This window comes from Coturnix japonica, chromosome 3, assembly GCF_001577835.2.
Source record: "Coturnix japonica isolate 7356 chromosome 3, Coturnix japonica 2.1, whole genome shotgun sequence".
Classification (NCBI taxonomy): domain Eukaryota; kingdom Metazoa; phylum Chordata; class Aves; order Galliformes; family Phasianidae; genus Coturnix; species Coturnix japonica.
In genome coordinates, this window is record NC_029518.1 from 11823002 (window position 1) to 11967180 (window position 144179).

Genomic DNA, 144179 nt, shown 5'->3' on the forward strand with positions numbered 1-144179 from the left:
CATCCAGTCTTACCCTTTACAGCTTAGAATGAAGAAAACCATTAAATTAATGTTAGAACCATTGTTTCTACTTCCTTTTGAGAGACAAAATCCCTTTTTGATCTTAGATTTTTCACCATTGGATGAATGATTGACTTAAAGGACTTGGCAACTGAAAGGGTTTATTATTCAAATGTCTTATTTCTGGAATGATCTGTCTGTGAAATGTCAACTTATGAACTTATAACTGGGTCCTGTTGTCCCTGCTGTGTGCAGTGGGTCCTGCACTAACATGTTTGCCCATCAGATGCCTCTGCCCTGCCAGAGCTGCACATGCAAGTTGGGCCGTGCGGGGCTGCTGGGGTTGTCTGCCAGGTGCTGTTAGCACAGCTGCTGCCAGCACAGCTATTGCAAAGGATTGGTTAAGGTAAGGCAGGGCAGCCCATACAGCCTGCAGCTCTGGTGCCTGGGGGTGCCAGGGAAGCTCCTTCTATGGTGAGCCATTTGTAAAACTGGGTACCGTGAAGGGCAGAGTATTGTAATGTGGAGGTGCAGAAGTGGCCCCAAGGTCTTTCTGCTGCCTGGTGGGCAGCAGTGAGGGAGTTGGAGATCAGCACTTTAAGCTCCCTGCCATTGAAGAGCTGACAGAGCTGAAGCAGTGCTGGCTTGGGTCCGGTGGTGGCTTTCTTATGGTGCTTGAGTGGTGGGGGCCCCATAAGTGCCGTTGTCTGCATGCCTCCTTCCAGATCCACTGCTAGGAGGCTCCTCTCTGTCCCAGAAGCTTCCCCCTGTGTGGGGGGGAACTCTTACTCAAGTTTTTGCCCATTCAAGTAACTGTGCATGTGTCTGTACTGCCAAGTCCTTTCTGCCTGCTTGCTATATGTCTTTAAATCAGGTCACCTCAGAGCACTGCACCACTGCTGGGCTGCGGCTTGCGGTCCTGCTGTGTCCTCACATCCACTGCAGCTGTTCTGCTCCTCAGCATGCGTTTTACTGTTATTCAATTGCTGTTTTGTTCTCTGGCCCCAGCCCTTTCCTTTTCTTCAGGTGTCTGACTTGCTAATGCTTCTGTTGTATAACTGGGGGGGCTTTAAGTAAAACTCTACTTCATTTAGAGGGCAAATGGGTGTTCTTTTTTGAGCTCAAGGCTAAGAAAGTCAATGAATATGGGCTGATATCTGAGGGTAAGGCTGAGAGGACAGCCTGAGAGGAGCAGGAGTTCATTTAATCTCCTGCTTTTGCTTAGTTTCCCCACATATTCTGGTATAATCTAAGTAATAAATACATGCAACATGCACTGAAAATATATTTTAAGATAAGTGCTTAAGGCTGTGTCAGAATAATAGCTGCCATTTCCTCATAGTTAACTTCTCAGCATGTGTTTTCACAGGGTTTGTAATATGGCCCACCTGTTCTAAGGGTCGCCTAAGCTTTTAGGGATCCTGCCCATCATCAAAAGTCATTTGTACAACACTGACCTTAGTGGGGCTTGTTGTTGATGTAGTCAATTCTGACAGCACTGTGCAGTGAAGTTAAAACAGTTAAGTTTCCTTCAAGGTATTTTGCTCACGTTTGCACACTGTTGGTTTTGATGCCCAAGAAAATCCGTAGTGCAGTGGGAATTATGCATATTTATGCTTCAAAAGTCTAATCAGCCCCCCATGAATGTAGATGAGGAGCGTTTTGTTCATTTTAGTGAACTTTCCATCAGAACTGAGATGGAAAACCTACTGTGCTGTAAGTGGAATTTACAGCTGCCTATATTTAAGCTAATGCTTGGCAGATGAGCTTAGGACTTCTATAGCAAAGTGTGCTGAACCATTTCTGATATGCTTTTTCATTTTAACCTTCTTATGCCAGTTTAAGTTGTTAGAGATTTTGGGTGACATAACCCAGCATAGGGAATATATCCCAGGTGGGGTGAGGGAATCATAATTCCTCAGACTGCTTTTTAAAAGCACCATTTTGAAAGCTTTGATTTAAAATTGCCACAATCTATTTTTCTATAACTAAAATTTGGGGAGGTGAATGGAAGTTGTTTTGTCTGTGATAAAAAAAGATCCTCCAGCTGTATCATGGAGAAACACTAGTACCTACCTGTACTGGGGACTGGAGACATAAAATTTGGCAGAGTGGATAGGCTATCCAAATAATTCCCCTGGCAACATGTGAGTTGTCTGCTGGGACCAACAATGCTGAGAAAGGCTTTTAGCAGGGTGTCCCTCCAGGTGGTAGTGGACCAGTACAGTGCTCAGCCATGGAGTGGAAAACAGGAGGCTCCTTATTTCTCCAAGGTTGCTGGAATCAAGGAGATAGACTGACTCAAAGTCCAGGGCTGAAGTGGAATGGGGTGCAGGACTGAAAGAAGGCCAACTGAAAGCAATTGAGAAGGAAAGGCATAAAGCAGTTGTTAGGTGCTGGGAGATGAGGAAGGGAGTGAGATGAGCTGAGAGAAACCAGGAAAAGGGAATAGGAGAAACAGTGGGGCAGAGGTTTGAGATGTAATGGAGGTTGGGGTAGAAGCAGTGTGGAGGGAGCTGGAGTCTGGTCTGTGAGGAGAAAAGGCATTTCAAGACTAGGACTCTCCCATGAAAGATTTTATTTTTATACTAAGGCAGCAACAGCCCTGACACCCTCATTGCTACTTTTCACTTTCAGCAAGAAGCAGTGAAGCCTACAAGCAGAAATGTGCATCCATTCTGCTTGACTCCTAGAAGTCCAAATCATTTTCCCCATTATATGCAGTATTTGCACAGGCAGGAGTGATCTCAGCATACATCTCAAATGCCTGGGAACTGGATGGTCCCATGTAATTATTTTGATTTCCCTCAAGGCCATTTTGATTATTTATTTTAATTACAAAATAATATTCAAACTAAACAAACAGATAATGCTTAGTATTTTACTACACAAGCATAATCTCTGACTCCTGTTGCAGAGGATCCAGCTCTTTGGCAAGTGCTTTGCAAAATGAACTAACCAAACACAGCCATGGCCCATCAAACCATCCCGGTGCCCTAACTTCACAGTAGGGTTCCTCTCTTATGCCTGCATTTGTTAATGGTTATCCACAGGTTTAAAAATACTACATATGTGTCCTATTCAATTCCGAACTGACTGCTTCCACCTTTTTCTGGAAAGGTAGCAAAATGGTTCAGAAGGCAGCAGTCACATCCTGCACACCTGCGCCCACGGGCACACACAGCAGCAGTGCATGTACTTAAGCTCTGACACACATAATTTTCCTTGTTACTAAGTACTCAGCTCTTCCAGTGCCTTTAAAACAAAAGATTTATATGTGCATACGTACATGTTGGAGAAGAAAGAGGGAGGAAAAGAGTGTAAGAATTAATTTGTCTTCTTTCAGATCCTTCAAACAAGTCTTGAGCAATCTTGCCATATTTGGGTTGAGATCCGAAGCCTGTGGAAGCTACTGCTGTGGCACGCAGGATATTTTGGAGAGTAACTGTTGCCTATTCACAACCTCTTGAAGATTTAATGTATATCTGTAATAAGTGAGTCATGTGGCACAGGCATTTCTCTAAGGAGAGCCTTTCTAGTTTGTCAGGCAAACTGTGACGTGTTTAGTCATTTTCAGGAACAAAGGATGTATCGTACCTAACACCTGTAAGCCAACACAACTTTCATTTCTTAAAAAAGCCCTGCTCTTTATTGTTAGAGTTGTTTCTTGTTATATACATTATTAACACCAAACCACCAAGGTCTGTAAATCAATTATTTTTCACTTTGTACTTCTATATAAACTCTGTGTTCTTGTCATAAGATATGCTCTTCCACACCACATGATATGACCCATATTTTTTTCTTGTGTGTTTCTGTCATCTGAAATACCACAAGCAGCTTAGAACTGGTGTGGTTATGCTGATGTTAAGGAGTATCAACATCCTTGAGGCTTTAGGTTTTCTTTCGAATGAGCCCCCTAGATGTTATTAAATTTTCTAGCTGCCTGTGTTTCTCATCACTGAAATCAGGCTAGATATTTAATGAAGATGACTTTTTGAGCAGCACATCAGATTACTTACGGATTTTGTACTGTTGAAGAATAACATTCAAATATCCTTCTAGATGATTACTTTGATATTTCCCACCTAGACTAGGAAAGGAGAGGCATGTATGATATGAAAGAAGCCACTGAGCGTGGACCTTGTCATCTTCAGGCTTAGGGGAGCTGTAATTATAGCTCCTTGCTTGTCCCCTTCCTTGCAGTGATCCTTGCCTCTCCAGCAGGTAACCCTGCACTCTATGTGTACTGGCTCAAGGGAAGCCCAAACTATGTTGTGGGAGATCTGGGCAGAGCGGGGGGGGGGGAGGACAAACAAAAAAGGGGAAATGTCACATTTGAGGCAACATTGCCTTTAAAACTGTTGAGTCAGCTGCTGCATCAGGGATTTCAGGAGTGCAAGCTTAATGAACAGAAGGAGATTGTTCTAGGAGCAAACTGCACGAGATCGAAGCTTTCTTTGAATTATTTCAAGAATAATGAATCCAGCAAAAGTCAATTTTCAAGAGCATCGGTGAAATGCAGTATATTACACTTTTTTACTAAACCAATTTTCAGCTGTCTCTTCAGAGGCCCTGCCTACAGTGGGGTGGGGGGATACAAAGACGAATACCATGAAACACTTCAAGATTGCTGGGCTTTACATTTTTCAGTTTGGCAAAAAGCTTCATTTGGTTTTCGCTACGTCTTTGTTCAATACAAAACAGACATCAAGCCGTAGTGATTTCCTCCACAACAACAGCGTGAATTTTTGAACAGCTATAATAGCCTTCAAAAGTCGTATTTTCTTCAGACAGAGTACTTTATTGTCATATGGATGAGAATGAGATCTCCATTAGTATCATCATTACCTTCTTAAATATTTTCCTTACTCTTTCCGAATACCCTTGTATTTGTTATTGGTATGTTCTCATACTGTCATGTTCTCCAGTTTGATTATTGCCTTCCTTTCAGTAGCCTTGACATTGCAGAATGACAGTGCTGTCACATGTACCAAATCCAGAATGAAAGGATTGGAAATGGCCAGCAGATTATCAATAGTTGCTTGAAGTTTACTCTTTGACTTAAAGTAGTGGGTGGGAACTATTTACATAAATGAATTTTTAATAGATACTAAAATTGCTGCTGAAGAAAATACTGCTTGTGTATACGTTATCATGCGATTTTAATTATGCTAGCAGTTGTGTTCTTTGTGTGTTTTGACTTAGGGCCATGTGAGATGCATGAGTGAACTGTCACTCATGTAGAGTTAATCATAATTTGTCCATATAGGGAAAAAAACAACCAACCAAACAAAAAAGCCCGGGGAAAATATGAGAACACTTTTCACAGGCAGTAAATGTGAGCTGTTGTTAGTCCTTTAAGAGGAAATATTCTTAGCAAACTACACAAAATCTGTAGTTCAAAGTGTTCCCTGATAAGAGGTATGCATCGTGTGTCTGGATCCGCCACAGGAATGAATTGTATTGACTGAGGAACTGTATCCTTTTGCAGCATATCATTTATTTCATTTTCCTTTCCCTCGAACAAGAAAATATAGTTTGATTCATTGTTTGACAATCCAAGCCAAGTTATTTAAAATAATATTCACTTTGTACTTAGTGTAAAATGCTATTGTTAGAGCAGACACTCTGCCTTTTATACAATATTGCAAACAGAAATCTTTAGTTTCTAGTTCTCATACAGAACCAATTTGTAAAGAGTCTTTAGGCCTCTTTGCCCTTCTCCTTTTCCCAACTGGGTCTTACTGACACATAGAACAACAAATAGATAAAGCAAGCATGGATTCTGAGATCTATAGTTTTTAATAATTTTTAAACTAGCTACAAAATGTCAATCACTTCACAAACTGACAGGAGACATAAGGAATTTCATATTACATGCTGTAAGTGATATTTATCTCACAGTTTATCTAGAGTTCATTCATTTAGGTTTTTTTATTATTTTTAATTAAGTCAGCTACTAAACATCTCAGCGATTTGGTGTGCATAGCTCTAGGTAAGCAACAGAGAACTGTACTGATAACAAACCACATGGGGATAGCGACTAGTAAGAGAGAGCCTTATAAAAATTACATTTCTTTGCACCATTTCATATGGTAGTCATTTCCTTCAAAAGATAGTCTTCAAAAGCAGCAGACAAACCCAATATATTACACTTATTCTTTTTGTCTTTGACATATTTTCAGCCAAGCATGTTTTGCTGGCAATGGCTAAATGGTGAGTGCCAAATCCCTCTTTTTTTCGTAATTAAAAAAAAAAAAAAAAGAAAAAAGAAAAAAAAAAAAAAGATCATGATTAATAACTATATATATATATATATATATCAACAAGAAAAAGTGGCACGACTGCAAACTTGCTGGTATAACATAGTCCCAAAAGAGTCCGAATACTGAGCATGCTTTTGTTGTCATTGTTGGTGTGCTACTGCCATGGGAAAAAGTCTTGTTTAAGTAGGAGTCTAAATGTCTATTTATTCCTCATGCATAAATGCATAAATCACATCACTTTTTAGTGCAATGCTTGTTATAGTAAGATAATTCCACATTGTCTAATCATGAAATCATAACAACAGATAATGGCAATGAGGAACTGAAGACAGCAGGTTTAAGTGCTTAAACATCATGATACCCAAAGACAGGAGCATGGCAGTAGCTCTGTGGAATGTCACAGTTTTACAAGAACAATACTGTATATTTAAAGGTTAACAGCACGTTTAGCATTCCAACATGGTTGTCATTCAGCAAACATCATTTAAAAAAAGGAGAGGAAAAAGGAAAAGGAATCCAAACAGAAACAAGGAAAGGGAAAACCCCAAAAAACATCATAGTGAGCTATAGCCATCAAATCAGCACTATGTACAACCTTTGGAAAGAAAGATATCTAGAAAAAAATTAATTACAAGTATCATTTTTGGAAAGCTGACAAACTACACAGGACAACATTTACAATGGGGCTGATATGTGCATGTGTGCAAACCTAGTAGGTAAATACCATGATAAAAGCATGAAGGTACTGCCCTCTGGGACAGCATTAAAAGGAAATGCACTTTGCTGCATTTAACCACTGCCGAGCATCTTTGTTGCACGCTGGTTGGCTTCATCAATCCTGGTTTTATTGGAATCAGCCTAGGGAAACACAAAGAAAGGGGAGAGATGATTATGTGGCAGAGAGAGAACTTTGAGAATGCTTTGTGGGCACTCCTTTAGTTTTGGCTATATCAGGAAAAACAAAACAAAACAAATGGAAATTACAGATTAGCCTGATTCTGTGACACAAAGTAGCCTTCGAGTTTTTGTGAGCTTTTGTGTTTTTACTCAGCTTTCACTGAACTCTCTTAAATGCCATGCCAGACCTGTGGCTGGTGCTAATGGTTTGCACCATCAACAGTGATGGACAACAGGATGAAAACTGTAACGTGCATATGGATTTCATTAGTGGAAATCTTGCAGTGCTTTGTAAGGCTTGGGTTCAGTGGACCTGGACTCTGGATCTTTTGACTGTGCATGTGACAAGGAAGGAAGAAGCAGGAATGACGCTGTGACTCCTCTTTCTCAACAAAGAGTTCATTGTAGCTGCAAGACAGGAACCTCTTTGATCAGGCAGCTGCATCGATGGGAATAAAGAAGGAAGGGATTCCATCATGATTTGGGATTCTACCATTATTTGAAAAAATCAAATTGGAATTTAGTCCAGCATGGGCTGAACTGCTGATTTCACTGTCTTCCATGCTGTAACATTTGCCATGCTTAAAAAATGCTGTTAATAAAACAGCAGATTTTGGAGTTCTGTTTGAGAAGGCAGAGACTTTAACTATGGCTTTCCGTTGCCCTGCAGAAGTTAGTTTTGGAGTCAAAGACATTACTGTGGCTGACAAAAACAGGCAAAGCTCTTTTCAAGTTCATGTTGCTAGCAGAGGACTAGGTAGAAAATGCTTTCAGTGTTTGAAATTAGACCTGTGGGAAAGGTGAGGGCTGTGTTACTGCTTTAAAAGCTTGACATCAAATAGCGAACTCTTTTCTTCAGTTTGATGTCTTCATTTTTTTTTTATTATTTTTTTAGCTTTAATGATTATTCCCAGGTCTCTGGGGTGTACCCAAATAGTGCAGATTTATTTTAAATCTTCAATTTTCAAAGGCGGGATGCTGAAGCGACTTTCCCACATTCATTTCAAAACCTTTGAAAATGGTTACACTGATCTGCAATAAATCACTCTGAAGCGTCTTGGGCTTTTCGCCCTAATTGTTCTGGCAAATGTAAATATGTATTTTTAGTACAGCAGCGTGTGCCAGATCCTCAGCAAGAGTAAATCTCCATAACTACTCAGTATGAACCATGTTTCTGTTTTTTACCCATGAATTTGACCTTGTCTACTGCACTATAGCTTTTGCCAAAAAATTACCTGAAAGATAAATGAATGGCTTGAAAGCATTTAACTTTATCACGAAATACATTAATATTGATTGAATGTTAAGTGTAGATGTAACATAATGTTTCTAAATGGGAATACTAAAGCCTAAATTTGGTAAATGATGTTTCATCTGAGTCAGTGGGAGTCCTTGTCCAGACCTTCCCAGCTGGGTCAAGACAAAATGTTTTTAGCCCCTTTTACTTTCCTCCCAGCTCTCCATTAATGGCTTTTTTTTGGAACAGGCTGTCTTCTGGTGATGATATCTGACACATTTGACCTACTTATCATCATTTTAGTTTTTGTCCCTTTTTCTCTGATCTGAAGGAAGGATAAAGCCTTTTATTTGTTGCCTCATCTGATTACCATGAATAGATCAGATTACCTCTCTGCATTATGAAATTGCTCTGGTTTGGATGCGCATATCCAGTTTAACATAAGTGCTTTACAAGCATTTGGGTTAGCTTGCTGAGGTACCCAAGCTTTTGCTACATATGCCATCAAGGATCTTTCTAATGATGATACTTGACTGAAAGCATGGTGCTCTGGCTGGTCAGAAAAAGAAAACCACTCCAGCAGCACTGCAGTGCCTGCCACCAGCAAGGGGTGATGTCTATTGCCATGTCTCATTGCAGAATGCAAGTGGTTTTTTGGTTTTGGTTTTCGTATTTGGTGTTATCCAGATTCAGTAATTTCTAACTTTAATATAGGGTTATCCTAATATTTTGTGTTTCCTTTTCTAGTATCTCATTACTGCTTGGGCCTCATGTTCTTACTCAAAACAATTCAGCAGATTTTCACTAAGATTGAAGACGCATATTTTTATGCTGCTTTCATGATGATTCCTTTGTGTACACTGCAAGTCCATCTTTCAGAAACGTGCCACTCTTCTTAGTCAAGGGCTCTGACCAACAGGACATGCCTGTGAGGCTGGATTTAATGAATAGTGTTAGCTAGTAACGTCTTTTCCGTTTGCTGTATGAAACGGTGCATACTTAACCCTGTAGGAACAACACTCAGATATGGAAGGCCAGTCCCTCAGTTAGCTGCTGCTCTCAGCATGCGCTGCATAGAGATATGGCCCACGTTTTTCATGTTCACAAGGAGCCTGGTAAATATTTTCAAATTCTAGATGTTTACAAGCATGAGCTGATAGGAGAATTCTTGCTAGGATTGCTGTGTTATGTGATAGAGTCCTGCAGATGTGGGTAAGATGCATCTGATTTCTATCTGCAGGGAATATTTCCTGCTACTATGCTATGTCACGAGTAGGACAGCTACTAATGTAGCTTTGTTCTTCCTCTGAAAAAAATAATGTATGTCGTGTTATTTAAACATAGCTATGACATGGGATGTGTAATATTCCAGTCCCTTGTTGCAGTGTAGATTGATTTACTGCTCTCTGCTGCTTTTCATATGAACAGTGGTTCAATACATGCAGACTAATAGATGCAGCTTTATGAAACATGCTTTTGACTGACACAAAGCCATGCATTCTTCTATGTTGTATGACTATGTCAGAGACCAGCTTCCTGCCTATAAGGCAACATACTCTTCAAGATATTCTTTGGAATCAAACCTGAATATGGAAAGTGGACTGACTGAATTCCTGACTGCAGTTTATTTACTTATTTATTTCTCTATCTACATGTATGTGTGCATATTTGTGTATAATTAATTAACATGAAAAACAGTCATGGACATCCTGCTCATCTGAGAAGGTTTGCACGTGTCAGAAGGCTCGAGAGTACAAGCTCTGCTGCTTATGGCCAGCATTAACTCTAAGCAGCACATGTAAGTCCTTGGGTTATATCCTCAGGCTGCGTAAATCTCAGCTGAAGTCAAGTGTTGTATTGATTTTACACCAGATGAAGATCTAGCCTCTTATGTCACTTCAGCCTGACTGCCTGTGCCTGGAGCGCTGCCAGTATGAATGCAGATGGCTTGCAGATCTTGAGATGTGAGTATGGCAATGAGATCCCAGCCAGGTTTGGAGGGTGCTGCTATCTGCTTCAGAAATCTGCAATGCAGCTCTGGCACTGAAACAGTGCTTTCTACCTTTTTAGCTGGTGATATCACAGTAGAAATACTGAGCTTCTGGACTGCACCAGGACCATGTGTGGTTCAGTTCTATGTACACACACCAAGAGAGCTGGTGGATGTGTTGTAAGGTGATTATAATCAGGCATCATAACAAGCCTAGCTGGACTGTTACTGTGCAGCAAAGCCTTGCTTGATGCATCCCCATCTTCTTTTTGTGACTGGTCCTCTAAAGAAGCAATCCTATTCTAAATCACTTGTGAAGTTTCTGAGGGAAAGGAAGTCTGGGAAGGCTTAAAATAGTCCAGGAAGTGCCAGGGTCCAAATTCCACGGTTCTGCACAACTCAGGGTATTTTTCCTTACCCAATACCCTTGCAGAAGGAGCCTTTATTTGTGCTAAGGAGTCTCCTCACTATCTGTTGTCTTGCAAACTCAAAAGTGCTGGTTCAACCCAACCAGAACTGAAAGTTACTAAAGATCCACAGCAGCAAGCTCTGCTTTGGCCCAAAGATTTGGAACAGATGAGAGAGAGGAGCGCTAGCAGTTATTTCTGTCATTTGTCCTCCTCAGAGCACAATTAAAACTACAGCATGACCCCTTCTAACGAGCTGGGAACCAGCTGGTAGACACATCTGCCCTTCTTATGCACAGCCTGTGCTTGCAGAAGAGAAAACACAGCCCTTTTGGGGGGTTCTCATAGAAACATCAGCTCTTACCTTCTCCATGATCCTGTCAATCTGGCGATTCTGTGTGTCGATCTCGTTGCCCATGTCCAGGGCCATGTGACGTAAGTTGCCAATGATGCCGCTGACCTGCTCAAGGTTCTCATCCATTTCATTTTCCCGGGCATCGTTTGTTACCCTTGGAGTAAAAAAACCAAAGCAATTATTTCAAATGAAGAGAGAGGAGATTCCTCTGAAACTCTGATTCACCCCAAACCTGTCCTGCATCCTCCCTTGCCTGTCAGCTGTGGAGCATGCTACAGTGCTCAGCTTTGAGAAAAAGGGGATTGTTAATTTGCTATCCTGAAAACCTTCACGTGCTTATTTTTTGGATGCTGGGATTAATTCTCTGAGTTTGTCATTCTCAATTTGTACTGCTCATTCCTTCTGCTCCTAAAAGTATTGCTGTCTGAGGTTGTCTGAATCACTTATTACACCTCCCTGCTAGGAATGGGCTTTCTCAAAAGATGTGGAAGAATGAAAGGATGCTTCATTTGGATCTGTGTATGATTACAGTGTGGGAAATGCCAGAGTGTGGTGGAACTGAAGCTGTATCAGCTGCTTGTGTTCAACTACACAGGGTACTGTACAGTCCTCACAGACTTGGGGCTTGCCAAAATATTGGGCAAGAAAATCCTGACCCAACCTCATATTTAATTAAATGTATTTTCAATAGATAGAATCAAATTTTCCCAGATTATTTGCCTTTAATAAAGTTGTCTGTTCTTAGCCCCATCTTTTACAGTTGCTTATTTTTTAGAAGGAAAAACTCTTGGTTGACAACCAAGTTCAGTGCTCCCAGGACTGAAGAAGCACGTGAAGACTGGCATTTGGAAAAGTTTCCCACTCATAAAATCATTTCTTTGGGTCTCTTGTGGAATTTTTTCTTCATAGAGGTGCTAAAAGGGCACTACAAGCTATTCGTGGTAGAATTATGCCATGGCATAACTTTCTTCACTGCTGTTCTGTTAGCATGCCCCAGCCTTTGCGTTGATGGGGCTGCTATCCAGAAATAATAAAAAAGAGCGAATGGCAGACCCAGCAAACTTAAATGGCAACTCCAGCCCACTCTCCAGATTGCATGACAGCATTGTTTCTGTCTCACTTATTTCCTTTTATCACACAAGCCAAAAAAATAAATGGATAATGGTTTTTGGAAAGATAATTACTTATTAATCCAGTGTCCTTAATCTTCAGAGATCAAAGCTCTGCCTACTGGTGTGCCTTTATCCATTCAGCTTATAACATTGTCATCTAAATACAGGCTCTATAAGCGCTGTAATCAGTATGTACTTGTTGCTGAATCTCCATATACAGGAGAAAGTTTGCATTTTAGTTGCCATTAGTATAGCTGTGTGTAGCTTTCACCTGAGTATTGCCACTGAAGTGTAAATGTTTCCACATGGTTTTGGCTTTTGGGCAGCTTAGGAATGGGGCATTATTCCCTGTTCAGTGAGGTTCTCTGTATGATCATGAGTAGGGAATTGGTTTTCTCAGGAACTGTTTACCTCTGGTAGAAATTGTACTTCAAGTTTTGTGCTTGGCTTTGCTTTGGCAGAGAACCTGAGGCTCATTTCTTTTAGAAAAGAGAGGAATAGCTGCTGAATGTTTTGGTGCATAGTAACATGGTGGAAAACACTGACACCATCACATTACCCAGCGTCGCCGAAGGAGTTAACAAGTGTCACAGAACTCATGACCATATGGAAGAAATCTAAATATATCAGTGACAAGGAAAATAGAGAGAAAACAGTGGATAAAAAGGCTCACCTGCGGATAAAGCCACCACTGATGGCCATCTGCTCCCGTTCATCTACAACACGTGCAGGCTGGCTGGCTACAACGCCATCCTGATTATTGCCCCAGGCTTTTTTGTAAGCATCACTTGATTTAAGCCTATGCAAAAAAGTTGATGAGTAACAAAGCATCCAGTGGACAAGGACAAATGCAAAATTTTACTTCTCGAAGCTAGAAGCTGAATCAAGCAAATGAATTTTCAGAGGGTCACTGACTGTATACCGATATATCATAACCCTGAACAAAAGGATGGGTTTTTGTTTAGTTTTGGGGTGTTTTTTTGTGTTTTTTTTTTTAAACTTTACTGCCACAATAACTGTGATAGTCAGAGGTTTTGCATCCAATAGGGTGAATTGCAACTGTTAAGTCCACAACACTTCACACAAGTTTTTGGATGTTGACTGAGTTTCCAGAAAGGAAAAAGAAAAAAAAAGGAAAAAACAAAAACCAAAAAAAAGGGAAAAAAAGAAAAAAAAGAAAAAAAAGAAAAAGAGAGAGAAGAAATACAGATAAGTAGAAAACATTGTTTCATTTCAGTGACACATACGTTGTGACATCAAACACAGAACGTATTGGCAGACAGACATAAAAACATAACTGCCAAGTATAGTGTGTACATCACATCACAGCAACACACCCTCTTAGAGTAAAAAGGATTTGGCTGGGCTTTAACATTTTACAATGCAGAACACTGGGCTTCTGCTGTTGGTAACATATATGTGGCATAAGAGGCATTTAAAGCCCCTAATCTTTTCCAAGGTGGTTTGGGGGTTACTTTATCATAAAATTCATAGGGTTTGTTAGATTTTCAAATAATATATCGGTACATGAAAATAGTAATCATACATCTACAGTTGATGTACAAACCTTTGTCCACAGAGACAAAAAGTAAAATAGGCAGAAGTGAGATGAGTGCAGGAGAAAAGAATAGATACAAGCAATCTAGCATCAGAAAGGGAAGTTTGTCTACATTTTCTTCATGCACCAGCTACAGGCATGAATAAGAAGTAAAGCATTCTCACTAAGCACAGTCGCTCCAATAGTTTGTCATACTCTTAATGCATCAGCAGTAACAGCCTTCACAATAAGCAAGACACAGGCAAAAATGGATCATTACTTCCTTCGGTATTTTTAAACTACAGGACTTTATAGTAGCCTAGCATGTCACTGTATTTGTTATAGTTGTTGTTCACTTTCAGAGAGCCATTTTTGACTGAGCTGCCGTGGACAGAAAATTAAAATCCAGGCATACCTTCAGTGGCAGATTAGCATGTGTAGCATATTTAGGGTTGCTGCATTGTAGCTGTCAGACAAGACTGAACACTTAAGCAAGACAGCATGGGCGTTTAGGATCTGTAGCTGCAAATTCTTGATTTTATTCTAGAAATGGAGCAGTTTTCAACAAACTTGTTGGGAACTGCAGATCCCTATGGTTTCCCTGCTCTTCAGTTAGCAACAATCAGTCATATAAACAGCCCTGTGGCTTGGATTTTGGGAGAGAAACAGCATGCTTCTAGAGACTTCAGGAAAGGACACAACAAACTTATCTCTGGTTTTATGTTCTCTCCTTCCCCCCTGAAGGAGATCGGTATCTGTGAAGCCTGAAGATGTGTTGCATCCTTCAGTATAGATTTAAAATACAGATACAAAGAGGATCTTTCCCAAATAGTCATCTGTTGTTTCGTTGCTTACTTACTATTACATTGTGAAGGGTTAAAAAGAGGATGCTTGTCTTATTTCTCCATAGATCTCTGAAACTATCCATTGAGTTTTGCATTTCTAGAAATAAGTAGAAGTATCTCTTGTGTATTTTTAGGTATTTGTCTGCTCTTTATACCTACACAACTCAGAGTCTGTGTTAGAAGTGAATGAATTTACACACCTAGACCCCAACCTGTATTTTCTTGTGGAGCTGCAATTAAAACAGGTGGAGCCTGGGCCTGTTCAAGGTCAGTAGCATTTGTCCTTTTGACTGCAGCGTAGCCTAAGTTTCATGACATGGGCATTGTAGGTCTTCTAAGAATGAAGGGTCAAGCTTTACATTTTGATATGACTCACTGAGTTATATTCACAGCAGAGTCCTACTATATGTGAAATAGTTAATCTTTATGAAATATGTGCATTTAAATTACCACTAACCAGAAATCATGGTGATACTGATGCTCAGAACTATCTGGATTTCTCTCCCTCCTACACTACACTTTTCAGAATATCATCTTATTTGTACCAGTTGGTCCCTGGCATGGTGATTAAAGGAACCAGCTACAAAAGCATAATTCATCCATATTCTGTTTCTAAACATGTTCACTGATTAGCAGTGCTAGATTATGAAATCGCACTGCAGTCTGCAAAGGCAGAATACTGCCTGATCTCTGGGAGGACACACCTTGAAAAAAGAACATCAAGCATATACAGTATTTTTCTGTTCTTGCACCTATTGATTTCGTGATACTGCAGTCATTGTGGTAAATGCTTCAGTGCCCTGTGTCAGGTATTAACCCCATCCGTGCCACAGGTCCGGCTGTCAGTTCAGAGCAGCCTTTCCTACAGAACAGAACAATTAAATCTGCTCTGAAAAATGAAGATTCCTGCAAAATACATGATGATTTTTTGTGCTTCACGGAAGAACTTTTGTTGTTGGCATATGCTACATTTCTCCAGGAGGAGCAAGATGCTGTATTGGCTCACTCTTCTTTAGCTTGCAACAGCTTTTAGAGCGTGGGAGTGTTTCAGGTGCTGCTGCTGCTTAATTCTGTACCTGCAGCTCTCCTGCACTTGTTCAACTGCCTGTTCTAATTCAGAAGGCTATGAGGGGTACAGCCAATATCAGAACTGGAAGTGGCTGCAGGAGGGCATACTCAGAAGGGCCATGTGTGTGTGTACCTCTTTCCATTTCTCATTGCCTCTCTTCCATTCTGTATATCAAGGCAATAGCATACATATTCTGTGCAAAATGTTTACCTCTGCAAAGTATTTGTAGCTGGGTACACAGGAGCAAAACCAATTTTGAAATCTGAGGCAGTAACTGCATTGTGTCCCAAGGGAATTCTCTTCAAAATAAATCAGGATTGAAAAGGCAGAAATCCAGTCCTAATCTTTCTGTTCCGGGCCAAATTTCCACTGAATTCTATGGCAGCTCTCTTTCATTTGGTCTGGATAATCGTTGTAGGACTGACTATGAATAAAGATTCTGTACCACGCAGAAAGAAAGTACAGTACTGCAGAGCCACTGCTCTCTGCCTTGTTTCCTGTACAGCCTCTGGCCAACCACTTATAAATGCTTTCACTGTAACCTGTCTGATTGCTGACTTGTTGCATGCTAGGTTTGTTGTTCCTTGAGAAGTTCTGGTCTGCACACTTTGACCCTCACTTCCTACACCTGCATAACAGCACTTCACATTTTCATCTGGCACTTAAAACAAGCTTTGCATTACTTGGAGGACAGTTTCGTTCAAAAGTGATGGCATGCAAGCACATTTGATACATTTCAACATTTCTGCTTAGTGTACATGCTACCCAAATGAGAGGATATTTTTGGCATGACATGATTGGATTTTCTCAAATTTGGTTGTTTATGACAGGATGAAAACCATTTCAAGTTGAGTTCCAATTGTGAAAAGTCATGTCTTCTTCAGTTTTGTCAAGAACAGTTTATGTTGAGCAATGAGAAGTGTGGTTTTCATCTATAATTTTGACTAGTGCGTATTATCACCTCTTCTGCATTTTTAAGCTGCGGGTTTTTTGTCGTTCCTTATGAAACTTGTTTGCAAAAATGCTTTAAAATTTAGGACCTCCAGGAGTAAAGTAGCTCCAGTGGTTTTGGTCTCTGGAAAATGGAACCACTCAGTACACTTTGTGTAAAATGTTGAAACTTTTACCATTGGAAGGTGTCAACAGTGAAGCTTTCACTGCAGTATGCCTGATTTTAATGCATCTACAGTAATTCCCAGTCAGTTGTCTATGCTATGAGATGAATGCGTTTGAACCAGAATCGTTCCTTCTGCATGCCACATGCTCATCCTGTCCGTGTGCCTAGCAAGGATGAGCTTCACAAGGCCTTTGGAATTAGCCTTAAGTGCTCAAAGAGATGAGGCAGGCAGCACCTACTTGTTACATGGACAGACACAAAGACCACAGAATTTTCCTAGGTCCGTCAAATTCTTTTCTGCTTCTTTCATGTCCTTATTGATTTGGTCCATTCCCTCTTCGATGCGTTCCAGTTGTTCTGATTAAACACAAGTATTTTATCCCCACAGAATGAAGCAGATGGAAAAGGACAAAGAAAAAAAAGACAAAAAACTTCAGACATTCACTGTGACAAAAAATAAAAAACAAAACTGGACACCACATAGCAGAGCCGGTACCCAGTACCTACTTGTTACAAGGACATATGAAAAGGCCACAGCATTTCCCTAAATCTTTTAAATTTTTCTCGGCCTCCTTCATGTCTTGGTTGATATGGTTCATGCCTTCTTCAACACGATCGAGTTGTTCTGGTCAGGACAAAGGGATGACAGTGTGGAATGAATTGTATTTTTGTTTGTTTGTTTTTGTCTTCAACAGAATGTGAAAAGTGACCATGTGGAACTGAATCAGGAATGAAACTACAATGCATTAATCCAATCTGATGCATTGTTAAAATGATGTAAGCCGTTCTGGATGCCGAAGATGGTTTTTACTGATACGGAGAGAGTAAAAGAATGGTGGGAGATGTTCAAAACATATTAATTTAAACAAGATGTAATGATGTAGAAAGGAAGGGTTATAAACTTCAAGGTCCAGAAACATAATACAATGCACCACTTACTAAGACACCAATGACATCCAAGAGAAAGAAATATAAAATGTTATTATTTTGCATTTATTCATGTTAATACAAGAAAAAAGGTAACTTTCCATGGAAAACACCTGTTACTTACACTTACAAGTGCCTTGGAATTAGGTGAGGTGTGGCAGTGAAACTGCTTGGGTTAGTGGGTGGCTGAGTGAGACAATTGGCAGTAACAGGACCAGAGATGGTGTGCGAGCTGTTAAGAGCTATGTCCAAGTACTCCTTTTTCCAGGGACTGAGAAAACTGAAACCTGCCTCTCTGATTGGCTTTGGAGGTTAATCTCGAATCTGCATTTGTCTTTGGGTCAGATTTTCCTTCTTGTGTGGACACTGCAAATCAGGGGTAACTCCTGCAAACAGGGTGGAACTACAGCCACCTCAGGAGCCTGATGCTCACTGAAAGAGGACCACTGGCTGTGGCATACACTGTCTCTGCCCCAAGCAGTTTTATGAAAATAAACAATAGGTGATGAGTAAGGTTTTTCAATGGGGTCACTTCTGGTTTGCTCCGGGACAAGTGACTGAAGCACTGAGTGCAGTAACCAGTCTAAAAGCAGCACTGTCACTGATGGCATTAAACAGAATTTGTCTTATTTCTGCTTAAGGCTGACAGTAATTTGGTTTTCTTTTAGTGACTCAACGGTTCAGAATAATTTACTGTGTTAGAATGCCACAATGTAAAACTGTAGGACCGGATTCTTCACTGATGTAAATACATAAACAGATTTTAGATCCAATGGGATTGGGGATCTTATGTGGAGTTAGTGGTAGTTATGGCATTTTACACTGATGAAAAGATTCAACATTTGTTTCATGAACTCAAGTGTTACATGTGATGAGAAAGTTACTTGGAATGGCATTTCAATCCAGTAAAAATATGCATATACCCAGGGTGGCCGTGATATAATCACATTCCTGTTCCCTGTATTGAGCAGAAAAAAAAATGTAAACAGAGAATTTGAATCGAAAGGGAAGGAACCAAGACTGCATTGGTTATAGGAGAAATCCAATGTCATCTCAGATGTTAACTGAGCTCTGCCAAGATATAAAAAATAAAGGGGGGGGGGAAAGGAAATATTATAGAAAAAAAATAATCATGTGCCTATTGACGTCAGTATGAAACTCTTCCTGACTTGTTTGGGAACATGAATAGGCCTAATTTCTTACTTGGGTTTCTATTAACAATGGAGGCTTAGATTTTCAAAGCTGTCTGGGGGATTTGGACACTCAATTCCCATTAAAATGAATTGTATTTAATTAATTTTAATGAGAGTTGGGCATCTCACCCCTAGAGGGCCTTGAAAATACTGTCCTAAATTATTCAAGCTGAAATAATTCAAATACTGGACTTAAAATGTTTGTTTAATCCTTGTATGAAGCTGGACTTGGAGAAGAAGCGCCATGTAGGCATCGCTGGCTGCATCTTCTCTTCAGCTGTCAGTTCTCATTCTTACCCAGCTGGATGTGCCTGTCTCCTGATGGCACAGGCACTATGGACCCCAATTCCAGGGAGGATCAGAGTTACCTGGCAGTGTCCTCTAAAAGGAGCACGCATAATGTGAGCAAAGGATTGGGAAACTGATAAGGAAACCTGAGAGGTACATTGCTCAAGTTTTGCCAGATAGATAAACTACTGAGAAAACAACTGGAATCACAGAATCATTAAGGTTGGAAGAGACATTTTAAGATCGTGAAATACAAGATGATCCCCACCATGCCCACTGACCATGTCCCTCAGTGCCACATCTCCACAGTTCTTGAACACCTCCAGGGATGGTGACTCCACCACCTCCCTGGGCAGCCTGTGACGCTGCATCACCACTCTTTCTGAGAAGAATTTTTTCCTAACATCCAACCTGAACCTGTTCCGGTACAACTTAAGGCCATTACTTCTCATCCTATCACTGCTGCCTTGGAAAAGAGGCAGACCCCCATCTCTCCACAACCTCCTTTCACACAGTTGTAGAGAGCAATAAAGTCTCCCCTGAGCCTCTTCTTCTCTAGACTGAACCATCCCAGCTCCCTCAGCCACTCCCCATCACAGTTGTGCTACAGACCCCAGCTTCTTTTTCTTTCTCTGGACGTGCTCCAGGGCCCCAGTGTCTTTCTGGTAATGAGTGTATTTCTTGTAGAGGTACATGATTGCATTCTTTTAATGCCCACCGTAATTTTACATTTTGGTATGGATGCAGTAGCTCGTGTTTGTATCCACCAGAATCTCACCAGAACAGTGAGTATGTGGTAGAAGGTGGTATTCCTCCAAGCACCCTTGTTCCTTACTAGCTCAGTCTTGTGCAGCTGGGCAGCACTCTTGCTCTGGAAGGCACTGGTGGAGTGTGAGCTGGCTTTTCTGCTGGCTTATGCAACATGAAGGGAATTGCTAAATTTCCATTGCAAATTCTCTTCTTTTGCTCTTAAGAGCTGTTTGCAGAGCCAACTGGTTCTTAGGGCTCTCAATTAAAAGGATGTTAGCAGATGCATACTTGTCCCCATACTGTGGGGACAAGAGGTACTGACCTTTCTTTCACCAACTTTGCGGCCTGTATTTTCCTAACCTTAGTTGGGCAATTGAAAATGTCAGGTGATACTGCAGAGATCAACTGTAGATCAGGTACCACTGGTGTTCGGCTTCTAGTGAAGCATGTTTCTTTGCTCAGGTTTCTGAAGCCAAGTGTGTAGCAGGGCATTTTGAGCTTTTTTTTTCCCCCCGTTTCCTATTCTGCCTGGATAGATGAGCATTAATTGAAGATCATATTTGACATGACTTAAAGACCTTTGTTTAACTTATAGCTCTCTCCAGGAGTCTGGCTTAATTTAGCCTGCTTTAGGATTTGTCTAATGCTTATAGTATTTCTGAAGAGGTACTCATAACTAATCTGTCTTCCACTGAAGGAAACCTCATCAGTGTAAAAAGGCTATGCCATGTGTGTAGCCCAGAAGTCTAGACAGTTCCTAAAACCATTTGTTAGTTGATAATACAGAGGGCAACACTGTTAACTGGTTTAAATCAGCATAGTTACGCTGGCTTCATGAAGCAATACCAAATCATACCTGTCAAAGTTCTGGTCTCAAGGCAAGTAAATAGACTCATGAATCTAATCACAACTGTTGAGGCATAAATATTATAGAGGAATTTACTTAACTAGGTCACTTTGGATTTGTTTAGGTGTGAATGATATTAAAATCTGGCCCAGAATGAATCACTGTTGGCAAGTGTATGGGAAACTGTTGATCGCAGCCTGAACTTCTGATTAACCAGCTGAGGCAAGCAATGAGTCAGCTGCAGGAGCACAGGTGAAGGTAATTCAGCTGTGCTACCGGAACAGGTGGAGCTTGGTTCCACCACTCCCAGATCCCATTTAAGGGCTGACTGCCACTAAGGCAGGTTCTTTTTTTCTGGAGATTGTTTTTTTTGTGGAGTTTACTGTGAGCCTCCAATGTTGGTGAGTGTTTCCCTTTATCTTTTTATCATGATAATCTTTTGTATGAAACATTTGGTTTAACCTCTGTTTACCTGTCAACTGTACAGCAAGTAATTAGATGATTATCAAAAGCTTAATTTGTTGTTCTCAAAGACGTACCCTAGTCCTACTTTGTGTATTGTATTAAAGGTTTTAAGAAAGATAGTCTGCTGGCATATGCTGCCATGTGCCTATGCTAACTCACACCAGCAAAGATCATATCTTCTATCACTAATTTACAGAAGCCCTTCAAGGTTGAAGCTTAAGTATTTTTTGATAGTTCATTGCAGAGTTCTTTAAATATGTTTACATGTACATTTATATACATGTCTATTGTATGTATGGCGTATAAAATAACTGATACTGTCTCAGACTGGTGGCAGAATATGCATTAGAAGTGTGTTCGTTCTGATTTCCTTCTTTCTTTCTTAACTATTTCCAGTGATAGCTGGTGATCCAGTTTTCCACAAAGAATCATTTTGGAGCATAGTACATTTCTAAAACAGCCTTTTCAGAAGTCCTGAGCTGTGACCTAGGTCAACTCTGAAAGGCATTGTGAAGCATGCATACAGATAGCGGAAAGCTGGTGGGGTGTGCTTGTGAGTGCATGTCAGGTGGTGCTAAAAACAATAGACAAGGCACAAGCTGCAATTGTGGGGGAGCTGTTTGTCTTTTGTTCTGCACTGCACTTGCAACGGTAATTGATGTTATTTTCCCTGTGGAATCTGGAATAGTTGAAATTCACTATGATCAGCTCAGCTCATAGGTGTTGTTGAGTATCTCTAGCAATTCCGCTTCTGACTTCTCACTGCCCATCTTAAACTGGAAGTTCTATGCAAAGTGATGAAAACTTTATTGTGAGAGTAGCAGCACTAACTGGAGTAGGCTGCCCAGAGAGGTTATGGAGTCTCCATCCCTGAGATACAAGAGATACACATGAATGTTTTCATGTGTAAACTACTGTAAGGAACCTACCTTAACAGGAGGATGTTGGACTTCCTGATACCAGGGGGTCCCTTCCAAACCCTGAAATTCTGTGAGTTTTGTGATTCTGTGATTGATTTTTGTGCTGCATGTTAAATAGGATTTAAGATGGAGAAGGGGCCTGCATGCAGGTTTTCCTCTCAAGAGGAGAGAAATTGCAATTATGTTTGTATTCACTGCAGTTATTTCCCCAGAGCTGCAGAAACAGGTCAGCCATAACCGATGGAAAAACTTTAACATTTAAAATAAATGCAATAGCTGTAGAGAGCTCAGCTGGCAGGGGCACTGTTAAATGGTCCCAGCCCTTTTACTTGGGGGATCTCCTGGTTATCTCAAGTTTTATCTCCATACTTCAGCTTGATCTGATGTATAGAGGTACTGGGTAATTTAACTTACTATGTTTTCATGGGTGTGCTGCTTGTGCACATGTAATTTCTTTGCAGGTTTGGTTGCATTGACACTTTTTTTGCAGTTTATCAAGGTTGTGAATTTCCACAGTTTTGGTGTTGATGAAAAAGGGCTTTGTGGCTACTGTTGTTATTGGGCATACTTTCTTCCCTTGTCTCACTTTGAATACAAGAACAAAATTTCTTCATAATAATCTGCATGAGCATATCACCATATGTCAAAAAAAAAAACCACCACCACCCACCCATGGTAGTCCAGACTGTTCTGCCTCCTTATTGTCACAATGTGATAGGAGTTTCTGAGAAGGAAATACCCTTCCATTGGAAGAAGAAAGCCGCTGTTCTGCCTGCACCAGTTCAGCAGTCCAGGTTTATCTTTATATTTCTACTTTGTACTATCAATTTCATTTCCACAGTCTTTTTTTAACCACCATGCATCTAACTGTTAATGTTTTTTCTAAGCCAGAGTTTTTTAAAGACATATTTTTGAAAAGACTCTTCAATAATACTGTTGCGTGACATTTTTAGTATGCAATGTCGATATTTTAGTTTTAAAAGTTTTAAGTGTATTTGATTAAATGGGAGAATTAGACTCAATATCAGGGTTTTTTTAAAGAAACAACCCATAAGCATTATGGGTGCAGGTAGGCTTTGGGAAAGACTTCTGCACTGTTGTAAGCAATCTCATTCAGGAAGAACCTCATCTCATTCCTGCAGGCTTCCCAGCAGAAAGACAGTGTAGAATGGGCTTGGGTGAGAATACCTGACCTAAAAAGTAGTAGTCCTGTTTTGCAGAGGGACTGCTTCCTGATTGGTGCAGTTGACACATTAGAAGAAAGGGATACCATCTGGAGGGACCTGGACAGACTTGAGAAGTGGGCATGTGAGAATCTAATGAGGTTCAACAAGGCCAAGTGCAAAGTATTGCACTTGGGTCAAGGCAATCCCAGATATGAGTACAGACTGGGAGAAGAATTCATTGAGAGCAGCTCAACAGAAAAGGATTTGGGGATCCTGATGGATGAAAACTTGAGCCAATACTGTGCTCCATCTGTGCTCCATCAACCCCAAAGACCAACAGTATCTTAGGCTGCATCAATACAGGTGTGGCAGCAGGGAGAGGGTGGGGATTGTCCCTTTCTGCTCTGCCCTTGTGAGGCCCTATCTGGAGTAAAGTGTCCAAGCTTGGGGCCCCCAGCACAAGAAGGATGTGGAGTGAGACATTGCTGTGACCTTCCAGTACTTTTAGGGAGCTTACAAACAGGGAAGGGAGCCAATCATTTACACAGTCTGATAGTGACAAGACAATGGGGGGGGGCATGGATTTAAAGTAGGGAGATTTAGGTTAGATGTTAGAAGAAAATTCTTTACTAAGAGGTTGGTGAGACCCTGGAACAGCTGCCCAGAGCTGTGATGTTCCATCCCTGGAGGTGCTTCAGGCCAGGTTGGGTGAGCCCTGGGCAGCCTGAGCTGGTGGGGGCAGCCCTGCCTGTGGCAGGGAATTGGAACTGGATGATCTTTAGACCCCTCCAACCTAAGCCATTCTGTGATTCTGTATTCCAGGAGCTCACTCAGTTTTCCAGCGACTTTGAAGGGTGCCAGAAGTGGCCTCTAGTTTTCTTGGCAGCCCCATTCTCTGTGCAATGGGAGTAATGAAAGCTCTTGGAAAGCTGCACTTTCCTGGAGGGTCAAAGTAGACTCTGTTGCACCAAACTGTTAGCCAACAGGAGCTAGCCAGGCTGCCTATACTTCGTAAATGCTTTTACAGTGAGAACTGTAAAAGTCTGCAGTCCCAAAGACTTATGCTTGTGACTCAGAAAATGAGTTCTACTTTGTACCGCTTAGATTGGGTTAACTCAAGATGTTTTTCTTGTGAAGTATGTTTAGCTTCAAAGCAAACTATTTTGTAAAGAAACCTAGAAACAGAGCTTTGAGCAACTGCAATGATTAGATATTCTTCTTGCCACCCACTGGAAAGATCAATGTCATGGTTTTTGTCTGTTTAACACCTAATAATCTAAAGTGACTTGTACAGTCAGCTGAAAAGAGATCACATGGCAGTGTTAGCAAATTATTTCCTTAATCTGATAATCTGTTGAGACATCCGCGAGTTGCACAGATTGCACTAATTACAGAGGGTTCAAAGTAATCATTAGTGTACTTTGTGCAATATTAGAAGTTCTTTATCGCTAAAACAGAATAAAATAAATAAATCAGGATTATTACAGATGCATATGGCTAAAATGGACAAAACATAATTAAACATTTAACATGGCGATTAAAATATTCCCAGGGTTTGTGGCACTTGTTAAGCTGTTTTCACTGGGAAACCCATACTGTGTAGTCACAAGCTTAATTTACTGAACCATTTAAGGCATGACCGTAACCAATTTAAGGAAGGTTTTAGGTTGTCTGATTCCTTCCTGTAAGTATCAACTAATTGTGTGTCTGGCCATACAACACGCATTCCAGTTCCCACTGTCAGTAAGAGTTTAACACTGAGGTGCCTGGGCTCACGGGAGCTCAGTGACACCAACCTCAGAGCCTTGGTTCCACTGACATCCTTCCTAGCATGGCTAAGAAGGATAACTTGTGTGTGCAGGGCTTGTCAGTAGTACTCCAAAAGTGCTCCAAAGTAAAAGGAAAAAAGCAATCACAAAATTAAGAGCTAAAAATAAAACCGATAACCCTAGCAGTCTGTGGAAAAACAAGTTAGAGAAAAGGAATGTACTTTTCCAAAGCAAAATGTGGGGGTAGTTTGAGGTACTGCTGCAGTTTCTGCTGATCTACCTCTGAGTTCAATTGCTGGATACACCTGGCTATTTACAGAATTTCTCTGACAATATTAGTGATATCATTCTTTTCTGGAACAAAGCACATTATCTACACAGGTGCTGTTTTGCTATAAATAATGTCTCTTCTTCTGTATTCAGTGATAGGTTTTTTTTACTGCTGTTGTTCGGGAAATAAAAATTATCCATAGATAACAGAATATGCTCTGCAATATTTTTCTTGTCAAAGCAAGCTGATGAGAAAAATATTTGGTTAGTTTAAATCTTTTTCCTTAAAAGGGAAACATATAATACAAGAAGCAATAATTTGCACACATAAAGGCTAACAGAAGAAACTACTTTCTATTTAGGTCCTTATTTTATTTTTCATTCATTTTAGTGCTAGAGAAGCAGAGATGTAACAGATGAGAAGAACTTGTCAGGCTATGCAGTCCATTTCTCAGTGTTGTACTATTGCCTATAACCTACGTTTGGGCTTGATGAGCAATATATGGCATCACTGTATCATTTCCTAATACAGCTTCATATCGTGCATGTGACAAGTTATATGGGCTTTGGGGGAACTGTTTTGATACAGAACAGTAGAAATTCACATTCTCTTGATTAACTTCTCTTTGGAAACACAGATTTGCTTCTCCTGTGGGTCTGCAGCAAATATTGATTTATTTGGGGGGGGGGGGGGGGGGGGGGGGGGAGGGGCAGAAAGAGCTACCCACAACTTTGTAATATTATAAAGGGCACAGCTGTAATTTCCTGGGTTGTACTGAATACATCTAGCTCTGTCTTTGTCTCAGTCATCCACAGCCAGGGACTTGTTTAAATCTAAAGGCTCATACACTGTCCTTGTAATAAACCAACTGTACCATAGCTTTTTATGTTAAGCTCCTGTTATCCTCACTGACATTTCTATACAACAAGAAACTGCATTTTGCGCAAGCTAAAACCTTTTATCTTCTCTTGGGATAGATATACTGCATGCCTCTCACTTGTAGCTAAGCGAGTGAGAAGATTACAAAGCACCTGCTGAAATGATATTGGATTTTATATTTATGGAGGCAAATCATGTCATTGGATCTGGACCCAATGCTTGTATGTAGAAATGAGGATTTTGATGAGTTCAACCTACAGCTCTCTTTGATATTAATGGGAAACAGTTCAAAAGAAATACAGAGTCTCACATAGTTATTGTACATTCCTTTACCAGACAGTGAAGCTGAAGGCAAAAAGTTCCTTGGGTTCTCATATATAACCACTGATGTTTTATGGCCCTGTTTTTTGGAATTGCACACAGTTAGTACAGTACTTTGAGAATGGTTTACATCCTTACTGAAGCAATCTGAACTTACCTCCTTGCTCATCCAACATAACCAAAGTCCTGATACCAGCATCTTTACTCTACATCCCAATAGTGGTAGCAAGGTAAGGAGAGGGAGGGAGAGAAGAAAGAGAGAGAGAAAGAGAGATCAGTGAGGGAACACTCAGTCCTAGGTATGGGACATAGGAAGACAAAAGGAAAACAGTGAAAAGAATGACAAGGTCATAAGGGGCTGGCAGCACTGTCCAAAGCCCTCGTGTGACTGAGCACTGTAAAGGAAACCATATACTCTTAGTTGTGCCACCAGCACTTTAGGATTTCCTGGGATACTGAACTACTGTGAAAATACAAAGTCCCAGACCTTGAGTTTACAGTAATCACTTCATACAAGAGTTGTTTCTAAAAGGTGTTTGTTTCCAAGTTCTCTGTAATGGGAGAAGGGAAGAAGGGGGTTTTGAAACTGCAGATGTTTTTTCATCCCACAGGAGAGATAGATGACACACAAACATATATCATAATACGGCACAGTGATTTGTACGTCACTCTTGCAACACAGAAGTCAGAAAGCTTTCCTAATTAGGAAATGTATTTTAAGGTAGGGTAGCATTTTTTTGAGATTAACTCATATAATTTGGCTCCAAGATCTAATAGATAAGGGTATAAGCCAACACTTCAGTGTCCAACAATGGACTTTGGATTGAGCTTGAAGGCAAGATTCTTAGAATGTCTACACTGATCTTGTCTTGGCTCCTGCAGGGGTTATTGGGAGTCTTTCAATTGCCTTTGCTGTGAGTGAGATCTGGGTAAAGCTGAGCACTTCAGGGCTCCCTCCTGCCTGAACCAGCAGTAGAGCACCTTTCACAAATGCAACTTTTGCATGCATTAGTACCATTCTGTGATGTGATCAAGTGTCTCAAGTTTCTGGGTGCTATGATACAAAACTATATCACAGACTAGACATTAGACTAGTTCCTTTTTAATTTCAATGGGGAAATTAACTCCATTCTTCTTAGAGCAGTGATAACGTCTGTGAATAATTAATAGCCTGAACAATATCTTTAATGTTGCATTTCTATAACAGATGAAATAAAACCTCTGTGGACTGCCATCTTGCCAGAGGAGTTACCTGAATATGTGCAGCAGTAATTTAGCTGCTTCCATGAACATAAAGATCCCTGTGCTTCCAGGAAGCAGACAGAACTGTTGATGTTGATTTTGTAGGGGCTAAGGGAGATGTAGTCATTTGACCATGGTTGTCCTGACTGTCCTCGAGGGTTTTTTTAGGCTATCCTCTCTCTCCTAGGCACATCAAGATCTTTATATTGTCCTTCCTCCCCGCTGCCCTGCTCACTGCCATCACTCGTCTTTTTGTCCAGGAGCAGTGCTGTCTCTCTGGCCATCAGCTCTGCACTGCATGTTTGCAAGGTGCTCCCAGTGTGTCAGCAGCACGCTGCATACCTTGGCTCAGCTAAAAGCCTGCCTGCAGCACTCGGGCTGGCTGGCTGGTGCTTCTCTGCTTAGCTTCAAGAGGGGCTCTGCTTGGTTCAGGAGGAAGATAGGATGCCTCTTTTTGCACTCTTATCTGCCTCCCTTCTCTCTGCCATTCTTGATTTTAATGTCTACATCATTGTAGAAACTGGGAAATACATCAGATGTGCACAGCCTGGTTCACCTCCCCTTGTTTGAGCCCCGTGTAAATTGCCATAAGGAGAGAAGTCTCTTGCCCAACAGCCTTCAGGGCCCACTTGCCCTTGGGTCAGTGACCTGTCAGCTACTGATGCTGTTCTCTTTCCCTTCTTGCTCGTACTGCCCTTGCTTGAGTGCCAGTCAGCTTTTATTTTCACAGCCTTTAGAAACTTGTAGTCCGAGGGTCATGCCTTTTTAGAAGAAGGAAGCTGCCATTAATAGCTCAGATTTTCTGTGGGACAAGCAAGTGTCAGATCTGCTAAGCACTAGATTGTTCAGTAGCTTGTAACTGTGCTCTCCCTACTCTCTTCGTACCCAAAGGTGGCTTACCTGGAATTATTTATATGTTTTTTAACATAACATACATTGTGCAAACATAAAGAGGCTGCTTGGGACCTGAGTCCTCTTGGGTCAATCAGACATAGAGCTCTTCTAAATTTTAAACTTAGAAAATCTGCAACTGATAGTGTGATTGTTCTTGGCCTTCAGTGAGTCAAACATTGCCAGGCTGAGAAATGTTTGATGTTCCTTAACCCTCTGACCTTCTGTTTCTTCAGATTCTGAGATCTGAGCAAACTGCTTTTAATTGTTTAAGATATCCAGTGACAAGAACAAGGCCTATGCTGAAAGAGGAATTCAGCAATTAGAATCTACAGTTTGTATTTCAAATTAAATACTCAAAAAGAGCGAAAAAGCGATGCAGTTTTCTTGTACTTACCTGACCATCAGTACCATTTAATTTTATCAGGCAATACTCTTTCCCTTGAGAAAGTAACCTGTAGCTCAGTCTGCCACAGCATTAATACTAATGTGAAAATATTAAGGGTGTGCATTGAATATACTTCTCTGCATCTGCAGTCTAACCCAAAACATATTGAAGCTAATAAAAAGATGCTCACTGACAAAGATAAGAAGTGATTCAGACATCAAATGGCAATCTCCTCCTGTTCCAAGTTTTGGTTATATGTTAATTGCCAGCTTTTTCACAAAAAATTAACTGTGTACAGCCAATTAAAAAAATTATATATATAATATAAGTATATAAAAAATATATTATTATATATATATCTGTAGAAGCCTCAGACCCTCTTTATTTAAGGGAAGAGAGAAGAAAAAATGTGGCACACAAATGTTCTAAAGTGCTAAAGGAAAGACCTCCCAGCCACAGAAAATACTGGCATTTCCTGCATTATAACTACCCCCAGAAACTCCCCTTAACCTGAGTAGGAGCAGATGTCAGCAGATACACTCGAACTGGTTGCTGGGAGAGCATGTAGCAGGAGGTGACGAAAGCTTTGTTTGCACATTACCAGCACATATCATGTTTTACAGCAACTGATCATAAAACCTTGGCAGCAAGTTCCCAGCAGAACCACTGTCACTGGGGTAGGGACTGTGTGCTGGTGCTGTAATATTCTGGTCCAGAGTGCCCAAGAAAGGCTCTCGCTCATGTATAGTTCCTCTCAGCACCAAGTGGGATCCTAAGTGGTAAGCCATGAATGAGCAGAAGCAGCAAGATCTGTGGTGTTAAAAAAGGTGTTCTTATAGTATGCTTTCCCCAGAATGAGGGCATTTCTGTCTTCTGTGCAATGAGGGAATTTTTTAGGAACTCCAGTCATTGCACAGGCAATCCTTCACTTGGTTAATGGCAAAATAAGGTTTCTCAAAGAACATGGTGCTGAAAGGTAGTTCAGGCCAGAGAAAAGAAAAGTACAACTTTGACGGAACCCTACAGAGTTCATGGAGTACATGCCACTTGAAGCCAGCTTTCAAAAGCTTTCTATCTCAGGGTTAGTTTTGATCTTCTTTGGCTCCCTGTTGCACCTCAGAGGAGAATTTGAACTGTTGGATTTTGTCTCGGTACAGCAAACATCTCACGCTCTTGTTCTTTGGGAGTAAAAGGCACAGCATGAACTGCTTTTGTTGAGCTATTAAACTGACAGCTTTGGAGTCCCTCTGTTTATCCGTAAAACAGGTACACCACAGATGGTAAAACACAGAACCTTTCCCACACAGCCCTTGATTGTACTCAGCCCTGACTCTAGGAGTGAGCAGGTCAGCCTGACTATCCTCCCGGACTGTGATTTCCATGGAGACTGGTGTGTATTACCAAGCCTTCTGCAAAGCAGATGGGTATGCAGACCTGGCAAACTTTGCACACAGGATGACCTCTCATAGCAGGAGGCCATCACATTCAACTTTTAAAAATTAATTGCACTGGGAGAAATAGTGCCATATAGACTCCATAATGTTCATAAAAGTCAGTGGCCTTCATATTTTTGGTAACATTAAATTCTAGTGTTTGGCTAAAGGTAAACCAACAAGAATCTGGTTTGACATGCTTTAACATGCTTTCAATGAAGCACATTTCCAGGTTCTCTGCTGGACCGTTATCTAAGGCACTGATCAGAAAGCCAGAATACAAGAATATAAAAATGTGGGCTTACAACATCTCCTGGATATGTCATCCTAAGGTAGTCTGCTTCAGTGAAACCAGTTTAACAGCATAATTTAGATCGCTGTTGTAATCTTATCTATATGTTATCCTCAGTCCTCTGTAACAGCTTTGTAAAACTTTTAAATAGTAGGGTCTCAATCAAAGCCCTTTAAATTCATCTGCAAGATGTTCAGTGGAATTTGCCCAGCACTTTGGAGAAACGCATTGCTGTACTATTTCTTTTTACTACTGTTATGGTATTGAGTTTCCCAAGAAAGGAAGCTGGAATTACATCTTGCAGGGCCCACAAGTCCCTCCAGAAATACATGCCGTCTCCTGTCTTTTGCCATTACAAAAAGCAGCTACTCCAGCTGTGACTAAGCTCAAAGTCTGATTCTCATAATGATAAAAGGGAGTAAAGTATCAGATGGAGAACAGGAATCGCTAGAAATACCTTTTCCTGCATTTCAGGAATTAGCCTGAAAGATGCATGTACACTCTCAGTTATGTGAAGAATACATAAACTTCTACTTCAGTGCAGAATTTTGCTTTAATCCATAGGGATTTTAGAGTTTGTTTTGAAAAAAATAATATAGACAATTATATGCAAGGACAGGCTGACGTAGATAGCAGTTCCCAGAGACACTAAGGAGAAATGTTAACACCCTAAAGATAAAAATGTGGTCGAAGAAACATTTTTAGTAGTAATGCATTTCCTTAGCTCCTGCTCCAAGTTCACTGTCACCCCATTAACACTGTAATGTCTCTCTGTGTCTGATTAAGAAGCCATGTTACCTCTCAGAGCCTGTTAATTCACCCTGAGGCTCAGAACCTAAGCTGTTACAAATCTGCACGTAACCTCCCTTCAGTCATGTGTTCCTGGTTTTCTTCTAGCTCAATAACCCCAACTCTGAGTTCTTTCTAGATGATTTACATAGACCCTGCTATGGGTTTAGTTCTACTTAGCAAATTCTGACACCAGCATTATGAATCACATTCCCTTCTGCCAGATATGTATTTCTGTGGAATTGTACAGATTAAAACTCTTGCCTGTGTAAAATCATTCCAACAGTTAATTATATCAAGGTGATTTTTTCAAATCTGCTTTGACAAGCTTTGAATGAAACTCTAAATTAATAGGTTTTTTTTTTTTTTAAAATTCTTTTGTCATTAATTAAGGAGCATTTGACTGTGGTAATAATATGATGGGAAACTTACTCAGTCACAAATGAAGGAAGCTCAGGGTCCTCTTTCGAGATGCATCTTGATTTTATCAAACTTCCATAACTTACCATTTCAGCTTTGATATGCTGGTAAACTTGACCCTAACCCCACAGTGTGTAATAGAAGAAAATAGATCTTTCTGGATTTGAATGTTCAGAACAACCCTTTTGTCTTTAGTTGTTGCTAAGAGCTTTCTTGCTGAGCTTTCTACAGTACTGATCTTGACATTCATATCCTTGCAGTGTCTGAGCTAGAAACCATCTTTTTCTTCCACTCTACAGTGACTGATTTTCTTTAAAGGTGATGATAGTTCCACTATTATATGATAATGGACTCATAGATTTTATTCTACTGCATTATTCTTCATTTCATGAAGTTGTCTCAGAGGTAAAAAGCTTAAACAAAAAAAAATAATAGGAGTGTCAGATGCAAATTATGTTTTAGTTTTAATCTCCCTTCTAAGTTCATTTTTGTTTTACGTTTTGGCCTGAACATTGTATAGCTACATCATAAAATGCAGGTATTTTTAGCTCCGAGTAACTGAGTGGGTTCAATAGCCATTGCTTAATATAGATGTACATATGTACTGCATGGCTATGCTGAGCACCAATGAGCAAACTGATCTTTGTAATCTACTATGCAGGTACGTAGCTGCCTTCAAACAAAGCATTGGCTGGTTCACAATGTCCACTCATCACTTCTTGCTTCCCCTATTATGCTAGAATACAATCAGGAAAACTGGGTTATAAAAATAAGCAGTTACAAGATTGGTCCTTCAGCAAGGAGAATAGCTCCATTTCCTTCTCTGATGCTCCCTGGGAAGAGCACCAGAGCTTAGTCTTCAAACTCAGCTTAGTCTGCTTTGGCAAGGAGTGTTCTGAGCCCTTGTGAACATCAGCTTTGTCCCTCACGTTATGACCTCCATTTCAGCACTGTGCTGTTATAGAGCTTCCCAGAGTTGAGAGCTCTTCTCTTTCTCTACAGTTTGTTCTGTATTTTCCCAGTATCTAATAGATTGGAGCCAATCATGACAGGAATCCGTATGTATGTGTGTAGGAATAATGTTTATATGTGAAGATATTCCTGTTCCCTAGGAAGTAATGGATTTGCAGTGTAAAAAGAATATAGTAAGCATTCCTTCACTGACAATGAATATTTTCTATCTCTACCCTCTAGACAGGTTCTGCTAAGCAAGTGCGTCTAATCAGATTTTTTTTATTAAATCAGAGCAGTGCAAGTTCAATTTCAAAGGCACTCACCATTTGTCTTTTCAGTCTAAAATCTTTCACTCCCTAAATGCTGCAGTCTTTGAAATGTACTTAAGAAGTGGTGTTAGAGTAACCAGCAGTTGTTCAGACTGCAGAAGAATTTTAAAGGTCTTTTTTCTTATCACATTAGTGAAAATAATATTCAGTTCATTGTGAAAGAATTCCCTTGACTACTTAAGCTAGCCCTAAAAATTCTGTATTTGCATAGGAAGATACTGAGTTTGTTTGAATAAAGGCAGGTCTGGAGAGATGCTGATCTCATTCAAGAAACAGTTGAATCCTACATAAATTCATTGGTAAATTCAGCAGTCCCAGTTCTCCCCCTGCTTTGCCATTTGCCGCAATTCAATACTGAAATTCCAGTAGCATTCACAATATGCTCGTTCAATATGTTAGGAAAACTCAAGCAGTGCATAGGTCACACAAATACGGCTCAGGAGAGACAAGCCTGATATTTACTGATGGCGTGGCCTTGGGCAAATTACTTCCCTTTCCTGTGCCTCTTATACTTCCCACTCATCATCTGCCTCATCTATTTAGATCCCAGGCATTTGGGGGCAGCAGGTTCTCCTGCCTTGTGTTTGTGGGGGTGCCCATGTAAAACTGTAGAACTGCACCCAGCTCTGAGGTGATATAAAGTGATGGTTAGAAATAGCATGTCCAGAGAATGAACAGGGAAAAGGGACAGGTTGCTCATAAGACAAGAGCATGCTTTGGCTGCAAGAGTTCCAGAGCTGAAGTGTTTGTGCAGAAGCGATGCTGACTATGCCCAGTGACCCATCTGCTTGTCTATCTGTGCACAGAAATTTAATTTTGTCTCCACTGGACTCCATTGATCGCCTCAGTCCTGAATGATTTAAACACTGTGAAGCCTGTGGCTGGGTTTGTGCTTGTTCCTGAACGTGGGACCTGATGTCGTGTTCCACCCGCTGTGTCTGCAGGAGACTCCTCCAGTTGTCAGGAGTACTGGGACTGTCAGTACTGATGACCCTGATTAAAAATGTCACCAGCTCCAGAGTCACAGCTCACATGGTGTCTGAAAATAACATGGCCTGGCAGGCAGGAGCAAAGTTTTCCACCACCTGATGCCCGATCGCTGTAAGTAACCTGGGCTGAGTTTGGTAGTGCCCATCTTTTAAATCCCTTCATTACAGAGAGGCTGAAATGAGCGTGAATTACTTTTTTCCCTCTTGCACCTTCTTTCCAGATGGGTGCAAGTTGTGTTAGCTGTGGGGGATGACCCCAAGTTCCCTTCCCCAGCACTGTGGAAAAACAGAGAACTTTATTCTCCAGAGCTGTCAGTTTAGGACATCTCAGAGCCTTGAAAGCCTAATCGATGTTTCAGAGATGCATAAAGTGGTAGTTAAATGCTGTGGTGACTGATGCTCTATAAATAGCTGCAGGTGTTTATGTAGAGGGAGGTATTTGGAGAGGATGGGGCGAGCAGGCAGAGGGCCTTTCTCACCTTCCCCTTGCAGTGTTACAGCAAGGACATTGGAGCAGTGCTGGCATGAGGCTGAGATGCTCTTCAGCAGACTCAGCTGTTTGTCCCTCACTGAGGTCACCTTCATAGGCTGTTTCCTTGGCTTATCTCGAGCAGCCTATCTCAATGGGTTCTCAGATATGGGCAAAACACCATGCCTCAGCAGCTGGTCTGCAGTTTGACATTTGGTAAGTGAGGCATGGCATCTCAAATGACCCTTGTACCTGGGGAAGGATAAGGAAGATCAGAGAGGCTTATAAAGCTGTAGCCATGCCCTAGCAATGTGAGTAAAGCAAAAAAAAAAAAAAAACCACAAAAAAACAACCAAACTCCCAGCATGTCAGGCTCTTCATCACCTTCCCTCACAACAGAAGCACAAATGAAATGCAGATCCTTACCTCTTCAACAAGCTGCAGCATTCGACGGGTACTCTCAAGGGACTGAAAAAAAAAACAGAGAATAAACTTAAATTTGGCAAAGCAGTTTCCACCACTAATGTTTGGGCTCATGCTGACAGTAAGTTTTTCCTGTGCTCTTTGCCTTCCCTCTAAATCAGGACATCAGCAGGGGACTGGTGATCTTTTCATCTTCAATGCTCCGGGATGGCTTGCTGATGCCACAGCTCCTGCTGCATCGGCCTGGAGCAGCCCTACAGCTTGCACTCCCTGTGCCTGTGTGGTGCAGCAGTGATGCTGGGAACAGCTGGTGTTCCACTTTAGAAATAAAATCTGTGGGCTTCAGCTCAGACCTTTCTGAGACCTAAATGGTGACGTTTAATATTGCATAGATTTGGCAAACTGAAGGAATCCTAAGACAATATGACATTGCTGATTTTTGCTTGAAGGTCATTCAAGATGATGCACATCATAATACCTAAGCCAAGCTCACAATCAATAAATATCTTAACTTAGACTACCTAATCTGGACTAAACATAACACTAAACTGTACCACAGTTCGTTTCTTTCCCTATTCTACCTTCTATGTAAACCTGATAGAAAATGTCATCAGCCCTTGAAATCCTTTGTCAGTGCAGCTCATATTTCTGGCCATGCCTCCCACCTAACCCCACACCCAAGATTCCTTTGTAGCTATCAGTCTCACTTCATCAGCAAGCTGGTCAGCACGCCGCTGCATTTCTTCCAACTCATTGCGCATATCCGCGTCTTCCGCCATTTTAGCTGTGGGTGTGTTTGTGGAAGCTGCAGATCAAGGATTTGTGCTCAGCTGCCTGCAAGCCTGGAAGACAGCAAAAAGGGAAAGAAACAGCACGGTTAGGCTCCCTGAAGCATTGAAATGCACTTAAATGTCAGTCACCCAGAAGTCCTTTTGTGACATGAATGCCTTCACCCAACCTCTTTCTTTCTGGACAGTAATTCCTATGTAGTACAGAGTGCACAAGATTTTTCAAGGTGATGTCTTAGTCCTGTCCTATTAATCACTCTTTAGGAAAAGGGATTCATTCTTGTCATGTTAATTGAGGAAAAGTGAATCCTTCCTTTATCCTTAACAATGCAAGTGCTATACGCATCGCAGCTGAATAGTCAGGAGGCATTATTCATATCGGAAGTGGGCTTGGCACCCAATTTTACTTTCCTAGAATTAAAAGCCTTAATGTAAGGGAGGCCAAGGTCAAGCTTATGCCCCTTGCATCCTATATTTAGCTGCATTGCTTGGAGGGCTGGATGCTCAGCTAATGAATTTCTAATGAAGTTAAAGACAATGAAACTTTTTTATCACCAATGGCTTGTCCAAACTGCTCTAGTTCAGACTCCAAAATAATATTTACAGCTAGGCTGGCTGAACTCGTCTACCTGGAAGAATCTTTCATTTCAGGTGAAAAGTCTACAGGAGTTAACTAGTACCGTCATCTTCCCCACAGGTTCTGATCTTGGTTATCCTTCTCAATACTGATCAACAGCATTGAACTCATTCTAACTAGAGATCAGGATGCAACCCACTAATCCTCATTTAGTTAGGGCTTCTTTTTTTGTTATAAATTCAAGCTAGCTCTGATTGCTGAGCATGACTTGATTAAGAAAGGCGGGTCCTCCTACCATCTGTCAGGTCTTTATAACAACAACACCAGCTTATTTCTCTGCTTGATTCAAGCATGGCACGTTGCAAATTGCTGCTCACTGAATGTTAGATTTGTTCATTGCAGGTGCAGAAGAGAAGGAAAGTTGTGGGGGACTGAGAATATACAGCCATAAAGCACATGCTATCATGCTCAATTACATAAAGAGGACAAAAGGAGCCCCTTTCAGTAAAGCTTCTTTAGGAAAGCAAATTCCCAGGGGCTATTTTCTGCTCTTTGCATTATGTACAACCCTTATAAAGCAAGCAAGAAGTTGGCTGTAAAAATTTAACAATAATAACTTAGCTTAAAAGCAAGTTATTTTCTTTCTGAGATGAATTCAACTTCTTACAGCAGTCTGTACCACAACAACAGGAGTATGGGCTGAACAGGTAAAGCTGGATGGCCAAGATATTTCCTGGATCATGCCCCAGACAGGGGCTTAGAAATGTGTAAGGAGCAGACAGCTCCTTTCATTTTCCCTGAAGCTTTATCAACAAATTTCCTATTTTTCTTATCTAAGAAGGAATATGTGACCTTCATGCTTTTGCATTAGCCGTTTCCTCTCTTGTGGTTGCTTTTCCTCTTTGAAGATACAGCAGGAAGAAATTCATCTTGGAGAGCCAGCCCTGAAGCTATTGGCGCAGCATCCTGCTTTCATCACTGAGCACATCACTACATCTTAGTCAGAGGGAGACTGACATTCCGTGATGGGTCACACAGTGTTTAGGAGCCCAAATATATGCTGGAGAAGAAGCCCACCCCATTTTGCCAGCTGCATGATCACAGCAGTGTAGAGAACCAAGCTTAAGCATCTCATCTGCAGCCCCAGCTGATGCAAATGCAGAGCTTAATTTCATGGCTAATATTCAGACTGATATTGGGCACTTCAAGGATGCTCACAAACAGCAGTAAATAAGCTTTATGAAACTGTCTCACTCTGAGGATTAGAGGAAGAACTGAATCAGGAATCAGTCTCCTGAAGGGCTTGTGTATGTGTGGGGACAGTCTCAAGGCTATCTCAATCATCCCACTCTGTTGCTGCTCTCAGAGTGCCTTTTGAGGCGTACCATGCAGTTCCAAAAAGATACTGTCCCTGAAAAGTAAATGGAGCAAGCTTGACTGGGATAAAAATAAGTTACTTTGATAAAGAACCATTGTCCAAAGTCCTGTTCCACTTGGCACAAGCTGGCACTAGAGTAGTAATTACTTTGCAAACTCTGTTTTTTTTCCCATATCAAGGTAAAACTCAGGGGTGAAATATTGTAATTTTTCTTAGGGTTATCCTTTTCAGTTAATTAGAAGCATCAGTTGACATCTTAGTGACAAATGCATCCTATTTTGCATCAAACTAAAAAAATGTCAGATGCTGCAACCAGAAAGATGTTTTGTAGCAAGTGATCGAACTTGACAGGTTTATTGAGCTTGTTTGGTATTTGTAAAGCACTTGGAATGGATTGAGAAATAGCAAGAAGCATTCTTCCAGACAAGTCATTTTACATCAAGGTTTAGTCATAAACAAAAGTACCCTGCAGCAGTGTTGATTCAACTTTATTTAATAGAAAACCATGCACAAGAATCAATAAAGGTTACTCATTTGCAGGCAGTATGATAGACTGCATGTATGTTGCAGGCAGTTGGAAATAGATATAAATTTTTTGCATATTTTGCAGTTCTAAATGTGGAATAGGACAGATTAGTCATAAGATTTTCTTTGAAAAGCCCCATAGAGGCTGAAATTCCATTTCAGTTTCATGAAATTTCAGCAACAAACTCTGATATATATAAAATCACATTGAGAGCGCATTTCTGTGTTCTAAAGGGAATTACCTCACTACAAAGCAAATGAAGTTTTCCTTCTGTGATGTTCTCTGGAAAAATTTGGGGCCTATATATTCCTCTTGATATATTAAAGCACTGAAACTGCAGTATTGGTAAGAAAAGGTAAACAGTAACAGAGCTGCTCTCACTGTTTGTGGGACAGACTTTCAAAAGCATGCAGTAGTAGCTTATCTTTGGGCCTACTAAAGCCCACTGCTATTTTGTTAAAATGAGAACTGATCAAAGATACTATTGATGATTTTAGGGAATAAATTTCTTATCATATTTTACATTCTGTACTCATTCAAGCTGATTTGAACCAGCTATCAAAAGCCTCTAATGGTCTTGGGAATTCTCAGTATGAGTGGATATAACCTCTCAGAAATGTGCCCTTTACTTTCAGTAGACTACATCTTGTTTTGTCTACAGTCATTGTGTAGATGACAGATCAGGAAATCAAAGTTGTGATGTACTGAGGTATTTAGATCTCCAGCTTTGATAAGAACAAGTTACTACAGAAGTTTCAGCCACTTGCATGCACTCAGTCAATTTTTGTTAATACTTGCAGTAATTATATATGCAAATACAAGCTCAGAATTTCCCAAGGATCTTGGTTTCTCCATTTCAGAGAGGAGAAACCCTGTGTGTTTACCTACAAACATTCATAACGTTTTGTTAAAAAACAAAAGTTCTGGAGTTGTTACAAAAAAAAAAAAAAAAATGTATACCAAGCTGTGCTCTGTGTTTTCTGGACAAGGCAAATAACTTGAGGGCATTGGATGATTTATATTAATTTCCCTCATAATTACTCTTCCATGTATGTCAGTGCTGGTAGAGAAGTACAACAGGAGACTAAGGGTTAAAGAAAAATACCAAGAGACAAGACTGGCTAACAAAAGTATATTGCCAATTATACTTTGAATTCTGAATTTGGTGTTTTAGAAGTGGTCAGATACAATGAAGAAGCTCATAGTGAGAGCATTATATATCCTTGCAGAATTGTAGTGAAGTCTAAGAGAGACCTAAATATATCCCCAAGGGAAGAGAGAGACAATGAGTGACCTTTGAAAGCAAATATTTGCTTCACCGTGATATAAACACTTCAATGCAATAAATACAGGAAAATGAAAATGCTGCAATTTACTGTGGCGAAAGCAATGCTGCAATAAAGTGTTCTTTTTTAAGCACTCTCCCTGTTATTAAAGATGCATCTATTCTTCCCCTGGATATTTGTGGCCAGAGGATAACTGCATTGGCGTACTCTACTAAAAAGTTGGTCAATACATCACTTTCCACTTCTTTTTTCAAGACTGAAAGAGCATTACCATGGTGGAGTGGCAGTGGAAAACCCAGTGAGAGACTTTGGTCATCAGGCATCTCAGGAAGGATGCTGAGTTATTTGAGTCTAGGTGCTTTAGTTGCAGCTGTCCCCCTTTCATTTTCAGTCTGCTCACTGGCAGAGGGAGTGACATGCACTGCCAAAATGAAGAAGTTTGGCTCTAGGCAAAAGGGTCAACACTGCACATTGCCTTCCCTCCCCAGTGCTGCCTTGCACTCAAGCAGTTCTCTAGGTGCTGCATAAGGCACATTCAGTCATGGGACATGGCCAGGAGCAAGGCAGCTGTGGGGCTTTATAGGATCCCACCCTCAAACCGTCCATCCTTTTCCCTGCTCACCTTTCCAGCACCTCAGCCATGCCTTTCCCCACTTCCTCCAGCCCCCCTGTTTTAAATAACTCTGAAATAGAATCTTAGAGGAAGGCTACTTCTTGTATCCCTTCTTCAGTACAGCCTGTCGTCTGGCTACAAGTTAGCCCAAGACTTTCAATAGAGTTACCATTTCCAAAAAAACCAACCCTGTCATGTCCGTGTTGTAGATTAAGCCCCACAGCAGCCTCCATGTTCCTGTGGGTTATGATAACGTCCTAATTTTCTTTCTTTTGCTCTCACTGTTGTTTGCTTGCATGCCTTTGGGCACAGCTCCACCTCCCTGGCTGACAGAGCCAGGTGATAACTGATTCTTCTCTGCTTTTTGCTTGTAATTCTGTAAAGAATAATGCTTGCTGGTGAGGGCTTGACAGGGAGTGACTTTGGAAAAGACAGGCACTGAGATCTTGCAAATTTGAATTCAGGAGAAGGAGGTGATTTCTACTTTGTCACCATCTTCCTGCATCATCTTAGACAACTTATTTTACTCTCAGGGCTTGCTCATGTTGCTTAAAGACAAATCTCTGGAGCTATGTCATATGCTCAAGGTATTTTGTTTCCTGCTGCTGGCTGTATCTGTCAGCCTCATGCAGATGTCTGGGATGTGCTCTGATGGGACTGCTTGTCCATACTTAACAACTGAATCTGTCTCCCATCTACACCATGTGGATTAAAGTCTTCCTTCCACACTTCACAGGTGTTTCAGAGCGCAAGCCGCGCTCTGTTTGGGAATGTTCTGGTGCAGAACAAGAGCTTGTGGATAAATACTAGTGAGCGCACGTCTGTGTTGAAGCCCCCGTTGAGTTGGAATTAGAACTCCCCAGACACAGGCCAAAATGAAGATGTTGAAGTATAATTAGACAGAATTACAATTCCTAACTGTTTGCTGAATGTGCTGAAAAAAAAGATCTGGAAATCAGATTTCCTTTGGGCTTGTGTTGCTATAATGACAAAAAGCTCAATAAAGTGATTACTTAGCATGAATGCAGCTACACAACATAAATGCTACCAGGGAAATGACTTTTTCCTGTAAACGTGGGCACCTCTGTCCCCAACACTCTGGGGTATATGAGTGTGACTGTGCATATACGCAGTTGCAGTGCAGCAGACAAGTTGTACTGACACGACGACTGCGTGACTCCCCTATCTGCACACAGGAAAGTTATGAGTAATACATCCCACACTTCCCCCAGGCGCTGCAGCCAGCAGCAGTGGCAGGTGGAACAAGTTGTTGCTGAGATCTCAGAGAATAAGAGGAGGTCATAAAAGAAACGCCTGGAGCCACCCTATCCCCATACAAAGCAAGGCGTTGTTGTCCTGTCAGCTGTCAGACAACACTGCTGTTTTACGCAGCTCCAACATGTGAACTTCACTTTCTCATCCTACTGCACCCAAAGAAAAAAAAAAATGAAAGAAGCAGAACGGCCATTTTGTAACAATTTCTCATCAGAGAAATAATAACTTGACTTCCTATCCCTTTTACTGATAACAAAACCATTTTCAAAAATAAACCTTTCAACGTGTTATCTCCTTGCAGTCATTTCCAGAGCTGTGTATTCACATGTTTTATCTTTTTTCCTTCTTCTTACTTTCTGGCACGGTAACAGCATAGCTTCACAGGCAAAGATGTTTGTTCTTTCTGTCTGGGAGAGCAACCAGCTGGCATGGAGGACGGTGAAGAAGGAAACCATCATTGCAGGAGTGGGCATCACATCTGGAGGAAGCTGCTGGCAGTGCAGAGATATCGAACAGACCTGGACTGAACAGGCTGCAGTGACTGATGCCCAGCTACCACAGATGACTGCCTCATACAGCTTCATTCCTAATTTAGTAGGCATCGTGCTGTGTTTCCCTGAGTTTATTTTTTTTCTCGCTAATCTTTCTAAGACGCTATTACACTTGTCCCGCATATAGAAAACATTTTACTTCTGGCCAAAACTAATCCACAGCCAGCAAATAGCAGCTCCTCCCCATGCTTGTCTTCAGATTAAATAGTTCGTCTTCTTCCTGGTCTCTGTCTCTCTCTCTGAAATATAAGGAATAGCAGTAACAACTTTTTTCATTTCATATGACACAAGAGACCAGACTGTTAGTTCTGTCTTGGCAGGAGAGCTGTTTGTTGCCCTTGCCATCCTAGCAGTTGCTCATTCGGTTTGAATTAGTCATCTCTGGAAATGGCTGGCCAGCATTTCACAGGGGCTGATATGGGCTTTGCTCAAAGGGCTTAGTGCTTCCCCATCCTTCCAGGAGATACCTGCTCCAAAATATCCTCCAACCTCACTTGCCATTTGCATAGCTGGATCTTGGTGGCTCAGGACAAGAAATCTAGGTATTAGTACAGAGGATTAAGTAAAATATCTTGACTTGTGACGAAGATAATTTTGTGGCCGGAATCTGGGAGAAAAGCCAAAGGAGTCTGCTCAGCTGCAGGATGAAATTCCCAACTGTGTCACAATTCTCAGTGCAATTCATACCCTAAATTTGTTCAGGTGCTCCTCAAAATACTCTCCATTACTGCTGCAATGGCAAGCAGCCAGCTTCTCTTCTCTTTGATTACAGTGCAACCTGTGTTTCTTTATGCTACTCCTAAGCCACTAAATCTGATTAATGGCCAATTTTAGAAGCAAGGGGCGACAGTCATGCCCCGTTTCAGGTTGGAGGAAGTTTCACCGCTGCTATGGCCAGGGTCAGACTTGCAGGTGTCAGCTGCCAGCTGGCAACATGCTGGTAAATCCCAGCAATATATGGAGGGTAAACAGTGAAATGTGGTGAAAGCATAAAAATTGTGTGTTTGGAGTTTTAAAGACAGATTTTCCTTGAGATTTTACCTGACCCCTTCTGTTTCTTTTAGATGTCAGTTACAAAGGTAGGGTAGATAGACAGATAGATAGATAGGTGGACTATATATAAATTTATAGAACTGAATTATTGCAAGATGTGTATTGAGGGATATAAAAGACAGTATGAAATAGAATAATCCTGTAGTGTATTTTCCTGAGGAGCATAAGGAGAGTTACCACAAGGCTTGTTGCATATTTTTTCCTGGGTGTTTGGAACAAAAGATGCTGTTCCCTCTGCACAGTCCTTACAAGAGCACACAGAGCTTCCAGTCCAGCTCCCTCCTTCTCTGAACACATCCAAGCCTCTCCCACATCTTCTGGTTTAAGTTTATTATCACTTCTGCTGAGCATCTCAAACCAAAGTGATCTTTTGTTGCAAAAGTAGTCTGGAATCCACTGTCATCTTGTAGCACCAAAGGTGTAGTGCCTATCTGCACCAAAGTGTTATTGCTTCTTTTCCTCACTATTTTGAGTTGTTTACAGACCATGACTGCTAAGTTCTGTGGTTTGGCAGGTGGTACGAAACACCTGCTTCCACTGGGCTCAAGGAAAGGGGTTGGTCATAGTGTGGGCTGGTGGTGGGCAGTGAGAAACAGCCAATTTGCTTATGTCGCCCACAGAGGCCAGAGCAATCTGATTCAACCTTATAAAGTCATGGTAATACAGAAGATGAACGATGTCTGTGCCTATTAACTACTCCCCAGTGCTGCAGTTAGTGTTTGTGAGTCAGGAGCATTTCATCTACTTAACTTGTGATGCAGCATGAGAAAATTACCCTAGCTCACTTCTATCTGCTCATTCTTTTGTGCTCAGTCCTGCCAGTGGAGATGTCTTACATATCATGAAGGCAAACAACTGGCTGCTGTGTGTTTGTGTTTGAGGGTGAAGAGCCTCCTTCCGTATCTTCATAAATTAAGAGGAGCAGACACTGAGCTAGCGGAGAAACAAGTTGAACATCTGCAAGTAAGAATTCAACACAAGTGCTTGTTCAAAAGGCTTCACTCTTCATTGCCTCAGCATTTTCTAAGTCTTCCCTGAGCTTGCAGAGTCCATGTAAAATGACCTTGTGTTGGAAGAGTTATACACACTTAGATTACATGTAGACCAAATCACTGGGCAGTAAATGTAAGACAGTAGAGATCATCTTCATATTTCTTATAATGATCCTTGAAAACAGACAGACAACTGAAGAAAGAAATCTTAGGCTAAATGGATGATATAAAGGAAGTCAATGAATATTACAGGAGGAGAGTGCATTTGCATTGGCCTCTGTCAAGAAGTAGCACTGCTGTATTTTGTGTATTTAGTGGAAGTCTGCAAGACAGTAATTTTCTTGTGGTACTTTATTTAATTAAGAAGTTACTTTTTAATTAATTTAATGGAACAGCAAATAACTCCATCATTAAAAGTTATAAAATTATTAATTAGTATGTTAAAAAAGGATTAATTTGGTGTTATCCCTTCTTTACAAGCCCTGATGCTTTTAGGGCTTCAAGATACAAGCTGTGAGTGAAACTAGTGCTTTTTTCAAAGCTTAGTACAGAATGGACGGTGATTTTGGTAGCTGGGAACATATAGAAAGAAGCTTTGTGAAAAAAGAGCCATAGCTCAGTATTTCTGCTAAAGAGATTGGCGGTGAAATAGTTAACAGCATCAGCACCAATGCTGTTGTAGTTTTGATTTCAAGGCAATAGACAGGAATAAGTCTTTCCCCTGGCAGTATTTGTTACAGGCTGTCAGCAGACTCAGGAAGACAACATTTCTTTTCTTTCTGCGTGGCTTGTATTTGCAGGACTGCTTTGCAGTCCAGGATTCACACACCCCCACCCTGATCTCTCTTATACCACCATTAAGGATTTCCTTATCAAATCCTGAACAGCACTTGAGGACAGTGTTTTGTATGAATTGAGCACTGCAGAAGCCCTACTCCTTCACTCCTCCTCAATGTTCAATCTTAGCTTATACCTTTGTTACCTTATAGCACCATTGAGGTTTCACAAGCACAACATTGCTTTGACAAAGAAGCAATCTTCTCTGGATAGGTTTCACTGTCTTCCAGTGTGCTTGTGTGTGGATTGAGGTGCAGACACAATGCCAAACAGTAGCTTCTTCTAGCAAGATCTAGTAGTGTAGACTTCAGCCTATGCAGATGTGATCTTGATAGAAACAAATGACAACTAATACAACTATTGGTACATACAAGCATTCCAACAGGGAAGTACATTTCTATGAGTTATGATGTTGAGGGTATTAGGAAAGTAAATAGACAACTTTCCACTATAGACATATACTTGTGGTAAATAAAGCAATTCATTGTATTTATAATATTCATTCTTTCTTCTCATTCCTCTCTGATGGTATATGCATGGCCACGTTTCAACTGAAGATCTGATATATTTTTAGCAGAAAGACTAAATCTTCTTTGACTAAGTCGCCAGAATCAAATCAGCGCTGACAAAATATAAGCATTACGAAACTGGACTGATGATGTTATCTGAGATATTTAACTGAAGAATGGGGATTTTTAAAGCTATGATGGATTCAAGGGAGATGGTGAATAAAAAATCACTTTGTCTTTCTGTCACTTGGTTATAGCTCATTATTTATGTGCTTTTCTTCTTCAAAAGAAGACACAGTGCCTCATCTTTAATGATACAATTTCATTGTCCATCTATCAATTCATCTGTCCAACCATCCTTCTGTTTGTTATAGCATACAGCATTTGAAGCAGGTAGCAAGAAGGGAGTTCACCAACTTTTTCTTTTCCTTGAAGCCTGTAGCCATTTGTAGAGGGGGGGGATTGTTTTGTGGAACTGTAGTATTGTAAGTGAAACAGAAAAGGTATAAGAAATATTAGGCCTGAGGCAAAGAAACCACTATGCAAAATATGCCTGAAAGCAGTTCAGATCATCCACACTTCTGCCTCTCTATTCTGCACTGTTGAGACCTCACCTGAAGTACTGCATCCAGATGTGGAATCTTCAGTACAGGAAACATACACCTGTTGAATCACATTCACAAGAGAGTCACAAAGATGACTCAAGGGATGGAACACCTCCCCCATGAGAACAGGCTGAAAGAACGGGGACTGTTCAGCCTGGAGAAGAGAAGCAAGGCCTGATAGCACCTTTTCAGTATCTAAATGAAAGCTATAAGACTCTTTAGCAGGGTCCGCTGTGATAGAACGAGGGGGAATGGTTTCAAACTAAAAGAAGAGAGATTTAGTTTGGATAAAAGAGAAAAGGTTTTTACAATAAAGGTGATGAGGCAATGGAACAGGCTGCCCAGAGAAGTGGGGATGCCTCATCCTTGGAGACATTCAGGGTCAGGCTGGACCCTGGGCAACCTGACTGAGCTGTAGATGTCCATGTCCACTGCAGGGGAGTTGGACTAAATGACCTTTAAAGGCCCCTTCCAACTCAAATGATTTTATGATTCTATGATTCTTCGGTATTTCTTGTAGGTTTTCTCTAGGGCAACAGATGGGAAAAAAAAGGAGGGGGTGGGGGGGGAATCTGGGTCTTTTCCAAGATACTCTGAACTACTGAACTACTATGCTTTGCATACAAACAGGTGTGCTCTTGGCTCAGTATTCACCTAATCCCAGGTCTGTTGTCCTCAGCTTTGTACAGCAGTCTCCACTGGGCCCTAAACTGTGAAAATTTACTCTGCTTCAAGAAAGAAATAGAAGTAGCTATAGCCACAGACACATTATAAAAAGGACTCTGTCTAGGTTTTAACTGCTCTCATTCTTTAATTACATATTGGTGATAAATAGATAAACAGATGAATATGTAATATGCAGCTGGCACAACATAAAGACACAACACAGTATCTCTTTTAAAAGCAGTTTATATGGTAAATAGGCTTGAGAACCCACTTTTGAGCCCACAAACCTTTTAAAGATCTTTTTTTTTGTTTTTGTTTATTTCAAGACTTCACAAGGGCTAAAAATACTGCTGTCATTAGACAGCTCATCTTCCTTAAGTGAAGCTGAAGCCTTGACCAAGCTAGACCCTCCAAAAAGCAAGTGGTTTTTCAGGTGCCATTCAGACAAGGGAGAAAAGCTTCTGTTCTTTCACTGCGTATGGCTGGGAGATTAAATAGGAAGACTTTAGCATCATACGCACTATGCATTGCTGGCGAACGTTTATAGTAAGAATAATAAATTGGGAATGACTGTTTAAAATGCGTACTTATAATGTCCTTGCAACTGCACAAGTCAAATATTGAAAGCATCTGACATTTCTAGGCTACGCAACAAATTATATTAGCCACAGGAATGCATAATGGTCCCCCACGGATATGCAAAACTTATTCATTCTTTTTCTAAGGCCTCTGCTGCTTTCTGATTCACACCTACGACTAATTCCTGGCTGCTACCTTTTTTTCCCAGGAATCAGTATTACAAATCCAAAGAGGCCAAGGGCACACGTTGGCTTTCTCTTATGCAGGGTATGAGAACTCCTCATTATTTATTACAGGCTCACGGGTTCAATTTAAGAGCCTTTCTTTGTCTGAAGTCCATTTCAGCTGTTGCAGGTTGATAAAAAAAATCCAGCACACTCCTTCAGTGCTCTGAAGATTACCCAGACTCACAGGCGAGGATTTAGCTGTACTAATACAGGAGCACAACTTCTATTCTTTTTTTTCTCCTTTCTTTTTTTGTTGACCAATCAACTCCACAACAGGCTAGATTGCGCCTCAAGGGCATCGCTTTCAGCCACGTGATCTCCAGATTAACAGAGAGGCTGCAAAATCCTTTCCGCTCAAACTGTTTTAACAGAGGATCAAAATCTTCCTCTCTGCATGGGGATTTTTATTTAGCTAGTTCTTTTTATTCAGTTTGCACATGTTTGCAAAAGAATTAAGGCCTGCAAGGGCATGTAAAATGGTCTGTTTTGTTTTTTAACCTTTTCAATCTGTGTTTGGAAATAGAAAGTTTTCCAGTTCTTTGTGGGAATGTTGCCTCTTTCCTGGAACTTATGGTTGCGTTCTTATTTGTTGTATTTATTAAGTGCACAGATGATGGCCTTCAAAGGTCAAAGATCAAGAATGTTTTGCAAAACTCCTCCTTTCCTCTGCTTCAGTACATTTTCTCATTAAGGGAAGTGGATGTACTGAAACAAGCAGTAATCAAATCTGAAGGGGAAGGGCCTGGGAAAGGTGTGAGCTGGGTGAGTCCTAAGGAGTTGCATGAGATTTACAGGGCTCTGCTGAGCAATAAACCACAGGATTAAATGTGATCATGTAAATAAAATAAATGACAGTTGACTGATCCTTGGCCCCAGCAGCCTAGCTACTGGGAAGCCACCATTTCTATGGAGATTCCCATTCAAACTTTATATATTCAAAACATAGATCTCTTCTGATATATGCAGGTACAGCTACTGCTGACAGGACTCTTCCAAGCACATTCACTATGGTAGCAGAGAAGTGTTTTTACTGGGGAAAAAAAATAATGAAGAAGAGAAAAGAAAACCAGACTGCCTTACATTCATATATGGCATGAAAACGCACCTGGAGCTAAATAAGGTGAGCATCCCATGGGAAGGTGTACAAACAAATAGCCAAGTGGTTTCTTTGGCTATGGCATTTACTGAAACAAAACTAACCCACTAGCTCAGCTGACAGATAATGAACCACAGGAGTGACCTCAGCAGAGTGTGGTTCACATAAAGCCAAGAAAATCATAGAATCATAGAATGGTTTGGGTCAGAAGGGACCCTTAAGATCATCTAGTTCCACCTCCCCTGCTATAGGCAGGGACATCTTCCACTAGACCAGGTTGCTCACAGCCTCATCCAGCCTGGCCTTGAATACCTCCAGAGAGGGAGCATCAACACCCTCTCTGGGCAACCTCTTCCAGTGCAGCAACAACAATAGCAACATCAAGAATAAACTCAGCAAAAGAATAGTAGTTGTCCTTTGAAAGCAATCACAGCCTAGTCATGAGCAAGCCGTATAATTCAGCAAATAGAGGATTCTCCTTGCATTATTCTTGGATATTCCCACAGTCTTACTGTCAAAATCCTACAGCTCTAGAATTCAAGCTCAGGAGCAGGGTGTGTGCTGCACACTGAGGCAGATGGATTTTGTTTTGTAGCCTGTCAGTGAAAACTCCAATTCTTTTTCATTTAAATCCTTAAACCTTTTTCTGCCACCAATGGAAGCTATGTGAGGTGAATTTTGTCCAGAGGTTTTTAAGTAGCCTCACCAAAATGAAGGAATAAAATACTCCTTGCAACCAGTGAATAGTAACAGCTGATCTGATTTTTCTAAACATGAGAATATAAATGATTTTACATCAGAAGCATGTAGACCAGACCCTATCTTCTTAAGATTCATTTTTATTCAAGCACACCTGCACTCATTCACCTCATCAGAAATCCAGATAAATTTTGGGTTGAGACAGCCTGCTTTTCCAGCACTCTGAATTTTAGAGAGCAGAGCTTTTCCCAAGGACAGACGACTATCAGCAGTGCTTCCTCCAAAACATTGCAGAGATGACTCACTCAGATTCAGTCCCCAGCAGCCTGGGAGCAAGAGGCGCCATTACTTATAAAGCTGCAGTATGACAAGGACCACAGGGCAAGGACTAAGAAAAGACGGAGCTGGGGGTTTACAGTTCCTACACTGAGCACATTTGGTCCAACACAGTCACTGACACAGAGGAAATGCCTAAACTAGAGGGATGGCAGTAGGCATTCTCCCAAAAGGCACAGACAACAGCAGTAGATGACTTCTGTCTACATTTCCAAGTGAGAAGTTAGGAACTGGTACGCTTTGAAGTCTGTGAGATCAGATGTTGTAAAACAAGGAAGCTCAACCCCACAAGGTGCATTCAAACTTTTAAGTGGCCGTAATTCAATGACAGGCATCACAAGCAGATGGTGCACTTGTATTTTGATGAAGCTGGTGAGGATACAGTGTGTATCTCTTATTTGAGACCCACTCAAAAAGAACTGGTTTGTGGGTTTTTTTGGATTTTGATAGAAATGCTCCGTTCTTTAGGAATCAGTCAAAAATCCTTCTGCAAATACACGTTTGAGAATTTTGAGAGAGAGAAATATTTTGAAGACCAGAACAATGTTTGCTAATGAAATCATTCTTTGGTAAAATAAGTTCCAATTAGGAATACTGACCTCATTACTGTGTGTTTATAGATACCACTCCTGTGAGTTAGGGCAGCAGGAGGGGGCATGAACTTCACTTGAACACAATCCAATTTAAATCTAAAGCAATCATAGTTTTCTCGTGTGTTTTATTTAATGTAAGTTCCTGGATAAAGAATCAGTGAGTCCTCTTCCTGGACCTAATAACAACGTGGGAACAATTTCATGTTAGATACAGAATTCTGTGTGTTTTTTTTTAAAGCAACTTTACTCAGTTCTTTCATAGGGCAGACACTTAATAATTGAATACAAAGCAGGAGATGATTCCTTCCTTTATGAAACCCCAATGGCACATACAGCAGAAAATCCATGTAGTGTAAGAGATGGTGTAGTGCAGCTGCTGCCTGCACACTTACCCTACGGGTACATTGAAGACCACAGCTCTTTTTAGCTTTGAAAATACATCTAACAAACACATCTCAAGGACATTGAGCCTGGACCCATCTGGTAAACTGAAAGTCCTTTGTTCAAGCAAGTCAGAAAAAAAAGAAAGATCCATTGTTGAGGGGAAAAAAGAAAATGACTATTTATGTCACTTAAAACAATTAATGCCTTAAGACAACTTTATTTTTCAGCCTCTGTAAGCATGGAGCCTACTGACTGATGGCCAAGCTGTGACTGACATGCCTCAGGTTTAGCCCAGATAGGCTGTGCAATTGGTAAGGACAGCCAACATGGCTGTGGACACAGCCCTCAGGCTCTCTGTCCTCTTCATGTGATTAACTGCCTACAGCTAGTGAAAGAGCTGCACTTCCAGGTGACATTGAGTGCAAGGGGACAGGAGCAAGAGATTATTTAAGGAGCTTGTTGGAGGGGTATGCTCTATTTTTAAAGGAAAATAATCTATTTGGGGAGTTCATTACAACTTCAGACCTGGATAGCTGCCTAAGAACAAGGAGCATCCTCCTCCTCTGAGGGATGTACTGCAAAACTTCATCAACGTTCACAGTCTACAGCACCTACCTGCTCATTCAAGCTCACATATTGATTAATTGTGGAATGTTTGCTGGATTTCTTGACCCTCCTTTGATGTGAGCTGCTGAGAGAGGCTGAGAGAAAAACACAGATGATGTGAAGGTTCACCCTGAAGGGCTCAGGAGTTCTGCTGGAGGCCTCTGGCTCAACAAAAGTTGTAATCACAGATAGTTTCTAAGCTGTCTGCTGGGTTCCTATTCTCCCAGACAGTCCCACCAGCAGCTGAATGCCATTCCCCCTCCTATCCCCTCAAGTGCCTCCAGACCCACAAATCCTCTCTCCTTTGCTACCAAGATTGGCAAGTCCATCTACATGGACTTCTGCAAGGCCTTTGACATGGTCCTGCACTACATCCTTATCTCTAAATTGGAGATACATGGATTTGAAGGGTAGACTATTTGGTGGATAAGGAATTGGTTGGAAGGTCACAGCCAGAGTGTTGTGGTCAATGGCTCTATGTCCAGGTGGAGGCCAGTGCCCACCAGTGGTCCGTCTTGAGACCAGTATTCTTCAACATCTTTATCAGTGTCATAGGTGATGTTGTTGAGTGCACCTTCAGCAAGTTTACTGATGACACCAAGCTGAGAGGTGCAGTTGATACAGCAGAAGGAAGGGATGCCATCCAGAGGGACCTTGATAAACTCAAAAGGTGGGCCCTTGTGAACCCCATGAGATTAAACAAAGTGCAATGTTTTCCATTTGGTTTGAAGTAACTCCAGATATGTATGCACGCTGGGAGGAAAGAATTCCTTGAGAGTAGCCCTGCTGAGAAGGACTTAGGGGTCCTGGCTGATGAAAAACTTAACATGAGCCAGCAGTGTGCACTTGCAGCCTGAAAGGCCAATGGTATCCTGGGTTTCATCAGAAGAAGAGTAGCCAACAGGGCAAGGGAGTCAATTTTCCCTCTCTACTCTGCCCTTGTGAGGCCCCAGCTGTGTCCAAATCTGGGCCCCCCAACACAGGAAAGATATGGAGCTTTTGGAGAGAATCCAGAGAAGGGCCATGAAGATGATCTAAGGGCTAGAGAACCTCTCCTATATAGACAGGCTTGAACTGGGCTTGTTCAGCCTGAATTTGAGAAGACAGCAGGGAGGTCTGATTGCAGTTTGCCAGTATTGAAAGGGAGTTTATAAACATGATGGAAATCAACATTTTACAAGTGTAGATGGTGATAGGACAAGGGGCAATGGTTTTAAACCAAAGGAGGGGAGATTTATGTTAGATGTCAGAGGGAAGTTTTAATGAGGGAGTGATGAGGCGCTAGAACAGGGCAGTGCCCAGGGAGGCTGTGGATGCCCTGTCCTTGGAGGTGTTTAAGGTCAGGCTGGATGGGGCCCTGCACAGTATGATCTAGTATGTGATCTAGAGGCTGGCAACTCTGCCTGTGGCAGGTAGGTTGTAAGTTGATGAACCCTGATGTCCTTTCCAAGCTAAGCCTTCTATGACTCTATGATTCTAAAATTCTCTGATTACAGTGAGGAATCTGAGAAGGAGCTTTATTTTGCATTAAACACAGGCAGAAGTAAAGCAGGGAGGGCATACCGCAGTATCCATCTTAATATTTGATGCAATGAAGCCCTCTGCCTTGGGGATTTGCTCTCAGCTGCCGCAGTCTGTGCAGACTGCTGCAGGATCCAGTGCTAGAGTCCTGCAGAAACCAACAGCCCCTGGCACCTGTCTGCAGGCCACAGGGCAGAAGGTTCATGGTCTGCAGTATGCTTCTGCTTGGGCAACAGAGCCATGCAGCTGTTAGTGCTCTGCCCTGCCTCTGTTCAAACCCCAGATGCAGAGAGGCACGATGACAGACTGATTGTCTGACAAATCGTTTATATTCTTCTCTTTTCCTTACATCCTCCATTCCTTGTTATGAAGCTGCCTCAAATCCAAGTTAAATAACATAGGAGAGCAGAGTCACAAAGAAAAAAAAAAAGACTAATTACATTCTTAGGTGTCATTAAACAGCCAGGATAATCACTGTCAGAAACTTCAGACCGGCCCTCAATGAACACAAACTGTTGTTGATGCCCCACAGATATCTGTCAGCTGTCTGTGAAGCAGACTTAGCTTCAGTCTCAGAGCTTTAGGCACCCCAAAGATAGAGGCCCTGACTTAGAACTTTATCCTGACATATGGAAACAGCCATAGCTGTGGCTGATGCTGGCAAACGTGGATAATTAATTTTAGATGAGTTCTGTATTTAAGAAAGCAAAGACAGCTTGTGAGGAAGCACTCTGTAGTCCTCTTTCTTCTCATCTGGAAAGCAGGGAAGTGCCTCAGGCTGAGTGAACTGAACCACCTCTGGGATCATTAAGGGAAGCTTTCAACATGAGCAGATCTGTTCTGAGGACTTGGCTTAAGAGACTGGAGCAGGACACTCCCACTTTAATGAAAAACTACAGAGGTTGCTCCAAAAGTAATGCCTCCTATTTTATTCTGTTGGTTCATTACATCAGAGGGAAATTGGTTGTATGGCAGTAGAGGTTGAACCTTCCCACCATTATTCCGCTACATTTTGTTGCCATATGACAGATAGCAGTGGCTTGAACCTCTGATTGACATTGATCATCTGAGGCAAGCACTGAGCCAGCCATGGGAGCACAGCTGAAGGCAATTTAGTTGTGTGACTTGAAGGGGTGGAGCCTGGCTGCACCTCTCCTAGACCCCATTTAAGGGCTGTCTCCTTCTGGGGAAGGATTTCTGGTTGGGGATTGCTCAAAATTGTCAAAATTAAACAGATGGCATTACTTTTGGTGTAACTTATGTTTAAAGATTTTTCCCTGTCAAACTAAGCTGAAAAAGAAGCTCCTGCAGGCCTTTACAGAGGGGAGGCAATCTTACTTCTGCTGAAGCAGCACAGTATTTCTTATAAACCAAGTGGGAGTGGTAGCATATTTTAGCTCTAATATCTTCAGAGCTCGTATTGACTGACTACCTTGTCTAACTATAGATATTTCTTTACAGAAAGCTATCAATATTTATTCATATTTAATAAGCATTCTTTGAAAGCAGAGATTTCCTTGTTCAACAATATTGTATGGTTTCTCCCTTTGGTAAAAGAAGGCATACTGCTACTGAAATGAGACATTTCTGTGCTGAATCACAGTGTATCTCTTCCCAGTCCAGTCATTTGTCTCCAACCTAACCCTTTTTATGAGAAATCCATAAAATAATCTGAGATGGAAAAAAATAAATAAAAATAGACTAACGCATCTGCCCTTGGTTAGGAGTTGATTATTTCCAGGGCTAAGATCATCCACTAGGGAATTTCTCCTGGTTATTTTAGGTAGGTTAGGGAGATTTCTCATCATGTACTAGGAATCCCAGTCTTTGGCAAGCTCTCCTGCTTCAAACCTCCTCTGACTTAAGATGGAACAAGAATTAAAATACTCCCTAAAAGCTTAAAAAAAACCTATTGTACTTCCAGGATGTTTCCATAGGCCTTAAGCACTAATATAAGCTCACAAATACCACAAGCATAGCAAATGCTGGTTTTTAGCACAGATATGGCAAGCTGAGCAGAAGCCACATATCTTTAATTTATTGTATCCAAATGTAACAACAAAATTCACATGAAGGCTTATTCCTAGAATTAATAAAGGTATGGAACTGCAGAGCTGGGAGCGTTAGGTCAGGAGCAAATTAATGTCATTGAGCCAGTGAAACTTGACTAGGTAATGTGTGCTGCATTTGAACTGTTGATAAGGCTCCTTCATTCCACTGCTGATTAGCAGTTGACCTTGGTTAGAAACTGTATTAATGGTAAGATGTAAAGATGACCTGTCAAGACAGTCTGCCCCCGGAGCCAGCACAGGGAATTATTAATAGACCCCCAGGGGTCCCTGCTCTAGTACTTATCAAACCCAGAGCCAAATCCCAAAGCAGCATTGTGTCACTTCTATCCACTTTAAGGAAAAGCAAAGAGTCATTAAGTATGTTCTCTCACTGCTACCTTGGAGTATAGGTCTGACCACTAGGATTTATTGCCTTAGCTATTCCAGACATAAAGGCCATAACCAGTGAGGAACAGTGTCAGCCAGTAGCTAAAGTTCTGTGGGCAAATCTGTGGAAATTCATGGCATGAACTATTTCTTGTAGAGACTGAAGAAAGGAAAAAAAAAGCCTTTGGCTTCTTGGCCCTCAGTAGTCATCCACTCCTGAAGTAAGGAAGGAATCTCTTACTACAGTCTATTCAGAAACTGGACAGATCATGAAATATAAGCCTTTTGGACATTCCCAAAATCATCTTTCTGCAAACAAAAGTAAGCGAGGATATGGGGGAAAAAAACATCAATATATGTAGAAAATATTATTCTTAACCTTTTTGAATCTTTAACAGAAATAGTTCCCTTTCTATCCACTGGCAAAGCAAATGTGCATTTTCAGTGCCCAGGGAACTCACTACTTTATAAGACTTTCTGCAGCCATAGTTGCTAACTCGGTATTAAAATAAACGCAGAAGATAATATTACCTCTAAAGGGAAATATTTTTCTCTTTGGAAGTGGAATAGGTAGAAAATTGTTAAAAATCCTGAACCTTTTCCCCAGTATTTCACATTCTGAGTGCTCAGATTTTAATACGTAATTGATATGTCCCTATTTCAGAAATATCAGCTAGTGTAAACAGTAACAGAGACACAGAGCGAGGGAAATGAATTCTGTAACAAGTTAATTTCAATAGCACTGATTAAAGAATGTCTCTATATTCTTTGCTGGTCTGATCTATTAAACAAATGATTATTCTGCACTGTATTTGCTCATTTGTTAGTGACTTACATACAACACCTATACCAAGATATAATGCAATAGGATGCAGCAACAGTACAGATGAGTAAATTTAACTGGTAATTTACTCAAAAATCTAATTAATCACAAACAATGATAATAGTATCTAGCAGAAGAACTGCTTGCTGTTCTTTACATGCACAGAACATCCAGTATTGATTTTACAGAAACAAGAAATGTTGAAACTCTTTTCTTCAATTCATTTATTACTTTATTAGAGAGCGTCATCCTTTAACAGCTTACTCCATTACCTCATTGCTACCTTTGCAAAGTTAATTCTTCACAAAATTTTACAGTGTGCTTTCCAGAAAAAATACTGTTTTTCTGTGAGGCAGAAAACTTCAAGAGCAGTCAGAGATGGTTGCAGTAATGGCCACCTAAATTATCATCTGACCTAGAAACAGAACTTCTTGAGTCACAAACAAGTGAATGGCTTAATTTCCTTTGACATCTGCAGTTACATCTGGATGTATCCCTTTGGTCCATCTGTATTTGGCAGTCCAGCAGTGTGTTTAATTTTCTTAAAGAATGCCAGATTGCTACTAACCATCACAATCCCACATACATACATCTTCTCTTCCTTTGAAGGGAGATAGGTCCTGGCAGTTCTTTTAAGAAATTTTAAATAGTGGATCCCAAGTCTCTATCTCAGGCCAGTGCAGTTTGCCCCTGGCTTGAGAGGTAGACTTTAATCTTGTGCTTGTGTGTGCTATGACCCATCTGCAAATATGGGGTAGGAGTTTGTGAAAGTGAGACTGTCAACCAGGCGACAAAAACTTTTTAAATTTCACTGGTTCATAGTCTGTTTCATAGCTCTTCCCCATATTATGACATACAGCAGCAGAGAAAGATATTTTCTAAAATTCAGATTGAATGGTCTTGTATCAGCATTGACAGGAACTTCAGATTTTTCATATAACTGTATAATGCTATATTAGCCTTCCTGCAATTGCCACTTGCCACCTTTTTACTCATGGTAGACCTGAATTGCCTGTCATCTTTCTCTAGGAGGTATTTTAGCAATGTTAAGGGTTCTATGAGGGCAGTTACAGTCCAGACAATCTAAATCACTGTCCTGGATATTCTTTGCTAGTGTGGTTCTCTGGGGGCTGCACCTCTTGTGACTGCTTCTAGTGATGGTTGCTATTTCTGCATGGATGAGCATCACAGCTCAACTGAGAAAATGTGACCAACATACCTACAACTGCAGTCCTGCATTTTTAATAACATCCTCCTGATGCCTCAAAATAACATTGTGTCACATAATGCTTTTAGGATTCCTATCAAAAATCCTATGGATGAAATTAAATAATACTTGCCAAAGCACCATTAAAGAAAATCAAACAGTTTAATTAAAAATATTCACAGAGAGCAAATTCTGGATCTAAATACAAGTTTTCATTCTAGTCACATCTGTACCCACTGCACACTCAGAAAGGGAGCAGAAAATCCTCTATACTCTGTGCATGAAATTGAAGGGGGTGGTGGAGGGGCCTAAATGTACATGCAGTAAGAAGTCTGAAGGACTAGAACATATTTTCTCAGAAATGATTTTGCAAGTCAGTTCAGGAGAAAGTCAAGAAAAATCACAATTTGTGGTGAACAATCCCAGAAGTCAGAAGGATTTCATTGTATAATTGATTTGCTGCAAATTGTTCTTCCGCTTCTACAACACTCTTATTCCAAGTGCCTTAAAAGAATCTCAGCTGTGTGACTACTGAGGTACTGAGGGATTTTTTTTTTTTTTCAGCTGTGCTCCTGCTTTCCACTGAAAGAACTGAATCAGTGGAGGTGAGTCAGTTCTGCTCTGCCATTTTGGAGAGAGGACCCGGCCAAGTTCTCCTTTAGGCACACAGTGATTCATAGCAAAAATTCTAGAGAGATCAACGAGATGAGAATAGGCTGCTTTCCTGCCTTGTATAATTCACAACATGCTTGTGTGTATGTAGCTTTCTGCCTGGCTTCTCAGTCAGTGAGTTAAATTATTATAAACTCAAAGATTTAGGCAGGGTTTGTATATATAGTGGCATGCAGAAGACAACAAACACAGCCCGTTTCCTTAGGGCATATTGTATTCAGTGCTTCCTGAACCTACACCCTTCACTGTGTGCTCCAGTTCACGCTAGTCTTGTCTTGGAAAGGAGGAATTGCTCTGCAGAATGTCTTCTGCATGATGCAGCTATGCATTATTAATACATTTGCACTTAAGATGATGGCTTTCTGAGTAGGCCCCTTTGTTACTGTGTCCAGAGATTTAAAAATTGCTTAATTACTGACAGAAAGACCTTCCTTTTTCACTTAAAGTGTGTTCTTAAGTCAGTTGTTATCATGTGGTTCGGTCTTGCTATACTGATCTACCCTAGCTAAGCTGCTGGGAGTAAATGCTTTGTTGAAATGGGAAGCGTCCTTCCTCAGAAACAATTGCCTTTTCTTGTCCCTATTGTTCTGGTTCTTTCACTTGAGCAGGGTGTCTTGTTACAGGCAGAGTCTGTCAGCAGAGGACTATTTCTGGGCAGTAGGACCTGCTCACGGCAGATAGTCAGCCATCCAGTTGCTAACATTCTGCACTGGTGTTTCTGGCACATTCCTGTAGGTCTTTGTGCAGCAGAACACTCCTATTCCAAGTGCTCATCTAAATGACTGCAAAAATGCTCTTACTTGTTTTTTAGAATATCTTTTCTGTGTTGAGGACTCTGTATTGGAACATTTTCCTGTAGTCTTCCACTGTTAGCTTGCCCTATTCATAGTAAAAGCATTCTTTCACCCCTTGTTCTTTTACTTTACCTGCTGAGAGTGGGGATGCAATATGAAGAAACATTCTTCCTATGCAAGTGAAATGAAACTGAAATGTTATGAGAAATGCAACTAATAAGGAGTTGTTTTCTTAATGTAACAACTGACATTTTTCTGTAACAAAGCCCTCATAGCTGGTATTTTTCTGATGAATTTGCAGAGGAGTTATTCTGATGAAGATCCCTGTTGACCTAGCAGCAGTCTTGGTAGGTACCAGCTCTGCTGCACATTTATTCAATTCTTCTGCCCTGGTGACTGTGAGCCAGCCCAGGAGACAAGGCTCCATTACATTTAATTGTAGCTTGTGCTGCTGGTCTGCTTGTCTTGAGCAAAGCAGTAAACCACAAGACACAGTCTTCAGAATGAATGGGACTTATTTTCATATCTGTCTGTCTCATAAACCCATTCATCTGAGCAACTGCTTACAACCATGAATGTGGTATTCACAAATCCCATCTCACACTAGGATCTCATCTCTTCTGGTGATGCCCTTTTTATAGTCTACCACTTTCATTCTGTCTCATGACTTCAGTTGTGAGGCAGTAATTTAACCCCCCATCTGGCACTATTAATTTGCACCAATGACTTCATGACCCTTCTAAAATAGGCTTCTATTTCTAACACACTTGAAAAGGGTATCTTTTTTAGGCTTCCTTATAAAAACAGAAGTCTTGTCTATGCTTTGCGATGTTCCATATAGTAGTTTTGTTTTAGGTTGTTGGTTTGTTTTTTTTAATGCAAGTGCAGCAGGACAAGTGCTTGTCTCATGTAGTGCAGTGAATAGCTAACAGCCACTAATGTTTTACTCAGCTTTTGTCTCTGAAACACAAAGTTGATGATAGTGGAAAACTTGATTAAATTTTGTAGGCTTTCTGACTTCTTATGGGAAGTAGATAGTTTTGAGAAATTTATTCTGGTTACAGGCATAAATGTCTGGAGATGCCACCACAAAAGCAGGCTAGACCATACACAGAGGCTAAAGAAACTGAAATGTGTATACAGCTCTGGTGTCCCACATTCAGTACTTGAAGGTTTAATCTCCTAGCATCAAAGAATTTGTCCTGGCCATTGGCTCAGTGTTTGATCTCTTCACCTGCCAGGCTGGGGAACCTTTTAAAAGCTTTGCTAATAATCTCTTAAGTGCAGGAAAAGGGTTTCTGGGTGCAAAGAGGAAACAAATTATTATAATGAGGTCCTTGTTCAGAAAGAATGGAGCTCTCAAGAATACGAGTGGTATGGAGGAAGCCAAGTATGATTCCATAAAGAAATAGGAGTAACCATGGGAAAATCAAAGTAGGGCAGCAGCAGAGCTTCTTATCAATCTAAATAGCAATTTAATAGGAATTTAATTTTCAAGCAAATAGTTGCATCCACAATGAAAAATTTACTGGATTTCACTGTTCAATTAAAAACCATATTTGGTGACTTTCTCTACCGCTGGCAATTCTTGAAATCAGGATTGGATAATGTTGTGTTACTGGAGAAGCAGTTAATCTGGGAAAGCACTTTAGCCTGTAGGATGTTCTTTTTTTTTTATAGGGTGTTCAGCTCACTGATGGGTAACCTGTTCTGACCTCCTAGTCAATGAATATGGCAAAGAAAAAGGACTGATATTTCTGCCTGTTGTCAGGAGCCAGTCAGCTCTTCATCTCCAACCTGCACTTCTTCCCTACTTGTCCTTCTGTGTTATGAGTGGCCCGTGGTGAACAGTGTCCCCTCTGTTTGTAGGAACACTGACACCTCTGTCCAGAATGGGGCAGTTAGGTGCCACACTACTTGCTGATATTGCTGTTCAGTGTGGTCTAGAGAAATGAAGATAGGGCTGAGTGAAAAAAAAATTGTTTCCATCACTGAATCTCCCTCTGGCTTCCCTGACTCTGCTTGTGCTAAAGCTGTAGAACCAAGGTAGGCCGTGCACAAATGACTACATCTGAAGGAAACTAGATTTTTATTCAAGTCTCTGCCATTCTTTGACCATGTAAACCATATCCAGGTTGTAAACTCTTTCCTTGTATCTCCCTCTCCTGGGTGGGTGTTTTTCCCCATAGCATTCAGGAAAGACAAAGAGAGCAGAAAGCAAAGAGAGAGGTGAGGTAGGATGGGGAAGAGACCCCTAGGTTCACAACAGACAAAAACATAGCAGACTTACTGAGGCTTCCAGAGGACAAAAGGTGCTGCTAGGCTCTTCTGTCACATGCTACCATCTATCAGCCTACTTAACACTGTGACATTAAGTGCCCTGGGTGCTAATCTGGGAATTGGGGTACTACCATAGCTAACCATGGTCTTATGATGCGTGCTGTTCCCTTGCATTCTTATTTGTCAGCTTCTTGGAAATGCACACCAGTTATTGTTTAACAGGCTCAGAAAATAGTCTTCAGAGTCTACGAGTTGCTCCAAGAGCATTTCTTACAATTTAGAGCAGTTAATTAAGAAAAGAGGAACTAGACAATGCAATGATTTAAAAATACCTTGCTAATATTGAAAATTGGAGTCATGCAGATGGCCCCACTGCTTGTTTGTTATGTTAAAAAAAAAAAAAAAAAGTGGGCTAGAGCATTTTCAATTATTGTCAGTGCATTCCTGGCACCTCGAGGGTTTTTTCCACTGTCTCTTTCTTGATGTGCTGAACTCTAAAATGAACTAAACTGACAGGCCTGCACCACAGCAGAGAGCCATGCAAGCTTTTTTTCCCTTCCTCTCTCTTTTTTTATATGGAAAACCTCTTATGAAAATTAGACTTGAAGGGACTTGCTGCCTTATCTGCTCTAGTGTCTTGAGACCACCACCAAGTACGTCATATAATCCCCTTCATGAATTCATCAAGAGCCATCTTAAAGCGTTGCTGCCATTGTTTGGCCTTTGTATCTCTATTACTCTTGCTGGTATGATAAAAGATGCCTTTTATAAAGAAATCAAAAACGGGTGCCCTATCTTAAGGGTATGTTTTTAATGGCAAAATCCTATAGGCAATCCTTCAAAAGTTTAGGCAGCCAACTGACATTTCCATACAACTGAGCAAATAAAACAAATGCTTCTCTGAGGTGAGAGGCTGTTAGAAATCAGTGGTGAATTCTGATTTAATTGGGTTCGCACACCTTAGTTTGTTTCTTGAGGGCTTTTCACATATTTGAGTGTCACTTAGGTGAATACTCTCTGGAAAAGTGAATGTTTGGCTGAAACAATCAGATATTCACAGAATATCTCTGGGTTGTATATTCAGTCGTCACACTGTCAGTTTGGCACTGGTGCTGTAGCACTGCTCTCCTCTCTGCAGCTTAACACAGCTCTGACAAACTCATGACCTTGTGCTGTGACTGTCCATGAGAGTACAGCTACATGTGTGAATGCTACAATTACCTTCTGGTCTGAGACTGCTTTCTCTTCTTGCTGTCGTGAATGTAAATTGAATACTCTCAGTCTATGTGACACCTTTCTGCCATGCTTCCCACAGATCGGGAGGGCACAAACATGTGTAACACCCCCTTGAAGGCTAAGCAAAAAGTATTCATCTACACTGGGACAATGTTGCATGTATCGACTTCTAGGTGACCAGTCTCAGGCACTGGAGACTGCTGTGCCCTAACATACATAAAAATATCCTTCCAAAGATAGGGGAGACCTATCCTGCATCTAAAGTTGCGGAACGCAAACTAGAAGTTGCTTTAACGTCAGTTCTTTCTTCTGCAGATGAAAGTAATTGAGGCACTTAACAAATATTATATTTATTTAGTGTGTGATACTTGCGCCTGAATCCAGATATTCTGGGTGCAGACCCTCTGCTTTAATAACTAAACAATAATATCTGAAGCTAGAATGACCATTACTGAGAATCTCCACGTAAATTGTGATAGCTCTTACTGCTTTCTGCAAGAACAAATTGTTCCTAAGAGATAACAGGGCCTAATAAATGGAGAACAGAACTTTCTCTGCTAATGATGTTGGTCACCTATGGGGAGGGTGAGCACTGTTGAGCACAGGCAGACCTGAGCTTGTGCATGTGTGTGTTTGCAGAACGGAAGTATGCCAAGCAGCAGCAGCACTGGGCTGAATTAAATAGCATGTCCCTCATGTCTACAGAACTGACAGCTTGTCTGAATCCCTTTAAGGTAAATGATGAGCTGTCTAAAAATATGAATGAGAACCAGACTGAACCCAAAATACTAACATGGAAGGGGAAAAAGAAAACTTTAATTTGCATATAAAGTACAGCAAAGCTCATCTTTGTTCCTTTTCTTTTAAAAGACACTTAAATATGCATGGAAGACTTGTTTAAAAAAAAAAATAATAATAATCAGTGAATAGTAACACTGTTTTGACAGATGAGCTCTCCTAAAGAACTGTACTTTTGTTTCATGACATTTTTAGAGTAGCTGGAGAAAGTACATTTACCTCTGTGGGGCAGATCAATAAAATGGCACATGTGCAGTTCCACTGTGAGCCATCATTTCCAGGACAGGGGAAGAAACAAAATGAAGTTGGCACATCTTCCAAATAGCTGGTTTGTATGAAAAACAAAATTACCTTGTCTGGTATTGCGACCCAGAAACAGAGTTTGTCTCCTTGGGGAGGAGAGTAATTATAACATAAATAACTCAAGACAAACGCCGTAGCTGTGCTGTGATCAGAGCCTTTAGTTTTCAACCCACTCCATGCTAGTCTTCTAGCCTTTCTGACAGGCAAGTGACTGTGAAAATGTTTGGAGATTTGCAGCCTGGGATATTTTAGTGAGAATACACAGCTGAGAAAAGGTGGGAGATGGATGTGAGCAATGTAGAGTTACAGGTTTGCCCTAACAATCATTCTGTAGTGCCTTTGTGTGTGTACCTTCCTGCTAACTGGTAGTTTTTGAGTAAGAAATGGCAAATCTTGCAATAACTTTAAAAATCACGTAAATGAAGCATCCTTCTCTAATCAAGGCCTGGCATATACATTTTAGTTATTAGCACTGACACAGGCTGTGATAACTATCATTTTCCTTGTGAACTCTGCCAGTAAATTCTGGTACAATAACTCTGTTATATTAAAAGCACAAAAAAAAACCCCAACCCTGTAATGTATAAAAGTGTATAAAAACAGCTCTCCTCTTTCTGTTTTAGAAATAGGTACAGAAAGACTGCTATGCCTTCGCTCTTTTATACTTCTGTCAGTAATATTGCTGAATAGTCAAACAGTTAAAAATATCACCTTAAAAGATTTGGGGGAAGATGATGCCTTATTTTCTTGTGTGTTTATTGAAATGCAGGAAAACTACTTCCTGCTTGGGCCAAAAAAAAAAAAAAAATTAGAAAAAAATGGATTACTTCTGCTAGGAAATACAGCTTGTGAGATCAAACTGCATTAATTCAACAGAAAGTGCAGGTTTCATTTTGCAACACTTTCATTTCCACAGTTCTGACTGTTGCAGCACACAGGTGTGCACCTGGGAAAAACTGGGCTGCGTTTTTGGGTTTTATGCCATCACGAAGTTCTGCTGAAGTTATATACCAGCAGAGTGCAGTAGAACCCAACCTGAAATACAGCCAGAATGTGCAGTATGCCTGCTCCACTGTTTCATCATTGCCTACCATCACCATTTGTGTGGCAGAAAACTAGTTGAGCCTTGAAGCTGTGAGAATCTGCAACAATAAGCCAGACTGGTACAAACAGGGCTTGGAGAAAAGGTATTTTGAGTTACATCTGTTTCATGAAAAAACTGCTCCTTCAGCAAGTATACTGATTCCTGTTATAAAATATGAATGGTGAGCCCCCGTTCAACATCATCAGCCTGTAGTGCAACACAGCACTCTGTTATGCTAATACACACCAATTGACAGTGTTGCCTGATAATAAGTTGTCTCATTTAAAAACAGAAATGGAGCATTGTTAGCTTTTTCAAGAAAAAAGAAAAAATCATTTAAAATAGCTGAATTGGCCAGCATTAGCTTTCAGCTTTCAAAGGCCAGGAACAGCCATGATGAATTACATAATATTTCTTTCTTTTCCTCCCCATGCTTGTATTGGAATTCAGCTTCCTCCAGTGAATAAGATGACAAAGCTTGTCTTTCATTAGAAAAAGCAGCTACTACAAAAACAACACATACACACAGAATAAAATAAAGGAAAAGGGTATAATGCAATGATTGGATTCTCTTTGCAGTATATCACTATCTATTTCAGAGTGTACATGTCTGTGCAGGGGATATACCTTGCTTCCCTTTGAAAAAACAAAGCTGCTAAATCTTGTCTTTTGTTGTAAGTCCCACACTATGATGTGCAGACCTACTTTCTTCTTGACTGCAGGTCTAACCAACAAATGCCTGTTGTTGTGAGTGGAATGCTTTTCATACCCCATATGCATCTCTAGTGGCATATAGCCTGACTTGAGCTTTCTCAGCCTCATCCAAAGTCTAACTGCTGGAACTATTTTCCTCGATTTCAGCTGACTCTGGATTAGAAGCCTTAGAATAATCAAAGGCTAAAGATCATGCTCATCTCCCATCTTGACAGCATCTTAATGCTTTGTTTAAGCCTGTGTTTCTTTTATCACAGTATTCTTTAAAAGTAAGCAGAAGAGGACTGTAGGTGGGCATGACAATGAGGAAAGAGAGGTGGAAATAGGAGCACAAACAGTGAAAGATGTGAAGGCCAAGATTAATTTCATTCTTAAGTAACAGGGCAAATTAGCCAAAAACTTCCTCTAGGCCATTCAAATCATCAATCAATTCAAAACATTTTTGAGTCTTGGAACACTGGCCACAGGGTCGTCATAAAGCAGGAAGGAACAACTTCAAGCCTATCAAGTTGATATATGCTTGTTCTTGGTGGTAAAAAAAAAAGTCCTAGAAAATCCAGTGAGATGCAGGACGGCTTATTAAAAGCTATTGTTTGACGAGAGGCAGATTTTGCTGGTGGAAGTGTGCATCTAAGATTCATGGAGGTAGTGACAAAGGCATGATGGGCAAGAACTGGGAATATAACCTGTGTGTTTCGGAGAAGTGCTTGTTGTAATATGATGCAGAAGCTGAATCTGCTAAGTCAGTAAGGAAGGAAGCCAGAGTATATCTAAGTGAAGGGCGCAGGTATCAGTAAAGGCTCAAAAATGATGAGCTAAAAGAAATAATCTATACTTTGACAGCTGATGTTCCTGACAAACTCTATCCAGCTCCCCCAGGAGTAGATATATGAACCCTAGTGCCTTTTCCAAAGCCCAACCTCCTAGAGGTAATTGTGATCTGCCTGAGACCTGCAGCCTGCTGCTGTTCTCAAACACATTTTTCTACTCTGCGTTAGATGCTCTAAAAAGCTTCAACAATTATACTGTTACAGACTACTTGGCACTCACCCAGCCCAAAGGTGACTGCATTTCTAGCAGTAGAGGAAACTTCAGATAAAGAAAAACATACTCACTTCAGTGAAGGCCATAAAGTGAGTTTACATTTGTTGTAGTTTTAAGTGACTTAAGCCCTAGAAGTCTGAAATAAATGTGCATGTGTTTTAATAATGAAAGTGCTGTGATTATACTCTAGTTATGAAAAATTGAGGAAAAAAATCAGGAAAAAATTAAATGAAATGAACAAGTATGGTAGTGTAACAAGCCAAGGTAAACCAAGTTCCTTTCTTCCTAGGGTTTTTTACATTCCTGAGAGAAGGAATTAAGAGACTGAGTTCTCCGTTCTGCTGTATGCTTGCCATTTTACCTCAAATTGTTGCAACATAGGCTTGTGACACAAAAGCCTAAAAATTGCTTAAGTTAATAATAAGACAGGAAAGCATGTTGATTAGTTACCTTGCTCGGTTATAGCAGAGCAGGAATTAGATATAGACTACACTTTATTTGCCTTAGCAGTTTAATCTCACTGTCTGTTGCCATGCCTAACCTGTACAGAGATGAATGAAAAGCTTTCTGATGACCTGAAATACAGCTTCCACCCCCAATGCAGTAAATCTGCAAACTGGAGCTGTGTTTCATTAGATGTACTTTAAGGGTTCTTTATTTTTCTGCCCTCATGAGTTCAGTGGACATAGAATCCGATATCTCACTATCATTTCCTAGCTAGCTGTATAAATATAGTTAAACTGCATTTACTTGGGGTTGCTGTTTAGCTGCATTTTGTTTCGTAACATGCTCGGTTATTTCCAGTCCTCCTGACTTCAGTGGGAGCCTCAAGCTCTCACTTTTGCAAATCAGGCCTGCTTGTACCTTTGCTTTGGTCACTTCTGCTGTCTCTTTGGCACTCATCCTAGGAATCAAAGTGACCTCCTTGCCATCCCCTTATGCACTATGCAGAAGCAATGGAAAACCACTGCCACTTTTTCCTAGACTGGTATCTTTGACCATGATTCAGTGACATGCAGGGATATGGGAGGAGGATTCTTCATCTGTATCCCCTGGAGCTCTCATCACCCAGATGGCCCCATTTCCTCCCCTGCAGCCCATAGAGGTGTCTGCCTCCAGACCAGCCTTGTCTTGTCATGGTCTATGGAGATCAGAGCTAGGATGGAGCAGGGAGGAGAGGGACAGGCATGTCCTTGTGGATGCGGCAGCTGGGGCTGACAGTAACCACGTATGGCTTGGTGGGTTGATCTGCCATCCCCAGGCTTCACCACAGACCAGCCTCTCCATCCCCACCTCCTCCCCCCCACCCCCTTTTCAGCTGGGAATGAAACCAGCAGCAATTACTCAAGCCAAGCACGTAAATCTGGCAGATCCCATGGCCCTCATTTGACGCAGCTACGCAGTGCAATGTCTGGACGCCCAACCCACTTCCCTCATCCCCTCTTGTTTATTTGCCCTGCAGAAAACAGCAAAGTTACCAACTTTGCCAGCAGTGAGCTGTACCAAGTGGAGAAGGAAAGCGGGGTGCCAGGGAGCAGGAAGGACAGGGGAAGAGGAACGCCAGGGACAGGGATGCCAGGGTCAGGAGTGCGAGGTGGGTTTGCCTGCATTGCATGAGGAGCTGAGCTGCCCCGACTCAAGGCTGCAGAATGCCCGGGGCCGACCCTCTGTGGTTGCGGGGATGCCCTAGGGGCTGCCGCTGGTCCGGAGAGACCCCGCGGACCAGGTGTTACATAACTCCCGTTTCCCTTGCACCAATGCCCTTCCACCAACCGGCCGGGTGGGAGACAGGCTGAAGAGCCGCTTAATTTCAAGAACCGAAGCTTGTAATTATTATTGTTTATTATTATTATTATTATTATTTCTCCCACTTTGCGCTTCGACTTGCCGAGAAACCCCGCAAAGCCCCAGCTGTTTCAGCCTGAGGTCCCGTCCCGGAAGGAGCTAGCAGCTCAGCTATGGGCTCGCTTCCCTTGCGGCAGGGCAGAGGCTGCCCGGGGCTGGCTGCCCGGGGGGGGTGCGGAGCCGCAGGGCGCTGCAGCGAACCCGCCTCCGCCTGCAGCGCGGCTCCAAGCCCGGGGCGCCGTGGCGCTGTCCGCGGTGCTGAAGACGGACGCTGTCCGCTGTGCTGACGGACGCTGTCCGCGGTGCTGAACCGCCTCCCGTTCCCGCAGAGCCGCAGTACTCCCTGCTGACCTCCCCCCCGGCCTCCGTCCGCGGTGCCGAAGCGCCGCCGCAGCCCTGCGCGGTGCGGTGCGGTGCGGGAAGGGCGCTGCAGTGCCCTGGGCGGCTGCAGCCCTGCGCGACCCAGCAGAGCAGAGAGCCCCGCAGCACCCTGCTCCCAGTACAGGTTAGAAATGCGCTGCTTGCCCTTCTCCTCGGGCTCCCTGCCGCCTTCGATCGTGCCCGATACAGCGGAAACACAGAGCTCGGTTCCCTCCCATGGTTCCAGCCGGCGATAAGGCTGGCGGCGGCATTACCCCCCCTCTCCTCGACTTCCTCCATCCCTGTAGCAGCCCAGAGACAGGAGACAAAACGCCGAGCGCGTCCCCCTTTAAACAAATCCTTTTTTCGCTTCATTTTCGTTCATACAGCCCCCTCCCCTTGCTCAGTCGGTGGCCCGGTGGTCTCCCGCCCTTACCTCGGCTTGTGCAGCGCTCCGCCGGGCCGCCTCGGCGGGGTTGGTGTCTCGGTGCCGCAGCTGGGAGGCAAGGACAGCCGCTGCTGACCTCCTCGGGTCTCCTTCTTCAATGGACCGAGAGCCGTGCCCTCATCAAAGATGGCCGTCCGCTCCTACGTCAGCAGCTTTTAATAGCCCTCCCCGGAGGGGGGGGGGGAATGGGGGAGGCGGGAGCGGGCGGGGGGCAGAGCGGGCCGGGCGGGCGGGCTTGAGTCATCACCGCCGCCGCCGCCTCCCGCTCCGATCTCCTCGCCCCGCCGACAAACGGCCCCGCCGGGCCTCCTCCGAGCCTGGGGGCCGGGGGCTGAACCGCCCGGGGAGGGGGGAAGGGGCCTCCTGCAGCAACATGCCTCCGCCAAAGGGGTGGTCCGAAGAGGGTATCCCTCTGAAGTCCCCGGTACTCCATATATGGCCAATCTACGTGGGCTTCTATTTTTATGTGTGAATTCTTCCTTCTCTCCCTCTTTTTATGTTTCAGAGCATCCTGCCACGGGTCTGAGTGTGTTAATCTGATTATTCCCCTTCTCCTCCCCCCTGAAATAAGAGCACACAAACGCAAGGAAATCCACAGATAAGGACATGTGCTATAACCGATCATTTGAGAGACAGGTTTAGAAAAGGGAGAGAGAAGGGGGGAAAAAAAAAGCCCTCACAAAAAACCCAGGCATGTACGTGCATACATACAGCACAGAGAGAACAGACCGCTGCTGCCAAGGAGGAAAGCAGTGACTCTGTTCTGGGAAAAAGCCTGGCTTATTTATCATGGATTAATTAAAATATTTATTCAGAGCTTACCTAATTTGGAGCAAATGGAGCTGTCTGTAGTGTGATATTTAATGGAGAGGAAATCCTCTCATTTGTTACAAAACATCTTTCTGTAAAAGGTATCTCTTAACGGAGATTTTAATGAAGGATGGGGATTGCATCTGAAATGCGACACTCTTTCATAACCTCAGTTATCCCTTCCCTTTCATTCCACAAGCCTGCGCACGTTCGTGTATGGAACCATCCAGACCTACCCATGAGCAGAGGTGCCTCCGTCTGAGCCTCTCTTGTGAGCAGTCACTGAGCACTGGCTATGCTTAACTCTGACACTGTGCTAATGGCTTTTCTAAATAGTCTGCAGATGACGGTGTCAAAACATCAGTCTCATATTAGTGATAATTCTACCCTAATCATTATGTCTTTTTTTCCCTTATTGCCATGGCAGGGAAGACCGGAAGAGGGGGAAGGCTCTGCAGCTGTATTTTGGAGCACGTTTGTCTCATGTTGTGGTTGTATGGGGGTGGAGGAGAGAAAGGGGAGGGGAGGTGCGGGGGGGGGGAAGGAGAAAGAACTGCGGTGATTCCTCCTCCCCTGCTCTGTAGTTCCCCATAGAAAAACGTGATTGTAGATCGTGCTTTGCAATTCTCACCCTCTCCTACGAAAATATGTCCTTCAGTCTCGTTTGGAAGGAAGCAGTCAAAAGTTTGCTAAATATACAACAAAGGAATTCTCAGGGAAGAGGGGCTTCCTGCTGCAGTAGAGTATCTGATGAGCTGTGCACACAAAAACCGCAGGGAAGGAGAGAACCTGTCAGACTTAAGGGCTGTAAAGGCAGACAAGTAGAGAGAGATCAACGCTGTGCAGACAGCCCCCCTTCTAGGTGAGGGATCTGGATCAGCACCTTGAGCAGGACCTGGATTTAGCATCATAAATGACAGTATGGAAAGGCAAACCTTTTCTGCTCAACTCATATATGGGTTAACAGTAGCCAGCACTCCAATTAGGTATGCACTGCAGAAAGCAAGAGGAATCCCAGCGTGTGTCTCGGTCTGAAATTCAGGCAGTCCATGCGCATGCATTGTGCTTTGCAAGTTCTTAGTACACACAGAAAGTTAAGAAGAAATTTTCAGACAGCTTGTCTGGTAGGTGGTTTTGAAATGAAGTTCAATTTTTAAGAGAGCAATGCTAGTTCTTATTAATAATTCACAGTGACGGCAGAAAAGGAAAGCGAGAGAGAAATTATAAACTGTTATTTTGACTGAGCCACCAGCACTGCAAAATCCTGACTGAGTTTGGATTCAGCCAAATAACACTGCTGAGAAGAATTTCAGTCCATTGGATACCAACAGGGATGAATTTGGCTGCTTCTGTCAAATGCCTGTAAGGAAAATGCAGTGAAGGCAAAATAAAAAATAAAGAAGTCATGCAGCATAACTTGGGGAAAGAGTGCTCAGGGATGGTCAGAGACAGAAGAAGGAGGGGGTAGGAGAAGGGAGGGAGGTAGGTGTCTACTGAGAAAACTGAGTTCAATTTCAGATTAATTTTCAAGCTCTGCTGCAGCAGAAATCGTGTCTTCTAATAAAACAACATAAGGCAGAATCACTAAATAGACCATGAACATTGCCCATTAAGCTCAGTAGGGACAAATTCCTCTCCTACAGTTGGTTTGTGTGTTTTTTTCTAAATGAATAAGGGAGCAGATACCTTTTGTGTTGCTCAGGAAGGTGTGTGCCTCTATCCTGGGAGATGCAGAGGGGGGGCAGCCTTTTGCACCGCAGCACCAGGATTTCTGTTGCAATAAGCACTACTAAGCAATTTCAGCTTGTTCTCTAGCATCATTTGGGGATGCTTTGTTTCTTAAAAAAATGAGGGGAGAGGGGGAGGGGGGAGTTTATTGACTGTCTCTAATAGTATATAAACACTCACTTAATGCTGTGTGAAGGAGAGCTGTGATAAGTGAAGCCTAAAAATGAAGTAGGAGGAGAGAGAAAACTAGAATTTGCTCTAAGAATGATTCAGCTCCCTCCTTATTATTCAGGCAAATATTCAGTAAGCTGAACAACTAGTACCTGTGGGCACAGCCTGTGGATAATGACACAGGGAACATATTTTGCTACATGAGGGTGGCATGAAGTGGGTTCCAGTGTTACCGGCCAGCAGCCAGAGTGATGCAAAGCAGGCAGAGCCTGCAGCATGATAGCAGGGAGGAAACGGCAGCCCATGTTTTGTCCACAATTTGAGGTATGGTTGCAGGCAGTAGAAGCTCTTTGCTCACAGAATCACCTTCAGTCTCCAAAACATGAGCCTGCATGCTGCAAAGCTGTGCTGGGAGGCAGAAAGCAAGCATAACACCAAAATGCTGAGCAGTGCCACCAGGTCCTGGATGTTAATCCCTGGGCTCTTCCAGAGACAGTCGTAAAGCCTGTCAGACAGAGACTGCCTTGGTCCCTTCCACGTTTCCCAGGCATTTCTATCTTTTGTTAGCAGAGAATGAAATACCTTGCACTGCTCATCTGTGCCTCTAGTATGCAGATGAGAAATAAATTCTAATTGAACTAGGACAGAGGGAGCAAAAAAAAAGGAGAGGAGAAAAATGTACCTGCTTTGGCACTAAACAGTTTGTAGCCTTTCTGGTTTCCGTGTTTTCCCAGACTTGGATGCCAGGGCATTCCCTAGTCCCCGAAGGGTTGGGCAATTGGAGTAATTTGAGGATCAAGACCTTTATGCTCAGATTCTAATTGTCTTGTGGCATTTACTGCAGTTCTTGTAACTACTGAATTTTGGCCATCAGTGGCAGGATACTTCTGGTTAAATCTGAGGGAATAGCCAGGCCCAAGTTACTTCATTTTCCTTCATTTTCTGATTCTCTAGATGCACAAGTACTCTGTGGGCTTTTCTAAGGACCTGTCTGTGATACAGTGCTCCAGTTCAAGCCAAGCCAACATTCCTCTGAGGCTTATGTTCAGAAAAAGAGAAACTTAAAATAAGATTTTAACATAAACTCTCAGATATGAGTCCCCACTAATTTCCTGATTACTCTCTTAGACATACAGAGTCAGATCCCCAAAGTGTTTTGGTACCTGCCTTCCAACCAGCTCCTTGGCAAGCAACTAAAACTTAAATGTTTGGAGAATCTAGGCTGCTTCTGCTGCCCTTCCTCCCCCAGCCTGGGCTGGGCACCTTCCCAAAGCTATGTAGTCTGCTTTAAGTCACTTCCAGCAAAGCCAGTCTTTAACATCTGCTAACCAAAAGGAGAAATGGCCACAATGTAATTGAATAACTGGGGGTTATGGTTTAGCAAGGAGGTGTGTCTGGGGTCAAGGGTCTCCTGGAGGCTTGCCAGTGGGGCTTTAGGACAAGCTGGACAAAGGAAGGCATGGGAAGCAGGTGAAAAGGTAACCACTGTCCTCATGCTCAGGGGGGTGAGCTGTAGACCCTCATATTATGGAAGGAAAATATCTCAACCAGATGAGTAGATCTAACTAACACAGCTGAGAGGGCCTTTAAATAAAGAGAGATCTCTTAGCATGAGACCACACATTCAGAATCAATCCTATAGAACAGTGCTACCAGGAGGCATCATAAAACCTTACCTTATTCTTGACATGGGAAGAAGGTTCTGCATAAGTTGCATTAGGCACAGAGAGACCATCAGAGGTATGGGATACAGGGGAGGAAGGACTGGACCCTTCATGCTGTCTATTGTAGGCAAAAGTAGGTATGTACACAAGCGTGTCTGTCCATGTGACAGAGACAGCAAATGAGGGTTAAACTCCATTTTTCATTACATCAATTTCTGCTTTAGTAAAGTAAATCAAAGAGCTGCTATTTTCCCTCTGTCTACTCCATAACTACCTGCTAGAATGCACTCCAAAACACTCCTGGTTCTTTGTGGTAGAATGTCCAGTGTCTAATCTTCCCCCTTGAACATCAGTGTGATTCAAGTCAAGATGCCTCAACTATCAAAGGAAAAACAATACTCCAAAAAATGTTCCTGTTCATGCAGTTTATGCCAACAAGTTAATGTTGCCATGTGGCTGATACATGGCATGTGGCACTTGGCTTGTGGCACATAGCTTTGTAGCTTGCAGCACATGTCTCATGGCATATGGCTCATGGCTTGTAGTGTGTAGCTTGTGGCATGTGGCATGTGACCTATATATATATGTATGACAGAACACATATACTCAGTAGACTGTATTATATATTACATTCTGTATGACCTATTTTACAACAGAAGAAAGGGATGCCTTCCAAAGGGATCTGGACAAGCTTGAATTCTCCTCCTGTGCATTTGACCTTAACTTGGGAACCATTTCAAAAACATATCTAAAAGTTGAATTAAAGACAGAAGACCCATTAAGTTGTGCAAACCTGAAGCCACTTAAAGGCATGAGTTTTCACTTGATTACAAAATAGCCAGTAGTGCTTCAGCTCTATTGCTGGGCATTGCTGGCACTGGCCAAGTGAGGTCTGTTTGGGTAAAACTAGTGCCAAGCAGGAATTCTGTCCAAGTTTGAGAAAAGGAGGAAGACACAAGGCACTTGGAGGCCAGGTCAGCCTGTCTCAGGTAAAAGGCTGCAGAGCCAAACTCTCAGAACTTAGCTGCAGCAAAACAAACAGCTGGAGCAGGGACCTTGAGCTCCTGGTATTTCTCTGGATCAATGCCTCATGCACTCTGGAGCACTGGAGGCATTTTATGCCTGTAAAAACAGCAGAAGCAAAGATGTAGGGTAACAGTTTTAAAAAAAAAATGGATCTTCAAATTTGTCCTTTGAAAGCTTCTTTAGTGACCCATCACTGTTAAATTTCAGTCTACTGAGTACAATGAACAGTTTAGTTTCTTTTGACTAGTTTTTCTATGAGTGCAGACATGGAGCAGTGTAATACTATTCCCCACATAATGTTGTGCGTATACTTTTTTTACCACTAAGCTTTAAGTGAGTGCAAATTAACCCACTGATTTTATCTATGCTTAAAACGTGGTTATACTTTTTGTGATACTGCTCGCTTATAGAAAGCACCAGCTATTTAAAACTGTGAGCAGACTTTCAGAACTGAGAAGTGCAATTCATTATGCTTCCAGGCTTTGAAATCGATGGAGCTCTGATGGGTTTAGCAAGTTGGCTGGTGATAATTCACCTGGAGATGAGAGTAGGAATATCCCTTCCTTTATGGTTATAACTGTCACCCATATAATACTTATGTTTATTACATTATGTATTGCAACAGTCAAAACTGGTACAGTGCAACTGACTTTATATTAGCTATGCCTGGTTATACTGAGTGAGGAAGAGCTATTTTAAGGGAAGACATGAAACCTCACAAACCCTGAAGCAAAAGACAAAACTGTAAAACAAACCAGAACACTCCTTCTCCCTCCAGATGCTGATTGCCATCTAAGATAGACAGCTCGTGGGCTCCCCTATAAAGTTATCAGTTCAGTGCTATCTGTTGTCATACCAGATGGTGAAAACCAAAGCAGATGAAGATCTGATGGCTTAGATTTGAATGAAAGCAAGAGCTGCCATAACAGATAATGCCATGAGGTCAGGTGATTTCCTCTGACACCAGCACAGGTGATGCCACTTGTTGGGCTATTTACAAGGAAAATGATCAGCCATTTCCATCCAGCCTCATTGCCACACCCTTCTGGGGTGGGGGACACACGGTGTAAAGTGACTGAGATTGGTTGGCCAGAACTTTTCTTATCACCTGGCCTGGAATTTGCTCCATCTCCTGTCAGAATGCTTTCCACTGCCCAGCCCCTGTCCTTGTACAATTATGAAGGGCGATAGGAAGGGGTAGCCTCTTTTCTGTGGAGCTTCCGCTATGCAAATTGTATCCTTGGGGAGTGAGTTTGTAGCACAAATAAAATGCTATGAGCAATAAGTTTGTTCCTTTCCCTTTTTGTTTCCTCTCCTTAAAACATGTGGGAAGGTGTTGACTGTTAGTAGGTCTAGTTCCTGCTCTTCCTTTAAACTGGGTCATCACAATTTACCCTCCTACCTTCTGGAAGTTTTTTCCCTATCCTTTTGATGTTATCCTTCTGCAATTCTCCCTCTCTTCCCCTTCTCCCTATTTCTTCCTTATTCTAAAAGAGGAAGGAAAAGTGGGTCACTTCATAATTACTCTTCTCCATTTCAGAGAAACCCAGAGGCATAAAACAGAACAAACAGGTAAGTGTCACTAATCCAGGGGAGCTTTAAAGATGTTTTCCTGTTGGCTGTCTCCTGGGCCTGCTTCATCTCCTTTCCCTTTGCTTCCAAAACCCTGATGTAACAGTTAGTGCTGCTCTCTGCTTGTATAGTTAAAATTCTAGTTGAGGTTATGTGACTCAGGAAGCTGGAAGTAATGTTGTTGAATGACTTTCCCTAATATTTGTGGTTTTGGCACAATGAAATGACAAGAGGTTACAAATGGGGTGAGCTTTACTTAGATGTGCATAGGAGGGAATAGCATAGTGTTGTGTCTGAAATGGCTGCAAACTATTGCACCCTGCAGAAATAACCCAAGTAAAAAGTAAAAGATTTCCTGTGTTTAATAATATGTATCTGGCAGCTGTTGTTTGCCATTCAACAAGACTTCATATCACCCCTAGATTAAATGACAAAAGGGACATGCAATCCAGACAAGCATGTGTTTTTTTTAATGTTGGTACAGATCCAGGGACTTGTGCCCATGAGACCTTGCTGTTTCAGGGCTACTAAAGCTGCCACTTACTGCTTTCGTTGAAAATCTTGATGCTGAGCTGAGTCCCTCTGAGGACAAAGTCTGGCTCTAGATATGGCTTTAGAGGACTTGCAGAAGTAGGGGATTCAAAAGCTGAAGTCTTGGAATGATGGACCTAGTCTGATTTCTGAGATCCTGTGTATGCAAACGCTATGCTACTCTCTATTTGCTGTTTCTATGGATTAGATTAATTAATGCTGTTATACATGTCAAGCTGGGCTGCTGCTTCTTATGGAGTCCACAAGTGTTCACTGCACATCAGAACAAGTTTATTGTATGTATTCAGTGGTTGGGTGTCTCCTCTTGTGTTTTTTTTTTCTGTTATGTGGAAGAAATGGTCCTTCCTGCTTGGTACGTTCTTTTGCTATTTGCTTTGTACAGCAGTGAAAGTGGCCAAGCTTTTGGAGCAGGGCAGTGACTTGAGTTTTTAGTCTTAGCCTTGATATTGAACCATTGTTGTACCATTCTGGAAAAGATATTTCCACTCTGAAAATCAGTTACCTGGGCTGAGAAAGCTCCCTTATAAGGGCTAATCAGCACAGTGCATGGTAATGTTTTATAGCAGGTCCTGCACTGTATTTTCCCTTTTTTAAATTGTCTCAGTGCCTCTGTTGCCATTGCTTTTTCTCCACTCATTACGTCTGTAAATATTTTTGTCTTAATCTGTTTACTATATATCTGGCTGGTACTCAGTGCAGTGGGACTTGGTGCAGCGTCTTTAACGTATCTCCCCAAGGAGAGCTCAGAAAGCAAACAGGGCAATTGCCTGGAGAGGAAGTTTTTGCTTGTTGGAATAAGGGAAGATGTAAGCTTGCTCATTCTCTTGGAGGTTCACTTGTTGTTAAGGGTTCTTGAGAACACCTATGTGTCTGTTTAATTTCCACCCAAGAGGGGATGGCACCAGTCAAGTGACCTACTTGAAGGCAAACAGCAAGTGTTCCTCTGAGTAATGATTTGACTTTCCATCATATGGATACTCATCTGGAATGACTGAGATGACTCAAAGGAGGCCAGACTTAATCTATGTAATAGGGCTTAGTTTTAAGACAGATATTTAGCCTAAGATTTTAATTATTGTGTTTCTTCACCTTTCATATATATAGAAGTTTAAATGACTCCTGGCAGCGTTGCTCAACATTTTTTTTAAGCCCAAAATGTGTTCTATGCATCAGTCTAACAAAAAGACTTCCTGGCTATGCAGGTAAATCTCTTAGTATATCTGAGTGTGATTGGATAACGATTGCTCTGGCCAGAATCTTAAGTGAGAGAGAAAGCTGACCTGGAAACTTTGAGATTTATCTCAGTTTCATCTTTTTCCAACTTGTGTCCCACAGAGAAATTTTTAAATGGAGAAACTCACTGGAAATGATGCATAAGGAGTTAATCTGCTAAGAAATCACTAACTTCTTGGGTGTGGTAGATTACCAGATCATCTGAGGAGAAAGCTTCAGTGTCTCCTGATTGTGGTGTGCTCTTCCAGTGTAAGAAAACAAGAAAGGGCTGGGGGAAGTGGGGATCTGATACAAAATCCAAAGGACTTTTCCTGTGGACTTCAGTGCAAGTCTGTGGCAGCTGTAGATGGGCAGATGATACAAACTGCTGTCCGGTCACTTACCGTTCTTTCAAGATTGTTTCCTGAGACAATAATGAGGGAAGACCCTCATTATTTGGTGACTGATAGAGTAACTCCCCATCAGTCAGACTGAAACCTTTGTCTGTTTAAAAATAACAAAAAGCCCTTTAGTAAGAGGACCCGCTCAGCCTATACAGACCACAAGTGAATGTAACTAGGTGAACTTGCCCACCATGTGACCCCCGTGAAACCCGTTAGAGCTTTTAATATGAGGCTACACTCACTGCCTTCCCAGTTTCCATCAGTGCCTATAGCAGTGCTGCCTCTTGTCTTGAGGTAGGTCTGTGGCACCTGCCTGACTTATACCAAAAATGCTGCAAAACAGTATCCAGAAATCTAGGCTTCCTCATTCATCTCCCAGGACTTTTTCCAAAGTAAAGGTGTGGAGCTAAAAGGTGACTAGAGATGTAGCGTATTTTAATAGTTAGTATAGTGTTGTTACCAGCTGAAGCAATAGTTCCTGTACCATGGTTTGCAAGCTGTCCTTCATAGTCAGGGTGGTCCATATAAGGGGGAGACTGAAATTGAGTGTTGCCTCTGGTGCTTTCATTGCTTGCTCTTATGGGCTCAAGAGATGCTGTGGGCTGAGGAATTCTGTGCTGGAAGCAAGGCTTTCACTCTGGCTGTGTGGCTGGGCAAAGGAGACAGTGCCTCTTTGTGTGCTTCTCTTCAGGCAGTATGAGTCTTGGCAGGAAGAAAGGTGAAGGGAGAGGCAGGTAGGAAATGGAACTGAGAGCACTTCTGCAGTAGTTGGCTTAGTGCAGGGACTGTGTTTCTCTGGCTGCTCAGGAAGAGAGGGATAGTGTGGCCCTTAGAGCACTTCCAAGGCACAGCAAGCTGCAGAGGAGCCCCTTTCCCACTGCTTAGCTGGTCATGATCTAGATTCATGGTTTGCATTTCTTTTCCTACATCTGGAAGCAGAATGTTAAGCCTTTAGTATAAATCTGTTGGTTGTTTCCTTCTCCCTCCTAAAGGAAGGACAAAAATGAAAAGTTAATGTATAGACTGCTTCTAGGTGATGGACTGTCTGCTGCTGTCTGCAATTTGTCTGCTCAGCATAGCAGGGTGAGATTTGGCATGTGGGTGTTTAGAGAAAGACAGTAAGAGATGAAGAACAGAAGGTGAAAAAAATCTGTAGGCAAGAAACAGCTGAAATGATGAGGTTTGTTGGATTGTAAAAGCACAGCTAATGAAAGAAGGACTGTTTTGGCCTTTGCAATGGCAGTGGTGGTTGTGAGTGTGGGACGGTTCTGCTCAAAGGCTGAGCGCTCAGTGCTATTACCTCTTCTCAACACTGCCTGGATGCCATCCTGTGTTTAAGTACCATCCAGTAACTGACTTAGCTGAGCATTTGTTTTTTCTCTTGTTCTTACTCCAGTCTTCATCACTGCACATCTTTCAGTGAATCCTAAACAGATATCTGAGGTGTCTGTGATCTGTTCCTGTGGGGTTTTGCACCACCTTGTACCCCTGTAACTGCAATTAAGGTGTGATTAGGTTAATATCAGGTTTTATATTAGGTTTGTGATAGTTCAAGGGGAAAATGTACAAAGCTTCACCAAAGTCTGCAGGGAAGGCTTAGACAGTAGTTAAGATTTTATTTGGTTTCTGAGCTTCCCCTTGTTCCTATGAGTCACCTACCTGGCATGTGGCCCCAGTGCCCTGCTCCATGCCTCTCATTCTGTCTCAGTGCTGGAGCCTCTCTGCAGAACATAACCTTCAGCTGCTCTGAGATCTTCTGCACAGAAACCAGCAGGTTTGCAGAATCGATCACGCTAAGGCAGAAATAGCTTCACACTGGAGCCAAGGTCCTTTCAAGGCAGGAATCATTCATTTGGGAGATTTCAGCAGTGCTGGGTGTACTAGAAGCAGCTACTTGAATTCGTTGGGAATCCAGCCCCACACGTGGTGCTCAAAAAAGAAAAACAAAAAACTGAGTGTACCTCTTGGAGCACACAACTTGCTTTCTAGCATTCAGCTGTTTGAAAGTTGTGCTTCCTGCACTTCTACATCCAGCCACGGGGGCTAGGAAATGGACCAAAAACTGCAGCAGGACAGAGCTGCCAGGGTAGGAGCTGCCCCACTGGTGTCCGGGGAGCTCGATCATATGGTGAGCTTTTTGCCTGATTAATTGTGTGGATTCCTCTCAGGGTTTTGTTTTGTTTTGTTTTTTCCTTTGTTTCTCCATTTCTTTCTTTACTTCGCGTGATAGTAGCCATAATCTTGTGGCCCTGCATGGATAGGGCTGCATTGCTATGCCCTCTGGTGTTGGCACAGGGGTTACCCAACAAGATAGACTTAAAACCTTATTGCATAGGTCAGTCCTTTCCTTGCACATATTGGAAGCTGGGTGAAGCTCTGAGTGTTAGCAAAGGTATCAGAATTTGCCTCAGTCATTGTGGGGATATTACTTGTGGGGTTTTCTTGTGTGTGGGGAGAGTCAAGGCTCTGCAGCTGTTTTTTTGTTTGTTTGTTTTTTTATCTTCAGTCATAAACAGAAAATGATATAACACAGCTGAAGGGAAAAGCAACCTGTGTATATTAGTATCTGGCATGGCATTTCCTTGTAGAAAAGAAGATGCATCTAGCTTACCTGTATGAATAATTAGCACTGGCACTGTTTTCTTCCTGCACAGAGACTGGGACTGCTGCCATCCTGTGCATCAGTCCCACTGCTTATTTGGCAGTGAGCTAGAGGAGCCTTGCCTGGTGCGGGGTATGAATCCACAGCAGGGAGGAATTCTCCCACACACTGCTGGAGAAAAATTTGTTGCCACATATCCACACTAGGTGCTGAATTCACCTCGATATCTTCTAATGTCAGATTTTAATTGCTCGCCTCAGCCAGCTAATAATAAATCTGCTAAATTTGCAATGGGGATTGGGGGTTAGAAATTGAAAGATTTTATTGATATTACTCAAAACGGATTTTTTTTTCCCTCTGAGTAAATGAATCCTATCCTTTTTGCTGTATTAAAGATCTTTGAAACCAATCTGCTAGCAACCCTCTGTGCTCTCTGAGCAATCTCTGTTCAGATTGCTGCATCCCTAGCCAGCAAAACACTGTGCTGGCTGGAGCCCTCAGCTCCACCTGCCTGCACTGAGAATCAGAATGCAGGGAAGAACGAGAGATTTCCAGCAGGTTTTTTTTCTTGTTGTTGAAAGCCATCCTGTAGAGCTAAACTGCAGTTTTGTCACAGTCAGTGTTTATGGGACAGCATCTAGAATAAACAGTGTGAAGCAGTTGCCTCAGTGCAGAAGCATTCAGCAACCCATAACCTGATTTTTGTAAAGTTGAAGCTGCGCTATTGAGTTTTTATAAGGTTTGCTTTTTAAAAAATGCTATAGGAAGCCTATATTTTTATTTCTTGTTCTATAGCACTTTCCCAAAGGGGTAGCACTGAGGTTTTTGGGAATGGTGAGAATATCACAATCTGAAGATAACTGCAGTTATAAATAGCAGGAATGACAGTTATGCCTAAAGCAAGGCTGAGCACATCTTGTATCATGTGCAGATACAATGACTGAGGTATTCCCTGCTCTAGTGATTTTGCATTGTAATATATACACGCACCTGTGTGTATGTATATACAGAAGTTTATATACGTGTGTGTGTGTATATATATATATGTGTGTGTGTATATATATATATATATATATATAAAAGACTGATAGAAGGCAGCAGAAAATAGCCATTTTAAGTCTTCCAGGTCTATGCATTTCTGCTTTCAGTAAACTTTCCCTGCATCCTGAAGTCTAGGACTGTTCAAGGTAATGGTTATTTTTAAAGCAGAAATCTGGGGGGGTGTTTAAACTGGTATACATCTGGTCAGAGCTCACCCTCTCTGAGGAAATCACCTTTCTTGATCTTGATTTTTCTAGAGATAGTCTCATAACCACCTAACTGAGGAGATAATGCAGGTTGGAAGAAACTCATTTAGTCTCCTCAATACTCCTACTCTGCATGTTAGATCAGATTGTCACTAGTGACTGATGTAATACAGCACCTGCTTCCTGTGAATGTTTGTTGCATGTGGAGACAATTTCTTTAGCAGAAAGCCTGAAAACTAAATAGAACTATACAGTGAGTGTCCCTGGAGCTCTCCTAGTGAGCTGGGACTGGGTTTTTGCTCTAAGCAAGTTTTTATTTCACTTTTCCAATGCAGTTAGAGGATGTGCATGAGGATGTCTTGGATAGGAATGCTTGGTGGAATAGTAGCATTTAGCTGTTGCATTGCTAAATGGCCATGCCAACTAGAAACAGGTAAAAATATTCACCAAGTGTATTGTGGGCTCTTTGTATGTTCTTGGAAGGTGAATATTCTATACACAATGCACCTATGCACAGTGTTTTAATACTCAAAACTCTTCATTCTAAGAGTGGTTTTGAACCAGAAGTATTGGATTGAAAATATTCTGAAGTCTGCTGCAGGGCACATGCTGGTTATTTAAAGGGTTAAGGATAATTTAATGAGAAACTGTATCAATAAAGGATAATGGCATAGAAATTTCAGGTGAAAACAAACTAAAGGGATCTGTAAATTGCCCAGCTATTCTTTCCACTTCCAAACCATAATTTATCTGATGAAAGAAAACCCCTGAGTGTTTTTTTTTTTGCCATTCTTGGAGCATGTGGTCTAAGTCTGGCTTGACTTGAGATGAGGGGAAAGGATTGACTTTTGTGTAACCTGTGTTGTAGCATTTCCTAACAAGCACTGAAACTTGGGATAGAAGAAATAGAACTGTGTGCAGTGAAGTTCTGCTGTCCTAGACTTACTCAGAAGCCAGTATTCCTCAGGAGCCTGGTGAAAATAAGTCGTACTGAGATCAAGCAAAATAATCTGCCCTGACATCTTCATCTAGGGATGCCTGAAATATCACAATATCTGAAATCCACTGGGAGAAATGAGTCTGAAATGGCAGGGGTGTGCAGGAGCTGTTCTGAAAACTGGAGGAGGAGATCTAAAAATAAAACAATTAAAAATAAATAAATAACAAGACCAAAGCAACGAAAGATGCTGCAGCAACTTATCTCACTTACTTTTGCATGGGTGTGAGGGGGGTGGGATGTGGGATGCAGGCAGCAGCTGGCTGCTCCAGAAAGCATATTTTTATTAAGTCTTGCAAGTCTTCAGGGAAGTAGACACCCATTTCAAAAAATTAGGCCTGTAAATGTTAATATTTTCTTTCTTCTATTTTACTTCCTGCCATCATCAGAAAGGACCTCAACAACTTTTGAAGGTATCATTTTCTGAAGACCTGTTTGGTTCTCTGTGTACAGAACACGTTGCTGAGCCCGTCCTTCCCTTGGGAGAAGCCAATTAGATATCTGAACATGACTGAATTCTTAATTGTAGGCTTCAATCTAGTATGAAATGTACTGCTGTTGTTGTTTATTTGGGCAGGGAGGGAAAAACACCAGTAATGGCACCTGCTGGCCATTCTTTTCTTGATGTACCCCAGGATACCATTGGCTTTCCTGGTCACAGGGACACACTGCTGGTTCATGGCATGAAACTCATGCCATGAAACTTTAGTGCTTGAAAATGTTCCAGAACACACAGTATTGATGAGTGACTATATATGAGCAATCTGGATGAAAGGTACCTAGAAAGGGTGGAATGTGATGTTGCTTCCTTATACCAAAGGCTATTCTGATATCAAATTACTTAAGTGAGCTACAGGGTTCCCTAACAAAAACAATCTCATTCTGCTCCAACTGATAGTTTGTGAGTGAAGTTCATCTGTGTCCCTTGTGCTGCTCACCCAGGCAGAGGTTTATCCAGAGGCAGTGATGAGTTGTAAATGACAGGCAAAAACTCCAGGCTACTATTTTTTCTCAGACAGTCTTTCACTTTTGACTCTTTAAAAGCTGTATTTGCCCTGAGAAGTGCTGAAGAGGGAATATATTGTTTTTTTTCACTTGCACTCTTACTCATTTCTCTTGTGTTGGAGCAGCTGTCCTTTCTGTGGTGAGAAAGTATGCAGGCAACTATTGATCATACCACCTTTCTTTGTAGTAACACAGCAGACATGTTTCTCTGCTTTTGACCTGAATCACGTTCATTTTCTCCAGTAAATCAGGTACTGAGGAGTATCCTTATGAGAGAAATCTTTATATTTGTGAATGAAACAGTCCTTTAAAATAGATAGAGAATTTCTGATAAGTGATCTCCAGAGTCCCATGACCACACTGATGACTTCATTAGTGCCTAAACAACAAGGAGTGTCACGTGGGGGAAGGATAAGGAGGTGAGACTTATCTGGTAAGAGAAGTGATGTTCCCTGCTAAAAACATAACCTGCCAGAATTGGCACTGAGGACATCGATGTATCTTTTTTTTCCAACTGCCTCATTCTTGTCAATCATACTAAGAGGAAAGAGAAACATTAAATCTGCAGTGATAAGAGCCCCATGGAATAACAACAGATGTATCTGTGGGGCTGGTGCTGCCATGGATAGGAAGCCCAGCACCAGGCTTGATGTGTCGCTGCCATGTGGCAGTGGTAGTTTGCCCCAGCACACAGGGTAGCGCTCCTCTGTGCTGTTTCCTTTGCTCCAGTGTGGAGTTCATCAGGCATTTGACTACTTCTTCTACTGCAGAGTGCAGGGAGAGGTGAGTGGAAGAGGGACAGAAAAATTTTCCTTAAGCCCAGATGTGGGAAGAGCTGCGGCATTTCTGGTAGACACTGCAAAGGATTGCTACTTGTCCTACAGTTCTTATTTCTCCAAAGTGCAGTGCTTTCTCAGAGAGGAGCTAGTCCTGGCAGATTGTGAGAACAACAGAGGCACTGGCATGTGAGATTTTGAGGCCAGCAGCACAGCATGACTCACAAAATCCTCAGCCCTTTCTTCCATCCCCCCTGTCAAAGCCAAGGCTGTTTGTCCTGCAGCACTGTCCTGCTGAAAGCAGTGAATTTCTACCACTTAACATAGTAGCTTGCTGCAGAAGTTGCAGTGCTCTTTTCTCTCTGGGGTTGCTTTCCTCTGGGATGGGGTGTTGGCCTGCCTGCAGCTGCCCTGCTGCTTGCTGTCTTCCCTGAGTATCTGTTCCTAAGGGAAGCTGGGTTATGCTCCATACTTTCCAGAACCCTGGTGAAGACTGTCACAGTCCTTACCAAACTGCTGCGTTGATGTTGGCTGCAGGCAATGACTGACACATATACTGGGTGTCTTGTGGGACTGCTGGGACCAAAAATATTCTATTCTGTAAGCAGAAGAAGAACATAGGATGTATGTCAAAGCAATCAGTATCCTTGATAATCCTCAGTGAGATCCAGTAGTTCACCAGTTTTCATCCAAAAGAAAAAAGAAAAAAAAAAAAAAAGCTGTGGAGAAAATGAATTTTGAAGATTCTTATTTAATGAACTCTGGAAATGAATAATGTAAGTGCAGCCTTATTTGAATACATCATTGTAAGTAGTTCAGTCTGCTACGTTGTTACTCAGAGAGGAGAGGGAAGGTGCATAAATGGTCTGAATGAGCAGATCCCAGCATGAATGGAAGAACCAATTGTTTCTAAGAGTAAATTTTTTAGCCCTTTGTACAACCAAGAAGAAAAATTGTCAGTGTACTGAATTCTAATTCTTATACAGAGGGTGAGTTATGGGCTTGAATTAGTTGACTTGATTTGGTGTAATGCCACTGGCTTCAACAGCAGCCACATACAGGCTGTATGGCAATTTGTTGGAACTGTGATGCAAAATGAAAGTTGCAGCAAAATTCCAATTTTCTGGAAGATCCCACAGTGACAAAAGTAGAATGTATGACCGACTTAGTGATATATTTCTTCTGTTAAATACATTGTGTCTTTGCTGTGATGTCTGAGTTCAGACAGTAGATAAAAAACTAAGGTAGCAGTTTGGGACCTTGACTTATTGGGAGACAAGCTCAAACTTCCAATAAGTCATCTGATAGCCCTGAAAGATTCTTACAGAATGGTCTTCAATTATTGTTGATATCTCAGAAGGTTTTTAGGATAGCTATTCATTTTAGGTTTGGGCTCCCTTGGAGCCCTCGGTGGATAGACTCATGATAGTGCTTGACTTCATGGATAGATGACTCAAGTGCTTCTTTTTTAAAGAGTTTTTAAAATAAGTTCCTCTAAATTATAGAGCCTGAAGGATTCAAATTGTGACTACGTGTATAAATATAGTGTGTGTGAAAATGTGTGGGGGAAAAAAAAAGACCTGTTTAAAAATGAACAGTCTAGGAAAATTAAACTTGAGTTCCTACAGCAAAGGTACAATATTTCCAAGTTACTTACAAGGGGAAAGTGTTCGGGCAGCCAACATCTCAGCCTTATCAAGGGGACTATTTATTGTCAAGACATCTTTCTAATCTGTGACTTGCAGACTTGTCAGAGGACTGAAGAAAAGGAAATGAGTTGTTCAGGCCCCAGAGCCTTGGACTGGAACAAAGAATAGTACTTATGTTGGTCTCTGTAGCCCTTTCTGCCCTACGTTTGTGGTGCTTTGCCTGATGCCTATAAGATAAGGGCTTTGATAGGCAGCTTCCTACAGGAAAATCTTTACTGAGGCTGTTTTCACTCAATAAACTATACCTTGTCCATATTTAAGTGCCCAGTTCCTGTGGGGCTACCAGCCAAGCTTCCTGGAAGGCAGATGTTAGTGGCAAGTGAATTTATCTAAAGTAAGATTTCTTCTGAAGCACATATAATAAGAAGAAATTTCACCTTTCATTTGTTTTTATGCTCGAGAGTTTGTTTTAAACAAGTGAAGTCTTTGGTGTAACATAATTTGTTATTCTTTTATATGAGGCACAGATATGGTCAATAACCTCACTTTCACAGCAAAGTAAATGATTTGCACCTTTGTTTCAAGGTCAAGTCTTTCTTGCATCATTTCTAGATTATGTCTGTGGTGTACCTCATTACAAAGGCTGAACTCCTTATGTGTGTTGTTACACAGAAAGAGAGGAATTTTATTTTTAAACCAAGCCAGACACCTATGTGAAATTGTTGGTACCCAGGTCTCTAAATATCTTTCAAAATCTGAAGCTGTGCAGCAGATGGAGAATCAGTATTTAAAGAATAATTTCACAAAGGATGTGGAGCATCATTAGCAAAATTATTTCCTTTAGCACATAGTTGCACAGCAGAAAGAAAGCAGAGCCAGCATCTTGCACTTGGAAATCATGTTTACTCTCCCTCTAGCAGTGTCGTTCCTACAACTTTTTTGTACTGCAGATGCATTCAGTCCACAGCATGATATAATGCACAAAGTGTACCAAACTAGGTCATCTGCCTCTTATTGGCACTGTGGAGTAGGTCAGAGTGAGTACCTCCATTTGTCCCATGGGACATTGAATACTACTTATGTACTTAAGTGATTTTAATATAAACATCAAATACATTGAACAAGGATTCTTGGCTTGCAACACTAGTCCAAAATAATGTCAGAGGCTCTTAAAAGCAGGCTATTAATATGTCAGCCTCCTGTAATTGAGCTCTCATCTATATATGCTTCTGAGGGTATGTACAAGTACAGTGTCTGCAGGTTGAGTCAATACCCTTGGAAACATGCAGGAAAATCCCATCAGCTCTGGATGCTCAAGTATCAAAGATTAGTGATGTTTCTGATGGGAGAAAATTGAGCCCTACATCATCTTTCAAGACAATACTGCCACTGCAGACTGTGGGTAATGTGTCAGGAGTAAATGCGTGTCTAGAACAAATCTCTAGCATTTCCTTTTTCTGGACACTGGGGACATAAGCAATGCACAAACAAGCCTGCAGTGTCTAGGAGGAGGAAAAAAACTTTCTAGACAGGTGGAGTTCATGAGTTTTCAAAAAACTACATTTTCTGCTTAGTGATCAAACAACTGCCATATGGTGCTGTTTTTCCTATAGCACCAACGTATTTAGCTCTGCCAGGGGAAATCTGGGGAACTGATTCTCAGTGGCCATGTAGGATCTGGCTAAAATTGGAGTAAAACAGTATAAAAGCAGAACAGCTTTGGCAAAAGGAAGCTGAATAGAATTGATGGAGGGAGCCATGCTTCCCTTCTGGCTAAACCCAAGGAAGGGATCTGGACAAGGTGAAGTCTGAAGTTGAGTGATAAAACCAGAATGCAGCCTGGGTGGGCATGAGGGCAGATGCTGTTCTCACCATGAAGGTCAGAGACTTCAAGGTTGGCATAGAACAGAAATATCATCATGGTCAGTAGTTTCAGCCACTTCTTGCTTGGGTGTGACACTGTCCCTGACTTTAGAGGAGGTGATCTCCAGAAGCGCCAAGGACTCTTCTCCTCTAAAAAGTGACAGCTTTCTAATGTGGCTTCAAGCAAGGCAAAGTAAAGACAAGACACCCTAAATTGCAACAGGTCACTTCAGAGAAGGAGGCCATGCTGAATTTGACCTTTATTAATTTAGGGAAAGTTGCCAGCTGCCAAGGTACAGGTGTAAAATAATAAAACTGTTTTAAAACTTTTTACATAACTCCTCCACCAAGCTCAAAATCAACCCCATTTCAGAGAAAATATGTATATAAATAAATAAAATTGCATATTACCGCTCTGATTCTCAGCTCTAAAACCAAATCTCATTAAGAGCTGTAGTAATAGCACACATAGCTAGAAGCAAAATTTGGCTAAGAACCCATTCACTTGTGTAACACCATTTTTCATTTGAGCATTCAAAGTTGCTGCAAAATGTATTTCTGAAAATTAGCTTTTAAATATACAGTAGTAATTTTTCCAGTGGCAAGTGTTACGTGGTGCATTTGTGCTATAATGAACTTTCTGCAGTACCTTAAATTTGTCTTATTGTCTATCAAGTCTTGTTAATGTTAATCTTATTCCAGTGCTGACTCAGTTGATGAGTATAATTCTGTGATGTAGGCAGCCCTAATTTGTGAGCTGAGTTTTCAGAGTATCCGGAACCTTCCTCGAAAACCATTTTGTGAGTGACTAAGACAGTCATGAAAAATCTTTGGGTTTGGTGTTCAAAGTTACTCTACAAATGCAAAGAAGCATTATTTGGGCATTACAAATGCAGGTTCAATTTTGGTTTTACCAGCATTTCATTAATAAGGTGACCAACAAAGGAGCCATTTATTATCCTTGCACTTCTAACCAGCTTGTTGTGTCATATTAGGAAGAAAAAAAACCCAACACTTTTAGCATAAGGGAGAGCCTGAAAGGGAAATGGAGTCAAAAGGGAAAAAACATCAGGCTTTCTGCTCCAGTAGCTTATGTTGTAATTGCACTGTATTTCAAGGGACTGGAAAGCATCCATAATGCTGCATCCCCAGCACTGTAAGCAAGTAAACTATTTTTGTGCAGCAGTCTGTAAGCTGCACTTCAAGAAATATTTTGTCATCTACTGACAGACATTCAGGGAGGCTCAGCAAGGACTGAGCAAAGAGAACGGGCACTGGTAGGGTGAGGTAGCTTTCCTCATCTTCCTTCATGGATTGCATTCAAGGCAGCCTGAGGAGGGGTCTTGCAATTTTCCTGGCATGGTCATCAGCGTTTTAGAATGAGTGGTTCAGCTGGAAGGAACTACAGAGATCACTGAGTCCAACAGCCTGACTCGTGTCCAGTCTGAGCCTCCCCTGGCACAGCTTTGTGCTGCTCCTACACATCTTGTCATGGGTTACCAGAGAGAAGAAACAGGCACCTTCATCTCCCTTAGAGAGTTAGTTATGTTTTGGTTGTTGATCTGGCCCTCATGAACAGTATACTCTAAATCTAAGAAAAATCATGAGCTTTCCTGCCCTAAAGTCACAAGTTGGCAGTAGGGGTAGATCTGTTTTCCTTTAATTTCTAAACTGTTTTCATAACTTTGGGCTATGAAGCGGAGTTTATTGAAGTCTTATGTTCTTTCCCTCCCACTCGAGTTTCACAGGAGCTGTGGTTTTTTTCAGCTTTCTGCTCAAGATCAAATTGCTTCTCCCTGTGCTGTTGAAACTGCTGTTTGCTGAGCTCCCTTCGTACACAGTGCTTTCAGGCTCAGGATGGGTTCAGACCTTTTGAAGATTCTCCCATATGCTGGTTTCAAGGTTTTGAGGCTCACCTGCTTTTTCACAAGCCAGCACTGCCACCAGTGAATTTCAATGTTGATATATGCTGTCTCCCTACTTCTTGCTCTTTGTGAATGAGCTGTTGGCAAGCACTCCTGACTGCAGCTGCTGATGCCTTAATCTCTCCTTAGGAGATAAGGAAGCTCCCTTTAGCAAGTCCCTGAAGTCCACTGCTGCAGTGTCAGAAAGCTTGGTTCACTGCAGGAATGGAGTGCAGTGTGCAGAGGCAAGTTCTCTGAAGTGATGGTAGAGTTGATTTTGTTGGGACCTACCTTCACAGTGCCTTGCAGTATAATGTGTGGTCTGCTTGCAGCTGTGTATGTGTCTTTTAGCTCTGGTGTGGGTATGAGTGGTAGTACCTGGGATAAACATGCCCTGTGTCCTAAAAGCCGCAGCAACAAACCTTCAGGTGATACAAAGCCAAACAACTTAGGCTGAGATCTTTAATACTTGTGTTACTCTGCTGACTGCAAAGTCTTGGGGCTGGTGTCACGGGTTACTTAGATTTACCTATGCCCGTGACAGGGGAAGCCACCCCGTGGGCCCCCCTCCCGGGGCCCGGAAAGGAGGGGGAAAAAGGGAGTGGGATAAAACAGCGACAATCTAAGGAGGAAAAACTTATTTTACTAAATATGATACCGAAATACAAGATAACACAATATAATATAATTGAGGCTAACAAATTGAACGAAACAGAGAGAGAGAGTCCCCGAAAACCGAGAGGCCTACTGTGAACTCTAGGCGACACGGCTGGAACGCTTCCCACTCTCCGAGAAGTTCGAGAGAAGAAGGAGGGCACTCCAGCCTGGGAACGAGATTATACAGCGTCCTGGTCCCGTGACTTATCATTAACCCTGTTGTTCTATGGGATATGTAGTCTTCTTCTGTGGACTGCACATTCAATAGAAGTATCCATACTTTACATGATGTTATGATGTGGAATACTGATACTGATAGCAAAATTACAAAACCATGACAGCTGGTTAGGACTGTGGCCTAGGAAGGAGCCCAGAGGCAGAGGACACCCTCTCCCTCCCAGCAGTCTGGCCTGGAGAGGAGTTTTCCTCTGCACTGAGCAGAAGTCAAAATTATTCAAAGCAGGTTAGGTTTGACCTACATTTTTCCTTTGTACGTGCAAGTTCTCCGCTTCCTGCACCTTTTCCAGTGGTGACCTTTCATTCTTAGGAAGCGGAGAAGAACTGCTTGGAGGCATCTGTGTGTGCTCTGTAAAGCAAAATTTTCCTTCCAACCAAAAAGAGTAACATGAAGATTATTTCAGTAACAGGAAATCCCACAGCTGAATTTAAAAAAGAGGAAACTTGTTCTCGTGAAACCTTCAAATATCATAGGATTGAATCTCTCTTTAGGTTCTGACATTAGGGATGGGATGATTGCCACTGATTTATCATATGTGCCATGTGCCTCAGAACAGGAGGTTTTGCCAAAGTCTTTGTCACCAGCAATCAGATCTCAGTGAGGGGAAAAGAACTGTGGTCTTTGCAGGGGGAGGGAAGGGCAGCATGCTGGTGCTGGAGATGTCCTGTATTATGGCTGAGAAAAGCATGGATAATTTTCTTTCAGAATTTTCATCACCAAACCTCAGAGTAGAATTTGGTCATTCAGAGAGTGAGAGGGGAGGCCTGAGGAGCAGCACATGGTAGTCCAATGCAAAGCTGTGCCAATGCTTTTTTTATTTTTTATTTTGTTCCTCCCCTTTCTTCTGCTTTCTGGATGAACAAGTGTGCCTAAGGGAGGCCACGAGGAAAGCTGATTGGAGTTCAAAAGGGCATTTGACCTGGAACCAAATATCTGCATTTTTCAAGTGGCGAGCTGAGACTCAAAGGAACAGAGAGCCATTCAGAAGCACAGATGATGCCTGTATCCCCTGTGCACTGCCCACCTCGCTTATCTTAGCCTCTGCTTCCCCTCAAGCTGCTCTAAGTCTTCAGATGATAGAAATAATGGTCTGGGGAGACCTTTACTTAAGGTGAGCACAAGCCTGAGGCCATGAGCCTCTTCCAACATTACTGTGGCACTGGTCGTGCCATTTGACTTCATCATGTCAAGTGTGCAGTACCTCTTGCATAGTTCATAGGAGTTGCTAGCACTACGTAGGGATGATATCATGGCAGGGTGATCTACAGGCAGTGACCTGGCAGCCTGGTATTTGTCTATGACTCAATGTGAAGGAAGTATGTGCCGTTTTGCTCTGTAATTACAAAAATGTTGGGTTTTTTTTCTTTTTTTTTTTTTTTTTTCCCTCCTTTCTCAGTAAGGAAGGGGATGGAGAAGATGCAAGTGAATGTGGACACAAGTGACTGCTTTTAGCAACTTGCCCTCTGCGGAGCCAGCTGTCTCTGTGGTCACACAGCATGCACTGCCTGGTGTCATGGTGTTTGTAAACGCTGTTTGTCACAGCTGACACCCTGCAGAGGGAAACAAAAACACGTGGAAAACCATAAATGTCTGCAGGCAGCAACATCTCCAGTAGGTCTGTCTGTAGCAGGAGTCAGCCATAAAGCTGAGCTGACCTATTTTATCTTGCTGGCTCCTGACACAGGCACAATGTTATCCAGCCACAAATCATTTTTGCGAGGGCACTTAACATCCAACCACATTCTGTTGGCAGGCCCTGCTTGCCTTCCATTATGATACCTACCTTACCTAGGTAAACTCAGCTGAGCAGTCACAAATACCTTAGGGACAGAGAGCAGCTTGACCTTATCAGTGAATCTGCTTCTTTTGCTTGAAGGATGCTAAGGTTACCATGTCAAAGGAAGGAGAGGGCAAGGAATGTTTGGTGGAGTAAAATATCCAGCCCTACACAGTGGCATGAGACAGGGAGCCTGGACAAAGCCCAGGGTACAGCTCTAGGTTGTCACAGTGCTATGAAGGCTGAGGTAGAGTCACCTGTGAGGCCTTGCTTCTTTGTGTATTGCTACTTCTGGGAGCTTAACTGCTGGTGTTCCCATGTCTGCTGTGTGTGCATCTTCCTTATGCGCAAAAAAAAAGAAGGCAAGGAACTAGAAATCAATAAGCTTTATTGTGTGGCATCGCACTTAACACCTACAGGGAGCTGAGATCTTTTGATTAGTTTTACTTTTATGGACTAGCAGAACAGTAATAGATTGAATACCTGGACCAGGCACAAAAGGGCAAAGAGCGTTTGCCAGTGTTTTGGTTTTTTCCTCTGCTACACGGTGATTGTTGCAGTTTTCTGTTTCTGCTCTGAGATCTGATGTCATTGCACTGCTCGAAAAGTTGGTCTTTTACATCTGGTCCCTGCAGGAGTAGCCATATCCCTGTCTGCTTCAGGACTTCTCCCTTTTCCCATTGTTCATCCCTTTCGCTCATGTCCCATCACAAGCTTTCAGCCCTGCTGACCCCATGAACACGGACAGGAAAACAGTCTCCTCATTTATGTTCTGTCCCTGTTCAATTTTCTTTTCCCTCCTGTGCTACCTCCTGCTTCTGATCATCTGTGCTTGGATTTTGTATGGTGACCTTCTTGTGTCCAAGCTGTGCTGGATAGTGAGTAGTCAGCACAACTCGTTTGCTGTGGAATACAACTTGTAAGCAGATTGTTCTTGTTTAATACAAAACGGTAGGATTCAGTGCAGTCAAACCTGCCACTAATCTTTGTGCTATAAACTCTCCCACTTGGTGGTTTTTACTTGTGTAACATCCCCCTTTGTCCCTTTTTACTGGTTGTCACTCAAGCAGAGATTTATGAACTTGAATCACTAAAACAGCTTGTAGCATAAATGGGCTTGCTATTAGATGTTGTGGTTAACCCCTGGTGATCATCATCCAGCTTGGAATATCAAGTTTCAGTCGCAAAGAAACAGCATGTCAGTCACTGTTGATATCAGTCTCTGCAGTCCCACTGAAGGCAACACAACTACGCCATTTCACACCACGCATGGTGTGTGCCAGTCTTATCTGGCATCTATAGCTCTAATAAGAACATATGCTTGGCTAAATTAAGAAGGAGTATTTTTGTAAGTTAGTAGAAGCATGCTAAGCATTCTGACTTATTTTAAGGATGTGTCTTAAAAACATTAAAAGGGGCATAGAATAATCATATGTAATTTAGCACTGTGGCGACTGTCAAGTGTTGTCACACTACTGGAATCGCATGTAATACACAGGCTGCCAAGAGGCATCACTAATAGAATTTGCATTAATATACAAAGCTTCTTTAAAAATTAATTAGCCAAAGTAGAGCGATGTGTGCTAAGATTCTCAAATGAGAGAGACACATTGAAGTATAGTGAAAGAAGCAGTCCCAAAGCTGTTTGCAGGGATGGGGGCAACTAGATACACTGCCCCAGCCATTCCCTTCTGCTCAGATATGTGCAAGGTGATGGGGATGCAGGCATAAACTGACAGCACAAAGCACTGATGTGGAAACTTTTGAAGGAAATCATAGGTTTGGACTGGACCCTGAGGCTGTTGTGCTGCTGCCAAAGGCTGCTGCACTGCAACTGTAAGCTGGAAAAGCTGTAAAGAAATACAAGGGACCTGTTAAGTCACTGAAAGAAAATGTGATCTCTTCTAATATTTTACTTCCACCTTTTAGAAACACCAAAGTAGATAGCACCAACACTCTGCAACTTATGTAACGTAAGTGTGGGTCACATGTTTGTATGGGTGTATGCTGTAAGGCAAATGCATTGCAGAATATTTGCATAGGTCACAATGTCCAGTATCAACAGTGAGATGCTGCAGAGTTCATCAAGCAATGATATAATCACTCACTCCATAGCCAGTCCCTTTGTTTTTGTGTTCAACAGCCTGCAGACACAACAGCAGACGGCCTAGTTGGGATGCTGTAAACTTGTTTGAGTTCATATATTAGCAAGAGACATGCACCTTTAATGCCTGATGCCTTCATTTTCTTCTTGCTGTAGAAGTGGTTGGAGATGAATTTTGCTATTTTATATGGGGGAGACAAAGCAAAAGGTTGGTTACTTTTTGCTGGGAGGTGATGGTATCTGTGCTAGCACTTTGGCAGGCTGAGATCAGCTCTCCCTTAATACCTTGGCTCGGTTTGGTCTGAGCCATGGTGCGGCCCTTAAAAGGGATCTGGCTTCATTGCCTACTGGCATCCTTTGCATCTGCCAAGTGACAGGAAACAGGCCCAACGTGCCACTATCAGTGAGTTTCACAGCCTCTTTCCTACCAAGATTTCCCTCTGTGTACAAATATTTTCTTTCCTTACTACCTGTAAGGGAATGCTCACTCCTGCTAGCTATTAAAAATATTCATAATTCCCAGCCTTCTCATTCACTGTCACCTTGAAATATTTATAAGCCACAATCCTGTCCCTTTTGAGGTGAGGCGGTGCCATCATTTCTATTGCAGTCACATACTCCTCAGTGCCTTATTTCAGGATTTGTAACTTGGCAGTGGAAGTTTGGAAATTTGAGCTGGAATTTGGAATGTTTAGTTTCAGATTGGGAGCAATTAAAAAAATCAAATATACCCATTAGCTCTTAAGCCTATAGAACAGCAAGGGAGATGAGCGTTTTTTGCTGCTGCATGCTGGTTTTGCTAAGTTACTTTTTGTAAGTGAAATGAATTTCAAGCAGTGCAGCATTTCTGCCTTTGCTGCAGCTGCCATCCCCTCAGCTTTTCCATCTGCACTGTGCACACAGCCTGGAGAGGAGAGTTTGTGTTCAGGCACTGCAGCAACTTTGGTGGGCAGCCAGGTGTGGGCTAGAGAGCTGCAGGCCAACTCGTGGCTGAAGGCTGTGAAAGCTGTTCCTTCTAGGATGCCTTCTGTAATCAGAACCTACCCCTGGTCAGCATTAGGAGGCTTTTTCTCTCTCTGTGGATGAAGACGGCAAGGCACAGACCTTTCTGTTCCCTTTTTGTTTTAAAGGAGCTTGTTACCGTAAGACCTGACGTACTTAATCAGCCTGTGTTTTTCTGATTCATCATTTCAGCTGTTTATTCATATGGCCGTCTGGGTTACTTTCCCTCTCCACTCCCCAGGAAGTCATGTTATTGGTGATAAGTGCTCAGCCTGCCACTAGCGTCAGAGGACTCTGTGCACAGATTGAGCTCAGGGGATGTGAGCGTTCCCTCGGGAGGTCTGAGGGGGTGGCAGGCAATAGGAAAACACCTACGCTGAGTTTTGTGGCAAAATGAGACATAAACGCTTTCTCAGTGAGTAGGTAACTTAGAGAGTTGCTGACCAGATCCATTGAGGAGCAGGACAAGAAGGTAGAACATAGGGAGGATATCAAAGGATCCTGATTTCCATCCTATCTGGGATGAGCTGGTAGCTGGAACATGATTAGAAGCTGTAAAAAAGAATGTTAAGGGCTGGGCTTCGCCTGCTGGGAAACAAGGAGTGGTATCTGGCTCAAGCCATCCCCAAAGATGCACTGGGTCTTGGTTCCACACTGTCTTCCATTTCCCCAGAAGCAAAGCTGGTCCTGTAAGGCCTTTCTTTTTCTCACCTTCCTCCTGAAGCATGATTGTTTGAAAAGGTTCAGGAATCACGTGTTTGGGAGATAAGCTTCCAAGGGATAACAGCTTGCAGAGCAGGGCACACCAGCCTCCATGTCTGCTACATGCTGTGCCCAGAGGCTGAGTCAGGAGCACATTGGGAAATACTGATCTGATGCTGTGGAAAGTGCCTGCAGCTCCACAGCTGGGGATCTGAGCCACTGGAGGGGCTGAAGCAACAGCAAAGTATGCTCATGGAGCATTTAGAGTGTTGTCTTCCCCTCTGTTTCCAGCAGTGTGAATTGCTCAGCCTGAGATTCTGCCATCTTTCAGGTCCTACATTCAGCCACGCTGGACAGACCTGGCTTCCAGGCAATGAGGAAAGAGCAAGTCCAGAGCCTTGCCCCACGTCTGGAGCAAAGCTTCTTCTGTGTACCTGGGGAAATCCCAGTGCCTCACAGCAAGGTCCCATGCTTCCAGGTTATTGCAGTACAAGGCATCCAGCAATGTAATGAGCAGGAGAGAGACGAGGTCAACAAAAAGAGCAGGTGTGCATCTCTGAGTTATATCCTGGTCCTGAGTTAGATCACTGACTAAAACAGAGATTGAGTATTATGTATTTCTTTTATTATTTTCACAGAATCACAGAATGACCCGGGTTGGAAGGGACCTCAAAGATCATGTAGTTCCAACCCCCCTGCCTGGCAGGGCCACCAAACATACACCTTTACTAGATCAGATTGCCCAGGGCCCCATCCAACCTGGTCTTGAACACCTCCAAGGACGGGGCATCCACAACCTCCCTGGGCAGCCTGTTCCAGGGCCTCACCACTCCTAGTGAAGAACTTCCCCCTGACATCATTTTCCCAGGGTCTCGACAATGTTCCAGGCCCTGGAGCATCCAGGCAGACAGGGGCTGCATGGTCCTGGCCCTCCTTTGCTTAAGGGATGGCAGCAAGCTTTGCAGCTGGGACTTGAGTCTGTGTGCCAGCTGAAACCCCAATAACACTTCCTGTTGAGTCAGTGTCTCTATGGGAGCATTTTCCAATATAACTTCAGTACTGTAAATACTGGAGATATTTACTTTGTTTCAGGGGAATGAGATCTTCAGTATTCCAGCATGCTATTTATTTCCTTAGCTTGGCTTAGCCTTTATTGGCTGCGGGTGGCTGAGCAGGGGAAGCAAGCAGCAGTGGATTTCTGCTCATTTTCTCTCTGATATGTGAGGTATAACCTGCACAAGAAAATGGCTTTGGAAGAGACTGTCTGCAAGAAGCAGGACTGACACTGGGTGTGACAGAAGTCACACAGTACAGGAATATTAAAAGCAAAATTACACTGAAGTTGTTATCCTCAACTCACCACCAGTTTCCTCTCTCTAAAATGGCCTGATGAATACTTGTAGCATGAGAAAGAGAGACTATCATAGAATGGCTTAAATTAGAAGGGATCTCAGAACCCACCCAGTGCCAGCCCCCAACTGTGAGCATAGCTGCCCCTCTAGCAGTGGGGCTGTGATGCCCTCCACGGATAGGCAACCTATAGATCTTCGAGCAGCAGTTCCAGGGCCTCACCATCCTCTGCGTAAAGAATTCCCTTCTGACATCTAACCTAAATCTCCCCTATTTTAGTTTAAAGCTGTTTCCCTGTGTCCTGTCACTATCAGACTGCATAAAAAGTCAGTCCCCCTCCTGTTTATAAGCTCCCTTCAGTAACAGGAGGGCTGTAATAATATCTCCTCAAAGCCCTCTCTTCTCCATGCTGAACAAGCCCAACTCCCTCAACTTTTCTTTATAGGAGAGGTATTTAGGCCCTTTGATCATCTTCAAAACCTCATCTTCATAGCCTGTGGACCTGCTCCAACAGCTCCACATTTCTCTTGTGCTGGGGGCCTGGATGCAGCAGGACCCCCTCCAGGTGGAACCTCACAAGGGCAGAGCAGAAGGGCCCAATCCCCTCCTTTCCCCCACTGGCCACCCCACTTTTAATGCAGCCCAAGGTACTGTTGGCCTTCCAGGCTGCGGAAGCACACAGCTGGCTTATGTACAGCTTTTCATCTGCTGGAACCCTCAGGTGCTTCTCTGCAGGGCTGTTTCTCAGTCAGTTATATTCTCCCAGTGACTAATATGAGGATCTCCTAAACAGAGTATTTGTCAAATACAAATGCTGCCCTTGAGGCATGCGTTGGCTCAGACATTTTTGCAGCAAAGCACCAAGCTTAGACTTGATCTGCCCACACAATGCGCTACTGTGTTGATGTTATGTTAGCCCCAGCCATCCTTGGCCTCTCACAGGGCTGATGAAGGCAAATGCAGGCCAAACCCTGCCTGCAGCACTGTAGCATATGATGGGGGGTGTGATGCCAGTGACGGGGTGCCACTTTCTCACCAGGAAAATTTCTCCTGGAACACGTGGCTGAAGCAGGGAGGAGTCCTGGGCCAACCTGTGTGAAGCCAAATATTACACAGACACCAGCAATGTACCTGCTCACACAGGGACCCGTTATCATTGCTAGAAGGTGAATCAGGCCTGCCCCGCTCCTTGAATTTAGACTTGTCAGCCCTCATGTCTCTCTGCAGCTTTGTGAAGTGCAACAGGATCCAAGGTAGTTACAAAAACAACGTCAAAGGTATTGAAATGATTACCACAGAAATACATCTGTTTTCTGTGGTACTGCCTTGAAATGCCACAGGGCTGCAGGAAACCAGAAGGATGGCACCCAGCTGCCGGAGCATGTCTTGTGTAGATGTGGAGAGCAGAAGCCTGCCAAAATGGTGAGATTTTCCTTCCTTTTCCAATCATCAGTTTACAGAACTAGAAAAAAAAGCCATTCTATTTCCCATGTGATGCAGATCGCAATCTAGCTTTTAAATCCCTCTAACCTGATTATGGCCTTAAGAGTTCCAACTATTGAAAAATATGAGGTTTTTCATATAAATATCTTAGCTTAATGTCCCCCAGTGCAGTGAATAAAATTAGATGCCTACGTCTTATCTCAAGGAATTCAAATAGCTCAGCCTGTGGGAACCAATCAACCCCTGCAAAGCCTTTAACATGTCTACGTGTGTAAACGTAGTTTACATATATATATAAAGCTTACATACATAAATGTAAATGCACTTTTTGTGTAATATTACAGTTTACAGCTGATCTTCAGAAGTGTTTTATTTTAAAAAAAAAAAATCCTTTTTATGTTGTGTAGCTGGGCAAACAGCCAGATCTAACCCAGACAGTATAGAAAGATGTCTGTTATTTTCATTGTCCTTTGGATCACACCTTCGCTAAAAGCAGGTGAGGATCAGGCGTGTGGACGGTAATTGCAGATATATGGCTCCATCTGTGTGATATCTTTTTTATATACATCACATGCAGGAAAGTGTGTTAGTGTGGAATATAGATATCCAGCACTCTGATAAAGGCACATGGTGTATACTTTCCATTGCAAACACTGTAATTTCCTGAGGACCACGGACCTTGGGGATCCACCATCCCTTCCAAGGAGAGAGTACTGAGCTTCCTTGAGTGGAGGAGACTGTGATCACCTCCTCCCAAACCAAATTATCCGCAGCCCTTTGAATCTCGGGATATGAGCCCTATAGGGTCTGGCCTCAGAACCTGGTGAATTCAACACATCTGCAAAGCATGGATGTACCCAGAACAGAAGAGAGAAGCTGTCTGGGACACAAGGAACATAGCACTGTCACGAGCAGCAGTGAGTGATTTTATCACTCTTCACGCTCTCCTTTCCCTGCTTCCCAACTCTGTGGAGTCGTAAAGGTCAGAGTACTTAAGCACACCAAAGGAAGTGCCATGTGTAGTGTTTGTCTTTGCAGAAATACAGCATAATGGTGACTGTTAAACCCGCTTATTTCTGTGCATCAGCAGTCCCTGCAGAATAATGTGGTAACAGACTATATCTAGAAGCAGATGGTGAAGCAGAAAGGGAGTGCTGGAAAGTGGCTGAATGCTGCAACCAAGAGCACCGTGGGCAGGCCTCTGCCAAACCGCAGGCAAGGAGCTGTGGAGCTGTGGGTGTCCTGCAAGTTTGGGGAAGAGCCCTTGTGGAAAGCAGGAGCCTCAGCCTGTGGAGAGAGGAATGAGGGTGAGGAAGCAGTGACATATCCTGTACAAATATCCCTGCATCATATGCCACCTACCCTCGTTTCCCCAGTAGAATGCTGGCCAGACCAGGCTGTACTCCCTGAAACCCCAGCCCAGAGGAATGGGGTTGGTTGGTGCTGTTGCAGATTCCAGGGAAATCCTGCTGGCTTCATCTGTTAGAATGAACCTGGTGGACTCCTGCTGTTATAATGCATCAAGTGGCCAACACAACTCAATCACGTCTGGGTTAAGAGTTGGATTTACAGGTATGATCTCAGCTGGCCCTTGTTTGCACGTGCATTTTATAAACATAAATGCAAATAGTAATACAGCCAGTGAGGTGAACTTTTGCATGTGTCCTGGTGCATGCAAAGGTGCAAGTTTCCTTGAGATATTCATAGTTGTAGTGTTGGTGTGAGTTAACCCCAGCTGTAGGCAGCCAAACATGAAACAGCCACTCACTCACTTACTTGTAGTGGGATGGGGAACAGAACTGGAAAGGTAAAAGCAAGAAAACTTATGGGTTTTAGATAAAGACAGTTTAACAGGTAAAGCAAAAGCTGTGTGTGCAAGCAAAGCAAAATAAGGAATTCATTCACTACTTCTCATTGGCAGGCAGATGTTCAGCCATTTAAAAAGCAGAGCTCACCATATGTAATAATTACTAGGGAAGACAAACACCATTGCTCTGATTGTCCTCTCCAAGTTGCTCCTCCTTTCTCCCAGCTTTCATTGCTGTTAAGGGGTTGAGTACAAAGTCAGGTGGTGTGGAACATCCCTTTGGTCAGCTCTCCAGGCTGTGTCCTCTCCTCATGCACCTCTAGCCTCCTTGCTGGCAGCACAGCATGAGAAACAGAGAAGGTCTTGATGCTGCGTGGGCACTGCTCAGCAACAACTAAAATACTGGTGTGTTATCAGCACTGTTGTGATCGTGAATAGAAAATGTGGCACTGTATGAGACATTGTGAAGAAAATTAACTCAATCCCAGCCCAAACCTGTACGATCTCCACCCTTTATTCCTTACCATTTGGGTTATGACCAGGTCCCACTGTATCCAGAACATCCTCATTAACAGCCACCCCCTCCCTATCCTTTGATTTATATGCAGATAGTGTGTTGTTGTGTTGAGTTGCAGGGCTCCAAAGCCAGCTCTTGTTGGTTTACTGCTGCATTTGTGTTGCTTCTTAGAGACTTGAGATAATTAATGATTGCTTTTTGAAGGTCATGAAATTCTGGCTAATTTGTCTTTTCTTATGGAAAAATACTAAGATATATGATCTCAGTATGTGATGGTGGCAGAGGAAGAGCTATCGACAGAAATAGAGAATACTCCCGAGGATGCTTCCTAAGCTGGCAGCTGAAAACTTGTCTGCTGAGCTCCCTTTTGGGTAACCGGAGAAGAATGGCTGTTAGCACTGGGAATTCAAAACCGTACCCAAGAGCGGTGCCTAGCACTCTTCATCCTGGGTGGGAATACCAACTGGCTGCTTGTTTTAGAAGGAAGGCAAGAAAAGAATGCAACTGTGGGAAGGAAGAGGCAGATGCAAGAGGGAGAAACATACGGTGCTGGAAATGATGTAGCGGAAGCGCCACTGAGAGTGGAGGTGAAAACCAGAACAGCGTTCATCTTAGGAAAGCAATGGGAACCCAGCGTGAGGTGCAGTTCTGGAGGAGGGGAAGGATGGATGCAGTAGAGAAGAGGAGAAATGAGACGGGTCAGATGGGTTTCAGCTGCTGCAGTGAGAGAGGAGGGCACAGAGGTTTAAAGCAGTGCCAAGGGAAGATAAAAGCAGAAAGCACAAACTGGAAAAGTCTGTTCTCCAGAAGAAATTACAGCAGGAAAAGGTCACTGTTCTTTTTTTCCACCCAGATGTGCTAGAAAATGGAGAATGACAGCCTCGTGGATTTTATTCACGGCCTTCAGTTTGACCTGAAAGCTCTAAATTATTCCCAGGCAGCTTGAAGTGTCAGGGCTGAGTGTGGGGGTTGGTTTTGTTAAGACTCTCTCATTTCTTGTGCTGTGTTCACATCTGTGATTATTTATGGGTAAAAATAATTCAGTACAAATATAGTTGTGTCTGTCTTTAAGAAATCAAAGTTGTGATGCCTGGGGCTGTGATGGAGAGAGCGTTAGAGATGCACAGGCAGAAAGCTGCCGCTGTAGGGAGGCAAAGAAATCCGGAGTTAAATAAAGCAATGCACTCCAACACAGCGCTTCCAAACAGCCTCTCTCTGCCACACTCACACTACATCAGTGCGTGCTCCCCACAGCCCCCTCAGATATATTAATTAGTGAGACAACCTAACAATGAGAGCAGAGCATCGTGTTTTGGCAGTGATAAGCCAAGCATTACTGTCTGATCTAAGGCAGGCTGCCTCACACTGAGCTTCCAGCCTCTGTCGCAGTAACGGATGGAAGCGGATGGAGGAAAAAAGAGGGAAGCTGGGATCTCTCCGTGGGGAGACAGGAGGCTGCAAGGCGCTCACTGCGTGCGGCACAGCAGCACGAGCCAAAGCGCAGACATCCCCCGCTGGAGGAGAAGCAGCCAGCTCTCCAGAGAGCTCCTGCCGCAGCCTGCTGCTTTTAAAGTCTGGTCAATAAACATTAGGTGCAATGGATGTTTCTTTGTCGATCCCTTGATCTGAGCTTCAGTTGAGCTGGATACTAGCCAGAAGCCATAAAATGCTTTTGTGCTGGTTTATTAAAGAGGAACTTCAATTACCTTATTAAGAATTGACCATTTTCTCCCATTATATGAAAATCAAAATCTGTCAGTGCAGCTCAATGATGATTTCTCGTGTCCTGAAGAGGAAATGGCCCAGCACTGCTGGGATGTCCCAGAGCACACCAGCTCTCCCAGTACCACCAGGTGTATTGGTGTCTCCTGCCACAGCGTCTCCTGTCTACGGATGCTGTCTGTCTGTGAGTGGGGTTCAGAGCAGAGAAAAAACATTCTTGAATGAAAACCCAGCTTTGAGGCTTAGAAGCCAAGCACTGACCTCCTGTTTGGGACTTGGTTAGAGGTTAAAAGCAACCATAGGGTAAGACAATGATGCATTTGGAGGTGCTGCATTCCAAGGATCTGCCAGAGGCACTGCTGAGCCTGGCACCTATAGAAATGGAGAGATTTACACTGCCTTCCTCACCTGCACACAGAAGGCTGAGCACAACTGGTATGTGCAGCTCCAGCAACATCTTTTCCTTTCCTTAGGGCATCATCTGTACAAGCACTGAGGTTGCTTCGTGCATGTGGTTAAGGCTGCAGGATTTGAGGAGCAGATATCCATGGCCAGAGAGGTGAAGCACAGACAAAACCAGCCCTGGTTATGTGCCCTTTCATGCCAGACTATGAACTGGCAGCTGGACTACTTGGAAGGAGACTTCATTTTGTGAGCGTGGCCAAACAGCAACTTGTATAAATGAAGGAGAAATGCTGCTGAGCAGTTTGACATTTTATAGGCTTCACTAAACTATAGACAAATTCCTGTCCTTCAGATGATGAAATGCACTACGCCAAATGGTGTAGATTGTACTGAGGGGGTACTGCTATTTGCTACCCAAATAAGACAAGCTAATGAAGTCTTGGAGTGAGATGGAGTTTCCCAGCTACTAATCTACCCCCTGATGGAAGTTGGTTAGTAGATCGCCTTCCATGCAGCATTACAGTATTTGAAGGGAGATTATAAGCAAGAAGGGGACCAACTTTTTACAAGCAGATAGTGATAGGACAAGAGGGAATGGCTTTAAGGTAAAAGAGGAAAGCTTTAGGTCAGATGTCATGAAGAAATTCTTTACTCAGAGGTTGGTGAGGCACTGGCACTGCTGCCCAGAGCTGTCGTGCCCCATCCCTGGAGGTGCTCCAGGCCAGGTTGCATGGGGCCCTGGGCAGCCTAAGCTGGTGGGGGGCAGCCCTACCCATGGCTGAGTGTTGGGGCTGGGTGGGCTTTGAGGTCCCTTCCAACCCATGAGATTCTGTGATTCTAACATGAAACCAAGCACTGTAGCTCAAGCAGGATGTCTCCCTTTGCTCCATTGTTTCACAGCTTAGATTATTAAAACAGCTCATTTTTCAAGGATCAAAGCTTATGTCAGTTTAGAGAACCCACCCACAGCACAAGCTCTTCACCAGTGGTTATATGGCAGAGTAAGTAGTGTGGGGTGGCAGAGCTGGCCCAGGGGTGTTGAACTGGCTACAGGAATTACCTGCTCTGGGGCTGTTGTCACCTGCTACTTTCCACAGAGCTCCTCAGTAATATTCGAGATGTAAGTTAGCTTCAGTCCTCTGGTGGTCACAGCCAGTGCCCTTCCCTGTGCAGTTCTGAGCTCTGGGTCCTGCTCTAGGAACAACCTCTGAGTGGCCAGGGTGAACTAATGGTAATAGCAACAGGAGTCATGGAGTCTGTAAAGCAAAATCAATGAGGCAAGATCTAAAAGCTGTACTAAATAACTCCTCAATAATCATAAATCTCATTACCAACGGCTCTCAAGCTGCTTTATGATGGAAAGGAGGCCTTCACTTGGCAGAACGGGAAATTCAAGCATTGAGGAACAAAGTGGTTGTTCCTAGAGATGCAGGAGGGAAACAAGGGGCTGGATGTCTGTGTTGGTAGGTTACCTGCAGGGCTACATTGTCTCCCTCCCTCTGCTGAGCAAAGGCAGGTGGGAATAGCCTGGCTGGTGTTTGTCAGTTCCCAGTGGGTGTTTGGGAAGCGTTTCCCTTTGGGCTCCAGAGCAGGCACAGGGCTCTTGGGCTGCCTCTGCTCTTCCCCAGAGTCCTGTGTGAGCTCCAAGCAGGCAAGAGGTGGTCTGGTCTTTTCTCTGAGCTGCAGGTGGGAGATGGGGGCTGTAAGCAGCCACAAATGCATCAAGGCTAAGTGTTGCAGGATGGCTTGTAAAGGTGCAAGGAGAAAAGCAGGTGGGAAATTGTAAGTGTAGGGATGCAGTTGTCCTGTCCCGTCCCCCCCCCCCCCCCCCCCTTCCTTCTTGTCTGTGAATTGGTTAAACCAATATTTACTTCTTGCAAGGCAATGAGGATGAGCTCCTCAAGCACTGTGGTGTGATTAAATACTACCCTGAGTGATGTGTTTTATGGCTTCAGGGTTTCTGTCAGGGACAAAGAGTAAGAAAGCACAGGCTGTGCCTGCGCTGGCATTTTAAGGAGCATGAGTGAGCTTTTGCAGCAAAAACCTGACGCTTTGGCTCATCACAAGGGCTCTCCTCTGCCTTGGCTTTGCATCAGCAGAGGGCGGCAGAGATTGGAAGAAAACACCGCGACAAAAATCCTGCAGCAGTGGTCAGCGAGGGGAGGGGGGATTAATCTCTCCATACATTTGCGTGAGCCACCTGAATGTTGCTTGGGGAGAGCGTGTCCCTCAGACCCTGCTGGTTTCTTCTCAGCTCAGCAGCCCAACTGTGAGCTCAGCCCTGCATCCCTGCATTGCTGATGGACTTTGAAGGGACGCAAGTGTACTTCTGTCCTTTTGGGCTCGTGCTTTGCAGTGGCATCTTGGTGCTGTCAGCAGGCTGGCAGGAGGAAAAGACAGTGGTTAAATATTTGCAAGGAACAGAAAAAAGCAATTCACAACGACATCAGAGCCCCGGGTTTTGCTTTGAGCTGCCAGGAAAATAGAGCGTGCAAAATGTTCTCGGTCCCTCCTGCCCAGCGGAGGGAAAAGCCTCGAGGAGGGACCTTTCCCCCGGCAGCAATTGGGATTCATGGTGTGTTGGCAGCGGCCCCTTTTCCTGCTGCGGCTGCCTCCGTGCAGAGCTCCACTTCCTGCCTTCCCTTCTGCAGTCACAGCCGGAGGGTTAAATAAGCACCGCAGAGACAGCTCGGGCCGCTCATACACAGGTTTCTGCCCACTCTCTGCCCAGAGACCGTTGCCAGCAGCAGACCCCCACCGAGATGGTGCCGGGAGCTTCTCACCGTCGCCTTGGGCTGAGTCTGCGCACATCCAATGCAAGGAACAAATCTTCAGGGCGAGGGGATGCACGCAGAGCCAGCATGTGCCACAGCGCATCAGCATCACCCCACTGCTCAGGCTGCTGCGCGCTGATCTCGGGGGGCACCGCCCAGCAGCGTGGTGGGATTGCGGATCGGGAGACCTACTTGCTGGACTGTAGCTGCAAGAGCAAGATTATTAGGGCTCCAGTTATTTGCATTGTATGACAATTAGGATCATTAGTTTAAATTGTAACTTGTCATTATTAGAGTTTGCAGCAGAAGGGAGGAACCAATATTTGCTTTGCATAAGGAGTGAGCCTCTCAGTGAAGCAAAGCTGTCCGCTGAGGACTTGCAGGTATATATTTGGCATATATTTGAAGGATTAAATGGTCTAGAATATCCACAGGGCTGCTGACTGCTTTGGCACGGTGTCTTGCCTGTTCAGATGTGACTTTCAGTTGTGCCTTTCCCTTGCGCTGTATTGTTTTGGCAGAGTTTCTTGCTTCCAGGCAACTTTCTGACAGTTGTCAGTACTGCAGGCAGAAAACCCGGTGGAAAAGCACTGACGTCTCAGCCACTGCAATGTAAGCCTTTGTAAATTATAAGGCATTTCTCTCTACAAAAGGAAGAAGTGGGGTGTTTCTTGCCTCTCCGCACTGTGATGGGGTATGCCAGGATTGCATCCTTCCTCCTCCTTTTTCCTACATGATTATTAAGCTCTTTTTGTTTTTCCCATTGCTTCTTTACGAGGCTGACAAGCAGCCCCTTGATATGTGACTCTGTAAAAGGAGTGGGCCCAGCGCTGTCTTTATCACAGTTTCTGGAACAGAGTTTCAGACTGAAAATGCTGAGGACAGTTGCTGGAGAGTTTGTCAGACATGCCCTGTGTCTGGGCCTTGAGGTGCAGAAGAAGAGATGAACGAGCAGCTCTGATACAGTCATGGAATTACAAAATAATTTACCCTGGAAGAGACCTTAAAGTCCACTCAGCCCCAACCCCAGCCATGTGCGGGGCTGCCCCAACCAGCTCAGGCTGCCCAGGGCCCACCAACCTGGCCTGAAGCACCTCCAGGTTCAGGGCACCACAGCTCTGGGCAGCAGTGCCAGGGCCTCACCGCCCTCTGAGTAGATAATTTCTTCGTGATATCTGACCTAAAGCTTTCCTCTTTTAGCTTAAGGCTATTCCCTGGTCCTATCACTATCTGCTTGTATAAAGCTCCCTTCAAGACAGGAAAGTCTGTAGCACAGAGGTTGAATGGTGGTCACTGGCATCTTTGATTTGGGGTAGATATTTAAATCTAAGTATCCTGTATTGTTAAATCTGAGGATCTTGTTTTAGCATCTCCTCCAGCACATATAAACCATGTCATCGTGCACTAAGACTCCTGAATTTGCACCATTAACATAAGCAGTAATACCCATCAGCACAGTACTGCACACAAACCTCTCCCAGGCAGCCAGTAGCACTGCCAACACCGTGTGGTAGCACCCAGTGGTTAGCATTCAGCCCTGCAACCCAGGCGTTCCAAGGTGATGGGTCAGACGTATCACCAGCAGTTGTTTGTCTTCCCTCACTGGGTGAGCATGCAAACAGAGCCAAGAAAATACATCTGGCCAAACACTGCTGTTAAAAGAAAACTTTAAGAATGAAATTTCCTTTTTTTTTCTTGAAGTGGTCAATTTAGAAGGTTTTGATGACAAGCTAAAAATGTTATCAGGAGGAAAATATTCCCACATGACTCCAATGTTCCCTAAGCAGATCTTGCTGTGAATGCTCAAGTCTCATTTTAAAACTGGTTCCTGTAAACAAAGCAACACACGTCTCTGAAATTTATCTTTGCTGAATATTGTTTTGTATTCTGGAAGAATTTTCTCCTCTGGTTGCTCACAGAAAGCAAACCACACGAGGTAAGCAGCCTGGCCTCAGCTCCTTTGTTTAAAAAAATGTATGCAAAGGAGCATTTCAAAAGCTGCTGATGGCTTTCAGCATATAGAAAAAAAGGCTTGGTAGGCAAAGGTGGGTATTCCTCATTAACTGAGAACCTAAGAGCTCTTTAACCAGCATGGCTTTAATGGGCACAGAGTGACTTTAAGGCTGGTAGGGGAAGAGCACAGTGGTTTGCAATTAACCAGCCCAGTCAGAGGCAGCTGGGAGGGGAGGGCTGAGCACCTCTATAAATGAGGTGCCTTCAGCTGGGGGCTGAAGGATGTGGATGGAGTGGAGGGTGAGTAGCACTGGGGGGGAAAGGGGAAGACAGAGAAGCAGTGTTTTCAGGTGGATTAAGGTGTTGTGAAGTGGGGATTAAGAGGAGGTAAAAGTGATGATGGAATGTTTTCCTAGTTATTTCTTTTAGCAATAGGCATATTTGATCTCTTCCATTTTTCTTACATGGCTGTCAGCTCATTCTTTCCCATCAGATAGTAACTGCTGGCAGGTGCTTTCAGAATTAATGGACAATCTGAAGTTCCTTTTGATTTATGGATTCCTACTCCTTCTGTAGAGGCTGCACTGCTCACCAACAGCCACCTAGGAGGATCTGTGTTACTCCAAATCACCAGTTTCTATTCTCATAGTTTGTTGCTCAGTTTTCTACAGATCTTCTGCCTCTTCCTTTTGGGATGCCTGAGTTCTGTTGCTGCTGTAAGCAACATGTCTGAGGCTGCAGTAGTTGGACAGGTGAAGCAGCACCATTGTGTTTGGTGTCCTTGGAAGCCCTGTGCCACAGGACAGGAGCTGTCAGGTTGTACAAACACTGGTGGTTGTAGGAGTGATGGCTTTGTTGCTCAACCTTCCAGTAAGATTGCATTGCTTTTTTTATTATTCCATTTTTCTTTGCTCTCTTTATCTTTCTAGAGGGTTTCAAAGGCTTATAATGGCAGTGTATTGTGTCTTAGCCCTGTCCCTGTTGAGCTCATTCTGGGAGAATACAAGGGAAGCCCTTGCTTGGAAATGAGGAAAGCCTACTTTCTCCAGCCATTCAAAGCCTCTTCAGTATTTTTTCTTAAAGCTCTTCCCTGTTCTGTTATTATAAATGAGATGTTCCCCAGAGCTACGGCAAGGGACCTGTAGCAGTAGTAAGGCTGAATTAAATTTCCTGCAGTTCAAGCTCAAGCAATTCATAATGTGGGTTATTCAAGAGCCATTCAAAGGTCTTAAGCCATAACCATGTTTATTATTTCCACTGTGTCTACACCAGCTTATGAATCCAACTTTTTGTACTGCCTGTTGTTTATTAGAGTAAGGGAATAGATGGCTGTGACTGGAACAATATTTTTGTTGTGATTTGCTTTCTGAAAAACAACTGTGAATAGCAAGTGTATTAGAAATGGGAAGCAGGATGGAGAAGCATTTTCTTATATTTTGATTCATAAATGTGTATTTAATGGTATATAGAGCAAACTAGAAAAACTGCATGCACTGGATGTAAGAAGCCTGTAAAATAAGCTGAGGACTGGGTGAGAGGACTCCTGTTGAATGTATTTTGTTTTGTGGCCATTACAGAAGCTATGCTAATCCCAAAGTGATCGTTTGTACTGTTTACTTGGAAAACACAATCAGAACCTTAAGAATCTTATCAGAAATGTCAGAGGCAAACTAGTGAAGCTATAGTGTGGCTTAAAGGAGCCTCGAGGAAGTGGAACTACACAAAAGGGCAGGCATACTGTGCATGCTTGCATTTTGGCAATAGGTAGAAATGTGTGCTTTTGAGTGAGGGGACAGCAGATGAAAAGGAGAGTTAGAGGTGCATGAAACCAACTACCTTTGTGTTTGGGAAGAAAGGAACATGTGTTAGGTGTCACAAAACTTCAAGCTAGGCCTGAAAGAAGTTTGTAATCTGCTGAGGTCTTGTCCCTCAGATATGCGTTGGTGCACAATTGTTATCTTGTTGTTATCTCCTGTAGTATTGGATACATTTTGGAGCTGTTATGGAGCACTGAGGTTTCCTGAATAAGGAAGAACCTCTAAAAAGCATCTGTTGTCAAAGTATTGTGTTTTGCTCACACAAATGATGTATGACTATGGTATCTGCAGCACCAATACCTGGCCCTGTTTAGTGCAATGGGATGGCAAGTGAAGCCCTTACTTTAATAGTAGCTGCCTGTGGGTTTGAAATGGTTCTTGAAGTTCCAGAAGCGTATTGAACGTTAAATGAGAACTGCAGAGTGACTATGGCTATATTATCAGTCTGACTATGAACCAAAAATATTGTACAAAGCATCTACTCTTAAGTTGCACAGATGTGCAGGGTTTATCTTTCCTTTTCCTTTAAGTATTACTGCCCTCTGTCTGCTTAATTTTTCTGCACTGGTTTTCCTCTTTGATTTCTCACTTGTGCTGCCTGTATCAAGAGACTTACTCAATCTGTTCAAACTCCCATCTGTGTTTCCTTTCTCTCAGTACTGACACAGCTGATTGAACTTTCCAGAAGAATCCCTCACTTGGAGAGTGGTGCTTTACTTTCTGCTCTCAAGGTCTATTTCTAGCACTTGATATCTTTTAAAGTTGTCCATGAGATCATCACTCAGCTTTTCTATGATCAGTCCACTAGCACTGAGTCTTCTGCTCCCCTCCCTGCTCATCATTTGATACTCTTCCTTCTGCAAATGACAGTTCTAAGACCAAGTTTTTCTGCTGTCACCCCGTGACTAGTTCAGAGTGGATACAGGAGTACAGAAGAGATGCCAAAGAACACAGGTACTGGCTACTGGCCTTAGGGTACTTGAATCAGATGATTATTCCTGCAAAAATGTTCTCTGAACACTGGAATGCTTTAATGGTGTTTTGACTTCTAACAGCCGGTCAGGTTGGTGTTAAAGGTTTATTGTACCTTGTTCTCTGGAAATGCCACAAGGCATTTCTGTGTTTGTTTTACACATTGAGAAATGTCACTGCCTCTTCCTTCCGGAAATGAATACAGGGTAGGCTCGGATATATGAATAGTGACTCCAGTTACTGTTTGGTCCTATCAGCAGACAGCACAGTGGCTGCCCAGTTGATGATATGCTCTTAATGTTGAGACGAACACTGAAAGGTCTAAAATACATCCCCATATCATCTTGGGGTGGTGTGGGGGGGAAGCCCTACCCAAACCACTTGAAGAAAGCAATTGGAGGTGGAAGTAGGAATTCCTGACTTGGATTCCTAGGTCATGTTCCTGTGATATGTTTGGGAGTGCTTCCTAGATGAAGAAAAGCTGCTGCCTGATGTAAAGGAGGAGCAATAGGCAGCTCTAGCTCTGGCAGGTCCAATTGCTAGGAGGTGGCATAAGACAAACAGTGCCTTGGGCTGGGAAGCTCTCTGTGATTTACAACTATTTCAAACCCTCATTAACAGAAGTATAATTGCTGAATTAGAACTCCTTCCTGTGTGTACTGTGGTAAATGTTTCTTCTCTTGCACAACATGAGCTGTCTCCACACCTGTGTGTGCTGGTAGGTAACCTTGCACTGCATGTGGTGATGTGCTTCTCACCTCTTCCATCACAGCTCACTGCACTCCATCAGAAAGCCAACCCTGCAGTGCTGTAGCCAAGACAAGCAATAGGACTCCCCCGTGGTAGTTATACTGATACATTCTACTTTAACTGGCATGCTTGTTTCCAGCAATGCACATTTTTGGACTCTTAATATATGAACACCTGTCTCGAGAAGTGAACAAGCAATTTTTACCTGCAAATGTCTTTTGCTCGCACAGCTTCTTAAATTTGTAGTATTAAAGACAGAACAAGCACAGCTTATTCTTACTGTAGCCCATATTGATGTACTTGTGTGCCTTACTGTCAGTGCATGAAGGCCATGTGATGTTTTGTGTCCAGTTCATTGAGATGTTTTGCATGAATTCCTGTTCCTTTAAATGCTTAGCTTATAATTGGTCTTTAGCATATAAGTAGTTCACCTTGGTAGACCAAGGGGGCAATAATGACTCTGCTTCAGCTTGTGAGGTGTAATCAGCATACCAAGGTCAGCCAGAACACCTGGGTTCACTACGTCCTGGGATGGATATCTCCTAGCAGGGCTGGTCTCCTTCTGGGAAATAGAGCACTGGACACAGATGATGTGTGAATGCATGTGAATGTCTGCTTTGCTTTTTTTCTTTTTTTGTGTGTATGTGCACCTGTCTTGTTCCTTCTCCAAACAATTCCAATGTTTTTCAAAAAACCGAAAATACCTGATGTAACACTGTGGTGTCACAAACACAAGCCAGGTGAGAAGTGTTTCTGCAGTACTTGTGCAGACGAGAGCTGAGCAGCTGCCTCTTAAAGGTGGAGAATTTTTCTGATTGCTCTCTTCCAAAAGCTGAGTTACCTTACAAAATAAGCTAGGGATTTCTGACTGCCCTGCTCAATTTATTTTGATAGCTATTGTTTAGTGAACTGACCTCACATCTCTCCTTCTTTAAAGATGCAATTTTATTCATCACTGTTTGAGCATTCTGCTCCTTGCCTGCACTGCCTTCTAGGCCCAGCACTCGCTGTTGTTTTTATTCACAACCATCTGCAGCCAAGCGGAAGTTTTGTGCTGACAGGCAAAGATGATATGCTGATGTTAAGAATTCCAAGACAGCTGATATGTTGAAATGGTACCTCACTTGCCTTTAAGGTTTTTCTTTATATTTGACTATTAAAATGCTACACATATAGGGATGTTGTTTCAAAGTGAACAACTTGTTATAAACTAATCATACACAACCGTGTTTATCTAAATGATACGTTCAGTATAGTAGATGGGTCTAGTGAGATACCCAAGATAAACATGACGTGTCTACTAATTTTTAACATTTGGATGTGCAGATGGAGCTTAAAAGGATTTGCTGCATGTGATGTTGCACAGGCAGCGAGTGGTGGTTACAAGGACATAACACACAGTCTTTCCCCAGAAAGTTCCAGCAATGCACTTTTCCCCTCATTTCTAGGCAAATCCAGACATAGAGATGCTGCATTAAGTGCATGTCAACAATGGCAAAAATTGGTCTTTATTGCAGTTAGTGACAAATCAGAAGGAAATAATTTATTTTGAAGCTCAGATTATAGAGTTTAAGATTTACAGTTTTAAAAATAAGAGTAATAGTAATTTTCCAGATCAGCTGTGTTCTGGACCCAGATGGCTCCCTCTTAAGGGATATAAATACCATTGCATTGTATGATAATGGAGTGAACTCCGCTGCTAGAAAACTTCTTGTATAATGAGCCGAGGTCCTGGAACACATGGGATTTTATTTCTTATGCATTATTTAACTGGACTCACAATCTATGTAAATATTTTTTTTCAAGCTTCTAAGGATAATTGGGCGGAGGGGTTCCACAGGATATTTACACACTGTATGGTCTTATTTAATGTGCTGCTCTCCCATCTTTGATTTTTTTTCAATATTCTGAATGTTCTTGTACTCTACAAAAGGACAGTCAGGTTTTACTTTGCTTCTTCATGTTCTTTGCTTCTTTCAAGTCTTTCATGGCATTTACTCCTGCTTCTTTGCTAAGCTAAACGTTCCCAGTATTTTCAGCCTCTGCCTACCCAAGGCTTATCATCTGCTATTGCCTTTGTGAAGCACCAAATCAAGCTTGCTTCTGTGCTCTCAACTGTTCTGCAGATGTACTCAAGAAATGCTGCATCTCTCAGCAGATTCATCTTGGTCCTGAGATACAAATCTTAATATTATATGCTTCCTATAATGAGCTTTCAGTACCTCTTCTACTCTACCTCTACTACATTATGGTAGCCTGGTCAGCTTGTTTCTAAGACACCAATTTCTCCCTCGCTATATAACTCACTGTAATGGCAGGACATCATCTGTTGACTTCATTTGTTTGAGAAGGCAAGCACTGATGTGGATTAGTTATGGGTGTAGCTCTTAGTACAAGAACTTGCATTCACAAAATTTCTGAATGTTTTTCAAAGTTTAGGCCAGTTTGCTAAAAATATCCAAACCTACTGATAACAGCTTTGCAACAGTGCAGCTGAGGAATACATCTTCAGTGAGTGAGGTAGAAGGTTTGTGCACTCCTGCAAGTATATGAGGTAGAACATGGAAGCAATATGCTCAACAGTAGCAATTGTAACAAACTGTATCTTCTATGACGGATTTTTATCTTGGGATGAAAAACAACCTGGTAAAACCATATCTTTACAAATGAAAAAGGTATGTGTTTCACAATAATGGCTTTTCCATAAAGTAACTGACCCAGCTAAGATGCTTCCAATTGCAAGGATGAATCTTTTTCAATACTAAATTCTTAACTAAAGATTGTGTGGTGTAAGCAACAACACATACAGAGGAAAAACTACTGTATATATATTTACTGTAACTGAGATAAATATACTAAGTACCACCTGATCCCTTTCTTACGAAAGAGTAGCCCTCTTTATCTTTGTCCTCTCATGTATGTGTTGAAGTAGCTTCTTCCAGCTGATGTGCTTATTCTGTATCTTTCCTCTTAAAGAGGTTGTCAGGATTTTCTGAGTCTCCACTAAGAGCAGAGCGCTCCCAGAAGAATTCTATCTTTCTTACTAGCTCCTTTGTTGCAGCATCAGGGGTCCAAATCTAGAAAAGAATAATATTGCTAGTTAACTTATGCATGACTTCTGTGACTGAAGTACTAAAAAAACCAAAGCTGTTAGCTAAACAGAACCATGCTGTAGCACTTGTTTCCATCCTGATATGCAGAAGTAAACTAGCACAGAATTCCTGCAGACAGCACAGCATTTTTTATACATAAGGAGAGTGCTCGCTTATCATTTCTTATCTGTAATATGCTGAGGGTTTAGCTCAGGGCAAATGGGAAAGGGGAGAAAGGTGGCCCAAAGCTATTTCAGAAAGACAGACATGGGACCAAGGTTCTCGGAGAAGAAAATAGTAATTAACCACAGAATCACTGGAAGTTTTGTCTTACTCCTGAGACCACTGTAGAAACTAGCATGAGTCAGAGTTAGGGAAATGGTAAACTCAGTGGGCTGTGATTCATGTAGTTCAGTAACTGTTGTGAATGTAAGTCATGTGATTGAGAGGGCAAGTTGGATGCTGGCGTGGTCCCATGCACAGGGACTCCTGCCCATTGAAGTGCAATGCATAAATATTAAAATTCATCCCATGAACACAGTTGCATTTTATTGTAGGTCTACTTTAATCCTATTTTAAAACTTGATGTGAGCTTGGCTTCTGTAACTGTGTGCATATAATACATATACACACGACATTTTAGTTTGTTGTTTTGTGGCAATCTGTACCCTGTATCACATCATCTAGTTAAAAATCAGGCTTTGTACCTGTAGGTTATGCTCATAGGACAAGGAAATTAATAAAGTCTTAACTAGCTAGAAAACAAAAAGAACCCATCTTGGGTTGAGTCATGTTGAAAGACGTTTACTTTTCAACCTATATTCCTCTTCCTCAGTGAAGCTGCTCCTGTGTTTCAGTAACTAAAGGAGGAGGAGAGAGCAGACAAAATCTAGAATGCACCTACTGGAACCAACCGGGACCCCTTCTATAGCATCTTCACTAGTAGTGAAAAACTTTGCTTCTCTTTTTTAGCTTCAAGTTTTGTTGAAATGTCAAGATTTCTAATGATCTATTCAGAAATGTATAATGAGAGAGAGGTCAGCTTCTGAAAACATGACTGGAATGTATAGCACTGGCTCTGAGCAGCAAGTCATGCAAAATACTGTGTGCTTTGCTACTGCATTCTGACACTGGGTCAGTCTCTTTGCTGGTATAATTGGTCCAGTTTCAATTAATTAGCAGTAACAAAACTCTACGTACTGACTTCCAAAGAATGTGATTAATATACCCTTCACATAAAACTGTACTTATGGTGTGCTACCATACATACTTTTCTGGGTTTGAATGCAACGTCTTCTTTCTTAGTAGCACCACTGCTTATCAGAGAATTCAGATAAACAACGCTGTCCTGCGCTGATTTCTCAGTGTGGGGTTTTTCTACAGGTGGCAGAGATGCAAGTGATGGCTGGAAGAAAAGAGTTTAATCAGTTAAATATGTTACATATGGAAGTAAAGCATGCATCCTACATCTTCTGTTACCATCCATTCAAAAAGTGTGTATTCTGTGTATCTGAATCAGTATCATCTGGTTTTCTTAATGTTTTTTTTTTCTTTTAATATCAAATTTGCGAGGGAAGCCCTTTAGAAAGAGAGAGATGACTCTCCTTTCTGGACTTCAAAGCATTAGCTGCCTTTTAAAACTCCTTAGACAATTGCCTTGTATTGATGGTTTTCTGATCCTTCTCTGGGTGTTGAATAACTAAGCACCTGTGGCTGTCGGCCTTCCTTCTATGAAAGTCTTACTCTATCTCTCAAACTTACATCCTCTTCAAAATGCATAAATGAGCACTGGGCTACTGTGATGTATTTACTTCAACATTCAGAGTGGGAACTATTGAAGCAGACTTCCAGCAATGCATATTCAGTTCTTTTTTTTCTCTCCAAATAGAATCCCAGGTCTGATTAGCAAGTAGCACTGGTGAATTAGAAAAACCTTATCCACAATAAAATAACCAGAATGTGATCGCTTATGTCAGCGTGGATAATTTGGAAACAGCAAGGTACTCAAGGCTTTAGGAGGGCACAGAAAATATATTCAGAAGTACAACAGCTAAACAGATCAGCATGGACTTTAAGGAAATAGGCCTCAGCTCAGTAGTGGAAGAGGAAAGACAGTGGACAAACTGGGAAATCAGAAGTCACCAAGTCTGGTACCACTTCAACTTGTTCAGTTAGCAGAGGGAAAACACTCTTCTGCTGACTAGAAGGGCTGATTCTGTCTTATCCTGTGAAGAAGTACATGCTTCTCTTAAGAAATTATGGTTACTAATGATTCAGCATTTGCAATACCATAGTGCAATGATCATGATCTTCAAGAGATAGGAAAGGCTGTACCCCATCAGTGGTAAAGGACAGAATTCTTAAGAGGAATTAGGAAAGGCATAAAATTAATAAATTACCAAGCCACAGTTTGGACCAATGAAAAGGACCTAGCAAAAATGTGCCAGCTTCTGAAAATAATAAAGCTACTTGCTTTATGGAGACTTAGATAGGATGAAAGAAATAAGCACTCTAACTATTAATAAATCAGTCCTTTGGCACCATTTCTCATACCTCTTTTTTTGCAGTTTGTACTTCTTCAGCTGTTGGTGTAGACTTTGCAGCCTTTCCTTTCTCTGCTCCTTTTTTCTCTGGCACTATTGGTAAATTGTCCAATTTATTTTGAAGCAGGTCAATTATTCTGGAATCTGCAAATACCTTAGCAATATCAAGTGCATTTTTTCCTGTATTTAAAAATAAACATCTGTGTAAGCCATGCAAATATTTCTTGGCACTTCTTATTGCAATTGGATAATGGTGCTACAGTCTACATAATTTAATTAGGGATCTGCTTTATCAGTCATTCAGAGTGCCAGCAACCTGGCTGCTGCTGGTGTGCGGGTTGGCAGTCATCAGCACTGCTTGCAGAAATGAGTTCTGAAACAAGATATTGCAGGATTTCTTGGATGTGGTTTCTTTGCTCTTAATGTCTTGACATTTGCAGCTTAATATACTGATCTTTCAAGCTGTAACTTTGATCTTGGAGACCATTTAGCACTTGGAAATGGCTAGCACATTATAAGGGTTGGAGTTTAGACCGAGTTCTTGTATGTATCTGCCCCTTTCGGTGGTTGCTCTGCAGCTGGCAAGGAGTTAAGGGAAAGTCCCATGGCACAAGTAGGACTGACCCAACTGCCACCAACATATGCAGAGATAATTTCATGGTAACAGGAGTGCAGGATACACAGCATTCTGTAAGTGGGGCTTCACCTCCTAGGAAGGAAAATCTCATATAGCAGTGTTACTTCCTACATTATAGCAAGGATTTAAAATGTGATCTTAACAATTTACATTACTCTTAAAATGGAGGTAGTGGTACTAATTGAAGGATCTGCTCTGAGGAGGTAACACTTGATTATCAGTTCAGATTTGTTTTTCTATTAAGTCACTTTTATTCTCATGGAGTAGTATTTACTACGTAAGCAGCAAAAAAATCTAAAATCAGTGTTGCCTGTGCATACAAAATAATAAGTAATACAAAAGAGTGGCAGAATACACACTGACCAAAGCCAAAATCTACTTTTTCATAACATAATATTAATACCTGGCTTTAAGAGGAAAAAACATCTAGCCACTTGTATCTCTGAATATAGCTTGTGAGGAACAGCCTTACCAGGGATGTTTTCAGCCACCATTTTCAGAGGAGGGGAGGAGGATTTGTACTTATGAATCATGTAATTAGTTGTATTACCAGAAGCCTAGAAATTTAGGTAAGTTTTTATTCCATACAAAACATATATATCATTAAGTAAGAAGCCCTCTGGGAGAGACACTGATACTTACCATTACTGTTTGTTGCTTGGACATCAGCACCCGCATCGATTAAAAAATGTACCATATCCAATCTACTGATCTCTACGGCTCTCATTAGCGGTGTTGCATTTCCTATTGCAAGTGCATCTACTGCTCCTCCAGCCTGTACCATCAGTTCAGCAATATCTAGGTGTCCATTATAGCAAGCATGATGGAGGGGAGTCCACATGAAATTGTCTGTTGCATTTACATCCGCCCTACAACAGAATAAGAGATGCTGTGGCAAATGAAACCTGATACAGCTTTAAGTGTCGTCAGTCTTAACTGAACAGCATATTCACGTAAATGAGTATCTTCATACTGCTACTTTGGAACCATTCTAGAATGTATGTAGCATGCCCTATTAATCTTAGTTATTAATGTATCCTGGCTAGTGATTATGTTCCTCTCTAAGTTGACATGAGGTCCTCTACACGGAAGTTCTTACAAGTACAGAGAAAAACAGGTATTCATGCTTAGTCCTTCAATGATATGCTGATGTGGCTTGTGTGCCAGCTTTAGAGGGGATGGCCAAAGGCACAAAGCTTCTGGGCCAAGAGTAGGTGCTCTAAAAGTCACGGTAAAGTTGCTTACTGTCCAATTGAAGAATGAGTTAGAGATCTATCACAGAAAATCTGAGGATTTTCCAGCTACCAGATCGTTCTGCTCCCTGGTCGGTAACGGCATGTTCTGGAGGATGCAAGGACTTGTTTTGGGGTAACGTTTACAATAAGCTGCTTTCAGATGAAACTTCAAGAAAAGTGTTATTGGCCATTCAGCAATTGGCAGCCTTCAGAGATTTTCAAATGGGGGTGTGGAAACAAGAGCCACTAGTGCCCCTTCATGGTGGTGAAAGGGAAAAAATATGCTTTCCCCATGTCTTTGGTCATAGACCATCCTTAGTGTGTAGATCTGTCTTCCACATATGCCATGTGTGGGTTCAGAGGGGGGTTAAAATCCTGAAAAACTTAGGTACAATTATTTACTTTCTGCTACCTAGAGGTACTGAACTGAATTGCCACTGTCTTCTTTACTTTAGGGACAAACAGCTGATGTCTGCCTGAAAGACATGGGAGGAGGAAGAAGGCAGCTGTCCGCTTCCCCAGATAGCTTTTTTGCTTGTCTGAGCATATGGTTAATATTTAATTCTAGATCAAAAGGATAGACTAATATATTTATCTGTTCTTGTTTAACTGTTAATGATTTTCAGAATTCAGCCTTTACTGCGGTCTTATAACAGTAAATTCTCCAGACCTACTGATCATATCTTTATCTTTCACTTGCTTAACTATTATGATTTATTTGTATGCCGTTGTCATTTCCTCCATATCTCATAAAAATAGTTCTGATTATTCCACTTTCTCTACTAACTCCCCATCCATATACTGATACTCTGAGGTTCCTGAATCCCTTTTGCTAATTTCATTCCATCTGAAACAAATTTATCAAAGGCAATGGGAGCGACACAGTGCTGGCATAAAAATTCTTCAGCATTTTCTCCTGATCAGAACTTGCCTTACTTCAGAGTCTTTCTGAAATAGGAGAGAAAGTACATACCACCAATTTATGTTGAACCTCAGTATTTCCTAAGTGTTTTCTTTCCTATTTGGTATGCATTTGTAACACCATACTGAAAAGGTCATGTTGTAAAAGCTACTTAAACTTCCATTCCAAAATAAAAGCATCCAAATGCCCACACTGCTGAAAGATATAAAGCTAAATGCTGTCCTGGGAACCTTCCTATCCACTTTGTGATTTCCATCAATTTCAAGTCTTGGAAGTAAAACCATTTTTTAACTAAATGACTACCTTTTTAGGTCTGATTATGATGAGATGTGACTCCAGTGCTAGTGAAATTTGATGAAAGCAGTGGAAATGAATTTGCTAGATTAACTTGATAACGTTTGCATCTTTATCTTTGGAAGGATACACATTTACACTGCTTTACATGCTGCAGGAATGTCAGTGTAATTACCAAGGTGCATATATTTGCATGTGCTGTTAAGTCTTTATAGGAATTAGAGCAACAACCAAACCCACTCGTCCTTGGAAATGAACATTAGAATGAATTCTAGCTATAGGAAAAGGACAAAGCTATGAAAAATGTCATTGTCTTTGAAAAACGCTCGTGTAAACGTTTATTACAGTGGTGACAAATGGTGGTAGTTGGCTCAGAAAAAAAAAAAAAAACAACAAAACCAAACCAAGATTACACGGTTACACAAGAATGACTGAATTTCTCTTAAACTGCTTTAATTTTTAAGCTGTTAAGATTTTTCCCAGGTGTACCTGTAGGCCAAAAATTGCTGAAGCACTTCTGAAGTTGGGAACAGGCTAAATAACAACAGATACTTGATTAAAATCCTACTGCTTCAGCTGCTGAGGCTGCAGAGAAGTGATTATTTGTAGGGTGCATTCTCTCAAAACATCTGCATGCAAAGGCATGGCATGCGGAACAGGTAAGTCCAGCACTGCCTTTCTGGTTCACCCAGGTATGTCTTGGTGATTTCAGACAACCTACTTGTCAGATTTCCAAAAATTCATTCATCTGATTTTAGTAGTTCAGTTTTGAGGATCACAGAATCATAAAGGCTAGAAGAGACCTCTGGAAGTCACCTAGTCTAACTCCCCTGCTCTAACTCCTCAGTAGTTCCCTAGAGTAAATTTCACACTAACATTTCCTGGCTGTTGTTTTAATATCTCCAGAGAAGGACACCCCACAACCTCTCTGGGCAGCTTGTTCCAGTGCTTCCTCACCCTCACAGTAAAGAAGTTTTTCCTGATGTTCAAGTGCCCAAGTGCACTTCTGGATACATGGATATCAGCAAACAACTAGATGGGTTTTTTAGGTCCTCTCCCTCTAACTGAAATGTCAATGATCCAGACACTAAAAAAAAAATAATCAGAACTGGGTAACTTCTTAAGTGCTTTTAATTCCTTATTACTAAAATATTTAAAAAAACAATTGACTAAATCTCTGAACTTGGCATCTTACAGAACTAATTTTTATGCTAAACATTTTGCAAGTAGAAAAACAAACTATAGTCTGTAGCATCCAACTATGTACTGTGAACTCATGCTCTCAAAATAGCAATTAAAATTTCTACAGAATTATCTTACCCCTTTTCCAGGAGATATCGCACAACATCTATATTCCCACTTGTGCATGCAGTCATCAAAGGTGTTTTGTAATACTTATCTTTTATGTCTACTGGCACACCCTCCTCAAAAGCTTTCTGTAGAGATATAATGTCTCCTGCTCTGACCAGGAAGTTAATATTCATGTACATTTTCCTTGGTTCATCTGTGTACCAGGCACGGTCATCGTGCACAGGATGGGCAGATGGGTGGTCTCGGTTAATGTGGTCGCTATCAGCAGTGCTCTGAACAGCCTCAATCATGTATACAGGGAAGCCATCTTCCCTGAGCTGACATGCACTCTTTGGAATAATACAAATTGGCACGGGTACAGCAACTCTCTTGCCTCTTCGTTTCTTCCCTTTCTTTCCTTTCTTCTGTTTGGGTCCAAAGGATGTTATCAGATAGCTTTTCTGCAAGTATTTAGAGCCTTTAAAAAATTCTTCAGGGTTTATTCCTTCAGAGTCAGGTTTTTCGTGTGCTTCAGCAATAGTTTCTATTTGCTCAGTGTCCACAAAGGAACATTGCTTCTGAATAACAGATATGAAATCATCTTTGGCTACAGTTCCATCTCCTTGGTCAACAGCCTGAAATGCCTGGAGGAGGGCAGTCTGGTGCTCTAAGGACCAATCGTATAGCTTCAGTGCCCAGAGTGGGATGCCCTCGTTATCTTCAGACTTGGACTGCTTTATAAAGTTCTTTTCAACTTTAAGCAATTCTTTTGCTGCTGCTTTAAAACCTCCTTCCTTGGCAATAGCTCTTGGAGTCTTAGATAACAAGTTGGACCATGTAGGATCACAGCCTAAAAATGTGAACACATTTCTATCGATAATGTAGTGGAATTAATAATTGCTAATAATATAATAAACTTATAATATGCATGAAGCTAATTAGCACAGGTCTACAACTTTCTAGACTTAACTATAAATAGCGATAATAAACGGAACTACATCAGTGATCCCAGCCTGAAAGGCTAGCAGCACATCCATGTGTTTCTCACAGTGAGCTTCATCAGACAACCCATGCTCTGCTTCTCTGTCCATTACTGCGTACCTATTAAACAGCAGAAGTTCAGTGAGAATTTTACATTTGTACTTAAAGAAGTGAGCAAGTTTAAGAAGAAACTAAGATTAGAATGTCATTCACTCTTCTATATCCCAACCTTGCCATCTGGTGACAGACCGCAAGCTAAGTGTTAGGATCATGCAAAATCCTACATTCTATTCTTGTGATCCTATGGGATGAAAACCTGAAATAATATGATCATCTAATTTAGAAAACGATCGCATCTTGTTTGGTATATCCATAAATGCTGAGTTTTCCTTGTGACTACACTGGGTTTGAGCTATTAGTTGATCAGCAAGGCAAAAAACTGTTCTGTATTGAAAGTGTCAAAATAAGTTACACAAATCCATGATTTTTCTGCTGGTTTCTTTGAGAAATGTTTTTTTGTTTGTTTGTTTGTTTTTTGTTTTAATCTCAGCCCCATTAGTAGATATAAATATTAGCCTATGTTTAGTGCTTCTTAATGAGAATTACATTTGCCACATGATACCAAATAGCCAAATCCTTCATAGATGCTTAAGTGAAATTTTTCTTCAAGCACAGAAAAAGAATACAGATGTAAAGTAACTTCTTTTTAATGTACCTCTTTGTCCTATGAACTTGCAGCAAATTGCAAATCCTCCCTCTGCAGCATAATGAAGGGGTGTGTTACCATTCATGGCAATCAGTCCCAGGTCTCCATTATAAGCTGAAATAATCCTCAAGATCTAGAAGAGCAAAGACATTTTCACTGGAAGACATCTCTGCTTCTTAGGATGGGGGAAATGTGAGAGTGATTTACAAAGAAAATGCAGTGTCATATGCTCTCAATTTATACTGTGAATTTCCCTGCTATGCCCAGCTGATCAATACACTCATTAAGCTTTTGTTCTTTATAGCACATGCTTTACTCAGGAAATAGAAACCCTATTCATTTGTAGATATCAGGCACAACGACAATTTGATGCTGCAAGCCTGCTGCAGGCAACTATCTTACAGTAATTCTGCATGCAAAATCATGGTATGCATAATTAGAAGTACATAATTTTATGTACTTTTAAGGCAATACTGGAGAGATAGTAGGGAAGAAACTGCCTACCTGCATCTGTTTGTATCTGCCTTTCTTACAGTGGTAAGATCTCATCCATGTTATACAACTGTGACATGATATGTGTTGAGGGAAACAAGTTCTCCAAATGAACTGTTCACATCAGACAGCCACAGCGGCACTCACTCAGAGGTACAAAAAAGAAAGGTTCTGTAATTCTGAGACTCATGACTACTAATTATTATTCTTTGATCACTTGAGATACTGGACTCTAAAAACAAAACTAAGAACCCTAACGGCAATATTTAACACCATGAAAGTTACCTCGAAGAAGCCTCCTTTGGCTGCAAAATGTGCAGCACTGTGTCTTTCATTGTCAAATAGGTTGATGTCACCTCCTCTCTCAAGTATACCACGCACCACCTCAAGACCACCTTCTCTTGCTGCTTCCATTACGGCAGTTCGGCCTGTAGCCTGCAAAGTAGCGATAAAACAATTCAGAATTCATAGTGTATGCTAATTTAGGTTGGACATATCCTCTGGTGTAATATGACCTGATTGCTGCAAGGCAGCGTAGATGAATGACTTTTTAGATACTACTGGGAAAAAAAAGAGACAAATCTAGTAACTTCAAAGACACTTGGAAGCAAGCTTCAGGAATCTAGGCTTAATGCTTGTAAGAGTAGTCAAATTCCAGTGACACAAGAACATTAGTAACCAGATTCACCTGAATAGTTGCACACCAATTAATTCCCTTTTGAGGGAATTCTTATTTCTGTGTGCATGCTTTCTTGCTTGTATAAACGTTTCACAGAAAATACTACCTCTATCATGGAAATATATAAGAAAACTGGCTGGAGGAGTGCTATGGGGTAGACAGAACAGCTGGGAAATTCCATTAATGTTCTGTGTAGGAGGAAAAGTTCACATACTAATACATTAATACTGTATCTTTTTTTTCCCTTGATAATAGTGTACATTTAATATTATTCATACATATTTTCTTTATAATGGCTGATTTTGGTAGGTTTGGTGACTCTCCCAAGAAAAAGGTACCTTTCAGATCAGGGATAGCCCCTGTTAACCTAATGTCCCACAGCACCACTTAGAACCTCTTAGTTGTTGCTATACTGAGGGGCAAAGAGGAAAGAATGGTAGGAAGCAGTGAGCTGTGGATTACGTTGCACTGAACTGCACATTATTCCTTTTATCCTTCTCTGGATCCAACCAATTATTCCCATTATGTTACCATAATTAAAACACAAATGCAAGTGCCTCATCATATTGCAGGAATGCAGAGTTGAGGTGGTGGGCCAAATGTTTTTAACAAAAAATGGTTTGGTATAAGTACAAACTATGAAGGTATTACTGCAGTGCTAGGACCAAAGCAAGAGTCATGGGTAGCTCTAAGGGAAAATCTGATGATCCTTAAGGTCTTTTCCAACTTAAATGATTCTACAATTAAATGACTTGATCAAGAGCACGGGGTTTCAGTCCTCAGTGTCACTGTTCAGTTTAGCAAGTAAACACAAANAGAGAGAAAAGAGTTTCCAATATCTCATTACCACCTTGATTCCCCTTTGGGTTTTTCATGCTGGAGTGACATTTTTAGTGAATGTTACATCAGTTCTGAGAAGTTTCAGGTATATCCAAGCAAAATACAAATAAGCATTGCTCCACTCAAGTTCAGTGAGCCACAGTTTTTAAGAGCTAGCCCAGTTACACTTATTATTATTTTTTATTTTATATTTGCACTCTAATCCACAAAAAACTAAGAAGGGAATAGACACATCCACAGAGTTATTCACTTGCCACTGCTGTGTTATTTTAATGTGAGGACTTATGGTCATATACTGCAATCATCTGGTAGCTATTCTGTACTCCTGTACATGCATTCTTAGGTACTGAAATATTCATACTGGGTCTCTTGCATTGGGATTTGCTCCTCTTTCCAAGAAATTCAGACAGATTTCTTTAATACTGTGAGCTTCCTCACAGGCTTGCAGAAATATAGGCTTCCCATCATTAGTACAGTTGTTAATATCTGCACCATAATCCAGGGCAATTTGAGTGCACTGAAAGTGCCGCCTTGTAGGTAGAATGCAGTAAAACAAAATACCTGCAAAGAAAAACAACAGTGATTATGGTGCAATACCAAATGATAACAGGGGTTACTTACACTATAAACTTCACAACTGAACAAACTCCTTCAACTACAACCCATTAACATCTCTTAGGGCATGTAAATGCAAAAAAAGAATGTTTAGTTTATGGCATTTGAACTCAGGGAGTAAACCAGAACTAAATATGTGACCTTACTGCTCTCTTCCAATATCTGAAATGTGCTTACAGCAAGAGCGGGGATGGTCTCTTCTCACTGGTGACAGGATGAAGGGAAATGGCCTCAAGGCCATTACTCAAGGGTAAGTTTAGGTTGGAAGTCAGGAAAAACTTCTTTATGGAAAGGGTTGTTAAACACTGGAATGGGCTCCCCAGAGAGGTGGTTGAGTTGGATGTGGTGCTCAGGGCCATGATTTAGAGGAAGGTCGTTAGATAGGGTAGTATGGTTTGGTCATGGTTGGACTTGATGATCTTTAAGGTCCTTTCCAACCTGAGCAATTCTATGATTCTATCACTGGTCATAGGAGGATGCACTGAAAGTGCTGTCAATTAAGGGCCCAGATTGATTCAGAGAGAATAATTTTAATTTCTATCAAAGCTTTTGTGGTCAGTAGCTTCTGTTGAGCTTTAAGGATTAATTTCAGCCGTGTTTCCTCTCTACAAATTTATCATAACATACACAGCAAGTACATAACACAGCAAGGAGCCATTTTATGCTGGTCTGAAGAGGTTCCTTTTTACTTACCTTTCCCTTCGTTATCAACAATAGTCATATCTGCTTTAACTGTTGCTAGTATCTCCAAAATCAAGGTATGGCCAAGCTCAGCTGCCTTCATTGCTGGAGTGCGTCCCATCTTGTCCTGAACGTCAGGATGAGCTCCCCGTTGTAGCAAGAAATTACACATGTCAATGTCGTTCTTAGTGCAGGCCAAAGAAAGAGCACTATGTCCATCCACAGGCTCGGTGAAATTGATGAGGTTCGGGATTCCATTCTGGATCAACTTTTCTATTTGCTTCTTGTCATTCTGGTGAACGCACTGGAGTAGTTTGTAGATCTGTAAGTTTCGAAGTCTGTTATCTACTGGTAACATTCTGGAATGAGAAAAGAAAAAGGGGGGTGCGGGGGGCTTCTTTCAAGGCAATAATTTCTGCATGGGACACAGAGATGAGACTATTAGAAATTACTGCTGCCCTCAGCGCCGCTTCCCCCCGTGGCAACAAGCCGCCATTGCGGTGCCGCCTCCCATAGTAACGGGCAACGCCGCGCTCCTCCCTTAGCAACGGCGGCGCGTTGAGAGCGGAGGGCGCTGTTGGAGGGCGAGGGCTGTGAGGCGGCAGGTGAGGAGGGGGAGACGGGGAGGGGAATGGTGGGGCACAATGTTGGTTAAGGGAGCTGCAGCCAGAGCCTCATTGCTGCTCGCTCCTTGTAAGATACATGCACATCTCCTCCATACCTTGCCCTTAGTGCCTTCAGTGCCCCTGGAGGTGCTCTGGAGCTGTGGAGATGTGGCACTGAAGGACATGGTTAGTGGGCATGATGGTTGGACATAATGATCTCAGTGGTCATTTCCAACCTTAATGCCTCTATAATTCCACCTTATTTCAAGCTTCAGGTGCCACTGGCCACCTGGCTCTGCTTCCTGTTGTTGGGCCCGGCTGTGTGCCTCGCCAGGATGGGCTGTTGGGCTGTTTGTAAAAATGACCTCTAGCATTAGGAGGTTCAAGGTCAAACTCAATGTGTGGTATGAAATATGTTTTGCCAGGGAAGTGGTGCTACGCAGCTGGATACACATCCAACAGAACACAAGGGCAGGAGACTGTGTGGTAAGTCACACAAATAGATAGAGGCACTTCTTAACAGAGCGTTTCATTATTTTCCTTGCAAGGAGTGCTACTTGCACAGCAGCTATTTCATGCTAGTGCTCTGTAGCGTGACTTGGCTGAATTATTACTTTTGCACTTTGCTGCCTTGGTTGATTCTTTTCTATGGAGAATATATCGTCTCCAGGCCCTATATGATGCAAAACCTAAATAGGTGCAGCAGTACTGTGTGGGGACAGTCTCTGAGGTGCCTTGACAGTAACATGGATGAATGCAGCCTGTGCAGCCCACAGCAGAGAGGTTTTACCCACCGTGTTAGCCATGAGATAATCTGTAGTAAATTATCTCCTAACTGGGACTATTTCAAAGAACATTTGTTTCTGAAGAGCATATATGTTTTCCCCTTGTTTTCCTCTTTCGTAAACATTAACCTCAGTCAATCCTACAAGATACATGCCTCACCATGATGGGTAAAGCCTCCATTACTGATGTGTTCACTTTACAGCTCCAAAGTGGTCTAATTACACATAAAGAGATTTCGGTGCTGAACAGCTGCCTCAGAGCACTTGAAATATAAAGACTGTGCAGTTTTGTTTGGTACTAGAAGGTGCCAGACTGACAGAGCTACATAGCCTCTGTACAGAACAAGTGGAGTAATATAGCTGTCATCCATAGAACTTTCTGGCTTAGCATTGTGCTGGCATTTAACTGTCAGTGTGAAAGCACAAGGGCACATGGACATCCCGCAACTGGCCTCTGGAGGGAGGCTGCACTCTGCAAGGGCTCTCGAGCTTCTTGGCACTGAGATCCTGCTGACAGCAGCAGAGCTGGGCTTGCTGATAGCCTGACTTCAGCAGGAAGGCATGCCTGGGAACTGCATGGTTTTGGCTTAAGCCTTTTACTGCACAAGTAATTTTTACTGCTTCTCATCTCTTGAGATTCTGACACTGCTGCAAAAGATAACTGCAGCTCAGTGCAATGCACCCAAAACTCATTTGGGTTTGTCAGCACAACACAAACATACACATCTGGCTAGTTTGGAAGGTTGTCTGGACTGTTATAACCAGCTGAGAATTGCACTGAAGGAGCATGCAGTCACACCATGGAAGCAAACATGGGTGTTAATATTGCTAAGTTCCAGTTAAACTCCCAGCCTGGTCCATTGCACTGCAGTGATGTGCAGTGCACACAGGGCACATGCATAACTGATGCACAGTGACAGTGACTGTGGAGTGACAGCTCTGCTACCCACCAGTGCAGCTTGTCATGGGGGCCTTTCTCAAACTGCACTGCACAAGTTAGACAACAAGTATAATTCTGAAAAGAGCAGTAATTTTCTGGAGAAGATGTTTCCCTGTCTCTGTTCTCTTTCCTTTCCTTGATGACACTGTGTGAAGCTGTTAATACTACTCAGATAAATGCACAACTCACTAAACTTTTGATTTAGCTTATTTTTTGTCTCTTCTTAGTGCACTTTCCATAATCACTTACTGTCAAATAATGCTTGTTCATTCTGTTGATTAATATGTGCTCTTAGAAATAAGCCCTTGCATAAAAGAGAAAGACCGTGAAATAACTGATGGAAATTCTTAGTAAGAAAGCTCTGCAGTAACTGGGTAAGCAGGAGGCATTCCTCATCCTACGATGGCAAAGTAACAAAAGGGACAGTGGAGCAGCCTGGAAATTTCCCACTTCCCAACACGTGTTCCCCAGTAAAGAAGTTCCCCTTCTTCTGGGTTTCTACAGTAACAATTAGGTGGGTAGGAATTTGAGTGGAGTGGACTACTGTGGACATCCTCGTTCTTTGTCACTGACTTAGTTGGCAGTATTTGTTCACTAAAAGCCTCTGTTACTAATCCCAAAGGTTCTACACCCTATAAGTACTGAAAAAAAGAGTGCTGCACTCCTTTCGTCACTGTTTCCTGTGAGGGTCTCTTTTCTGTTAAGCCTCAGGTCTCTGAAATCACTCCCTCTGATTTTTTTAGGCCTAATGCTATGCTGTGGAGCCCATGTAATGCCATGAGAGAATTCCAGATGACTTTCAGTAGGAGTGTGTCAGGCCTGTTAATAAGTGAAGCTCTGATTCTCTCTTGATTAGTTCTTTATCTTCAGATCATAATATTAAAAGCTAGGGGGAGATGAAAGATAATCTTTTTGTAGCTCTTTTTCAGTTAGTTTTCACACTGACAGGTTAGGCAGCAATGAAAGTATAAACTGCCTTCACTCGTCCCATCTGTTCTCATCCAGCCTGTCACTGTACCCTGTATGAAGTACGTGGTGCAAGTTCTTTGTTTGCAAGACAAAGAAATAAATGAGTGTTGCTCATCTGATGTTACATGAAGCTAATGAAATATTGATCACATGCTTCACCACATTCACAGCAAATAAAAGGAATTTGCATTTGGAAATACTTATGTCATCTGTAACTGGGAGACAACTCTTCTGAAGGTGCTATCTCAGCGTCGCTAAGGTATTGCTGCAACTTTTAGGAAGGCAAATAGAAGGTGAACATTAAATGGAAAGCAAAATGATCTCTGAGGCAGAGACTGGAGAGTTGCATGCATTGTGAGCCTGATGGAGAAACATCTGGATTTCAAAGCTGCTAGCTGAGTTCAGTGCTGCTTACTGTAAGGAAGGGTAATCTGCACAAAGAATGTTTAAGAGCATGAAACCCCTGTTCCAAAGCAGTGTGAGGCTGCTGAAATCCCTAGGGTCACGCAGGGGGAATTCCTATACAAGAAATCAATTGGTTCAGTTGGAATAAACCTTGGTTCTGTTTCCTTGCCTGGCCTTGCTCAGCTGTGGTTAAATGAGGAAAGCGGATGATAGCCATCTGGTAATCTTGCTGTTGACAGGCTCGGGTGGGGAGTCCTGGCTTGTCCTCTTAACCAGTGCCACCTGCATGGACAAGTTGAGCATTTGGGAAGAGAAATGGAATGTTCCACAGTTTAGAAAAGGTACAGCAAGATGGCTATTCTGCCACTGACTGCTACTGGGAGAGAACCTGCAGCAGTCAGTCTGTTTGCTCATCTCCCCCATGCTCTTGACTCAGACCAACAAATTACCCATCATGAAAGAGAGAGATTTTTTTTTTCAGTAATTAATCAAATCCATCAAGAAAGACTTCCCAGGTACAGCTTGTATTTTATGGTTCAGACCAAAAATCTGACTATTACACTAAAACCTTTGATTTGATATGGGAGACCTGGCACAGGAGAGCTTCGTGCTGCTGCTCTGTATCTACCACTGTCACCACAGGTGGTTCCAGTAATTCAGTGATCTTTGCTCCTGTAGGTAGAGGATTCGGAGCCACACCACAACCAAGTCACACTTAAAACTCTGAATGTCTAAATCAGAAATCTTTTCCACAGCAGGCAGTAGGCAGCTGCTAATGAAGCCAGTGTGCTCAATTACTGTCATAGATGTAGGTTACTAAGGTTTTCCTGTTCGTGCTAATAGATATTTATTCTTTTCAATCAGACCTTAATTCCTATAATAGTAGCAAAAACAGAGCTCCATGCTTAATACGTTCTTTTAAGCTAAATGTTGCTACTGCATACTGATACCTATCACCTTGGTCTCAGCTCTCTGACTACATTTTGGGTTAATGCACTAAACAATACAGACATTAGATAAATAGAGTTTATTTAGAATTTAATATTCAGTTGTAAATGAAATGTGTTACTTATTTTTCAGTGTCCGTATACATATGCTTTGTTACATGTTTATCCATAACACCAGAAAAAGTACTGAGCTGTAGTTACCCAAGCTACTGTTTCTATTGGTACAAACACAACTTTATTACTCATGTGTAGCTCTTCCTAACTTTCTGAAGCTACTTACCTCCATTGAAAGTATTTCAGAATCTGTTAGTCGTGCCTAACTTTTCCATTAACTTCTGCCCATCACTTCTAATAAATTACTATTCAGGTTCCTACAAATAAGGTATTTTCACCACTGTCATAACGATTTCAGATGCAGTTGCCCTCTAGGATACACTCCATTTTGTCTCTGTCATGTCTCTAACGCCATAATTTGGTACTGCATTAAGAAAAGCTGCGTTACATTTTCTAGGCAATACCTAGAGCAGCATAAGTGGCCTAATCTTTTTCCATGAGAGTGTAAGGGAAACTGTTGATCACAGCCTGAACCTCTGATTAACCATCTGAGGCAAGTGGTAAGTCAGCTGTGGGAGCACAGGTGAAGGTAATTCAGTTTTGCTCCTGGAAGGGGGTGGTGCTTGACTCTACCTCTCCCAGACCCCATTTAAGAGCTGACCACCACTAAGGGAGCATTTCTTTCTGGAGATTGTTTCTTTGTTGAGTTTGTGTGGTGAGCCACAACATTGGTGAGCACCTATCTTGAAGGCCTCAGAGTTGGTAAGTTCTTTTCCTTAGTTACCTTCTGGCTATTTATTTCTATGTTTGTAGTATTCCAACTGTACGTTAAACTTGTATTATTTCAACCATACAATGCCATACTTGTATTATTTCCACCATACAGAGAGAAATATGGTTGCTGGGTAAATGTGTGATGTATTCCTCTGTGAACAAGTGACAGTTCTGGGTAGGGAGACCCTCCAAAGTTCCTGTCATTTAAGTGATGTTATGATGCTGTTTCTGGGGGCATTACACAGAGCACTTGCTTTGACAGTTTGTTATAACAAATTGCCTGAGTCATTGAACAGTAACAAAGTCCGCTATGCAAGTTTTACTTTACTCAGTGCATAAGACAAAACAGAATCCATCACAACAGTTGGGAATAAAGCACATACAAACACCAGTGCTTTTTCCTTAAGCTTTGCTACCATGTAACGTGCCTTGGGTGCAGGAGACATGAGAGCATCTACCATAGCATCTACAACCTCGTTGCCGTTTGTGCTTCCTTTGCTGAGAATGTTGTTGAAAAAGTCTGCCCGCTCCTGAACGTATTCCTTATTGTAAACTGCCTTTTCCTCTTCGCTGAGTTCACTCCAGATCTGTTCCGCACTGACTGGGGGCTGAATTTTTGTAGATCGTGCGTAATTTCCCGGCTGAATAATACAGACCTAAAAGCAAGATGTGAGACTTAGCAAAGTGCAGTCAGTTGTTCTGAACTCAGTTAAATACCAAATGCAGTAAAACAGATACAAAGTTTCTCATGAACAGATCTCTTCTGGAAAATGCTGCTTTGTGGGAATTTCAACCTTGACAACTTTACTGAAATCAAGTGTATTCCCATGAAACTTTTGCCATTGCAGAGGTGCTTTATTCTGGCTTCCTCATTTCACTCTGATTGTTACGTGTTCATTCCTTCAGAGAATGCAGCCATGCATCCTTATATATACAGAATGCTTAGTGGTATCAATGTTATGATAGTTAGGAGGCAAATTATTTTGGTGTAACTTTAATGTCTCCAGTGTGGAATGCCTGGAGGTTTTTCTCTCGGTGGCAAATGTTGCAGTTGGTGATTTATTTATTTATTTATTTTGTCCATTTGGGACAGAAGGAAATGAGCAATTCCTGAGGGAAGAAATGTCATTTTCCCCAAGTCGGGGAAAAGAAAAAGAAATGGGTTTATCGATACAAGTACAGAAGAGGCCAGAGGTGCTGCTCCGGAGGTTGCACTGAAGTATTAACAGATTTCTGTGCACACAGATTTAAATTCAAAGTGGACAAACTCTTTGCTGCTCAGCCTGTTTCCTTTGCATGTATTATTCTGCTGTTCTGCTGACTTCTGGGGAATTGCAGAGCAAGCTTAGCACTTCCAATGTGCATGCTCTGCCTGGAATACCTCAGCTAGCAGCTGCCTTGTTAAAACTGTCTGTAGATATGCAGCACTCAAAACTCCATGGCATTTAACTGACCTGATTTCTAAAGACTATTAGCACAATGTGAAGAAAAATGGTGCTGAGCCATATAAAAGACTTTAGGATTTGACAGATATTCTTTGGGAATCTGTGTTAATTTATAACTCTAATGCCCCCAATCTGCCATCCAGCTCATCTGCCAGGGGTGCAGCAGTGCTGCCACGTGCCAGCCTGTCTGCCTGCATAGCCACCAGTGCTCTGCAGCCTGTAGCACCCAGCAGAAGGGATGCAGGTAGCCTCCCCCTTGCCCCAAGTCAGACTGGGAATGTCTCATGCTGTCTTTGGTAGGTTTGCCACAGGGCATCTCTCAGTCCCCTTGCTTTAGACTCTTCAGAATTGCCTAATATTAGCCAAAATAATGTCAGTAGTAAAAATCCTATGTATATTTTAAAGAAAGGGGCCATTCAAAACTTCATGTTTTGCAGCTACATGAAGTTGGCTAGGAGATATTAAGATTTATTTCCCCTTTCCTCATTTTCTTTAGCCTTTTTTCTAGTGGCAGACGTACACTGTTTCCTGTAGGTAGCCAGCTTGCCAGAATTCAATGGGACCAAGCCATGATGCCATCTGTTCCTTGCCACCTCTGGGCAACCATCTCCTGAAAGCAAAATGGGAGTAGCAGAGCAGGAGAGAGGAGCACTGGGAAGAGGGAGCTTATCTTCTGCAGGGTAGATTCTGAGGCAAAGGCCAATAAACGCCATGCATACAGTGAGAAACACAGAAGTAATTCTCATAGATACACCTGAAGTGTTTGTCAGCCTGATCTACTGTGTTGTGTGTTGAGGTTATTCCGGGGGTGGGGGAACAGTAAAAATCCTAGAGCCACTACAGCAGTTAACCTGTTAAACTAAGCTCTTCCATCCATTTGAGATTATCCTCAGCTAATCAGTTCAAATCCTCATCATGCTGTGTGGCATTAGGATGTGTGAAATCACTTGCATTTTATATTTATCTGAGAGGGACAGCTGATAGAAGCATAGCTGTAATTTCTTCTAATACAAAGCTTATGAACAATGCTCTAAGTCTGTATATGTAAAAGAATATACAGAGGTAAATTCTCTAGGGAATACTTCCAGTGTTTTAGAAGAGTATTTCAGCAGTAGAGTGACTATGAGGAAAAAGCCCTGTGAAGCTACTCCATGATCTTAACTTCAGGTCTGACTCTAAGTGTTAGGTACAGCACTAAGAGCACTCTTACAGACTTCTCTTAGGTCAAGAGAATAAAAAATCACTCTGCATGAATACTGCCTCTTGCAGAGTTGCTATTCCCAGAAATAGGGAGGAGCTTTTAAGCATTGATGTGGGAGAGGAAAAACTCTTCTGGTAGGTGGCAAGCCTTCATTTTTTGCTGCACAGTGCTCAGACCTGGGCTCTTTGCTCTTGCAGGTGTGAAAGTTTCCATTGCTTCATAATGTTAAAAGTTACTGTTAAAAGCATGGCACTGTTCAGGCAAGCATGTCTCAAGGCTTTTTCACTATAGAGGATGTGGAGAAAGGGTGCAAGTTGCAGCATTGTCAGAAAGATGGTGTGCTACCCCACGTTTCACAGAGCTGCAACCACCACCCAGCTCTGCTGCCTGCTGTTATTTCCAGCCCACTAATTACCCACAGAGGAGCCACCTCTTGCCAGGGGAAAGCTGCATCCATGGCTTCCAGGGTGCTGCTTTCATTGCCATCCCCTTTGTATGTATGTATGCAACTTGCCTTGTGTAAAATTAGACAGTAATACACAGACAAAAACAGTGTTTGAAATAGCAGGAAGCTTCACAGAGCAGCTATTTATTACATCACTTACCTGGACACCAAACTTCTTCATTTCCAGTCTTAGTGCATCACAAAATTTTTCAATAGCTGCTTTGGTCATAGAATAAATGCCATTTCCCAGAGTAAAATAGGCAATAATGCTGGACATGAAAACAATGCGTCCTGAAAAGAAAATAGTGCAAATAACAAAACTTTTCACTCTTGATCTTCTAAATAGAATTGATTGCCTGAGTCTTAGGAATTGTAATTAAGGTAGCATTTAGCACAATGTTGTTTTACAACATGCAAAAGCTGTGCTGTGTGAATGTGTGGTCCCAGCAAAACTGTGCACTGAGCTCTGTAAAGCAGGTATCATCATGCAAGCAGCTTCCTTCCATCTAGTGACACGCTCTGGACCAGACTGGGGATGACAGATTCCCAATGTGCTGCTTATTCCGCTTGAGACAATTGACTCAGGTAACAGAAGATGAAAAAAGATGGCAACAGAGCACTCGCTTAAGATCTTTAGACTGAAAAACAGCAATGAAAGACTGTGCTAGTAATAGGAGAAAGACTGCAGAGCAGTGAAGTGAATGATTTTCCTTTTGGGGGCTACGTGACTACTAATATCGTTTATGGCTATGTGACTTCTAATACTATTTATTCTGTGCTAATGATGTCTGCGCACTGAGTTCCAGCTTAAAACTGCACATAAACCCATAATCAGATTGTACAGGGACAAGCTTTACCAGAGAAAGGTGACTTGACAAAATGTGTGCAGTCTTACACAGCTGTGCTGTGATTTGTCATCTGTGCTGCCTTTTTTCCCCTTTTCTAAGGAATGCAGGCAGGCATTAAATGCACAGAGTTCTGATTTGAGGCTTTGGGCTGTGGTCTGATTCCACTGTTTATTTGTCAGCTTCCACCAGACAATCACACCATATAGTAACAAATATGTGTATGTGGTATGTGTATGTGTCAATATATATTCATATCAGAGGTGAGAGAGATAATATCCTCATAGCTAGCAATTTAGAAAACACAGTACCATCCCTATTACTGCCACAGATGCAGAGAACATCTGGGCACCAGATCTGACCAAATGGTACGGGCTTCTGGGCTACCAGGAGGGTATCATGGGAATGCAGTGAAATCTGTCATTCTGGATTAGGTCCCCTGACTTCTTACAGAGTGTCTGGGATAGGTCTCATATCCAGTAATGGCAGAATGACAACCAGTGTGCTGATCATGATGCTTTGTCAGCTGGCCTCACCATCAGGAAAAGTTATGTTTTTCCTCTCAGAATCAGATGTTCAGTGCTTGCCTGAAGGGAAATACCCTCCTTTACAAGTATTAATAATCTTGAAGCTCTTCTTGGACAAGTTGCTCATCCTGAAATGGCAGTAAGCCTCTTCCATTGGGACTCAGGCTCTGTGTAAGAGATGGTAGGATAACCTTTCCCTTCTTGATCCACTAACTAAGCAGTTTGGAGCATGCACCCAGAATAGGGGACACACTGTTTAAATTTCCTCTTTGCCTGAGCTAAATGAAACCCAGTTTTCCCAAGAGAATGCTGGAAGTTCCCATGGAGCTTTAGAGCATCATAAAGTTTTAGCAGTACACAGGACATCAGAGAAAGAAACTGATGTCTCCTTGTGTAATGGCCATGTAACGCATTTGCTGTTTCTCACTCTGTATGCAATAGCACATTCTCTTACAAAAATTTCCAGCATGCAGTATTTAGAGGTTGCTCTTTTCTTCCATCAAAATATCAGCCAAAGGCATCCAAGAAGAAAGAAGCAAAGTAGGAAAAAAGTGGATGCTTTTATCTTACCAGCATTTTGTGTAACAGTGATATCTGGGGATTCCATACAAGAGCTAGCCCTGAAATGCTTGATGCTCTACATACACAGTAGAGGGAATCCTTGCCTTAAAGAGCTTACAATTGAAATAGACAAGCTCAGCAAAGTGAGGAGAAAGGATATGACTGTCTTTGTTTTCCAAATGCAGATGGAGAAGGAACAAACTGCAAAGCAATTGAGACATTCTGCAATGCTGTAGAGAGCTATTCAAGCCATTTCTCATTAGAAGCAAGGGCAAAGCACATGCACATGGAGGTTCATGCTACAGCATTTATCCCATTTGATACCATGCATCTCTGTACAACACTTTTTCACATACGTGGGGTTTTCTGCCCAAGGTCACAGAGAAGATCTTGTCAAGCTGGACTGAAGTGGCTGTTTCTCTGTTCACCTCTGTATGATCAGTCTTCCTCTCCTAAATGCCACACAGTAAAACAGTAAAGCCTACATTAAAGAAGTTAAGCAGGAGTTGACTGGATCTTTGTCTCCTGATTGTCAGTGCTGACAAAATGTTGCCTGGGCTTCATAATCTGCTGGAAGCATTTATTATTATTATTACTCTTTGTTTTCAGCCAAATGCTGAGATAAATTTATTGTTTGTAAATTTTATTTTTTCCTTATGTATTGCAAAGGCAGAATCTTTAAGGGTTGTTTCCTTCTTAGGATTTCACCATCTTCCTAGGGTCATTTAGGCCACACAGAAGGAAGCTGTCATTTCAGTTCAGTGAAAGACAATTAAGGCTTCTTTTATAGGTGCTTACATTACCCTGATTATAGTAATCTAATTATTCTACAACTCCAAATAACAGTGGATTAGCATTACCCTTGTATTTCCTCAGAAGAGGAAGAAATGCCAGGGTTGTCCTGATGCTCCCAAGAAGATTCACATCCGCAAACTTCTCATATTTCTCCATTGACAGCCATCCTGTCTCACCAAATGTGGAGATTCCTGCATTGTTCACGAGCCCCCAAAAACCTAAAGGAGAGAAACACCTTAGCAAGCATTGTTTGCTGAAAAAAATCACCCCCTGGCAACCAAACAACACTGGGGAGCCGTGCCCTTTATAACAACTTTTCAGTTGCATTATCTTTTTGTCTATCCGCTTATAAGTGCAGGAATGTTTTGTTTAATGAAAGGATGTAATTTTGCCCGCTATCTGGACAATGCAAGTCTCAATGCTATTTAATAATCACTCACTTTATAGTCTTCTTAAGTTATTTATGAATAACATGATCTGGGAGACTACTTATTACTGCCAGTGCAGTGTATCATGATATTTTAATTACTTGAATCCCACCATGTGCAATGAGCAGCTTTGTGAAAATTACATTAAGCAGTCTAGAGGCGAAGGGGTAATATTTCCAAGGTGCCTGACTCATTTAGAAGTCTCTGTCTTTTTCAGGGTTTTGAGCTTCAATTCCTTCTGAAGTCAGACACAGCTGGGTACATGGGCACAGCACTGGGTAGAGCAGACAAGTAAGGTCCATGGCTATGGTGTTTTCTGGACTTTCTACCCTTGGCCAGCTCTACTCCCACCTAACAATGGGACTCACAGTAGAAGCCCAGCCCCCTAAAATGCAATAAGATTTCAGCATTTACAAGCAGATCTCTGCAGACAGCAGAGCTTGTTCTGACATAACTACACCAAGCCCTTTAGCCCAAAGCCACAGAATACTTCATGTAAGCATTGTGCAGCACTCAGAACCTTGGTTGCTGGATATGCTTTTTGCTGAAGGGTGGCAGTGCTCACAGATCAGAGCTGACATGCTGACTAAATGCTGATGAAGCCACGCTGACTTGTTCTAGCCTACAGAACACTTTTCTACAGCTGTTTGGTAAAGCAGTAAGTGACACGGTGCTTGTGAAAGCACTGCTGTTTCTGCCCTCAAATCCTAACTTAAAGAGTGTTTTGAGGGTGACCAACAGTGTAATTAAGAAGTACTCAGAGTGGACTGAGAAATAACTAAGTTTGCTGCTTGTTTCTGCTGGCCTTGCCAGTTTTGCTTATGCATTTCTAAGAGATGTCATACATGTCTGTTTGAGGTAAATGATTGTATTCTGATTCCTTCTGCAGGACCTCCAGGTCTAGGTCTCAGGCAAAGCAGTGGGTAACAGTGCCTCTTTCATCCCCTGGACAGAGGAGGGGTGTGTGATACCCCCTGTACCCATGCTGGAAAAGATGGGACCTTTGATTACCCTGGTGAAAGTGCTGCAGAAACCCTTTCGCTGAGCTTTTTTCTTTGTGAACTTCCCCACAAAGTTACTGTGATGGTTTCATTGTATCTTGATCCTTCCACTGCTCTGCCAGGAACTGTTAATACAGGATTTCATTCACAGAAATAGTGAAAGTCGAAATAGACAATTTTTAGAATTACTTTGGAAAGTAGAGCTCTGTAAGCATTCCTAATATATATATTTATATATATATATATAAATACAAAATTGTGCTACATAATGCAACTGGTGCTTAAAGAAACAACGTTGTTTCAGTGATGTCTTATTTGCAGAGCAAAGCACTCAAAATCAGTAATTTACCACATGGAACTTAAATAATTCTGTCCTCCAAAGTGAGTAGACCATCATGTAGTGGTCTATAACACAGCAGGTCCTGACACTGGACCTCTCTCATCACTGTAGATACAGACTGTCTTCTGTCCTACTCAATGTACCTGTCCTTTGTGTTTCCCTCTTTGGCACTGCCCCAGATGTTGATAGGACAGAGAAGAGGAAGCAGACCAAAAAATCAGCCCCTCAAATTCAGCATCCAAGGTATCCTTTTCCCTGCCGCTGCTCTCTTGTCCCAGGTCTTTCCATCATTCTATGGCTTAATTTCCTCTTCTTAAAATGGAACTAACCCCATAGGACTGGCTTCCCTGTGAAATGTTTCACTGGATTAGAGTCCTCTGAGAACTAATTGTCAACATTTTTATACTTGCATGTGATCTGATCTGCAGATGGACAGAGTAGCTGCATACTCCATCTGTTTAGGCTGCAGGTTTCTCTACTCGGGTTTCTTTTTAAATAAGCACAACCCAAACTGAAGTCTGACATCACTGTCAGAGTTGTTCCTTGATCTTCTGAGCTTTACCTTTTCTAATTGAAACAAAAATGTCATTTTGCTTTTGCCACTGCATCCTGCACAGCAAGAGCACTTGTTCCACATACCCCAGAATTCATTAGGTCTTCAGAAATATGTCTGTTGGACTTTAAGTGATTGATTTTCTTTCTCTAAAGTATGAAATACAGAATTTAAATTGCAAGGTAGAAGCTTTCTCTTCAGGTGCTTGCCAGCTTTCCCTCCTGCACTTCAAAGACTCGGGGTGGTTTGTGATAAGGCCAGCCCATGTGTACAAACACGCTGTGTTTGTAGAATAATAGCTCCTTCTTGCTTTTCAGTGGCCAGATCAAAGTCAAGGAGAAATAAATGCTTGAGTTAAAGAGAAACAGACTCTTTTGAGGAAAATATTATGTAAAATGTAAAAAGATACTTTGCTCAGAGTTAGCTCAAAGTATTTCATTTGCCCTCAAGTGAAACGTACTGTTCCTCAGCAGAACGTTCTGACATCTCTAAACGGGAAAAATTCTGAAGTGTTCCCAAAATCTTCTTATCGCTTCTTGTGGTTGAATCAGTTTGCCAAATGCTACCTAAATAATGAGTGGTTCGTTAATGTCGAAAATGTGGCAGTTTTCAGCACAGAATCAGATACGATTTCAGAACCAGGGTCTAGCCAGCTGCAGGAGTCCTTGTCATGTTCAACAGGATTCCTGGGGAAAATCCAGGGGGCTGTCTGCAATGCAGAAATATAGTGGCCATAAAAAGGCCTGGGAAGATCTGTGCAACTGCTGAAAGTCTTCTGGTCAGAATATCAGTGGTGTGGTCCTTGGTAGAACTTAATGTGAATCTCTGATAACTAGAGCTAGTCAATTCACTGCCTCCTAGAAGGACAGGGCGTACATGAGATTAAACAAAATAGCTGAAGAGACATCACATTGCCTCTGAGTGTCTATGCACAGACACATGAAGAAAAAGCAGCTGATGATTTGATCTGGAGGCAAAAATTGTTCAGACTGTCATAACAGAGCTCAGTTCAGGACACAGTTTAGGAAGAGGAGTGTCAGACTGTACTACAGCAGGCAGGAGAGAAATAAACTGGAAGGCAGAAAGAGATCTTCGCTGATCTCTGCGTTAAGAAAATGGATTCTGAGGACAAAGATTAAGAGAGATAGCAGAGGATCTAAAGAATCACTTTAGGAAACCTAACTTAAGATTAGTGAGGCATTCAGGAGAGCACTGGCTCTCAAATAACCTTCCAGATAATTACTGCTTCAAAGGATGTTGGCCAAAAAGCACATATCCAAAGTCTGTATTTAGACCTGAGAGATACCTGATATTCTTTCCAGAAGCTCTTATTAAAGTGTTCTTCCTGTTCAAGTCAGTGAAGCTGTGTGTTTCTAGAGCACATGTTTCTGTCTGTGTTCACATGTCAGGCGCCTGCATAAAGACGATATCTCAGTTCAACCACATATTCCAAATTGAAATGTGTGTTTTCGATTTCGCTGAACTTTGGAGTTTCTTATTGCAAAAATGGCAGGCTGTTTCCTGAAGGATCCCAATACTAATGGAAACAAGCCAAATGGAGCAGAGCGTGATGCCAGCTTCCTACTGAAAAATGCAGAGAGGGAGCAAACGAATTTGCTTGAGGGAAATGTGGGGTGTCCATCGTAACAGGTCAACTGAGACTCCTGCGTTTCAGATTTGTACTCTCTAGAGTCACCGTCCATTCCTCCAGATGTTATGCTGTGGTTGTCTTCATTGTGAGAATGAGTCTATTTATGTATGATGTCTGGGCTAAATGATGGTACCAACAGCCTACTGCAAGGATTCTATGAACAGGAAATCTTAATTAAGGGGTGAACGGTATTTGATAACCTAGGAGTGGAAGGTAAGACCAAAATGAATGTCCCTCTCTTCCATGATGCCATCTATTCAGAACAGGAAAGGATGAGAAATCATGTTTTAAATAGAAGAAAATCCAAAAAGTACTGATTTTTCTGTAGTTTCTGAGAGAATCAGCAAACCATCAAACTGTTTAGCTGTTTTAGTTGGAAATTTAAGTTTGGAAGTTCTGTAGAAATGTGTTGCATTAAACCCAGAGGTAGATGAAGTTATTCCTTTTTGAGCATTTTGGAATGATACAGGAGCATTTTACTGATCTCAACTTAGATTCTAGCGTGCCAGTAAGACATATTTAAAATCATTTTTACTTGTATGGGACTGACCATAGTAAAGAAAAGAAACAGCTCCTAAACAAATCCTAGTGACTCAGGGGACAAAGGCTTCTCTCAGTTTCTGCTGGGATTCTTTGAGTAGAATTACCCTGAGCTGAGGAAGGGGAAGGCAGAGACAGCTGAATTCAGCAGGATTTACAAACTGGAAGGTATGCAGAGCACTTCCAGTAACTGTTTTAAAGGTGAATGATTTCATAGCTTTTAAAATAAGCTAATCTAGGTTTCAGTGTTGTTGTAAATCACACTGATTGACTTTCAACACCACCCACTGAATTTCTGCATCACTTTGTACAGTTTTCTTCCTATATATAATATATAGTTTCATATTTTCTTGCTGACAAATGCCTATTTTAGGCATTCTACCGGACTCACCATCTACCCTATGTTCTCCCTAGTGCTAATATCAGACACATACTAGATTTTCAGTTTGGTTAGTCTCATGCTGTAGGGCCCTGGATGCTCCATGATCCACTGGATAAAACTCACTGCAGAGTTCCTTCTCCAGTGGGACATTAAGGCACAGGTAATTTCAGAATATAAATGAAAAAAATGAGTTGTTCTTGCAGTGGAAAAAACCAACAATCCACTTTAAAAACAATCTTTGGCCCGAATGTAAATAAATTATTGTCTTTATCAAATAAAATGGTTCACTTAAGAGTTAACTGTCAGCTGAATTGTTATGCTGGAACTATTTTTATAAGCTACCAAGGGAAATATATCTATTTTTAGAGGTGCCAAGATGGAACAGTCCTTCTGAAATCTTTCATTTGAAGACTCTATATAAGTAGAGCGTCCTCACGGTTTCATTACAATTGAGATAAAAATATTTTATAATTGTGTTTTATAAATAATGAAGACAACTTGTAGCATTTGCTCCATTAACCCCAGGTATTAAAATAGCTCCTTTGCTCCTTCTTAATAAATGTAAGGAAGATTACTTGATAATAGGGAGTTTTCCCAAATGGTGTATGTTCCATCTGCTTCTGCAAAGTTACATTTTCTTGTCTGCCTTTGCAACATGACCCTCGTGTTGCTGCAGTCCAAAAGCAACAAAAAAATATCTCCAACTCTCTGCTTTATGTGTATGTGCCTGACTGAAAAACCCTCTCTGCATACACAGTGTGTGAACAGGATGTGCATTTCAACACCAACTGTGCTCAAGTGTCCCCTTCCGTAA

General features: G+C 42.1%; 4 protein-coding genes across 8 annotated transcripts in view; 1 reads left to right on the top strand and 3 right to left on the bottom strand.

Moving 5' to 3' along the window:
* Positions 1-5483: 5483 nt before the first annotated feature.
* SNAP25 (synaptosome associated protein 25) lies at positions 5484-69142 on the bottom strand. 2 transcript variants are annotated; one of them, XM_015857144.1, is made up of 8 exons: positions 68982-69142; positions 35958-36092; positions 35254-35295; positions 26789-26837; positions 17343-17460; positions 12941-13066; positions 11165-11309; positions 5484-7127 (listed from the first exon to the last, which is right to left on the bottom strand). In XM_015857144.1, exons 2-8 carry the CDS (start codon positions 36027-36029, stop codon positions 7059-7061), a joined length of 621 nt encoding a protein of 206 aa, XP_015712630.1. In that variant the 5' UTR covers positions 36030-36092; positions 68982-69142; the 3' UTR covers positions 5484-7058. The 2 variants fall into 2 exon arrangements, with proteins under 2 accessions (XP_015712630.1, XP_015712629.1); XM_015857143.2 differs by lacking the exon at positions 17343-17460 and adding an exon at positions 17075-17192 and having other exon boundaries at positions 68982-69138.
* Positions 69143-113652: 44510 nt separating this feature from the next.
* ANKEF1 (ankyrin repeat and EF-hand domain containing 1) lies at positions 113653-127663 on the bottom strand. The gene is made up of 9 exons (XM_015857054.2): positions 127185-127663; positions 126238-126437; positions 124643-124792; positions 123875-123998; positions 122209-123028; positions 119080-119306; positions 117811-117980; positions 116528-116662; positions 113653-115242 (listed from the first exon to the last, which is right to left on the bottom strand). The coding sequence occupies exons 1-9, from the start codon at positions 127528-127530 to the stop codon at positions 115117-115119; spliced, it is 2298 nt and encodes a 765-aa protein (XP_015712540.1). The 5' UTR covers positions 127531-127663; the 3' UTR covers positions 113653-115116.
* Positions 127664-127700: 37 nt separating this feature from the next.
* The window catches only part of PAK5 (p21 (RAC1) activated kinase 5), a 143307-nt gene continuing 126828 nt past the window's right edge, over positions 127701-144179 (top strand). For all 4 annotated transcript variants that reach the window (XM_032443809.1, XM_032443810.1, XM_032443812.1 and 1 more), the window contains exons 1-2: positions 127701-127777; positions 128203-128263. The gene's annotated coding sequence lies outside the window, so the exon portion shown is untranslated. The remainder of the gene's footprint in view (positions 127778-128202; positions 128264-144179) is intronic.
* LOC107310937 (D-beta-hydroxybutyrate dehydrogenase, mitochondrial-like) overlaps positions 131889-144179 on the bottom strand; it is a 13414-nt gene continuing 1123 nt past the window's right edge. Inside the window, exons 2-4 of the mRNA XM_015857056.2 lie at positions 138536-138688; positions 135903-136033; positions 131889-133307 (exon numbers count right to left, since the gene is read on the bottom strand). Of these exons, the coding sequence (XP_015712542.1) occupies positions 132960-133307; positions 135903-136033; positions 138536-138688 (632 nt within the window). The 3' untranslated portion in view covers positions 131889-132959. The remainder of the gene's footprint in view (positions 133308-135902; positions 136034-138535; positions 138689-144179) is intronic.

Excerpts from the sequence above, each read along its gene's own strand:
- SNAP25 (XM_015857144.1), bottom strand. The coding sequence starts at position 36,029 with ATGGCGGAAGACGCGGATATGCGCAATGAGTTGGAAGAAATGCAGCGG. Across the intron at positions 13,067-17,342 it reads TTCATATGTCCTTGTAACAA|GCTTAAATCAAGTGATGCTT; the intron begins GTAGGTACTGGG and ends TTTTTTGCATAG. Across the intron at positions 7,128-11,164 it reads TTGACAGGATCATGGAGAAG|GCTGATTCCAATAAAACCAG; the intron begins GTAAGAGCTGAT and ends GTGTTTCCCTAG.
- ANKEF1 (XM_015857054.2), bottom strand. The coding sequence starts at position 127,530 with ATGTTACCAGTAGATAACAGACTTCGAAACTTACAGATCTACAAACTA. Across the intron at positions 126,438-127,184 it reads TGTTGATAACGAAGGGAAAG|GTATTTTGTTTTACTGCATT; the intron begins GTAAGTAAAAAG and ends TTTTCTTTGCAG. Across the intron at positions 119,307-122,208 it reads CGATATCTCCTGGAAAAGGG|GGCGGATGTAAATGCAACAG; the intron begins GTAAGATAATTC and ends ATTCTGTTGTAG.